Consider the following 137,705-nt stretch of genomic DNA (forward strand, 5'->3'; position numbering starts at 1 on the left):
TTCACAAGAGGACTACTGATAACCATGCTCAGTTAAAAAAAATCTTAGGTTATATTTTATAGATATTTTATTACTGATGACGCATTCTTATCGGTGGACATAGCTGACATGCAGGAGACACAAGCTCATTACCGAGCTGATAACCTACATGAACTGAAATGACTACTATTAACTACTATTCATACTAAAATAATACAGACACTTAAGTCAGGCTCAGCAGCTACAGTTAGTTCTAAAAATGCTCTATTGTTTCAAATGCCACAAGAATATAAAAAGCAAGATTGAATCTGAACTGCTGAGTATTTGGATGGCCTGACCGATATATAAGCTGGGTCAACACAAGGGTAGTGCTGTGCTTGTTTTGTGACCTAGCCGAGATTCTATCTTAATGGATAAACAATCTGTTTTGACTATTAATCACTGACACTTTCACTGACTGTCCCTTTCAGGTCTGTTAGGTCATTTTAACACTTTTAGCATTTCCAACAGTTGCAGGGTGGGTAAGCAGGTCTGTATGGCACCAGCGTGGCCTAGGGGAGTCTGGGGTGGAGTGAGGTGTGTGTGTATGAGGGAGCAGTCTCTCATTCTTATCTAAGCTACTGCTTCAGCGTGCATTTCCTGTCCCCCACAAACTGCTTCCTGTCCTTGGCGCAGGAGCACACACTGTCCGCCTTCAGACACACACACACACACACACATGCATACACTCGCACACACTCCCACATGCACACACAGACTGTCGCCAGGCGAGCCTTTCTGGGGAATTACACAATAGCATTGGCTCCTGAGTGTTGCTTTTTACATGAGTCAAGCGGAAGCTGTATATGTGTTAGCACCACACACACACACACATACAACATATTCAGTCTCTGGTAGTAAAATAGATGATGACAGTAATACCGAACCAGCACTCCCTCTGTGCCCTTACTCAGGGGGACAATAGAGATGTGTAGAGGTCCAAATATACTGTGTGGGTGTGGGTGTGGGTGAGTGTGTGTGATGGTGGGAGAGTTGATGAGGTGTTTCTGTGTGCCTGAGTGTGAAGTTTGAAGCTGGAATTTGCCTGTACTTTAAAATACTCAGACTTTTCTCTTGTACCTAATCATCATATTTATATCATTAAAATTAAGAGGAAAGTACGCAGACAGACTGTTTTCTCTCATCGCAGATACTCACACACACACACACACACACACACACACACACACACACACACACACATGCATGCACACAGAATAAGGTTGTTGGAAAAATAGGATGTGGTTTAGGTGAGGTTCCCAGTTCTTCTCGGAACAGCATACGCATAAGGTGTACTAACTTCTCATAATACACCGTCTGCTAAACAACTCCAGTAGATGAAACGGTTCTGTGAAATAGAAAATGTACTTGTTTTTTATTTAAACTGATATCAAATGATATTCATTTATGTTCATACCATTCCTAAATCTCTCTTCTTCCCACACTACATTAAGACACAGACATAGCTTATTTTATCATTCCTCTGTTCATATATTGCAAATAATTTCTATAATTTACATTTAAGTAGGCTATTGTACTGCTTAAAATTCAATCACGGCCTTTATCCTACTAATGAGTGTAACGGTGCAGAGCATGTAGTATGACATAAATTTTTCAGTGAGTAATCAGTATAAGTATAGCTAAATGAAATTCATTTGTAAATGAAATGCTTAAGTGAGTCCTCTGCATTTAACATAAAGAAATGTCTTTCTTTTTTGATTGGGAGATTCAATATTTCTGTGCAAGTAACTACATATCAACCAAACAAGCCTGTATTTATTGAAACATTTTTCATATTGGTTAGATAGTGTCCAGATGAAATGATGTAGATCTACTGCTATATGTCTGGATGGTGAAGAATATGAACAGTTTATTTTATTATTAACAGTCAGACACTCGGAAATACCTAGGTCATAATAAGAAGTTTTTCGTAAATTTGTGGGAATCGTTCAAATCACAGATCCCCTTTTACGACAAACTGTGAAAAATCCGAGCAGAAGCTCCCGTTAAACACACCTGCACTGTAATCCCACTAACGCCACTTCCTCCCGGAACAGACCTGAACCCGGTTAACCTGGCCAGGTTCACACACACACACATACACACACACACGCGCGCGCGCAAGCATTTCAACTTTTTGTTAAATTAAAACATAACTATCGCACAAATTAAACAGCGTTACTTTGACGTGTTTACATGTGCTGAGTTGCCACGTGGATTATAGTGACGTCAGCATGTTAAGGCAACCAGGTTAACGTGTACAATAAGAAGCAGCACTGGAAATATGTATATAATCGGTCTAATCTTTCAAGCTCTGTTTTCCGAGTCACTATCTTCTCTGCTTTCTCTCTGCTTTCTCTCTCTCTCTCTCTAACCACTGTTTGCAAATGTAGCCACACATAACACACACACACACACACACACAGGCACAGACACAAAGAGAGAGAGAGGGGGGGAGAGAGAGAGAGAGAGAGAGAGAGATATTTGAGTAATAAACAAATCACAGTGTATTTTTCTTCTTTTCTTCTTCTTCTTACCGTTATTTTATCAAACTGTTTTTTAACCAATTGTGTGTACATGTGTATGTCTCTAATTTAATGTTACCAATAGCCTCCTTTGTCAGTGTAAAGCCTTTTACCATGCAGATAAAGCTACTTGAATCTAAATCTGAATCTCAGTGAGAGAGAGAGAGAGAGAGAGAGAGAGAGAGAGAGAATCGTCCCATGTTTATCCTGTGTGCATATATATATATATATATATATATATATATATATATATATATATATATATATATATATATATATATATGGGAAGGTGTGGAAAACTCTCTTCAGCCATCACTCTCAGTGATGATGGGAAAAGTGTGCATGCATTTTAGACTTCATTACTCTTAAATCTAATGAATATGATAAGAGCCCCGGAATTAGATATCAAGCGGTTTTTTTTTTTCATTTTTTATTAAGGAAACGTGTTAGAACCCAATCATAGGCTTAATTTCGAGGTGGAGTTATTCCAACTGTGATCTCTCCAACGTCCCGGGGGGCAAAGCGGTTATGAGTAAGTCTCACTTGGCTGATGAACCCTAATCTCCCATCTTCCTCGGCGGCGTTGCGCGAGCCCTCCCACCGCACACGCCATTGGTTGCCGCTGCGCTTTTAAAGCCCGCGGCATCCCTCCGAGTTATTCCGACTTTTTTCAGTGTCCCGGAGCGGGTCACTCGCATCTTCTTTTTGCTCCAGCGGAGAAGCGCAAACGCACCTGCACCAGATCCAACTTTTCTGTCCACCCTCGCGCGCGTCAAGTTTACTAGGCTCCAGTAAAGTTTAGCAAAATAAATAAATAAATAAATATAAAAAGAAGAGCAGCGATCCTTGACCCCGCGGTTATCGGGGGTGCTGGTTAACGCGAGATGAGCAGTCCTGATGCGGGCTACGCCAGCGACGATCCGAGCCAGGCCCGCGGGACCAGCTCAGCCATGATGGCCGGCGCGGCTCAGTGCGCGTGGCCGGAGTCGCTCAGCCCACGCGCGCACGCCAAAGCCAAGAGCGAAGCGTGCGCGGCGGCGCGCGGGAAAGGCGAAGCGCGCATCCGCCGGCCGATGAATGCTTTCATGGTTTGGGCCAAAGACGAGCGCAAGAGATTGGCACAGCAAAACCCCGACCTGCACAACGCCGAGCTCAGCAAAATGCTCGGTGAGTGGCGGCACTTCATGCGCAACATCATTATTTCATCTGTGAATAATTTGACTTTGTCTTAAAACGCTTTCGAAAAATCTAACACTTTCATTTACCTTAATTTCTGTTCACCTTATTTTGCTTTTCTTGGCCTTAATCAAGACAAGTCGACTTACTTTATAAACTGATCACCTTACTTGTTGAATGAAATCCTCAACAGACATTGGGTTTTAGAACCCAATCATAGGCTTAATTTCTAGGTGGGGTTATTCCAACTGTGGTCTCTCCAACGTCCCCGGGGTCTACTGAACTGTTATATAACCTTAATTAATTTAGAAACAAAAAAATCCTTTCAGCAGAGATTAATTCCATAAGGCTTTCATTTATTGATAGGCGGAAGATCCCTTACCCTGTTTTAAATGGAACAAACCGTATTCACGATTAAGTGTTTTTAGTTTATTTGTCACACTTTATTTAGCAAAAACTTCATGCTTTTTTTTTTTTTACGAAACATTTATAATTGCAACTTTCTCATTATAATGTTTTATAATTATATATAATTACAACGAATTATAGGTATACAGCACTGTTTGTTCTACGTACTACCATACTGTCACTGTGGTGCTTCAGTATACTGATATAGCAATCAGGAGTATTTCATAATAATAATAATAATAATAATAATAATAATTATTATTATTATTATTATTATTATTATTATTATTATTAATTACTATTCCAAGTGTAACTCTTTGTTTCGATCAGCACTATATAATTTTTAATGCTTTGCATTTTGCAGACCTTAATTTTTACAATACAAACCTTATTTGTTTAGATTGTTTAGATCACCCTTAAACATTTAGTCTCTTCCCCAAGGGGTTATTGTTTTAAAATTCATTCTAGTTTGCAAAAATATTTAATGCAGATTTGTTTATTCATAACATAAGAGAGAATGAAATTGTACCCAGCATGGTTATGTGTTAACTAACTTCATAAATGGATTTCCTAAGGGATTTGGGCATTGTTAGAATGAATATTTCCTCAATAACACAGCTAGCAGATGGGAATCTGCTGGGAATCAAAAGGTCATCGGTCTGATTGTAACTGATAACAGCCTGCTACAGCCATTATGCCCTTGAGGCACTTAACCTGCTCATGAGAGGTCTCTGCAATAGACGTCTCAAGACCTGACAAAAAATCACTTAAATATTAGAGTAAAAAGATTGTTGTACATAATAATTAGTGTAGCCTATATGAAATGTATTCCTAGCTGTATTCATTATATTACATTTATGAATAATACTTGAAAAATATTTACTGTAGTGTCCACTGTGTGCTCTATTTTATGCTGTTTTATAAAAAAATATTAATTAATCTATTTTTTTAGGAATGCATAATTTGTTATTATTTACCATTGACAACACCTGGTGCAATGTTAGAACAGTGTTCCAAATCAAAATCTCTTAAAAGACAAATACAATATTTCTCATTAATACATACATGCATGGCTATAATCTTGACAATAATTTAATTAGTATTGTCACACCAGCAGTAAGTTGCTTTAGTGATATGGAGTTCATTTCACATATTCATTTGCTTTTATATCTTGGAGTTGTGGGGTCAATATAACGTTGCAGAAACTTTGCTAGGAATGATTTTCTCTCTTTTACTGGCCAAAATATACCAAGGAAGTCTTCTCCAGTTACAACTTGATACATATTGGACATGGTGTTCAACTTTTTAAGATAAACATTTTACACATTTGATGTTTTGAATTTTTAATTTGAGCTAAATTAACCATATCTCTGTATTATGTTAGGTAAGTCATGGAAAGCCCTGTCCATGTTGGATAAGCGACCGTTTGTGGAGGAGGCAGAACGACTGCGTGTGCAGCACATGCAGGATCATCCAAATTACAAGTATCGGCCTCGTCGTCGCAAACAGGTGAAGAGAATCAAGCGTCTGGACTCTGGCTTCCTGATGCCTGGGGTAAGTGATCCCCAGGGTTCTCTGAATATGGAGAACATTGAGGTGGGCTACTCCCTTGCCCCTGGGGGTTTGTCTCAGGCCGGTCTGTCTCAGTACTGCGATGCCCAGGGCTTGTTTGAGCACTACAGCCTTCCCACTCCTGACTCTTCCCCGATGGATGCGATGGGGACGGAGAGTGTATTCTTGACTGACCATTCTCAGGAGGACAGCTCTCACATGGCCTACAGCTACCATCATCAACAAGAGTACACACCTCTAGGGCACCAGCACCCCCTCAGTAGTACACAGGGTCAAGGCAGAGTACGAAATGACACACACTCGCATGCCACGACGCATGCGCAGGTCCACACACATGCCACCTCCAACCTACATTTAGTACACGCTCACAGCAACACACAAGTCAATCTGATGAGCAGCTCACACTCTCAGGAACTCGGTAATGCAAATGGCAGCACACATCACAATATCAGCCACAATATCAATCCTCACCATGCGCATTCATTATCTCATGCCCTTTTTAACAGGAGCCTGTCACCTGGCTCCCATCAGGCCCCACCCGCTGCATACCTGGGCTGCCCATCTACTCTAGGTGTTTTTTACAACCCTGCCTCTCAGTTGAAACGCCCGCTCGAGCAGCAGTCACCTCCACAAGAAGGGCACACGCATTCACACCCTCCTTCTGAACAACACTCCCATACACATACAGAGACATGTCGGCATGCTCCTGAGATGCTAAGTGATATGGCTTGTGGTGACTTTGAGCAGTACCTGTCATATGGGCTTCCTCATGCACCCATGCAGGGGTCTGACCTCATCTCTACTGTACTGTCTGATGCTAGCACTGCTGTGTACTACCCTAACTATAACAACACCTGAAGCTCCTGTATCACAGCAAACACTCCTGAGCCACCAATAATGATTTCTGAATGACATAACATGTCTGAACACACTGGTGCCACATCTTGCAGAGACATCCAAATATATATTTGTATATATTTGTAAAACATGATGAAGGGAGTTATAAACTTATAAATGTTTAGAATTGTATGAACTGTAATTCACTGAAACGTCCTTAATTAATCATTTTAAATTGTTTTTAAAGAAGACACAGTAATGCTGAAAAACCCTGTACATAAGTCCTTTTATAAAATGAAATGTCATTAATGTATTAAAATGTAATTTCATACTTTTTTGCACTTTTTGGAAATAAACATCTCAGTGATAAACATTTTTGTCATTGCTTTTATTAAGGTTGGGTTTTCTTTTTTTTTTTTTTTAATTACTACTAGCTTTTCTACCTCTCCTAATATTTGCATTATGTACTTCTGTCCCGTTTTTCCTCCCCTTTATGTGTTTTTGTGTGCGTGTGGTTATTCAGTGTGTGTTTGTGCTGCAGGAACTGTGATTAACACACTTCTTCCTGTTTATTGCAGCTCTGTTGGCTTTGATGACTTAAATATGATCGCAATCTCTTCACCTTCACCAAACAAAGTCCATCATTAACATCAATAAGGACCTGAGCAACAAACCCCCCAACCCACCTCTCCACACACACTCACACCTTCCTACGCACAAACAAAGGCTTGTGAGAGCCTGAGAATGAAAAACCAGGCCAATGGAGGAACCACGTATTGCGCTTTGTCCCATAATAGAAACAATTAGACTGTGTCGATCAATGTGTTGTTCAGAGTGTGGAGTATGAGTGCGTTCATTTTCTGTTCGAAAAAGGAAGAGGCTTTTTCAGAGGAGGTCACTGACACTGACCCCATGTCCCTTTTTAGCCTACTGACGGAAACATGCAGCAGCGACAGGTTTTTTTTTTGCACGAACACCTCCAGATTCCCACACACAGACAGTGTGGACCACTTCGTAAGGGCACGTGTGCATTTTGTTTTGTGAGCCTAGGGCCAAACAATAGGCCGGGTCTCCATCTTGAAACACCTGTATTGGCCTGTTTGTGCATGTAAGAGATAGTGAGTTGTATGTGATGGGGGCTAGGGTTACCTGGAAAGCATGTAACTAATTAACAGGCAACTAATGCAAATTGACTGCAGGCACAGAAAGACAAAAGAGCCTTGCACATACCTTCATACTCAGAACAACATTGGAAAGAAAAATAAACATATTGTTTTTGTGTATGTGTGTACAGGCATATTGTCCACCACAGACAGTTGGTATTGACAAGTGCTCCTCACATATAGCCTAAAACAATATGGAAATAAGAGGGTCATGAGTGTGTACAGTCTGAGTGTGTACGCACAAGCTCTGTAAGCACAGAAGGGCACATCAGAGGAGGCAGCTGCAATAGCCTGGGCGTCTCCTGTCTGAAACGGAATGTGTGTGTGTGTGTGTGTGTGTGTGTGTGTGTGTGTGTGTGTGTGTGTGTGTGTGTGTGGGTGTGTGTGTGTAAGAGAGAGAGTGCATGTGTACTTCAACGTATGTGTGTTTGTCACATGCGTGAGTGGGGCTGAGTGACTCGGTTTTTAATCCTTGGAATATGAGTCTCCTCCCTGGCCTTATCACATTCATAGGCATGGCTTTCCCAAACCAAAACCGGTTCAGTTGTACATTTCTAAATATAAACTCACACTTGATCAGTGCTCCTAGCTCTGACACAATAAGCTATTTTTAATGTTTTGACCCTTAGGAATATATATGAGTCTCAATCACACTTTTATACACACAGTTTTAAACATGTTCCAGTGAGGCAAGAGTTTTAGTTTTGAAGGTTTGCTATAATAGAAACTTGTGTATGAATTGCCTGAAAATTAAAAATAAACTTGTTTTTAAACGTTCCCATTGTTGTATAGTACAGTGAGCAGTGAGTGATGTAATTCAACATGTGTTTCTAAATGAGCTGTTCTGAAGTCTTTGCCATCCTGGCTTTCACACAAAGTCTGTTGTAACGCACAAATGTAGTGCTGTTGTTTTGTTACATGAGCTTCAAAGCAAGAGGCCAAAGGGAGAAAGGGCAACCATACTGGCTCAAATGACCATTTTCAATACATTTAACTTGTATTATTAACAGAAATATTGTTTTTTTTATTTTTAATGATTAAAATTCAACAGGCATTTTTACACTCCTCTTAAAAAATGTAAATCATGCAGGTTCTTTGCTCTGCCTGAAGCAGATCTTTCAGGGATAGTAATATAGGACAATTGTAGGGGTTTCCTGTGCAGCTGAGCCTTATGTCTTTACTAACAGTATAAACTATGTCACACATGAGGCATTAGGTGCTTATTTGCTTTCTTAATTATGGTATATTTTACTGCTCTACCCAGTAAACAGCATCAGGAATTATCCAGCAATTTCGCATTACATTGTTCCATATGTTTTTTTGTTGTTTTGAGCTACTTTAATACAGCATGACTATTAAATGTGCAAATCAGCACTGTAATTATTTTAATTTGTAATTCATAGGCTATAAAATATTTTTAATATAGTCATTTTAACATCTTAAAAATAGGTCATGTTTCAGAAGCTGTCTTTGATGAATTTCTGAACAAAAAGATGAATGTGCTTCATTGTGTTTAATATTGGAGCACTTGTGGAGGTTTTTCAAGAGCGACCGTCTGCACTTCCTTGACTCAGATATTGTCTCGGCTACTTAACAGGTGAAAGATGAGCTGGGAACATCCTCAGCTGTGCAGGAAACAAAGTTCCCCAAAATTGACAGTACTTCCCTACTCTGGGAAAGAGAGAAGGATTTCCTCCTAAATAAAAATACATCAAAATAAAACTAAATAAAGAAGAAAGGTCAAAACATAACACAGGCCAGACACATTTGTCAGGGTCAGACGTCTGTGTGTGTGTGTGTGTGTGTGTGTGTGTGTGTGTGTGTGTGTGTTTCCCACGCATATTCCAGAGTGGGGGTCACAGCAATGTTCCTGTTTATCACTGAAGTTCTACATTCACACCTGAGCAGAACAGGAACAGACCAAACCAGATGCAGATAATGAATGTCGTTTGTACAGGCTTTCTGTAAGGGAACCATCGTTTGATATAGTTTTACACGGGAAAATCATCAGAAAATCATTTAATAATGCCTCTATTAGTTTCTTTAGTCTGAAAACTGTATACTGTTAGTTAAACTAAAATAGATGTGTACTTTGTAACTCTTTGTAGCCAAGGATCCTTTTAACTGAAAAAACCCCTTCCTTGTATTTTATGCACATAATATAAACATAATATAACACTAACTATTGTAAATATTAACCTAATTATTTAAATGTGTGCAATAATATTTTGTCTGTTTATTGAAACCATCAAAATTTTTATTCTTGAACATTCACTGACACTCACAGTAACAAAAAGAATATATATATATATATATATATATATATATATATATATATATATATATATATATATATATATATATATATTCTTTTTGAATATGTAAAATATAAAAATTATCATTACATTAAAATATCTATAGAACAAATTTATTTTAGGTCTTGAGGTTTGGATTAAACCCATTCAATGTTATTATACATTATAAATAGACTGGTATAAAAGTTACCAGTCAACCTGTTAACACCAATACAAATTCATAAGAAGTAGATGAATAACATTTATAAGGTGGGTTACAGTATCCATTACTTTAAGAAAACAAACAAACAAACAAACAAAACTGTGGACCCCACAGTGAAAACCATGGTCTTAGACGGCACATAATCCATAATGCACTCAGAAAAGGCAGTTACCCACCATATAATATAATGTAATATAATATAATATAATATAATATAATATAGTACAATAAAGCATAATGAAGAAAATGAAGAAGGTTTTCACACTATTACCCTGTTAGCATTTCATTAGTAATAAGTTTGAGGTAATTATTCCTGAAGTCTGGGACATGAGTTGCTGTGAAATTGATGTTTTGTGGAGTTAGTGTGTGCAATGTACAGAGACTGTGGCTTGATGTAGGCTATATATGGAGCTCTCAGAGTAAAAATAAGAATGAATAATAATTAATAAAAATGGATTGACTGTCAGTTCAATGATAGGATATAGCCGGATTATAAATCCACAGTTTGGTAAATTTAACGACGTGCGAAAATAAACAACAAAGTTAGTAGGCTTAAATTAAGCCAAGGTCAGGCTCTTGGCTATTAGCCTAAGCTATTAGCTCGCTGAAGAGCCGCGCTGTGTGTTATCCGCTAACAAACTTTTCGTTATGGTTTTTCACTTTTAAAAATCTTGTTAAAGCCTTATGAAGAGCTAAAAATGTCATTTTGAAATAGTCAGTCGCCATGAATCGCGGGGATTTTCCCACCAGAGGGCGCGCGCGCTGCATAAGTCAAGAGAGAAGTACTGAGAGAAGATGGAGGAAAACACAGGCTGAGCTAGATGTTAGAAATAATAATTAAATTCAGCTCCAGTTTTATTTGTATAGCGCTTTTAACAACGGACATTGTCACAAAGCAGCTTTACAGAAATATATCAATTCAGAATATACATTTTGACTGTGGTGAGTAAATCTCCCTGACACGATATCAGGAAGAAACCTTGAGATGAACCAGACTCAAAGGGGAACCCATTTTCATCTGGGTGACTGGATAGTGCAATTATAAATAATTCCCATCTGTAACTGTGCACTACACGGTCGAAAAGTGCAGTTGTGTAACCAGGAAATTCCTAACCAGAAAACATGAGTATAGAACTGTTCATGGCAATTGCAGTTCAACGCCATCTTCATGGCTTTTAAGTCCTCAATAATCTTACTGATCTTTAGACCGTCCATGTGGGGCCATCCGCAGCAACTGCGAGTGCTTTCCAAGTGAATTTAATAGAGTTTAGTTTAATTTGTATGTTTAATTGAATTATTATGAACTTGAAACACTTAAAGTGTTTATGTACAGATTACAAATTAGCAAAGCAAATCCTACTTGGTCTGATCAGCTACCAGGCCAAGCTGGTGAAGTATTGGTAGGAAGGAATTTTATGAATTTTTATGAATTAACACTAATAATACTTCATGAAGTTGTTTTTAAGTAAATAACACACGTCTAAGGCAATTTGAATATTTCAAATGTTTATTGATGAATTTAGTCAAGTAAGGAATGTGGGAAATAATTTTGACCAGTTATGTCTGTGTTTTTGCAGCTGGATACAGATCAGACTAAGCTGGAGTTTTCAGCACGTAGGGCAAATGATTCTAATTAGAAATGAAGCATGTTTGGATTTAAGTTGAAATAGTATAATTTGTAATATTTTTGGAAAAAACAGATTAATGAACTGTGTGTGTGTGTGTGTGTGTGTGTGTGTGTGTAGGTTAAATTTATGGACAGCAGGTTAAAGGTGAGGCTATTGTTCTGTTGTAATCTCCTCTGATAGCTATTTCCTTATGACATAAAAATGGGTGTATCAGAAGTTTTATATAGCATTTCATAAAATAATATCATATAGTGTAGTAATGGTCACTTCAGGCATAACTCAGGGCTACGTATTATCAAATGTGTTAATAGGATGACATACAGTATGTTTCATCTCAAGTGTCTATTGTGTACGGGTTTTTTTTACTTCAGTGTATCTCATATTTATGTGTGCGTGTGCGTGTTAACAGCAGTTAACTGCGGAAAGACCTGTGTGTAACCTGATTAGATCGTCAGGCTGGCATAGCGGGAGGTTGTAGGGCAGCACAGGGAATTCCAGTGGAAGATCGGTCAGGACCTGGAGAAGCAGGGAGCCGGAGCAACACAATCCTCTGCTTCCTCCCAAAAGCACTCTGCCAGAAGAAAAAAAAACTGGAATTATCTCAATGTGTCAAACTGAGTTTCAATTTCCAACCGTGCTTTTTATAGGGGGTCATCAACTTGAAGGGTCATCAGGAGTGCAGGTGAAAGGGACAGACAAAATGAGGTTGGCACTGGCAGGTAGGGCTAGATAAGGCCATTTGCTGTTGTGTGTCTGTGTACACGCATACACACACACACACACATACACGTCATACAAGTTTCACATATCAAACATATCCCTAATTTCATCCTAAATGTGTCGCAAATAGTTTCCCACTGAAAGAGGGCTCAGGGATCTGGAGCCGGCGCCGAGACTGAAGCGAAGTGTTAAATATAGATACACACACATTCCATCCACACATCTAAATACTGCAGCGCTTAGATCTAAAAGGGACGAGACCTCAGTTTGCCTTTGTGTGTGTGTGTGTGTGTGTGTGTGTGTGTGTGTATGTAAGTGTGTGTGAGAGAGAGAAAGTGAGAATAGTATAGTACAGCAGGATTTCATGCTGATTAAGCAATGAATAAGCACAATTCTGATATTTCTGTCATGAGACACTATTCTGCCACAAACTCTCTTATCAGTAGCAGGAAAAGGCTTTCTTTTGGTGGATGTTTGACATTCCTCCTCTCACTTTTGTCTGGGAAATAGGACACACTCAACAGGAGACCACACCGGCATTCCACACTTCTTCAGTTCCTTCACATCTAACATTCCTCCCTGTCTATACACACATTGTGGAAAAAGGGTATATTGCCAGTGATAAATTATCTTTTCTTCAACTTATTCCAACTTCTTATGCGTCTCCATGGGTTGTATGTAATGTTTAGTAAGTATGTGTACTGACTACATTTTTTCAAAATAGAGTTAAAATAGAGCTTTGATTGTTTTTTGATGTCAGAAAGAGACCTTTACTACGTGAATTAATTTCGAGTGCTTCATTGCCATGACAAACAATGGTACATTTGTATCACCAGTGTTGGGAGAATGTATTCTAAAATCAGTGGAATGTTATATATAAATTATTTGGTGTTGATTTGTTGATGTAATTATTTGACCTTGTTTTTTTCTCATTCTGTTGGTAGTTTCTTTAATAATTCTATAAAAATTGACAAATTAAGATAATGTAAATATTGTCCTATATCATATATTCTGATCAGTATGGTTATCAACCTGATTTGCCATCTCTCTCACTCTTGTAGACACACACACACACACACACACACACACACACACACACACACACACACACACAAAGAGTGCTGGTGTTATCCTTTTAAAGAGCATACAAATGAGATTAAGCACAGAACCTGTGGCCATCTGGAGTTAAAACAGAAACACAGAGTTGGGTCAGTGTGACAGGAGCAATTATATTTGTTATATTTACTTTATTGGTTTATATTGTACTTATATAATTGTGCCTAGTGCACATAACTTTTTAAATATATTTTAAATGAAATCTGAGTTATTTATTCAGAGCGTAGGCCACACACGCTGCTGCAAATTGTACTTAAACTCCCCGTGTATTGTTCAGTTATTTATCTTAGATCATATTATTTGGCACCTTCTTTAGTTATTCAGAAACTACAGTGAAGTAATGGGAAATGTATGTAGTTACAAAAGTGAGGCATGTAGTTCATGACCTGATGATGGCCACTAGCAGTATATATTACATAAGGGCTTAAAATTGTGAGTTTAAGCTCATATTTCTTGGGAACTCTTTCCGTACTTGGGCACAAAGATACACACTCACATGTAAACACCCACAAACACACATGCACACACCCTTCTGTGATGTGTTTTCTCCTCCATGTAACTGGGATTAGCAGTGAGCAAAGATTAAGCAAATTAATGGTGAAGGCACGGCCCAAAATAACTCTGTCTCCACCGACCAACATGAGAGAGCAGTTTAACACCTTTCAGCTCAATATGGGAAGATTGGTAAGTGTGGAAATCCTTTTTCAGTGTGTTTTATTAATTGATAATTATGCTGTATTAGTCTGCTGGCTTTTCTAAACACTTGTTTGCAGAGTTTATAGAATAGTAGCCTTCCTGTCGCTGTGTGCACTAATATTTTTTGTTTTGTTTTGTTTTGTTTTTAGTGGGCAAATTTGAAAGTAGGTAAAAAAAATATTGGTGAAGAATGGTTAATGTTAAATGACATATATTATAACCTTTACCAAAGATTTGTAGTCTCTAAATAGAAATATTTAAAATGTTTTGACTGTTGGGGGAGATGAAAATATTAATAAAACATTCCAATTACTATAACTACTGAAAGAAATATATACTATAGAAATATATATTTTAATACAACATTTATCTATAACTGTTAATGTTCTTTTTCTATAACTATTTTTTTTTCTTTGCTACCTAAATGCTGGTTGTCAGTTATTATAGAGTTGGATCATTTTGCTTTCCTTTGCTTAACTTAACTTTACTGTTGCTTTAGATGCAGTGTGGTTCTGATTAATATTGTTTTGTGGTTCTGAAGACTATTTTTAAAGTAGTTGGTAGACACTATTTCTCATTATTCATACAAATGCTTTAGTCAGATGAATTTGTACAATATGAATAACTTAAGCGTGTGTCCTTATCAGAAAGAATGACATGACCACCGATAAAATGTTGTGATATTTATATGGAAGGTTTTACTATAACTCTTGTATAGACTATTTGATAGGCATTTTTACATAGATGTCATGAAAAAACAGCAATAAACTGTTCATATATAAATCAGATTTAATTGAGCTACTGTGCACATTCTTGTGTTTGCCTCCTGGATGTTGATTACCGTTAATGAGATAAAGAGATATTCATTACTCTGACGCATTCTGAATTCAGTCATAGAAATTAGAGATGGCATGGTATCACTTTTTCTTTTCCAGTACTGATACTGAAACCTTCAGTATCCATCAAGTCTCTTTATATGTTAACATTACAAGTTCCAAAAAAATCCTTTTTTCAAACCCAATACCAATCTTTTTCATTCGTCACAGGATGGAATCAAATTCATTCTTTTTTTTCTCTGATCCACCATTTTTTGCTGGTATCGGCCCAATACAGATCCTGGATATCAGACTGGTACAACCTATAATAAAAATGATAACAGTTCTAAACAATTTATATTAGCCTACTTGATTGAATTACTTGAATTATTCTCAGACAGACCTGACTATTTTAAACAAATTAAGAATTATAAAACTAATTTAAATTTGAACAGCGCTTGATAATAAATATTATACCAAGAAAACTAACTGGGATCATACAACAAAAAGAGAGAATTTTGATTCTGGCTCATTTAGGTTTTCTTCAAGAATCAAGACTCTGCCATAGACTTGACGATTGTTGTTGATAATTCACTGTGGAACTCTTTTCTAATATCGTTTAGTGCCACTTCATCATCATATACTGCTTAGACCTCTAAACAGTTCTCTACTATTTATCCATGCTTCTGGCAGTCATTGCGTAGGCTCCAATATTTTTCCTATTTTTGGAAAGGGGCAGGGGTACTTTTCTTATGTGACAGGTCTATGTCATGTCGATTGTTAAACAAAGCTGAACCTTCGTTGTGATTCTGGATTTGAATAAGCTTGACAGACCTAATCCTAGGACTTTCCTGCTGGCACATGTGAGATCAGGTTTTATTATCTAAGTATTAGCAAGAACAAAGCCACTTCTATGCTGTCATATTTATTATGTGCACTCAGTTCTGATTTTTGAGTTTGTATCTCTCTCTCTTTCTCTTTATCCCTCATAGGCTGCCTTTACAGTGAGATTATGAATGACGCTTCAGCATTGCAGAAGGTTGCACTACAGGAACAGTCCCCTGGCAGTGGCCATACCTTGGTACCATTACGCCAGCCATATATGAGTGAGCCTTTTGCCTCAAGGCGTGTGTGCTTCTATAAAAGTGGAGATGCCCAGTTTAGTGGTTTGCCTGTGGTCATCAACAACCGCACCTTCAAGACCTTTGAGGCACTGTTAGACAGCCTGTCCAAGCGTGTTCCACTGCCATTTGGAGTCCGCACTATTACAACACCACGTGGCCATACAGCAGTCCGTTCTCTTGCTCAGCTTCACCATGGCCATTCATACATCTGCTCGGATAAACGCACCGTCAAGCCCATCAACTTGGAGCAAGCACGGCGCAAACCACCACGATGGTACCATGCCAGGCCTGTCAGCAGCAGGCAGCTCAGAAAGAGGCAGAGTCCTGGACAACGCAATACGAGAAGAAACGAGCATGCTGCCCTACTGCACACCCCAAAGAGGCTGGTGGTTTTCCGCAACGGAGATCCAGAAGTCAAGCATACACTTCTGCTGCAGAAGAGGACCACACATTCTTTAGAAGCACTGCTTGATCATATATCTGAGGTCATGTGCTTCCCTGTGCGCAGGTTGCACACACCAGATGGAAGGAGGGTGAGAACTCACTCAATGTTTCATCTTTTTTTTTTTTTTTTTTTTTTTTTTTTACCCCTTTGAGGGTTTTTTTTCATTCTTTTTCATTCTTTTCACCTTATTTCGTCACCTACAGTTCAGTTTAGCAAGTGATCTGCTGTTGAAAGGAATTGCTGATGAAACAGGGTGTTTTCTAATCTGTGAATATATGCCAACTGCGATGTGAAGGTTTACATGAATGTTTCTGTGATTCGCTATAAAATGAAAAGACAAAACCTAAATAGACTATGAAGGTAATTTTAGTTAAACAATTAACAAATTCAATTCAGTTCAATTAACAAATAGACTTTCAATTAACAGCAATTAACAATAACTGATAATGAAATTCTTTATCTAGACATTTTAATGAATTTATTGATCATTTAAATAAACAACAATAAAAAAACAGACTCAGACGTAAATATTTATTACTGTTATTTAACAGAACTGTCTAATTTTTAAACTCTTGGGACTCAGAATATGGGCCTTACAATAATTAGTAATTATGTTTATTTAAATAATAATAATAATAATAATAAATAGTATAGCATGTAATTAGTATGGCAATAAATGTCACGTGAAGACGACCTTAATACTTCAGGTGCTTCGATCTCTGTACACATTTATGAATACACTAAGGCACATGTGGATTGTTTTGGACTGATGAATACAAGCTCTGCCAGCCAGAACATTCCTTTTCAGAACAGGTTGGTGTTTCTTTATGATTTTACTTTGGTTGGAATCAGTTTTTTCTTCTCTCTGCCTAAGTTACTTAGTTCACTAACACTGTCTAAAGTAACTACTAAAACATTATTTTTGGGGACTGAGCGCTAGCTGGTTAGGTTAGCTTGTTAGCTTGTTAGCTTGCTAATTTTGTCTAACTAGTGCTACAGACACACCTGATCAAACACACAGGCAAATAATATTACTTGTCTTGCCTTTGTTAGAGAAGAAAAAAATAATACTGATGATTCTTATGAAAACAACTCTTGTGGACTCTTTCACCAGCATCATAATCTGGATTTTTACATTTTCTGACCTTCTGAGCTAATTGCCACACTTTCTCATATTTATGCAGGTCATAATGACTTAGATGGATTAATTAACTATTCTGTATATAACACTGTCAAAGTGTAAACTTATAAATATCTATGTAAAAATGTGATTTTGCCTTCATTGTCCTAATATAGAATTATTTATTTTTTAAAATAATTCAGCAGATGCATTTTCTACATTAACCCTGACAAGGGAACCATAGCTTAAGAAAAAAAATGAAAAAGAAGCAGTCTTCTATGAAGCCAACAGTTGTAAATTCTCTTTGCAAATCTGGCAAATTTTGACTTTGATGGAGGAGAGTGTAATGCAAGCATAAAAATGAGCACATCCACCATGACGTGTCCTCAGTGCTTGACTTCCCCAGAGTTCTGATTCCATGTCCTTCAGTTTAGCTTTAGTTTAATTTTCTCTACCGTCTTTCTGTTCATTAGTTTTCTTCCTTACATTTATCATTAACACCTGTGTCCAGTTAGTGAGTGTGTATATATTTCTGCTTTGTGTTTAGGTTCTGCTTTGTGTTTGTTTCTGTTGGTTTCATGGTCGTACACATTTATTTGTTTTCCCAAATGTATTTGTCATGTTTCTTTTAGGTTATTAAAGCCTTTGTGCACTTGTTGTCTCACCATTTTTTATTTGTTAAATGCTGTTACAATAGTATTGTGTTTGTATCCTTTTGTTTAAAATGGTTAAAGTTTACTGATCAGATCACAAGCTTTATCTAACAATTTTTAGGTTATATTTTTATTTTTTTTAGGAATTTTTTACAATGGCTCTTTAGTCGAAACATTTAGTGCTGGATAATCTTTTTTTTTTTTTTTTTAAGATTATCTAAATCAAATTTACAACATATTAAATTACTTTAATTTAATTTAATACGTTATGTTAGGTATAAGATTCAGAACCAAATGTGCAATGTAAACTAAACTGTACAACTTTTTAATTGTTGCTTCCATAAAAAAAAAACCCTCAAGACCGTGGTAAAAAAAAAAAGCCAACAGTTTGTGGAAATCTATTTTCATGGGATTTTTGGTTGCTAAATATGCTTATAGATTTTTCTGGAAGCTTTGACCATGTAACCATAGTGGTGTATGGTGATGTTTTTCACACACTATGGGCTTGTCTACGGTTGCTATGAGCATAAATAACATGGTTAAAGACGACCCATCACCTTGCAGCATTAAGCTTCTTTACCATTTCATCCTATTATGCTGGCCTGGATCCTGGGACAAAGCCTGGGACAAAGTGGGAATGTGTTGAATACTCTGTAGTCTAGACATCTAACAACTGAATACTACTGCAAATGTATTCAGATAGACATTTTATTAAATCAAATTCAATCACATTAACAATTGCAATTGTGGCCAAAATGTGTCAGTGGACACTAGCAATGTGAAAGAAACAATGCTGGTTACAGAACAATTGCAGTCACATAACATATATACATGTAAACACAACATGTTTAATTAATGAGTTTTAATTCACTTTAAATATCTTGGTAATTATTGGTGGCACTGTGTAAATATTAAGTGGACATTGACATTAGAGATAATATTGCTTGCTGTCAATTTTATAATTTGTTTTACCTAGTGTGTAGAGTGCAATTGGCATGTCACTTAGGGACATAGTTCCATAACTAACCATCATGAAAATATGTTTTGCTGTATTACAGGTGGATTCACTTCCTGCTCTGATATTATGTTCGGGTGTATTGGTAGCTGCTGGCCGTGAGCCTTTCAGAAAAGGAAACTATGATGTTCAAAAGCCCTTTGCGCCAACTTGGCTGCCAGCAAAAACTGTAGGAAGGCAGCATCCTGTAACTAGTAAGTCTACCACTCTTTGTCCACTTTAAATAGTGAATACAGCCAGACTATTTCAGAAATTTTAATCACCATCACACACTCTTGTTAAAATTGCAGGTTTTTGTGATGAAACCAAGACTAATCATACCAGATCTTTTCCACCTTTAATGTGATATAGCAACCAACAAAATTCAAGTGAAAAACAGAAAAAAAGAAAACTCTACAATGCCTTGGTTATGTAAATGTGCACACCCTTTTATAATGGGCATGTGACTGTGCTCAAAATGAACCAATCACATTCAAACTCACATTGAAAATTAATTATCATACACCTGTTATCAATGAAGTGATTCTGATTAACCCCAAATAAAGATTGGCTAGGATTTTCTCGACATCTTCTTGGTTTCCTTCCACTGCTGAAACCAAGGTCCACAAAGAGCTTACAAAAAAAAGAAAAATCTCATTTTCAAAAGGTATTGATCAGGGGAAGGGTACAAAAGAATTTTCCAAAACATTAAATGTACTCTGGACCACTTAATCTTGATGATTACTGACAAAATCCAGTATCTCAAAATATTAGAATAAAGAATTTACAATACTGAAATGTCATCCTGAGAAGAACTCTAATCAGATAGTTAACTCCAAACACCTGCAAAGGTTTCCTGAGTCTTTAATCTCTCGGTCTGGTTCAGAACACACAACCACAATCATGGGGAAGATGAAAGTAAATTTTGCATTTCATTTGGAAATCAAGGTCCCAGAGTCTGGAGGAAGAGTGGAGAAGTACAGAATCCAAGTTGCTTGAAGTCCAGCGTAAACTTTCCACAGTCAGTTATGATTTGTGGTGCTATGTCATCTGCTGGTTTTGGTCCACTGTGTTTTCTCAAGTCGAGAGGCAATGCAGCATCTACCAGGAGATTTTATATAGTGGAAAAAATGAACTTTTCCATGATATTCACATTTTTTGAGATGCACCTGTATTCTGGTATAAAGTGGAGTTCATCATTGTCTCAGTGACTGCAAGTTCCCTAGGTCCTGTGGCTGCAAAACAAGCCCCTCCACCACCAGGCTTGACAGTTGGTATGAGGTGTTTGTGATGATATGTTGTGTGTGCTTTTTGACAAACATGGCACTGTGCATAATCACCAAATATCTCCACTCTGGGCTTAGTCCAAAGGATTTTTTTTTTTGGTTTGTTCAGATGCACTTTTGCAAATCTACGTGCTCTGTATTATTTTTGGACAGAAGGGGCTTTTTCCTATCCACTCTTCCATGAAGCCACTCAGCCATTCTGTCTTTTTCCGACTGTGCTGTCATGAACATAGACATTCAATGGGCTTACAGAGGCCTGAATGTCACATGATGTAGCTCCTGGGTTTTTCTTTACATCTCTGAGCATAAATTGGCCTGACCTTGAACTGAATTTGCTGGAATGGCCTCAACTGGAAGGCAACTGTCTTGAAAGTTCTTTATTTGTAAACAATCCTTTTCAGTGTAGAATGGTGAATTTAAAATTGTTGTAGATGGCCTTATGACCCTTCCCAGATTGATGAGCAGCAACAATTGCTTCTCTGAGGTCATGGCTGATGTCTTTTCTTCTTGGTATTATGTAGACACACACCTGAGTGCTCCAGAATATCAAATCACCCAAAGTTTTGCTTTTATAGAGGTAGTCACATTTCTTGTTGATTAAAGAATGTTGTGCGTTTCATTAGTAACTCCTGACTGCTAATTACGCTAATGATTGTGGATATTGGAAGGGTGTATTTATTTTTCCCAACTGGTTTCTGAATGTTGCTTTATTTTTTTGGGGAAAATGAATATATATTGCTACCTGTTTTTGTTGTCACCTGAGGTTATTTGTTTGTTTTGAAAAGTTTTAAAGACCACGCAATTGTTCTTTAGGCCCTGATAAAAATGTAAAGAGGTCATTATCAGCATGATAATTATCAGCATGATAATGACCCAAAGTACAAATCCAAGTCAACAGATTAATGGCTTTAGAAGAAGATCAATGTTGTGGATTGGCAAAGTCAGAGCCCAGGTCTAAATTCTATTGAAAACCTGTGGAATGACTTAAAGAGGACCATGCACAGGAGATTCTCTTGTAGTTTGATAGAACTGGATCATTTTTGCAAGAAAGAGAAAATCAAATCAAAAATCAAAATGTGCTAAGTTGATAGACATTTACCCAAAAAGATTGAGTGCTGTATTACAAGCAAAATGTGCTGTAACAAAGTATAAGATAAGGGTGTACACACTTATGGATTCAGGTTATTGTATTTTTTTTTTTCCTAAAACATTTCAATTTGTTTTTCACTTTAATTTTGTTGGTTGCATTCCATTAAAGGTGGGTAAAGATATGATTATCTTGGTTTCATTTACATCACAAAAACCTACCATCAACTGTACAAAGCACATTTTGTGGGAGCAATGTGAGATATAAATCCAACATTATTTGTTTCCGAGCATTAAAGCAAAGAAAATATACTGCAAATTGCCTGCAACTGTTTTAATTTATTGTAATTAAAATGGTCTATGGTCTGCGGATGAGATTATCTGAGAAGTGCTGAGGCATTGGTATTTGCTGTGTTAACCAGCTTGACCTATATCATGCAACATGCATCATAACTCGCTCACATCATTGCTGGTTCTAATCCCAGTCTCTTCCCTTTTTCTCCCTGTTAATGCTTTCATTGTGGTCTGGCCTGGATAATCACACTGATACCTGATATCTTCCTGACGCATCTACTTCTTCCATGTCTGTGATTTCTGGTAAAATACTGACCTGTTTTTTTTCTTCTGCTGCTTTGTTTATGATAATCCAATTAATCATAATTTACTTCTAAAGGAAAAAAGAAATCTATGACTAGCAGCACCAAATCTCGACCTTTCTCACCATCTTCAGAGCGCTATATTGTAAATCAGTTACACAACAGTTTTGCAGAAAGTGCATATGACCCCGCTGGTTCTGTGGAAATGGAGACTGGTCAGCTACTAGAATCTGTTGCGGAGACGGATACAGTCACCTGCATAGATGGGGAGCCTAATGAATGCATCTCCATGCCCACTGATGATGACGTTGAGAAATCTTTTCGAGTCAATCAAGATGGCAGCATGACTGTAGAGATGAGGGTGCGCTTGACTATTAAAGAGGAGGAAACTGTTCATTGGACGACGACACTCAGTCGGCAAAGTGTTACAAGTGTAATGAAATCTGACTTGGATTCACATTCTGATCTGGGTTCAGCTTTAGCAAACAAGATTGCCCCTGATGTTGGCAGTGATGGCTCAGCAATCCAAAGGTGTCCTGAAGAATATAGCAATGTCTCTACTAATAAATGTCTTAAAGAACTTTATGAAGAGATGACTGAAGGTAGGACAGAGGAAAGCATCACAGTAAAAGAGCCTCTGCAGCCACTTCCAGAACAGAAACAAATATCTGTTGAAACCAAGAGCCAAGATACTGTGCAAAGACTGGACACCTCTAGGGAAGAGGCAAGCAATGAGCAGGAGCACTGCCTGGTAAGGCAGTGCAATAAACACCCAGTACCTAAGCCTCGTAGCACAGGCATATCACAATTGCAGGCTAGTTTGTATAAATCTGCAGAGAATCTGCAACTACAGGATAGTGGGCAGGAGACAGTGCTTCACATCTATGAGCAGCAAACTTGTCAGAAGGGTTTCCTTGCCAATACACAATTCTATGACCAGGGGATATGCACTTGTGGTACTGTATTTTCTGCACCCCCTGACATGGTTCCCACTTCTAGTAAAGACTTGGGGACTGAGCCCAGACCTACTACTGTTTATGGGTCTCTCCAAAGACAAGAAACATTCTTCCCCTCATTGGAGCTGCAAAAATCATGTGAACAAAACACCTCTCCAGAGATCAAAAACAAAATGTCAAAAATGCATACTCCTCTAACTGAATATTCTAAAACATCAGCTCCTAGAATGATCCCAACAGCAGATACTAGCAAGAAAAGAAAGAAAGTAAGAGTTATTATGAAAAAGAGTCATATTTTCCATATTGCCACTCATGAACATAGGAGAAAAGATAACAAAATTGACATTCTGAAAGAGATCAAGAAGATAAGAGCTGCTATCTTTAACCAAGCTGGAGTTATGAGAGGTGTGACTGAACAGTACAGAGCCAAATCTGTGAAGAAATTATTAAAAATTAAAAGAACCAATCTACCTATTACTCATAAACGTGCTTCTTCCACATTACACCAGAATTTTCAGATGCAAATTCAAAGTCCAAATGAATTATCTGCAAAAGAACACCATACCAATGACAAGAATCCTGACAAAGCTGACATATACCAGGGGAAACTAAGTGAAAGTTTTAGCTCACGGAATAAACATTTGCTTAATGTATCAACCAATAAATGTACCCTAACACAGCAAACATCAATGCAAGAAGAGCAACTGACACAGGAGCAAGAGACACAAGAGCTTAAAGAAAGCATCTACCTTCCTGCTCTGCATTACTCTTCACCAGTCTTAAATGAATATGTAGAACTCTGGCTCCAAAAGAGTGAATCAGAACCATCTAATGACCAAGAACAGGTGACACCAGCCAACTCTTCACAGGATTTAGAGATAACTTGTGAGTCTCCAGGTGTTAGACTAGCATCAGAAAAGAATTTAACATCTCCTATTCCACTAGATAGTACTCCCAGCAATATGCAAAAGTTGTCAATGAAAGAGCTATTCAGTTCCTCCCCAAAAAGAATCATATTGGCCAGAGGTTCTGCCCAAGAGCGCTCATCCCTATCCCAAATGAACATGTTGAAAGGAGACACAAAGTCACCTCAAAGTAGTACAGTGAACATACCTCTACCAATGGCTCTCTCTCAGAGAGATAATCACTGGAAAAGAATGTCTTCAGAAGAGAATTCATCACTAAATGACAATTCGTTGAGCAAAACTATTGTCCATAATGTTTCACAAGAAAATATGCATTTGCCAAGAAATAGGTCTTTAAATAATGCAAAGATGACTAGTTATGCTGTTTTAGATAATAATTTAGCCACATGTGTAAAATTTTCTTCAAAAGAAGAAATAATGCAACTTCCCCAATATGTGAAAAAAGATGAAAACACAGATGAGATCTTGGGTAATACATACAGTTGTGCAAACAGCCATGTAAAACCAACATCTCTTACTAGAGATCCTTCTTCAGAAAAGACTCTATCCAGCCAACACTCCATTGAACAAATACCCAAAAACAACACTTTGTCCAAGGCATCACTATTCAGCAGTCAAGGTGTGGAGAAAACAGTCTTTTCTAAGAATGCAACATTTTACGAAAAGCCAAAACCTGGACATTCAGGTATTATCATGGAATCTAAATCTACAATCACACAGGGATTGGTAGGCTTATGTGAAAATGATATACGTACATCTTTAACTCCACTGTCAGAGAAAAAAATGCCAGTTTTCTCAGCAGAAAAATCATCTACAGTCAAAATGGCAGTAAGGCCTGATATGAGGCATGTTCTAGATGAGCTCTGCCATTTTATTAATTCACTCCGTGAAGCAACACAGCACAGGCAGCGGTCCTGTTTGGAGAAATCTAATAGCATGCCCAACTTTTCCTCACACTTGGCCTCTACTTTTGGTTCCTCTTCACGAGTGCTCCTAGCATTCCTTTCAGTCATGACGTTGAGGGATGGTCTGGAGAACCTGAATGCACTCCGCCAAGATGAGAACAGCCTGAGTTGCTCGGAGGCTTTGCTCATGCTTCAGTCTCTTAAGGAGATAGCAGCTATTGAGGATGAGAGCCAGCTGAGAGCCAACTTAGATGCTCTGCAGAAATCAGCATCTAATCAGTTGTTGCAGAGCTGGAAAGGTTTCCAACAACTGAGCAATATGTCCATGAGTTCCAGTGTCACACCAGAGTGCAATAGGATTGGGTCTTACAGTGTGTCATGCTCTGAGGAGGAGGCAATTCAAGGGCTTATGGAAGAACTAGGTGTTCCAGACAGAGTTCGAGAAGAGTTGGCTGCTCTCCACACCCAAGAAAGGGAGAGCATCAGGGGTAATCAGGTTGAGAGATCAGAAGAGCTGTGTGAGTCACCTGAGAAAAAGGTAAATAGATATACAGAATCAGGCTTAAAGGAAGAAACGGTCAGGTTCCCTGACTGTGTGCTTGAAGATATAAACACATATGTTAAATTTGTCATTGATAAAGCTGTTTATGCACATAGCAGTTCAGAGGTCACTATGGCACATTCATTGCTTGGCACTGAAAAAGAAATCAAAGTGGTAACTTGTGAACAGGAAAGAAATTCCTGTCTCATGGAGAGAATACAACAGGCTGACTACGTACTAGACTCTAACGTCTGTGAAAACATCTTGGAAGAAAAGCAACAAAGAACTGAAGAGAAAAATATAAGGCATAAAGGGAAACAGGAAATTTATGCAAAGCAGGAAATAAATATAAAAGAGATCAAAGACAGTACAGTGTTTGAACAGAGTGGAGTGACACAAGGAAGAACTATAGCTAAGGATGACAGTGTAGAAGAAGATTACATTATGGAGACTGATCCTAAATATTCTCAGCCACTACATCGCAATGAAGAAACGGAGGAAGTGAAAAACCTGAGGGATACAAATGAAATGGATAATGGCAAAATGACTGAAATGTATCCCAAATTATCAGCGTCAAGTAAGAGTAAAGAAGGCCTGACCACCTCTGAAGAGGAGAAATCCAGCTTAGAAGAAGAAAGCTGTGATGAAGAACATATGAGCTTTTCTGAAGATCAGGTCAGTGATAATGAAGAGAATCTTCAAATAAATCCAGCAAGTGGTTTACAACAGAAATATTCCATTATTGAGCCCCAAGCAAAATGCCAAAGTGAAGGACTGGTGAGTCAAGCACACATGCAGTTATACAGTAAAACAGAGAGTGTGAAGAAGAACACTGGACAACCTGAAATGCAAACTACTTTGCTTGCTGTTTGTCTGGATCATGAAAGAATACATCAAACAGAGAAGATTCATTCTGAGGAGAAGCAAGTGGTTGTAGAGGTACCAGGATGCTACACAGTTCATCAAGGAAATATTGATAATCAAAAGGAATGTAGCCCCCAAAAAGCTGTCATATGTGAGAGAAAGACAGTACAGGCTAAAAAGAAGAATAGTTCAGTAGCAGAGCTCATTAGTAACCTGGAAACATGTGCACAAAGGCCTAGCAGTAACCCTGAGAAGTTGGTGCACAGATTTGTGGGTCACACTGAAGTATCAGGCCCAGATAACTTAAATAATGTTGCTTTAACAGATAAATTCATAGACACAACCTCAGAAGCAAACTCATCTTCATTAGCATTTAGCTATGATTCTCGAAGCAGCTCTTTGGCACAAGAGCCAGAAAGAAGCATTCAGTCTAACAGAGTGAAGTTCATCAGGGATATGTTTCTTGCTAAGAGCCAAACTAGAACCCAGAATGGGCAGAGACAACATAGTCCGAATTCTGATCTGTCTGATTCCCAGCCAGAATCCCCAGACAGTGGGGGAAACTGGTCACAGGAGGCATCCAGTGGGGAGGATGACACAAACCAATTAGTCATTGCCAAGGGTTTTGTCAGGAGAACCATTGAGAGGCTCTATGGAAGAGGTAATTCAAATAGTGTGGGTGCAGATACTATGAGATCCCCATCTGCCATGAAGGCCAAGAAAAGAGAAGGTCCTGGAAAAACCAATGTATCTAGTCTGGCCTGCTACCATGAAGCTCGCACTCAAGAAATGACTGACTTATCATACTTCAGTGCCACAAACGCATCTGATATCTTTAATGCACCAACTGATTGCGTTACACTGAATGAACAGTTGGGAGCTGGAGATGCTCATCTAATTGACAAAGGGCACTGGTTACTTGCAGAGAAGCAAACTCGTGAATCCTCTCCAGAGCTCCAGGAAGGTCACAGAAAAGGGAAAAACAACAAAAACATATCAGTTGAGCCTGAGCAACATTCTGGGCAGAAAGATTCTCTTCATGAGACTCTGCCTTCCACTAAGCTCAAGAAGTCATCAGGATCAAAATTTACTTATTTCAACCTTCCAAATGCAAGTGACTCTGAGCTGGAGCCAGAAGAAAAAGGGGAGGTTAAAGTGTCCCCTGCAACCCAGGTATATAAAGCCATTGCTGCGAGAAACAGCTTTCTACCTGCCTTTAGCCCACCAGTCTTAAAGAAAGCAGATAATAAGGTGCACCCAGTGATAGAGGATACAATGCTTAATGTGGTTACCCAGCCCGTCAAAGGACAGAGTGCACAAACAGGGGTCATAAAGCAATCTGCAGAACCTGATGCCCTGGAGATGCTGTTTGTATTTTGTGGGCAACACTGCCCAATACTGTAAACTGCATATTTAGCAATTCACATTGCTGCAGTAGTAATACTTGAATATATACAGTAACATACTCCAATACTCATGATGACCTAAGCTGCCTTACGTTCCTTGTTAGCATAATGGCTTTTTGAAAGGCAACAGTTCCTGGAGGTGCTGAAAATAATCTTGTGCACCACCTCGATTTGATTTATGAAGCACATCTGTTGGTTACTGATTAGCACTTAAGGTGAAAGAACATGAATAATTTAGTGCCTAATCTCTCTTCACATCACTGAACTGTCAATTGTTCAGTGCTTGTGTTCATACCTTTTATAATAAAAAAAAGAAAAGAATTGTAATTAATTCAATACATGGGGAAAAAAAAATATGTTTTATATGTCTCCCTTATGGACATTTGCCCTGTGACTTGTTGGTGATGCTAAAGAGATGTAACCTGAGCATGTTTGTTTACATCACCTCCATCTGAGGCAGGGTAAAGGAAAGCTTGTTTGGCAACTTGAATGCTACCCTGTGCATTATGGTAATCTCATTTTGACCAAATACTTTAAAGTATCAGAGACATTAGTTCTAGCTCCCAAGATGAGACACAGATGTGAATGATAGAAAACAATAACAAATAGAAAACATTCCTTTGTGTACAGTCAGTGTATATGCTGCATTTATGGTTAGACACCTTTGGACAATTGGTTAATGTGTTTTCAAAATACTGTATTTTCTAATCAATAAACTTTATATGTACATATATCCTGAGATATATCCTGCAATAAAATACTGAACAGTAAGTTGGAAAAAGACACCAAAAACAGTTCTTCCAAAGTCTAAATTCAACCTTGCATGGTCAATGGCAGCTGCCTTTTTTTTTTCTTTTTTCCTTTTTTTTTGTCTTAGCTGTGGTAGAAATATATTTAATTAAAGGCTTAATGTTTATTCTTATCAGTCCTAGATATTTGTGCCACTAGATGGCAGCATTAAACTTCTAATTACTTACACATTGACAGATAGCACATTTTGCTACACTGTAAATAAACTCAAACTCACTTCCTCAGAGCCTGAGGCCTCCCCTTCCTTAGACTCTGTGAATCATTCCTTCGCTTCTATCACTCAGTCTTTTTTTGTTCCAACATACCTCTGATTTTTCTGTACACTTTCCCAATATGATCCCCATTTGCCCATCACTCATCAGGGAGTTCATAAAAAAATGCAGCACAACATCATGCCAGCTTGATTCTGCCTGTCTAATTCCTGCCTAATATCTCTGCTCCTATTTCTCTCTTCATCCATGCTTTGGGCATTGTACCATTAGATCTAAAAAGGTGAAGTTACTTAAGAAATTTGGTTTCTGAATAATTGCCCATCAATCTCTAATTTGCAATTTGCTGCTAATAAACTGCTTCCCAACTGAAGTCCACCTAGTAATAAATTCCAAACAATTCCAATCTAATATATATCCCCTCCACAGCACTGAGACTGCACTTGACACAGTCTCTCATGCTATTAAGGTTTGTATGGATTTATTTATTTATTTGTCCTTGTTTTATCACCTCTTTTAATTCTGATTCATGTATGCTTCATCTCTGATTCATGTTTGTTATATTTATTTGATTTTATGCATTATGGAAAACGGCTTAGTGGTTAGTACATTAGCCTCACACCTCCAGAGCTGGAGGTTTGACTCCTGCCATCGCCCTGTGTGGGTGGAGTTTGGATGTTCTTCCCATACTGCTGCGGGGGTTCCTCTGAGTACTCACGTTTCCTCCCCCAGTCCAAAGACATGCATGGTAGGCTGATTGGCATGTCCAAAGTGTCCGTAGTGTATGAATGGGTGTGTGAATGTGAATGTGTATGTGAGTGTGCCCTGTGATGGATTGGCCCCCTGTCCAGGGTGTACCTCACTTTGTACCCCATGCTCCCTGGTATAGGCTCCAGGTTGGATGGATGGATGGATAATGGAAAGCAAAAGTTTGTGAAAAAAGAAGGTGCTATATAAATAAAATTGTGTTCTTATTTTTATTCTTCATTCATTTTTCAAGTCCTACATCTTTAGTAACTGCATTATCCTGGTCAGTAAGTGTGGTGGATCTGGAGCCTATCCCAGGAACACTGGGCACAAGGCAGGAGAATTCACCCTGGAGAAGACACACACATTAGCAATTTACCATAGCCAATCCACCTATCTGCATGTTTTTGGGCGGAGGGAGGAAACCAGAGAACCTGAAGAAAACCCACAAGGACACAGAGAGAACATGCCAAACTCCACACAGACAGGAGCCCAAGCGCAGGCTTGAACTTTGGACCCTGGAGCTTTGGGGCAGCAATGATAACCACTACACCACTTTATTTGTTTGTTTGTTTGTTTGTTTGTGTGTTTGTTTCTTTTACATTTATTTATTTGACTTTAACTTTTTTTTTTATTAATGTGGTATGGGGACACACATGAGCATGCATAGTTCCTCTAATAAAATTTCATAGCACAGCTTCAAATGTGTACTGTGTTGAAATTGCCATTAAAAAATAAAAATGGCAAAATATTAAGGACAATTAGTATATCGCTTAAAGAGGTGTGAATGTTATGGTATATATCATGTTTACAATGACTCTGGAGTGACACTGAAGTTACTACTTAATACCTGTGGCCAACTATGTCACAGAAGATGACATAACAGCAGAGCCTTTTGAAATAAACAAACAAACAAATGTATATATATATATATATATAGCATATCTGTTGGTTTGGTGTGTAAAGTACAGTGTCTATATAGAAATGAACTTACACACACTGTTTACATGGTGGACGATTTTTAGAATATACCTGTACACATAAGTGCACTGTGTAATGCACATACTTATAACTGTTCAGTTAAAAAGGAAGCACAACTGTATGGAGTCTGCTATACAGATATGAACTCATACTTAACCAACAACAAACACAAACATTTTACTTATCACATATCAGTGCCTACTTGACTTGACATTCTATATATTTTTATGAAGAGGTCAAACTGGAAGAAGCATGGATTCATGAAAGTAGACAGAGAAATTTTAACTGAGTAACTGAGTCTGGATCAGCCTACACACTCTGGCACATTGCCAGTGCTTTTTATGGCTCTTTATGCAAATGACGTTAGCAGTCGATGTGGTTTTTGAATGCCAAAAGTTTCAACAACTAGATATAACCAAAGTTAAGAGAACCTACCTAGTGAAGCAAAAACCTGTGATATATCATCATCATCTTGGAGCAAGAGTGAATTCTGAACATTGACTGAACTTTAAAGAATTAGGTGAGTAATCTGAAGCAGTGTTTAACATCATTTTGAGTTGATGCCATTTGATGGAACTTTCCATTCACTGAACACATTAGGTTCATTTTTACATTATTTATAGGCAACTTGTTTTGGGGTTGTATAGAGGTTTAGATTTAACATTCAACTCAGTCAAAAAATATAATAACCTAATAATGGTATGTTGGTGATTTCCTACAAAGTTTTTAAATTACTACCCCTCTGGCTATGGTTCATGTCCTTCTTATACTTCACTTCAAGTACCACAGCCTCAGAAGCACAAACTGTAAATGCGCTTTATGGAACCTTTTTTTTCTGAGTGTAGAACTAGTGTTATCTGGTTACACCTGAATTTTGTTCAGCTCAAAATGACTTGGGTGAATTATCAACAGTAATGTCCAGAAACAGAAATGCTCAACAGTACTACATATTTACATATTTCCATATCATTTAGAAGACGCTTTTATCCAAAGCGACTTACAAATGAGGAAATACAAGCAAAGTGATATATCAAGTGGAGAACAATACAAGTAGTGCTACTATACAAGATTTTTAATTGAGTTCTAGAGCAGCAAAGTGCGCAGAGTAAAGGTGTAAGAGCCAATGTAAGTGCACAATGTTTTATCTTTTTTGTTAAAAATATGGGGGGGGGGGGGGGGTGACAAGTTGGGGGAGGGGCAACTAACAATTACATTTTGAATGTGAAGCTTTATACTTCACTAATGAACATGAATAATCATTTAGTCATTATTTATACATGTGGAGGTTCCTTGCTTTTCCCTTTAGGGGAACTCTTACAGAGAGTTAGGTTCTACATAGAATCTTCCGAAAGAGGATTTGCTTTCAGCAAGGATTCCAACTCTTTTAGGTAACTAAGAGATCAGGCTCATTCTAACCCAAATGTAAGGTGCAATAAAAAGTTTAAAATAGCTCTTGTTTGTAAATCTGATATAAAAGTGTTATTTTAGTCCCTGTCACATTCTTTCCAGCTCTAATTTACACTCATACCTGAGCACATTACACCTGCCTTCAGAGGGATCAATAAGCATGTGAAGAGGCTTTGGAGCTCCATTTCCATCAGTATTGCTTACATATTATTGATTGTTGGGAGGAAGAGAATATAGATTGGGGACTATGGTTTTCAAATTGGCAGTTGGTATAATCTCTCTCTCTCTCTCTCTCTCTCTCTCTCTCTCTCAATCAATCAATCAATCTCCGCTGGTAGTATGGGATGTGTGAGCTCTAGGGAAAAGGGTGGTGGTGTGAAACAAAGGCAGAATCCCCGACCCCCAGAAGTCAAAAGATACATCACTGACCCAACTCAGGTAAAATCAAATGCAATTTTTTTTAAAAATTTTTTTACATTAGGTTTTATCACTGCACATGAATCTGTTAAAAAATTTCTATGCATATGGAGCAAATGGAATGTTTTCAAGTTGAATTTATCATTAATATTTATTTCTTTTCAACTGCCTCTGAATCATTCAGACAGATACTTCACAGATTCATTAACTTTATGTTCACATCACAAAATAAATTAAAATAGTTACTGTCATTGTTGAGAAGGTAGAAAATGGCAAAATATATTTTTCAGAGAATGTATCAAATAATTATTTAAAAATCTTAAAAGTACAGGTTCCATTCTGATTTCCATATATTTTGTAAATAAAAAATTTTTTTTACAGCTAAAAAACCTATAAACGTAAATGGTTGTATGTGTCATGAACATGACACAAACAGTAGTAAAATAAAATTCAAATTTTATGCAAATTTAAATAATCTGTTGAAAACAATATTTGCATGTCAGAGTTTCCACTGTACACCCTAACTCACTCTAGTGTTTCTGTCTCTAGAATTCATCATCACTGTTGCCTGGGCAGGTTCTGCAGAATGTGGATGGTATGCCATAACATGCAAACACACACACACACACACACACACACACACACACACACACACGGGCAAATGTAAGGATCTGAGCAACTTGTGGATCTGAGGATCTGAGTGACTGTGATGGCTAGATGACTGGGTCAGTGCATCTCCAAAACAGCAGGTCTTGTGGGGTGTTCCTAGTATGCTGTGGTTAGTACGTACACAACGTGGTCCAGTGAAGGACAACTGGTGGTAAACAGTAAATGGTTTGCATTATAAAGCGCTTTTATCCAAAGCACTTTACACTGTGTCTCATTCACCCATTCACACATACTCACACACTAATGGTAGCAGAGGTGCCATGCAAGGCGTTAACTTGCCATCGGGAGCAACTTGGGGTTCAGTGTCTTGCCCAAGGACACTTCAGTATGTGGAGTCATGTGGGCCGGGAATAAACCGCTAACCCTACAATTAGCGGACAACCCACTCTACCTGAGCCACAGCCGCCCCATGGTGAACTGGCAACAAGGTCATGCACACCCAAGGCTCATTGATGGACATGGGGACCAAAGGCTAGAACGTCTGTTCCGATCCCACAGTGATATCTTCACCGCAGGGATGAAGGTATCACAACCCACCATTCGAAGAAGACTTTGTGAGCTGCAATATATAGTCATTTCAAGCAATGGATATGCAACCAAATATTAAGTGTTCTTTACTGATTTTTTTTAACTTAAAGGTTTCATGTTCTAAGTTGTTTAACACCTCTCTATGTAAATATCATATAGATATTTAGATGGTAATGTTATTTATTGAAGCAAAAATGTTATCCAATACCAACTGGGCGTGTGTGAAAATGTATTTGCCCTCATAATTACTAATTCCCCAAATCTGTGAAACTGCATTCATAATGGGGTTCAGCTGGACTAGACAAAACCAGGCCTGATTACTGCAAACCCTGTCAATCAAATCAACACTTAAATAGAACTTTTTCAACAGCATTAAGTTGGTTAGAAGGGCTTACCCAGTAATACACTATGCCAAAATTGAAAGAAATTCCAGAAGAAGGTGATTGAAATACATCAGTCTGTGAAGGGTTACAAAGCTATTTCAAAGGCTCTGGGACTATAAAGGACCACAGTGAGAGACATTATCTCCCAATGGAATAACTCCAACCTTCCAAATTCCTCCAAGAGCACAGCAACTACTCATCCAGCAAGTCACAAAAGAGCCAAGGACAACAACAAGGGAACTACAAAAGGTCACTGTTCATGACTCCACAATAAGAAACACACTGGGCAAAAATGTCATCCATGGAAGAGTGGCAATCCAAAAACCACTGCTAACCCAGAAGAAACTTAAGGCTCATCTGAAGTTTGCCAAAACACACCTAGATGATCCTCAAACCTTTTGGGAAAATGTTCTGTGGATTGATGAGTCAAAAATGGAACTGTTTGGAAGACAGGGGTCCCGTTACATCTGGTGTAAACCAAACAAAGAATTCCACAGAAGGAAGATCATACCTACAGTCAAGTATGGTGGTGGAAGTGTGATGGTGTGGGGATGCTTTGCTGCTTCAGGGCCTGGGCAATTTACAAAAATTGAGGGAAATGTGAATTCTGCTCTCTACCAAAAAATCCTAAAGGAGAAGGTCTGGTTTTCAGTCTGTAAGTTGAAACTCAAGCGCATTTGGATTATGCAGCATGACAATGATCCAAAGCATAGGAGTAAGTCTTAGTGAAAGACTGATCTCTAGTTATAGGAAGTGTTTTGTTGCAGCATTTGTGGCATGGATTCTACAAGATATTGGAAACATTCCTGTGGGATTCTGGTCCATGATGACATGATTGCATCACACAATTCCTGAAGATTTTTCAGGTGCACTTTTCATGCTGTGAATCTCCCATTCTATTGGATTCAGATGCGGTGACTGCGAAGGCCACTGAAAACACAACTCATTGTTTTGTTCATGAAACCAGTTTGAGATGACATTTGCTTTGTGAAATTGTACATTATCATGCTGGAAGTAGCCATTTGAACATGGATAAATTGTGCCCATGAAGGGATGCACATGCTCAACAACAATAGACAAATAGGCTGAGGCATGTGGCAAATAGGCACGTGATGACTGATTGGTATTAACGGGTCTAAAGTGTGCCAAGAAAACATTCCCCACACCATTACACCACCTCCACTAGCCTGGACTGTTGACACAAAGCAGGTTGGATCCATGAATTCATGCTGTTGGTGCCAAATTATCTGTGCGCCTCAGCAGAAATCAAGATTCATCAGACCAGGCTACATTTTCCAGTCTCCATCTGTCCAGTTTTGGTGAGCCTGTGCCCGCTGCAGCTCAGAATTCTGTTCTAGGCTGACAGAAGTGGAACACGACGTGGTCTTCTACTATTGTAGCCCATCCGCCTTAAGGTTAGATGGGTTGTGCATTCTGGGATGCTTTTCTGATCACCAGAATTGAGTGTTTATCTGAGTTACTGTCAGCTCAAACCAGTCTGGCCATTCTCCATTAATCTCTCTTATCAACAAGCCATTTTCTTCCACAGAACTGCTGCTCACTGGATGTTTTTTTTCTTTATTGCACCATTTTGAGTAAACTCTAGAGACTGTTGTGTGTGAAAATCCCAACAGATTTGGGACATTTCTGACATCAAAGACATTTGGTTTTGAGATCATAACGTGGATATGAGACGAGAGTTTAGGATTTCATCTTTTATTTCCTGGTATTTACATTTAGATGTATTAAACAACATAAAACATAGAACCTTTTGTATCAGACTACCCATTTTTAGGTGAGCAAAAGTAAAGGAAAAGATAAGCCTTGAAGTAAATTAAAGCAAGTAACACTTATTATTTGGTTGCATATCCCTTGCTTGTAATAATAGCATCAAGCCTGTAGCCTCTTTCAGATGTGGTTTGTTTTGGGGGGTTTCCTCCATTCACTTTCCTCTTCAGGAAGGCCGACCCATTCTGTGTCTGTTGCTCAGTACACCAGTGGTTTCTTTCTTATTCACATATTTTTTTCTCAGCTTCAAAGTCTAACAGGACAATCTAACAGGACACACCGGGGTAACAAGAAACACCTGCCATTCCAATAGTATCAGATAAAAATATCATTCCATAGGGCTCTAAAGTGCTAATGAGTGTAGGCAAATTCATTCTGATTCATTTCATTGCTGTTAGCAAACAATTAGAAATGCAAACAGAGCTGTTACACACATTGCATTTGAAATGTCTCACCACTGCAAAGGAGAAATCGTCTGATGGTGCAAAACTGCTCAAAAATACAATGAGCTAATCTCCTCTTGGGTTCTCATTTGCACACTTGATTGCATCTCTTTCAGGAGCTTAAATAAACAACTCTGCTTGTGGTGCATGAAAAATTTGACCCCTTAAGGCTTGTGATTTTGATTCAGTACTAACAAATTTACATCTAGGACATCTTATAAGGTTGTATTCCTTAGTACCATAGCGATAGAATATGGCAGATTGTTTATTTCACTCATGAAAAGGATGGGTTTGTTGTTTTCCATCCTCTCTGAAGAGGATTTAGAATTTTTATTCTATAATTTGAGCCATTGTTTTATTAGTGGGATGATATATGAACACCGAAGGAATTCTCTCTGTCTTAGCAGTGCATTTGTCACTGTATCAGTTTGGTGATACAAGTCATGGCAAACCACACATTTCTTTACTTTTATGGAGGAATTTGTTGTTCTTGCAATTCTCAGTAGCTGTGAAATAGTAATGAATTATTTGCAGTGCTTGGGATGTTGTAGTGTACAGTTTTGCAGTACTTGTGATGCTGCACTGTAGAGGTATATTATAAGTAAGAATAAAGGTCTGCAGGTTTATAACAAATGGCAGTTATCAATGAGTACAACACAAAGAGATTTGCATAAGAAGGTCCTACTTCAGAGCCCATACTGATGTTAAATGTCTTAGAGTAAAACATTAATAGTTAGAGCTAAAAAAAAAAAAAAAAAAGTCATGAATAGAGAAAATGTTTCAAGCTCTCAATCTAAAGTTTAAAAAATAATGTTAAAATGTAATCTAGAAACAAGGGTATTATGGAAAGTTATGTACAAGGAAATATCAAATGAAAGCTATAATTTTAGTACCTGCTCATGCAACCAGAAGAATTTTGTCTAAAGCTAGCCAGATGCTCATCAGGTGTGGAACACTTGCATTGATCAAAACAAAACGGAGAGTATGCAGAAAGGTGATACACTTTTGTGACACTTATTTGCAATAAACAATTCAAACAATGCAGAGCGGTAATACTGGCATGGTAGTGTGTGAGGCACTGGCATGAGAGGTGTATCAGGCGTATCAGGCACAGCAGCAATATTGGTTTTGTTTTAACACTGTGTACACTGTATAATTGGTCCACCTTATACAGTATGTGTTTAGTTAGAGTCTGTAGTTAATCCTTTCCATGCACAATTTGTGTTCACCCTTTACTCGTACATCAGCATCAAATTCCAGAAACTACACCCTGTCAGTGTCAGTGCTATGCTGAGAGTATAACCATAAAGCAATGATTCTACTGTCCCTTTTATTTGATAGACACAGTGAAGCTTAGATGACAATTTGTTCATAGCAACTAAGCTTTCTAGCAGCTTTATGTTTATACTGGATAAAAACTGTGTTCATATTTCCACAGCTGTATCCACAGACAGCAAGATGGTCATTGCTATATTCTCATATGACGCCGAGAATAAGAATGAGCTAGCTTTCAAAAAAGGAGACAAACTTGTAATATTGGATGAGTGAGTATAAATTACACACAGTATATCAATATATGCAACTTGCTCATCCACTCTAAGAACACACACACTGAATGTGTATCTAATCTCTTTTCATCTAAGATAATCAATGTGGTCACTGCTATGTGTGTTTTGTCTGTGCATTAGGAATGGCGAGTGGTGGAAAGCAAAGTCACTTTCCTCAGGCAAAGTAGGATTAATACCTTCCAATTACATAAAGCTAGAAGAGAGCATGGACAACAAAGAGTAAGTCATTTTTCAGGCCTTTTTTTATTATTATTATTTTTACCATCTAAAGGGTTTATATGAAATACTGGTCACACTTTATGAAAATTAGACATGGAAATATGAGGAGATGAAACATAATGCTATATTGTGGGATATAAGTGAAAGGTTTTAATTTGTCAAGAGAGGCTGTGTCAAAAGCCATGAACACACACTTCTCTACATGTATGTGACTTGCTTTAAGGAATCTTATATCATATATTCTTCATGATGTCAGTCAAGTTCTTTGAGAAATGAAGCGGTTCTAATGAGTAGCCCTGTTATAAATAGCTTTGTGAAGTTCGCCAGTTTTAGTTGTTTCTGGGTCACATGCATTTTGTTCAGGTTTGGCCTGATTTTAAAACAGGTCCCTTTAACTAATCAAACAATTTGATCGTTTTTGTGATCAATACACATGTAGTTATGACACTGTCTATGTAGCCTCTATGTAAGCCCTTGCCTTATTGCATTGGAAAGCTATAGGCATGAAATCCTGATATTTATATTTTATAACTGACAGTGTAATTTGCATTCATTTTAATGACTGATCATTTCATTAGGATTTGGTTATTTTCATGTGAGGTTTCACTTTCTTTTCTCTGTTCCAGATATTAATTAATATTTTAATAAGTAGTGCAAGTTATCATTGCATCCATATCTTTACTATTCCTTATATCTTTTAGAGTATGAAGACAAATATACACTCTTTCCACTCTCTCTCTCTCTCTCTCTCTCTCTCTCTCTCTCTTTCTCTCTTCCACACACACATACTCTGTGTTCTCAACTTTTTGTTTTTCATAGCTGGTACTTTAAGAACATCAGCAGAATAACAGCTGAGAGAAACCTGCTGGCTCCTGCCAATAAACCAGGTGCCTTCCTCATACGCCAGAGTGAGACAACCGCAGGTCTGCAGTGTACATACACCCCACTCGCCCCAACCACACACACACACACACACACACACGCACACACACACACTAAAAGGAATCAATGTCATTTTAACTACCCAGAGAACATACCCTCAATCAAACTTAAATAACTTTATTAATTGTGATTCAAGTTTATTCATATTCGGTCTTCCTCATAAATTTAAATTTATGCAGATTTGTTACAGATGTGTGTGTTTGCATGTAAACATATCTTTTGTTGTGTGCAGGAAGTTACTCCATGTCAGTGAGAGACGTGGGTCCTAATCGCTCAGCTGTGGTAAAGCATTATAAGATTCGTCTACTGGAAAATGGAGGATTTTACATCTCTCCAAGAATCACCTTCCAAACAATAGATGACCTCATTGCGTACTATCAGAGTATGTAAACGCATAGAAAACACAGAGTATCTCCCTTGAGCCAGAAGTGATATTCAGAAAACTTATATATCTTCTTTATATTAGTAGTTTGCCAAAAACAGCATTTTATGAATACTGAAATATAGGCCATATTTCTTTAGAAATCTTTAAAAAGGTCAAAATGCTTGTCCTTGGTTTGTTTGTTTGGTTTTTTTTTTTGGTTTTTTTTTGCATTTGTTTTTCAAGTTCAATTTAAACTAGAAAGGTAAAGTTCATCATGACAAACTTTGATGTTGGCTTGACAAAACAAGTCTGAACGATAGATAGAGTGCCAATAGTTGTAGAGTTGATTAGATAAACAGACAGACAGACAGACAGACAGACAGATAGATAGATAGATAGATAGATAGATAGATAGATAGATAGTGTCAATGTAAGTGAATCTGAGTTCTGGGGATTTTTGATTGTCGTTACGGGAATACCGGGAGTCCCGTCAGTTAGGAAAAATAGAGCATGACCATTCTGATCAGCTCAAGAAGTTGAAGCAGAACAGGCTGAAGGTCTGTGGCAAGTTTGGTGCATGTAGCTTGAAAGCTCTGGGAGGAGTAGCGTTTAGAAATTTTGGGTTTCAGAATAATAATAATAATAATAAAATAATAATAATAATAATATGCTTATAAAGCAGAACAGTATGTTGGCTTTGTCAAGCCAACATAATGAAAGAAGCATCACAGGCAACACAGGGGAAAACTCCTCCAAACAAATCATTCACATCCAATAATAGTCATTGCATTTTGGGATTTTTATTTCAATATATGATCAAACTTGTAAAATATGAACATTTCCTTGCACAATCCATATGGAATCACTTTTTTTACTGCTCACTAAAAATAATAAGCCAATCCTCCATATGATTTTCAATTCAGGGTGTCTAATACTCCAAACGTTCAGCCTCTATTAACCTCAAATATCTCAGACATCTGATAAACATATAAATGAATTGGGCTTTCATGACTGTTCTGGTGCTTACACACTTGTGTATCTGTTTGTAGAACAGGCCAATGGTTTATGTCAGCGATTAGGCAAAGCCTGTGTGAAGCCTAAAAATGCCGTCCAGTGGGATGAAGATGCTTGGGAAATTCCCAAAGAATCTCTTCATATGACGAAGAGGCTTGGAGCTGGTCAGTTTGGTGAGGTCTGGCTAGGTGAGTGTGTATGATTCTGAGGCCATTATTACTTCCTTTTTCTTTTTAAAATAACTCATCAGAACTTCCTGTTTCCTACCAAACCTGCTGTTTTCTTCCATGCTGTATGCTTCCATTTTACTCTTACGGTAATGTAGTGCTAAGAAAAAAGGTCTCCTTCTAGTACACATTTCCACTTGGTGAACAATTTTACCATTGACATCAACTGATGGGCTAAACAGTACGCTTTCCACTCTTAGTTTTCAAAGTTTATTTGAATATTAATAAACTATTTGAATATTCAGAGCACATCAACTGCTCTCTCTCTCTCTCTCTCTCTCTCTCTCTCTCTCTCCCCCTCCCTCTCCCTCTCTCTCTATCTCTCTCTCTCTCTCTAGCAACGTATAACAACACAACTAAAGTGGCAGTGAAGACCCTGAAGCCAGGCAGTATGTCAGTTGAGGCATTTCTGCAGGAGGCCAACTTGATGAAAACTCTACGGCATGAACGCCTTGTCCGCCTTTACGCCGTGGTCACCAAATCACAGCCCCTCTACATCATCACTGAATTCATGTCTAATGGTACACACTAGGGGTGTAACACAGTGCAATTATCTGTATCTGTATCTGTTTAGTGCTCAAAATATTATTATTCATTTTCATGTTCTAATTTAAAATGGGATTAGGTGTAGACTATACCGGAAGCTTTTTTTTTTTTTAAATAATAATAATTTTATTTATTTATTTATTTAGTTTACCCTATACCACTATGCCCTGGAAACATCAGAAAACATTGAAAATACAGGGATGATGGAGAAAAGAAGGCATTTTCATTCATAAATTCTAACAACAAACGCAACTGCAGAACATGACTTTATTCAACTCCTCAACCAGACATCCTGTGGAACTTTCTGGCAAGCTTTCCACTCTCTAATGTGGCTGTGTAAACACACAAGCTGTTTCAAAGCAATGATGTCCTTCCCAAATCAGAAAACTGTTATTATTGCTACAATTAACAACAATAGCCACCTAATAAAGGTCAGCAAATTATAATAATGCCCAAATGATATTCCAAGAAGATTTTCTTTTAATAGTGATTGAGAATGATCATCTAAGAACAACAGTTCCAAGTATTGCAGATATTTATGGCAAATCAGAAATAGACACCACTGTTCATTTGTTCCCAGAAAAAAAACTGAAAAAAACAGAAAAATGTGCCCACTATTTCCTATACTTTATTGGGCAAGTTTTATGTCTTTTTGTGTGGTTTTTGTATTGTAGTTGGGGTGGGGCTTTTTCTGAAACCTGGCAATCTTGTTTAAAGCTTTCTTTAAAAAAAAAAAAAAGAAAAAAAAAAAAGAATCACCTAGTGTATTTGTATTTGTTTAGGATTCATTTTCTATTCAATGTGAATAATTTATTTATATTTGGTTAGACCCCTAGTACACATATTTACACAGTCATACACAAAAATCTGTAGTACACATGTGCATCTGCATCTTGTTGGCCATTAATATGAGCTTTAGAATGTTTCTGATGTGCAGCTTTCTTTAGGTTTGCATAAACACACTAACACTATTTGCATTCTCTGTTCCTGGCTGTTAGGGAGCTTGTTGGACTTTCTGAAAAGTCCACCAGGCAGAAAAATACAGTTTCCTAAACTGGTCGACTTTGGAGCTCAAGTACGTATTCACACACGTCTGTACACAGTCAAATGACATCAAATAGCCATATACTATGTAGTGCTGTTTATAACAGGTGTTTGATATTCTCAGAATCACATAAATATTTTAAGAGAACTGAGACTTTCTGTGGAGCGTGGTGTGTGTAATCAGGCAAAAGCAGAACTTCGGTGTTCAGCATCACTAAGAGTGATATATAATGGAAACTGGTTTGTTGTTTTTGTGCATCAGATTGCAGAAGGCATGGCATACATTGAAAAGAAGAACTACATTCATAGAGACTTGAGAGCTGCAAACGTCCTTGTCAGTGAGAGCCTGCTCTGTAAGATTGCTGACTTTGGCCTGGCTAGGGTCATTGAGGAGAATGAATATTCAGCCAGAGAAGGTATAGGGAGATAGAACCAATTTATATCCCATTTCATCCCACTACAATGGCTATGGGTCAATGGGTCACATTGCTGCCTCATAACTCCACTGTGTGTGTTGAATTTCTCATGTTCTCCCTGTGTCTATGTGGGTTTCCTCTGGTTCTCCAAGAGGAGGATTGGCTGCACTAATTTGCACCCTAGGGGGGGAAATGAATGAATGAATGAATGAATGAGCACACACAATGGCATTGTTTGATAGCAGCCAGTTTAATTAAAGTTTAGTCATTTGTATAAAAAATTGAAAAGCCCTTTACTTTCTAATACTAACACAATTTAAAACATGTTTTCACCCTTCATTTCTGACTATTGTTTTCTCTTATTTAGGTGCTAAATTCCCCATTAAGTGGACTGCACCAGAAGCTATAAACTATGGTTCATTCACTATCAAATCAGATATGTGGTCATTTGGCATCCTTCTCTATGAGATCGTCACCTATGGGAAACTCCCCTATACAGGTTAGTGTGACCTTACAGTATCATTCCCTAATAATTTCCCTAATCCACTCATAACAAAAATATAATAATTTCACAATGTATATGCTGAAATCAACTTGTGATACCAGACACAATTTAATTTTCACCTACAAGAGGATGTAAAGGACTTTGTATGCAGTATTGTTTGGTCCATAGGTTTCCTATACTGGTCTTGGACTGCCTCCTGCAATACTAATTTTCCTACTAGTTTTCCCTGCTCTAACACACCCATTCCAACTCAACAAGGACTGTTAATTAGCTGATTATTTGAACCAGATGTGTTAGGAGCAGAAAACACTTAAATGTGCAGGACAGGGCCAGGCCCTGGGTTAGGAAACTGTGCTCAAATGAAAAGAATGGTGTTTGCTGCCCTCTATTGGCAGAAACAATTATGCTTAATTGTTAAGTATACATATTCAGACTACCATGTTGAAATTATGGGTCACTAAGCAAAATTTGAACGTGAGAAAATGTCAGGATAGAAAAAAAAACACACATTACGGAACTATGCAAAGAATCACAAAACCCATTTTACAATAGTGTAAAGACTTCATCCTATTTTACCACCCAACAACAGGTCTAAGCAACAGTGAAGTGATGGCACGAGTGCAGCGTGGCTATCGCATGCAGTGTCCTGATAACTGCCCATCTGAACTGTATGAAATCATGACTTCATGCTGGAAAGCCAAACCAGAGGAGCGGCCCACGTTTGACTTCATGCAGAGTGTGCTGGAGGACTATTACACAGCCACAGAGGGCCAGTACCAGAGCCAGCCATGATAACATGCCAGATTCAAAACAGTCAAGAACATCATATAGAATTTCATTTTTTACAGCCACCCAGTAAGCTGGTTGAGTTCAACATTGTCAAGGATATACTCCCTAGAATTGCACAAATAATTAAGAAACCATGAAACCTTGAAAAGCACAAGGAAATAAGGAACTAAGGCTCAGCAGGTGGAGTCTGTCCTCCTCTGTGCTGAAGGAAAGCTGGTTGATCTCATTAAATGCACCCAATGCTCATCAATCAGCAAACAAAGAAGAAAAATAGCTAATTATTTGGCTTTTTTCAGGTTTGTTAATAATTAACATTAAAATTTTTATGAGAATGCTAACAGTAGATCAGTCCACCAACAGACATTACTACCTGGAAAAACATGAAAATCTTCAAACCAAAGTGCTCATAGCTCAGTCCAGGGTACAGATGTGATCCTTTTCCCCCTGCCACCACCATCCCTTTTGGGGGGACCACTGAGACTTTATTTATTTTACTTCATCCATATTTGTGGATGTACTATGCTTCATATTTAAGGGTTAGTATGGGTGAGTGGTGGGTGTAGGACGTAACAGACAGGACAGTTGAGGAGACAAAACAATAGACAAGACAGCGCAATATGCGATATTAATGTTATTTGTTTTCCAGTTTGCTAGTATGGTTTTCTTGGCGATGAAGAACTATTGTGGTTTCCTTTGTGATGCTGATCCCAGCTGTATCTCAGAGTAAGCATAGTGAAGGGCAGAGTGGGGTGGTGCGATTTAGAAAACAAGATATTTTCTTCGTGATTTGTTTCCAGAAGTGCTTAACTGGTGTGCAGTCAGATATGGCATATATGTAATCATCTGGTGTATTTTGTGTGCACCGCATACAGATTTCGGATTCCTTGAAGCCCATTATATACTTCCTACAAGTAGTGAATTCTATGGATTATTTTGTATTGTGTCATGGGCATACTAGTGTTATTAGCTATGTAGGACATGTTCTGAAGGATTTGTGTCCAAAATTCTTCTCTGGGTGTGATTGCAAAGCCTTTTTTTTTCTTTTTTTTTACATGATATGGTAATTTAGAGTTGTAGTTGGATATTATTTTATATATTTTGGTTAAGGTCTTCTGATACTAATGGGGGAAGTTCTAATGTGTTGTCTTTTAGGTTATTTAGAGCATATAATGGATGAGTTGTAGAAATTCACAAAAAATGTTTATTTTCTAGTCCATGCTTCTTGACTGGATATGGAAATGATGTAAAGCTGTTGTTTTGACATGTGTTTAAGGTTCGTAATGCCATTTTTTCTAGCCATATTTCAAGTTTCTTATCTTCTCTGTGTTTGCAAAGTCGGGGCTGTGCTATATGTGCGTGCGTTCATTTAGTTGGAGTGGTGAATTTATAGTTTTAAGATGTTAAAATCGCTGCAATTGTCGGGCTTTTGAAGCAGGGGTGGCGTTTGACTCATCAGCTGTGCTGATGAAGGGTAGATCCAAGATTCTGATTTCTTTGCATAGTGCCTGTTCAGCATCTAGACACAGGTCATTTGTCTGACTTGGTTTTATACATTTGATTATATATTTATTTTTAGTGGTTAGTAAGGTAATGTTGAACATTTGGAGCAGCAAGTCCTCCATGATATTTGGCTCTTTGTTAGGTAGTTAATTTGATTCTGGGAGGTTTGTTTTTCCAATAAAATTTGGTGATACTGGAATCAAGTGATATGAACCAGGAAGGGGGAGGTTGAGCAGGGACAATTTAAAATAAGTAATTTATTTTGGGTAGTATCATCATTTTTATGGATGCTATTCTTCCAATGAGAGCGAGGGCGAGGTTTATCCAGCATTGGAGATCATTATTTATGATGTGCAATAATGGGTTAAAGTTGAGTTTATGCAGGTCTGACAGCTTGGTGGAGAGTTTGACACCAAGATAAGTGATGCAGTCAATGCTTATGGTTATAGATTGTACTGCAGTTTCGAGAAGATTCATGTTGAGAGGGAGCATAGTGGAATTGAGTAATTGGAAATTTTGGAATACTTCACAATTACGTATTCAACCTGCAGGTTTTTGTAAGAAGAGTAAAATGTTGTCAGCATATAAACTGATTGTGTTCCATGGTTGCTGTCTGGTTCGCATTAATGTTTACATTTTGTGTTATTGCTGCCGCTAATGGTACAACACTTTAAAATGTTGTAATGTGATCCAATTTAAAACTACACTCACCAGCCACTTTAATAGGAACACCAGTACCCCTCCCAATTATCCAATCAGCCTATCGTATGGCACCAGTGCAATGTACAAACTCATGCAGATACAGGTCAAAAGCTTCACTTAATGTTTACATTAAACTTGATAATGGGGGAAAACATGATCATATTGGCTTTGACCATGGCCCGGTTGTTGGTGCTAGACAGGCTGGTCACATCTTGGTTCCCGGTCAGACTTGACTAGGAATCTCAGAAAAACTGAATGGTTATGATTGGAAAAACATTGCCATGGTCTTTGACCAGTCTTCAACAATCTTCCTCATATGACACATTGTGCATTCTGAGGTGCTTTTCTGCTCACCATGGTTGTGTTACTGGAACCTTCCTGTCAGCTCAAACCAGCCTGCCCATTCTCCTCTGAAGGCATTTCTGCCTAATATACAGATCCACCAGATAAAATGGCCAGTGAGTATAGTCTGGAAAAGGATTGCCCTCCAAATGATTTACTATTAACTTCTGAAAATAAACCCCTTTGTAAATAGGTCTTAGCTCCGCTCTTAAATGTAAGCATAAGGTGCTTGTTGTACAGGGTGATGTAAAAAATTTTTTTTATAATAATAAAAAGTTAAAACCAAAATGTGTCAGTGGTGCACAAATGGAGATTGTTTGAAGGAATAATGTTACATTTTATATTATAGGTTTATAGCATTATTGCAGGATGTTATACGAACCTTTCAATGCTCAGAATTTTATGCCCAGAATGAGATTGTTTGGGGGTAAAAAGAATTTATTAAATCCATAAAAACAGACATTACAATAAAACCAGACATCTGCTAAACCATACATATAGGACACGGATATGTATATCAGTTGGGCGTTCTCCTCAAGGATGTCGTAGTGCGGACTGATTTTCTGATTGTGCGGCAGAGATTTCCTGAGGATGGGGAGGACATAGACTCTTTGATGTTTACCAGCAGTCCCCGCTTCGGGCGAGATTGTCCTACAGAGTTACGGGTTAGCTTGGCCAGATCCTCCTTCACGCCATGCAGTTCCAGCTCTCTTTCAGCAAGTTCCCTCTGCAAATGCTCACTTTCTTGCTCCTGTTGACAATAAGACAGCAAGGTGTGAACAGATGAGCACAGCTCTGGGTGCATTTGTGTTCAAGGACCACCGTGTTAATATACCTGATAGTTGAGCCTATTCTGTAAATTTTGAACCTCAGCAAGTTTCTCCATGTAGCTCTCTCCAGCTTCCTGAAGAGTCTCGTTCAACTCGCAGATGCGTTTCTCTAGAGATATGATCAACTAGACAGAGAGAAACATTGTTATTATTTTTAAAACTATAAATAATCAGATTGTGTATAATCATTTAATGTTGTGTGCCACATCAGAACTATAGACAGGTGACAAATGGAAAAATCATTGGCCCTTTTATGCTGCATAAGCATTTGGCTGACATGGCGTGTGTCAATTTGTCACCCTAGATATAATACAATTATTCTGACTAACCACCTTCAACTGATGAAGCATTTCCATCCTGATAAGAGTGGCCTCTTCCAGGATAACCCCAGTCCCCTATCCACAGGGCATGAGGGCTGACAATACTTTGAGGAGCATGAAAGTGAAAAAATATCATGTACTACAGTCTTCATGGTCACCAAATTAACATAATTGAACACTGTTGAGATTTGAGTGATGTGTTAAACAGGGCTTCCAATCACCATAACCACCGTCAAAACATCAACTGCAGGAATTTCTTGTGGAAGAATGGTGTTCATCATTCCAGTACAGTTCCACAGTGTTGTAGAATCTAAGACTAGGAGTACTGAAGGGCTTCTGGTGTCTCAACACCTTACATTAGTTTTTCCTTTAATTGGTCACATGTCTATGGTTGGATTATATGGAATACAGCATGGACCCACTGCTCAGGTAAAGGGTGATCAAGCCAATTCATTTACACAAAGCAGTCTGTTATTAAGAGTATGACTCAGGAATCAGAACATATGCACCAGTAATATACTCTACCTCTTGTTTTTCTGCACACACTTGTTCCACAGCACATTTCTCCTTATAGAGAAGTTTGAACCGCTCAGAATCTAAAAGGAAACAAGGGTGACGTCTGATGTTCAGGCATTGAAAATGGGTCAAAGATGTAGCCACACGTATACAATCAACTAACCGATCTCCTCTGTGCTCGGTTGCATCAGGTCAGTCTGTGTCGAGTTTTCCTGCTGAAGAACCGATGCAGAACCACGTTGCTTCCATTCCAATTCATTCACACGCCTCTCGAGCTCCTAATCAAACAGGAAACGTTCAATCAGTGAGCCATAAAGTATGGAATACAAGTCAGTAATTGTATTCCACTGAGTAAAAGTAGGCACCTTGGCTCGGTCCTGCTCAGCAGTGAACTCATCTAGCGGGACGTATTCTTCTTCTAGCCGTTCCAGGGCACACTGGTAGGCATGCTCCTTCAGTGCCTCTTTATACATCTCAAATGTGCTGTCCATTTTCTCCTCATAGCTCTCCTTCAGGTCTGCCATCTGACGACTAATAAGTAAACCAACACTTGTCAACTCACTTTCAGAATTAGGGTCTTACAGTTGGCAAAGAAAGAACAATATAGGTCAGAATATTTTTCTTCTGACCCATTTGAGCAGGACTATATTTGGTAGGTCATGTCACATTTACCAAAGTACCAAATCATAAATAGCCATCTGTTTAAATCCCCTTTTACTCCAACCACAGAAACTGAACTCACTTCTTTCCTGCTCACTCAGCCTCGTTGTGCCCAAGTTAAATTAAAAAAAAAGTTAGCGTTTAAGCTTTAAGTATATAATAGTAATGGTGAGTAATTTTTAAAGTAAAAGGAATCAGAGTGGTTTTCATAATTAAATTGTAGCAAGAGACCTACTGTAGGTTTCTATAAATATACTCAAAATATTTGCTGCCATTTATTTTTTGATTTCTGCAACACTTGAATGTTGGATCCCAGGTTCAAGTTTGTTTTTCATTCAAAAACCTATTTTCAGTGCTTCCAGGATTTTGAAATCGCAGAACGAGTGCCATATCATGATTTTCTAGATTTAGGCCAAGAGTCGTCAAGTGACATCACAATGCACATTCAGCTAAAGTGCTCCATTCTATTTCGCAAGCGTTTAACACGAGTACAGTTGAAAAGGTCTCATTGACCAACAAACATCACTGTGAAAGACAACTCTGTGCAAAAAAAAAAAAAAAAAAAAAAAAAAAAAAAAAAAAAAAAACACAATTTTGTGAAATTGCAATTTTGCCAATTCAAGTATTCCACTAAAAAACTCTGCAAGTAGCATCACAAATGGTGAAAAAGGTTGCAGCAAAATCAAGCTTTTTCTGGCCGCAACAATCGCAAAAAACTCTGTACAGATTGTATTTTGGAAGAGTTATTTCAGGGCTTATGGACCAAATCATTGATAAATCAATTACAAGTGAAAGTCTTTGGAATTGATCATTTAATCTCATTAGAAACATTAATGAATTGTGCAAACCTTCAGGAGACATTCAAGTCTTTCTTGCACAATTTCATCCTTGGTGCAATTAATTCATTTATAACCCAAATACGAGTACAGACAAACCTGTGAAGTTCTTCAATCTCCATGCTTTGCTGCATCATGGCATCACCCATCTCTTTGCGGATCTGAATCTCCTGCAGCAGATTTTTCTTGCGCTCAGCCAACAGCTTCGCGCGAAGACTCTCCACCAGATTCAACAGTTCCTACACACACACACACCTTAGTGAACAGGTTTTATTTGCCCTTTAAGGCAAATGCAAGAGCATACACAAACACCAGAAAATTAGAATATTGTGGAAAAGTTCATTTTTTTTTCTGTAATTTCATTTTCATATATTCTAGATTCATTACACAAAGTGAAATATTTCAAGCCTGTGTTTTAATCTTGATTACAGCTCATGGAAATAAAAATTCCAGTATCTCAAAATATTAGAATAAAGAATTTATAAGACAGAAATGTTGACCTTCTGCAAAATATGTTAATTTATGTGCTCAATACTTGGTCGAGGCTGCTTTTGCACAAATTACTGCATCAATGCAGCGTGGCATGGAAGCAATCAGCCTGTGACACTGCTGAGGTGTTCTAGAAGCCCAGGTTGCTTTGATGGCGGCCTTCAGCTCGTCTGTATTGTTGGGTCTGGAGTCTCTCAGATTCTCTATGGGATTCAGGTCACGCGAGTTGGCTGGCCGATCAAGCACAGTAAAACCATGGTCAGCAAATCAGTTACTAGTAGTTTTGGCACTGTGGGCAGGTTCCAAGTCCTGCTGGAAAAGGAAATCAGCATCTCCATAAAGCTTGTCAGTAGATGGAAGCATGAAGTGCTGTAAAACCTTGGCTATAAGCCATAATCAAGATTAAAGCCAAAAAAGGCTTGAAATATTTCACTTTGTGTAATGAAGCTAGAATATGTTAAAGTTCCACTTTTTGAATTAAATTAGAGGAAACAAGTTAACTTTTCCACGATATTTGAGTTTTTTGAGATGCACCTGTATGTGTGATTTATTTATTTTATTTATACACAGTGTTGCATTATAAAAGCTGTGGTTATAGTGTTACAAATATTACCTCCTGGGGTAATATTGACATATCTGCCTCTTCGTCACCATCAAACAGCTCATCCTCTGACAGGTAGTCATCCACTGCCTGGCTGTCAAGTAACCCATTTTTTAGTAAAGGCTTTCCATCTCGACCAAGCAGGCGTGGCGCTAGAGACTCAAGAGAGCGAGGTTGGATCACCTGAACCACCTGGAAGGCAAAAGTTAACTTTATTTTTAACTGCAAATCATTAACAGTTCCTGTTAACCTCCCAACTTTCCTTGAAATGCCGGAATTTTCAGTTAATCATGCAGACAATGCTTTCTAGTATTTATTGCACTGCAGAAGTACCTCTTTGGCCACAGCAGAGAATTTCATGACGTGGAGAGTCTCATCGTAAGTTGAAGCACACTGATTGATGTTCACAATCATGGAAGCCCTACCACGACCGCAAAACACTCCCTGGAAGAGGCGGGTCAGTTTGCTTTCACGAAACGGAATGTAGCCGTTCTTCGCCCTAGAACAGCAGATAATGCTTATCCAGGAGAAACAGTCATGGCGCAAGACAATGAAACCCAATATCACAGTACTGAATACATCGTGGTACATACACTTGCAGTGTAGTTTTGTTTTTTTTTAAAAAAAGGATTACACCCTGCATTAGTACATGCAAACAGTAGAATGTAAATCAGACAACACATACGACTAGTGCTTGGACTTATTTCCACAACACCCAACTACCTCAGCATGTCAGCATATATTGGACAAACTACTGCACCTTTTGCACCTTGCAGAGTCACACTGTTTCTGCCACCGATCTTTGTATCCATTACATGAAGTTTTTATAGTTTTCCTTTCCTACCTTTATAGAAGTAAGTTCTGGTTTATGTACATTCTATTTTTTTTATCTGACCAATAAAATTCATTTGATGGTCATGACAGTTAGGTGAAATTATTCTGTAAAAGATGTTGTATGATTTTAACAGAATAGGTTAACATGCTTTAATTCTAAGGGGGGGGAAAAAAAAAAAAAAGTTTTTCCACATACTGTACATTATTGCAGTCTGTCTGAAATGCTCAGAGTCGCGGTTTCTCCAAAGCCCCTCCTTCCGAAAAGCCCAGTGCGCTCCGATTGGCCATCTGACCCATTGCACTGTGATTGGCCTAAAACCTCAAGTGAGTGTCGGATCTGTAACACCCCTTACAATAGTCGCAAGCTTCAGCTTCCAAGGCTTCTAAAGCAATTATAAAACAATTATTAAGTGTCGGTTTACTGCACCAGTTTGAGCCAGATTCTCAAAATGTGGATGATCGAGCAGATCAATCAGAACCAACTGTGCAAGCATGACGTTAGCAGAACGTGGCAAGTTTTTATTTTGTAACCCTTACTTTTCAGACATGTTAATGCTTTAATTTGTCTTCACTGTAACAACTTTATGTCCTGAAGTGACAACAAAATGCAGTTTTAAAAAATTTAATTAGTTAAAAATGTTAGGGCAGCATTATGCAGACATTTCAAATTGTGACAGATGTTTGCAAAAGTAATATCTGGGCTTCGATCGAGGCATTTTAGGCAGGTCTGGAGTAGTGTTCTGTTATATAGAATAAATGCCTTTGTGGGAAACTATGAGCTTTGTGACTCATCTTATAGATCTTATACATGAACAAAACACATACATCGCACACTAAAGGAAAACATTAAAAAGAATCATATGAACTCCCTATTGATTCTGCATTACCCCTGCACTGCATATTTGAGTGCATGTCCCCAGTCATCCCACTTTAAAACACTGAATAATGTGTTTAGGCTAACAGTTCCTTCACAAGACAACAGGTAAAACAAGGAAAGTCCAAATATGCAAGGTAGGGGTAATCCAAGAACAGGGAATGGGAACCACTACTGCAGCATATTTGAAGGGAATGTCATCCACCACCTGAAACACTGGATCAGCAAACCATCACACTGGTATATTGTCACAGTGTTCAACGTGAAGCCATTTCCTCCCACAGAACATCCGTACCTTTCACCTTGGTTGTTGCGGAGCCCTGCAATGCACTTTCCCAAAATCAGCAGGGAATTGTTGATGTTTCCAGCCTCCTTCAGACGCTCCCCAAATGTCTGAGTCTTGTTGCATCGCTCCGAACCAGCCAAGTCACACAAAGAAAGCCTAGGGGGAAACACACACACACACACACACACACACATATACCATTCACAAACAGTCAGCATAAACAGTTTTAAAAAGGACAAACAAAAACTTACTCTGATATTCCCTGGACATCAGCTCCATCAATGCGCATCAGCTTGATGGAAAAGATGCTGTGGCTAGGTACAAAACAAAATGGTACTCCTTAAACCAGGTACAACTCCTTTTTAGTCCAGTACAAGACTAACTTTATGGCACACACGAGAACACTTCATGCTGAAACAGTACAAGAGCTTATAGAGATGTGAACGTTACCTTCTGCTGGATGACTGGTTCATTTTGGTGGCGGCTGCACTGCGATTCTTGTTCCCAACGCGTAGAACTTTAGACGCCTCTTCTGTGCTCTGTATATTAACCCACCTCAGATCTACAACATACAGAGGAATAACACTGTCACATGGGGCATGACTACACCAATTTTGTTTAATATGTGCTGCACAAGCATTCATTTCACTGGCCTCAGGGCTATGCAAAAGTCCAACAACAAAAACAGCTGGAAAAAAAATATATATTCCAGGATCAATTTACTATTATATGCCTTAAAAACCCTCCCTTCTCATGATGCCATTTAGGTGTAATGGACAGGCAACGTATGAAAATTTAATTACTGCCCCTAGTGGTCAAAATTGCTATAGCACATTAATTGCTGGCCAGTTCTCACAAGGGGCGATAAACAATTACAAAAGCATACAGTCACCTCTAACATAGGAATTCCCAGCACTGTCCTCACACAAACGCAAAGCAGCACGCCTCTTCGTCCTGTTAGAGAGCGCAGGCTGTAGCAGGTCGTACACTTGCTCATTGTAGATCTCATAGTAAGCAACCCACAGCGAGTAGAGACATTGTAAGTCGTCGACGACTCTCTCTGCACTGTCCACTGTGAGACAGGAAAAGAAACATTAAAATGCTTTTTTTTATTTTTATAAGCAGACCACATTTGTGATATTGTAATATTACATGTCTGATCATAAGAGACTCCAGAGAAAGAGAGACTGTTGATGGAAGAAGAGGAAGAGCTCCGTCTCCTGCTGGTTCTGGTGGACTCCGAGTCCTGCAGACACAAATAAAATAACATTTTGTAATCTATCCTCATTAAATGTAAGGTCAGTGTGCACAATTTTAAACTTGAATATTACAGGAAATTGTTTTTATACATTTTATTTAGCCATAGAACATTTGTGTTGGTACCTCTTTCAACATACTGAAGAGCGCAGTCTTGGCAGATTTCTCCATTCTGAGCTGATCAATGTCCAGTTTCTGCACATCCGAGTTCAAGTACGGCTTCAGGTCCATTTGTTCATACAGCCGCCCATTGACATGCCTGAACACTGTGTCAAGGGCACGCGGCAAAATACCAGGATCTTTTGGAGAGCCTGTGCTCACACAGACACATCAACAGAAGTAAGAAGTGTTAACTTGTACATCACAGCAAGCACATAGTTCCACACAGGCAAACACACAATTATCACAATACAGAATTGAGAACAGAAAAGGAATCAATCCTCATTACATGGTGTGTGAAAGGTATTCTATTATTAAACTATACACTTTAATACTTTTATCCCAACTGAAAGGCAAGTAATTACTACAATACTCCATGCCTTGTATGGTATGTGTCTTCCCAGCATTGGTTACTCCATAGCTGAACACCAATGCATTTTTGCACTGCAGAAAGTCCTGAACCTGTGATCTGATCGTTCCATCGAAGAACTCCGCCTGAGTTGACTCTGGTCCAAAAATCTACATAATAAACATACCATTTCATAAAACTACATGGAGAAGGTCATAAGAAAGGAGCATCAGTCTTCAGTAACTAGTCAATACCTTGGTGAAGCCAAACTTGTGCACCTGCTGGCCAATGCCTTTTTCACTGCACTTCATAGTGGCAGAGCCTTTTGGAGCATGAAGCGTAGCAGTTTCTGCACTCTCAAACACCACACAACCCTGAATACAAATGAAATATGCTTTTTACACCTTTGATTCTCACAGCAGTCCTCAAGGCCTTCTGAACAGTCAACATTTTCACTCTATCCCAAGTCATACAACACTGGGAAACAAAAATGGGGCCCTGAGGACTGGTTTGAGAACAACTCGTTTAAACAACATTGGACACAGCAAGGCCAGCAGACACAAACCTGGTCCTCATTGTTGTCTAGTTCCTCCTTACTGAATGGACGAACTCTGAGGAAAACTCGAAGCTGCTGCTCACATCCATCAACAGACTCATTCTGGAAAGACCCACACAAGGTAAATTTACCAGGACTACTACATACAAAGGAAGGTTTAATGGCACCCTCATTACCTGTGAAGTAATGGATGAAAGGCCAGAAAGTTCTGGTAATGCAGTGTGGTGAGGATCACACGCTGTTGACTCCATGGCCACCAAAACCGTGCCTTCGTGTGTCAGGTCAATAGTTGCTGGCATGACTGTGACAAGAAACGACTAAAACACTTATCTCAGAAATGAATGCACATGTATGTTTTGTGCTTACCAAATACCTTCAGAAACCAACAAACCTCTTCAGCTCCAATTCATCTAGTAGTGACAAACTGCTTTTGTTTAAAATAGCTAAATGGAATCAACACGTTTAGACTTAGATTCAGTAGTAAACCTAGAGCAAAACAGCTTTATCCACTTTCAGTGATGAGACAAAATCCCACCCCAAAATACCACCTAGCCAATTATGTGTGAGTTTCAAATCCAGTCCTCCAATCAGAGCTGAGCATTAATCAGCTACATGAGTGCGAAGGTTACAACTATCTGACTCTGCTGAAGCATTACTGACACTTCACAACTCTTTGTATACTAATTATTTTATAATACTGAATTCTTTCAGGATGAAGCTAATAATAATTGTGATAATTTATGTATCAACCTGCATAACAGGTGAGAGGACTATACCATAGGACAGGCCTAACTATTTAGCAAGTGAGTCAAATTACTATGAATTAGAGATGACACAATCTGAGACCCAGAATCAGTGTAGGGCCAATACAAGCAAAAAATGGTGGATCAGACATTGGAGAAAAAAAAATAACATTCAATCCTGTAACAAATAGAAAAAGGTTGGAATTGGATTTGGGGAAAAGGGTGTTTTTTTTTTTTTAATAACTGAATATTTACAGAGATGTCTCTTTTTTTGTTAGGATTGATTTTTATTGTTTATTCTTTATTAGGGCCTGAACACAGATGGTGTGAGGCCCTACTGGATCTGCTCTGATTAATATTATTATTAGGGCCTGAGCACCAGAGGTGCAGGCGGAGAGCGGCCTGAACCGAAGATGCAAAGCCCTATTGTTTTGGGTGTGTTTATTATTATTATTATTATTATTCTATTTAGCTATTTCACTCATTTTTGACACATTTGCGATGCCTCAAAATGAATTAAATTCTGCATATGCATCATACCTGGCACAAATTCAAACAATGTAGTAAATAGGTTTGGCCATGGTTTAGCAGCTCCATAGCGCCCCCAAACGACAGAATGGAATTTGATGAATTTTCTCAGAGGAGCACAAGATTTGGTATGGTCCTTGCACTCATGATGAACGACGACGTTCACTTGTTTGTATCTGACTCCAGCCAACAGGATGTCAGCCATGCTGGCTGGAATGTGGGGATTTCATACGTTCCCACAGCATTTTCAGAGGCTTACAATGGCTGGAAACACAACTTTTCACCTGATACTGCAGTTTAGCATAAGTGTGACTGTTGAACTCCATAGCACCACCTAGGTTTTTTAACATAAATTTGACACCCTTGTAGTACATGACAAGTCAGTGAAAGTTGGTGTACTCATCACACTTTGCTCAAATTTTATAATTCTTCGGTCATTTCTTTAATCAGTTGACTCCATAGCACCCCCTAACATTTCAGAATGAGTTTATTGTTGTGGTTGCCACAAAGTTTGTCTGATATTTACAAATTTTGGTGGAGACACTGACCACATGATATAGGACATATTTCCTATTGGTGTGCATTAGCTCCACCCAACAGTAAGTCAGCCATTTTGAAAGTTGTGTGTTTCCTCATATAACTTGAACTCTTTCATACACCTTCTACAATGATAATCAGATTCAGTTTAAATGTAATTATAATAAACTCAGACATGTTTTATAAATTGTGAAGGAATAGTGGATATTTTAAACATGGATGTAATGGTGGGCAATAGTTATAATGGTAAGGAGACAGTTGGTTTGACACTCATGAAATTTGGCATGAGCATGAATGTCATCATTGTACAAATTTTTACCATTGGTTTGTGACTACACCCAACAGAAAGTTGGCCAATTTGGGAATTTGTGCATTATTCAGAAACTTTTTTGTACTCCTCCTGGAAATCTGAGCAGATTTCCTTTAAATTTGGTTGGAATAAACTTCAGATACATGTCAGATATAAAAAGAACCAGGGATTCATTTATAAAGGATCTACCAAAGATCAGACACGTTATGCTTGAACTTAGTGTTGCATCAGACCACCAAGACAAAACCACAGCATGTTCTATCCAAATTATCTTTTATTGCACACACATGAATAGTTCAGTGCTATTCACATTGGCAACCCAAAAGGCAGCTTATGCGTCTGCAATGGTAACCTCAACTTCGACACCAGGCTCGATGCTGATGCTGGTGATCTGCTTGACAATCTCAGACGGGCTGTGAAGGTCAATGAGGCGTTTGTGGATCCTCATCTGAAACCTATCCCAGGTCTTTGAACCCTCTCCACAAGGAGTCTTACGGGTGGTGATGCGCAGAGTCTGAAAGGAGAAAGAAAAAAATAAATTACAGCATAGAACTGATATTCTTGCATTTAGTTAAATACCTGCAAATTCCAACATACTGTAATATGTTGGAGAGTTTAATTTAAAAAAAAAAAAAAGTCTATTTGGACTGAAATCCCTCTATAAGATACATAACAAATTTACATATCCTGTCAAGAATGGCAAGACAACTTTACAAGATAACCTTTCACGCTATTTCACAGAGCAGCTTACATGTCTCATTTACACAACTGAGCAGTTATGGGTTAAGGGCCCAGCAGTGGGATTTTGAACCCACCACCTCCCAGTCAAGTAATCCAACATCTTAACTACTGAGCTTAAACATTCATGCAAGTTGAATAACCACAGGATCAGTGTGCCACACATGATCACTTTAAAATTGTACTCGTGGACCTGCGTTATTTACCTTGGTAGGCATGCGCACAGGTCCTTTCACCTTAAGGCTCTTCTCCTTAGCACCACGGATCAGATCAGCACACACTAAGAGGTACAGTTACATATTAGGGGGGGAACATACAAGGCCAAACCTAAGTATAGGCATGGACGTTGGCTCAGAATAGCGTATAGTTTGTAATTCATACACAGAATCATTTTAATGGAGGTTGTCCTCATTGCCATGGGATGCTTAAAAAAAGGAAACGTATTTCAACTACCAACCTTTTTCAAGAGACTTGACGTTGCGGCTGGTGAGGGTGATCCGGATGCGGTGAATGGCCACCTCAGGCTCAACGGGAGCTTTGCCAGTGTCTTTGAATGCCTGCAAGTTAGAAACCGCCATTAGGGTACTTTCTAGATGTAAAGTCTAATCTACCACTTCAACAAAGCAGTAAACACAACCACCCCAACAGAAAGATGTGCCGTTCTTTACATTTAAGGCACTTCCACAGATGTAGCTTTTAGTGTTGGCGAGATGCATTGAGGCAGGACAGAATACAAGAAACTCAGCAGACCAAAACAAGTCTGAGCATACGAGCCAGACGGCCAAACTCCCATCAAATGCCCAATGTGACCCTGAATCAACCAAAATGTAGAAAGTGAACCAATATACAATGTATTTTGGGTTAAGGCCAGATTTTTTGTTCAAGCTGTTATCCTTAATTGCAGTGTCATGGATATGTGGATTTAAAAAATAACTTATACATATACCAATACACAACACACTAAATGCTTTACATTAGTTACAATAGTTTAGTTAGTTTATGTGTAGCTGGAAATTAATCAGACCAAATATCAGCTCTGATCCGGACTCAAACTGTGCGAAAGCGACAGTGATTAAGCTTTATCTAGAAACACCTACACGTATGTCAAAATACTCAGTGTTTTATTTTCTACCTGTAAATGAGTAGTTCCACAAACTCATAATACACAAGCCACAAGGTTCATAACGCTTTAATAAGTACAACACTCAATCTACACAGATTTTTTTTTATTCGTGGAAGCATTGAGCCAATTCATCAGGATCAGTAACGTAGAATGTTATTCAGTACTCTGAAGCGAAACAGAACAGCCGTTTTCTAATAAGACAAGCTAACCGGCTAACACGAGCCGCACGTGCACGGAGAAAAACTCATTTATAAATAAAAAAAATCCCCATATAATTTCGATATTGTTGCGTAAAAACATATTAGACAACAAATATTAAAAACATTTACCATAATTGAGTAGTCCTGACCGACTTATTCGTAGGAGTGAAACGCGAACAGCGGTGAGCCAGGAAGCACAAACAGAGTGTGTGCGCGCTGTTCTCAGGAAAAGGGAGGCTCAGCGGCCTGCTCAGAGCCTTATATATCACATCCGGGTACTGCGCGACCTCTGTGACCCTTCATATCCGACCAATAGAAAGAGCAGGTACACGGCGGGAGAGAAGCGCGTGAGTAGATTGGCTGATATGGCAAACGATTGACAGCGTCTCCGCCCATTGACGTCAGCGTCCAGAAGCAGGACAGAGGGTCAGCGGGTTCACTGGGCGCTTCAGGATATGCGCTCACTGACGCACTGTTAGTCCAGTTCTGACTGCCATGTTGTGTATCACTGCAGCTATTAGAAGAGAAAATATACCGAGTTCGTCCATTTCATGTGTTCATTTCATTCGTTTATACAGTCAATCATCGGAACGATCTTTTCTCTCAAGTTAACAACATTAGCAACTTTGTAAATATATAAAACCCTGGGACCACACACCAAGTAAACGATATGAGCAGTCTAGCAAATGCAGCTCTAGACTCTAGTGTAGTCTAATCAAAGAGCCAAATTAGATCATCATACGCCTACATAGTCATTATACTATAATGTTTAATTAAAAATATCACAAAGCCAGGGGGTTAATAAAAGCCATAAAACGTCGTTTCGAATAAATACAGATGGCATAAAACCAAGGACTCGTCTAGGGTGAATAAAGAATAAATATGATATACAGACTACTGAATCATTTAGTTGTTTTGGATTTTCTGCACACGTTTTTGAGCTTTATTTAATTTATTTAATACAGATTAATGGGATGTTTCTGTTCTTTTATTTATAGTCAGTCTTTGGAATGAGTAAGGAAAGAAAGTGAGAAATATCATGAAGGGCTTCATATGCAACACAGACATTGGGTCAGGCAAAGTTAACAACTTTTAATACCTTAAAAAAAAGACAATAAAATCAGCTGTGTGCTGCATGTTCAGCGATGACCAGGGGAAAATAACTGATGTAAAGTATATATTCTGGACAGGTAACTATGCTGTGTAAGGCTTAGTCATTCAGAGCAGCCTCAGACTCACTCACTTTTAGAGAGAATGTCACTATATCGCAACATCTCAGTGATTTCACGAGAGGACAGCAACATTTTGCACCATATACCATTTTGTCTCTGGACACATTAACTCTATGCACTGCATCACTAAGTGCCTACAGCAAGACAATTTCCAAAAACACCAAAAATACTCGTAGTCCTTGTGAGTGAGGAAAAGAGGAATATTTTGGAACGTCCAGATGAATTCCCTGAATTCAATAAAGAGCATACTGCACTTAAAAACAGAGAGACTGCAGTCAGAAATCCTTCAGCACACACTAATGTCACTACATTGCCAAGCCATTAGAAAGCATCTAATGAATACAATATAATGTAGCAAGTCCTGTACAATTACTATATAATAACAAATATTTACATTATAATGTTTGAGTGCCGTTTCATTATGTTGTCCACAAATGTTAGAACTGTATAGGAATGGACTACTGGTATAATAATAATAATAATAATAATAATAATAATAATAATAATAATAATAAATCTTTCCATCCATTTGCTGTACTGCTTACCCTACACAGGGTCACAGGGAGCCTATCCCAGGGGACTTGGGGCACAAGGTGGGGGACACCCTGGTCAGGGTGCCAACCCATCACAGGGCACAATCACACATCTATTCACACACTGGAAATGCCATTCAGCTTACAACGCATGTCTTTGGACTGGGGGAGGAAACCGGAGTACCTGCTGAAAACCCCTGAAGCACGAGGAAAACTTGCAAACTCCATGCACACAGGAAGAAATTGAACCCCCAACCCCAGAGGTGCAAGGGAAACGTGCTAGCCACTAAGCCACTGTGCCTCCCTCAATAATTATGAATTAATTCATCAATAATAATAATAATAAACAACAATAATAATAATAAAATGCATTTGCCCATCATAATAATACCATAAATCATAATCCATAGTTTTAAAAGATTTATCTATACTGTAAACTGTACGTATGCACATTATATAACCTTAATATTCTTTACTTCTTTAAGTGCTTACAGACTAAGCAAGAATAGAAACTTCATGTCATACACCTTTATAAAAAGAATACTTACCAATAACTCTTTCAATTACATAAAGCCTATAACGTAATAAAATTTAATAATGCTACCACTCAGTTAATAAACAAATAGCAAAATCATTTCATGTAAATTCATGCAACATATGCAATGTTTAAGTCTTTAAGTATTTTACAGCTGCCCAATATTTTCTAATACAATTCGTTTTTCTTTCCCACTCCATTTTTACAGTTTGTTCAATACCAATTATTCCAGATCTCCTGCTATACAATTTGCAGTTTTGTTTCTATCCTTTAATACATTTTGCAGACTGTATATTGACACACAAACAGGAACAGAAAAAAAACAGTCTGTAACATGAGTCCTTCTGGTATGTTTATTGAGCTCTCAGTACTGTGAACAGTATTAACACTGGACCAAATCTCTCCTCTCCTCACATAGCAGCAAAGGTCGTCTGAATGCACACAGATACACACTTTCTTTCTCAGACACAAAACAAGCACACATTCACACATTGCCATTCACCTTCTACAGCACACAACTGGCTCATCCAGCCAGCCACTAAATAACTTTCTCTTTGGATGATGTCATCTGGAGACAAAAGAAAACACAGGCTGCAGCAGCAAGTTCTCAACACACACACACACACACACACACACACACACACACACAGATAATTATGAATCATTCTGTCTTGGGATATACACATACAACAGTAGTTTGTAAAAGTACATTACGGTAACATATACATTGATTAGCAAAAGCCACTATCACAGGATGGCATTACAGAAATGTGATTAAAACAATAAGGACACCATGTAAAATACCATTATGGCTGGAATGCTGTCTCTTGAACAAAACGCACTCTCTTTCTCCCTTTCTTCTTCGCCTTCAAAAGGTCACTCAGAGTTCAGTTCTACAAAAGACCCTTCCCTTGAAAAAGCACGGCTGTGGCAACATCCAGCTCCTAATCGGCTTTGAGACGAACTACATCACCTTATTGACATGTCAAAATATGACACGCGTGGACACGTGTCCACTCCCTCTTAAAACATTTCATGGAGTTGAAAGAAGGAGAAAAACAAAAAGTTCTGTTGCGCCATCATGGGCTATACCATGTCCATTAGCAGCATTATCCAATCGAGAGACTGTTCCACTCTCACACATACACACACTGCATGATGGTACCACTGAAACTGAATAGGAGAATTGCTAAAGGTCTGTGTCTCCCAATGAAAACATCAATTTCAGTCAGCTTCTCTATGTAAGCCGTAAACCACTCAGCAGCATCAAATGACATCACCATTTCACACCTTAAAATATTGAGGCATTCTGGTCTTCCCAGTTTTATACACTTTTCTCAATACTGAATTATTTACAACTGCAGATTTATGAAGATATATATATATATATATATATATATATATATATATATATATATATATATAAAACCCTTTGAAAACTTAAACAATGGAAGTGCTTTGAAGAAGGGGTGGAATAAACCATTCGCATTAAGTCTCAGTGAGAGACACAGACGTTTTGTGCAATAAAGCAAAAACAGGAGACATTTACACATTAAACACTGTATGAAGTGTACCTGTAAAAATATCACACAAATAGCATTTTATATATATGCTGCGTGTGTGTGTATAATATATATATATATATATATATATATATATATATATATATATATATATATATGTGTGTATATATATATATATATATATACACACACACACACACACACACGCACACATATGCTAACAATCTGCTAAAAGCTATATATGACATCTAAACATTTTATGCAAAAGGTTGTTTAACATAAAATACATATTCATAACATGACAAATCCAAGGTATCAGATTCTTTAGAAAGTGCTATTATGAAAAATATGCCCAACAAGGAGGCTTTCCAGCATCCAACAACCTTCAGCTCCCAATGTATATTCAACAAAACCCCAACATTCATTCAGCACACAGCTCTATCATCCCTGCCCACACACACACACATACACACACACACAAAAACACGTGTACAGGGGCTTGGCTGGTTGTTTTGGGAAAAAGGATTGTGCCAACCATAGGTGTGTTTTACAGCTTCTGGAGCTGTCTATAGTCTCTGTAAAACTATCTGAAGAAATGTATCTTATTCACAACGGAGCTTCTTCACAGACTGCGTATGTCATTCAGACGTCTGCGTGTGCCTCGGATGCGACAGCACAGATCCATACAACTGAATGTTTTTTGTTTGATTATTGATGAGAATCAGAATCAGTGCAATGGACAGCATTCTGGCAGATGAGGTTGAAGGTTGTGTTGGTGTCTAAAGTCCAGGAGCAAAAAAAAAAGAAATGAAAGAAAAAAGAAAAAAAAAAATGAAGACAAACGGCAGGGGAAAGAAATGAAGGGGGTGTTTAAGAGCTGTTTGTGTCTACACATGATAGTCTTACGTAAAGTCAGTCCATGTTTCCCTTTATTGCTTTATATAGAGAAGCAGATCTGCACTGGTAAAGTTTAAGGCCCTTAAAACGAGCAGCAGCATGAAGGCAAACGGCCATAAAAAATGTTTAAAAATAAAAAATAAAAATAAAGGCAAAACAACATGAGCCATCCACACTCTGGCTCTGAGGGGTTTGGTTGCCTTTGGCTGTGTATAGTCACTCAGATGCTGGCATTTCAGTACCCATCAGCTTGTGAGCCAACAAACAAAGTGATTTAAAAAAAAAACTTCAATGTTTAGCTTTGATGGAACTTCAACATCACTAGAAATTCAAAGTGCTAAATGGGAAAGCTATATGCACTCGGTGTCTGAGAGCAAAACTTCACTGCAAACCAAGGCACATACACATTCGTAAACCAGACAGATTGTTTTGAATGACAGCTGTCAGATGCTCAACATCTTCTACTGCTAACTCCTAAAAAGCAGATTTAAATGAGCAAGTGATATGTTTTCAAAGGCGCATAATTTAACAAGTGTCACTGACTTAAGTAATAAGTGTTGTATTGGTGTGTTTTGTGTGTGTTTAAATTAAGTGCCACGTAAGTGTAGGTGTGTGTAAGTGCTATGGTAGCTAAGTGTGTGCGCCTGTGTACGTTTGGATCACTGGAAGGCCTGGTGAAAGCGAGGCAGGGTGGTGGTTGTATTCAGGCTTGGCGAGTGTGTGTAACTTGCGGTGAGGGTGTGTGTCTGTGAAAGAGTGTGTGGATGCGTGAGCGTGTGAATGGAGGCAAGAGGATCGGGAGTGTCGTGAGAAGGCGTCATCACAGGAAGCCCCTCCTCCTGGCTGTAGGAAACCCCCAAGGCTGGCCCTGCCCCTTGACCATAGGGCAGGAAGTTAAACAAAGGAGACAGGAAGTCCAAAGATGGAGGTGTCTCTCCAGAGGACGTTGCAGCAGCACTCAGCTTCGGCACCTCCTCCGCCTGCAGCTCCAGAAGGTAGCTCTCCAGCTCAGGACGGAGTGGCGGCGGCGGAGGAGAGTAAGAGGCGTGGCCAAACAGGTAGGGGTGTGGATCTGAGGGCTCCAGTGGCTCCGCCTTCACACGCAGTGGCTCATGGCCATGGCTCTTCTTTACATGCCGAGTCAGGTGGTCCTTGCGGCCAAAGCGCTGTGCGCAGTATTGGCACAGGAAGTCCTTGCGGCCCGTGTGCACCACTAGGTGGCGCCGCACGTCCTTGCGCGTGTAGAAACGTCGCTCGCAGTGCTCACACTGGTGCCGCTTCTCCTTGGCTGCAGCCGTGGCGCTTTTGCCGGCATGGGCACGCAGGTGCTCAAGCAGTAGGGTGGTGCTGGGATATGGCCGCAGACACACTTGGCAGGTGAGGTCACCACGATGTGCCGCGTGCAGAGCCTGGTGCCTTCGGAAGCCCAGCTTGGTGTTGTAGCTCTTGCCGCACTCGGCACAGCTGAAAGCCTCCTTGTTGGGGTCGTGTGTATGCAGGTGGTTCTTGAGGTGGTCTTTGCGGTGGAACATTTTCTCGCAGTAGCTACATTTGTGGGTCTTCTCAGGTGAGTGCGTGGCCATGTGGCTGTGGAAACAAACTAACACGCATTATTATACTGAAAGAAAAGAAGAGCAAAAAAAAAAGACCAGGTGTTAAGTATTATATATTATGAGGGCAGTGGTTGGAAGGTTGTTAGTTCGAGCCCCAGCACTGCCAAGCTGCCACTGTTGGGCCCTTGAGCAAAGTCCTTAACCCTCTCTGCTCCAAGGGCGCCTTATCATGGCTGACCCCAACCTCTTAACATGCTGGGATATGCGAAAAAAATTATTTCACTGTGCTGAAATGTATATGTGACTAATAAAGACTCATTATCATTATAACAGAACATTTCCCACATTTAAAAAAAAATTAGAACTGCCGTTAGATGCAGTCTGTACAGGATTTCGCAGAGTTATTTTGTGGTTGTTGCGGCCAAAAATGCCTGATTTTGCTGTGGCATTTTTCAAAATTTGCAATGCAAGTTGCAGAGTATTTTTTGTTGTTTTTGCGGAAAACTACTTGAATTGGTGAAATTGCAATTACACAAAATAGTTTTGCGCTGTGATGTTTGTTGGTAAATGAGACCTTTTAGCTGCACTCATGTTCAACGCACGTGAATCGAAGAGGGCTTTGGCTGAATTCGTGTTGTGATGACGTCACATGACATGTCTTGAAACTCTGCGGTAATTTTGAAAAATTGCAAGCTCTTCTGAATACTGCAGGGCTTGCTTGATTTGGTGTTAATTTCTGCAAACACAAAATCCTGGAGGGACTGTAGATAGAAGTCAATAATATTTATTATGTTAGTTTTAAAATTGAGCTAACTCGATTCAACTGACCTGTCTGTTAAAATGAAGCAAAAGTGATTATAACCCAGTCGCAAACATTCCATTGGGAGGATCACTAAGCATTCCCTAAGCATTGTTTATGTTGATTTTAAGTGCAAGATATGAGGCAAGATATATTTGCATGGCCATAAATCAATCATTGCTAAGTAGAGAACAGAATATGAGGGTTAGTGCTCTGTTCTTAAGCATCTGTTAGTCAGAATGAGTGTGTGGATCCCAGTGGTACCTACCGTAGCAGTTTGTACTTTGAAACGAAGGCCTTGGTGCAGTCGGTGTGCGTGCAGCGGTACGGCCTCTCGCCTGTGTGCGAGTAGGAGTGCACCTTCAGCTTCTCCACGCTGTTGAAGGCCTTCTCACAAAGCTGACAGGGGAAGTTTTTCCTCCCTTTCCCCTCTGGCCTCCTCTTCCTCACTCGATCGTGCTCTGCCGGGTTGGGGCAGTCATCGTCGGGGGTGACCGTGGCCATGGCGACTTAGCGCGGGCCAGCCACGCAGAGGACACAAGAGATGTGTCCGATCACTGACAGAGTGACAGAGGCTGAATCTTCAACACCACAGAGAGGCCAGGCACTGAGGAAGTGAGAGAGGATGATGGTAGGGTTCCACAAGAAGAAAGGAAAAAGCAGATCGGAGACTGGACAAACATCCTGCATTTCTGTTTGATAAAGCAATGATTCTTAATTCTGCTGCGGTGCAAAACACCTAATTCAACTGAAAGGTTTGTTTTTGAACAGATTTAGGTGTGTTCAATCAGGTAAACACTAACATATGCAGTAAACATTGGCGAACATGGTCATTCAACTCACAAATAAATGTAAGATGAACAGTGATAGGCATATCTGAAATTCCCTACAGAGTGCGAAATGTCAGCCTGAATTTGTCTACCTTTATATCTATTTCAAGTGAGACAAACAGCAATCACAGTTGTTGGTTTAAAAAAAAAAATACACAGTCCTCCTTTCTATCTAAGAGAAATATAAGAAAGTGGATGAACATATGAACGCAATTTTTAATAAAACTGTAACTTAGTACTTGGTTGCAAATCCCTTGCGATTGATGACTTCCTGAAGTCTGTGACTCTCAGACATCACCAGACGCTGGGTATCTTTCCTGGTTATTCTCTGCAAGGCTTTCAGTTCCTGCTTGTTTTGGGGACTTTTGCCTTCCGTTAAAGTAATGCATTCTACGCCATACATGGTCATAACACCATCTTTCATGTCAGATGAGGTAGTATGCTTTATATTGTGAGCAGTTCCCTTTTCTCCAAACTTTCCTCTTTCTATGACTCTTGGTACAATTTTACCTCTGTCTCATTTAGCCCCATGTTAGAATTCTACCGGCTTTTAATGTACATTTATAAAAGGTATCAATGGTTACCTGGGGTAAATCCTCTGAGGACGTGGTGAACAACTATGAGTTTATGGGTTTTGTCGTGCGCAAACACTGTACCAACAAGGTGATTTGTCTTGGCAATTTGTCTAATTCATCTATTCTGCTTCTCAGTGTCATGATGGCCTCTTATACTGGCACTGACAACAGTAACACACTCCAGATGCAAATGCGAAATCTTGTATCAACTCTAGACCTTTTGTCAGCTCTGCTGCGCTTAAAGAAGTGATGTAACACACAACTGGCCAAGAAATAACTGATCAGTCAATTACCAAAATACGTCTGGGATTATAAAATGGGAGAACTATGTATAAAAACCAGTGTAATTCCTACACGGTTCACCTGATATAAATGTAGGCTACATGTGCTTGATATTAAAGCCTTTTCATAACCATTGTTTCATCTCAGATTCAACAGTGCTCACATACAGTGCCAAAGCAGCAAAAAGTCTGTCCAATTATGGATCAACTGCATTAATTGTCTCTGTTATTGGACCTGAGCAAATAAAATGCATATGTTCACAGCTTGGAGTAAGAATGACTGCAATTTTCAAACGCATTTCCATGCACAAGCTTGCACATTTTTGATGTACATCAATCCGTGTCTTGCATCACATCCAGATTAAGAAGCAATCTTTAGACAACTCAGTTAATTACAGGATTCAATACGAAGTCTTATTCACAAGTAGTTATTACTGTACATACACTATCATCCCATAGAACATCCAGTAGGATAATGGGAAATATCAGAAATAAAAAAAATAAAATAGTGACCCCTTAAACCCTCAGGACCTGGTAGTGCATCCAGAATGACTTGTCTCACTCTTGTAACTACCTATATATTTTGTATTAGTTTCACTGTAGTTAATAAATAGTAATTACTGAATAATATGCCTTAAGACAAAGAATGAAACAATTAGCTGGCATTTTAAGGAGTTAAATATTTTGACTTAAATTCTATGAAAGAACATGATTCAGAAACATGGAAATACTGTGGTGCTGTTGGTCAAACTGAGGCTATCAATATATATTTTTTCTTACACACTGTTGGGTCTATCCCTGTTTCATCCAACTATCTCTACTCAGCAATACATAGCAGAACTGTTTATCCCTTCATCACTCACTTCTACTTCTTCTTTACATCTTTATCCATTAAGTTGTATATAAACAGCACTGCATGTATGTGATATTGTACCCAGACTACTGAGAGGTTCACGATCTACCCAACCGTACTAGACTCTTACATTTAGGACCCTAAGTTTACATATAGGACCCTAAAAGGTTCATCAGTATGTCCCTCAGGGAGAATTGAACATTGTACAGCAGTGTGTTTCTTTATCAAAGTCTAAGAAACCTTAACTATCCATATACTGGCACTATGTAGTTTAATATTTCTCTATCCCACTTCAGTGTAATTCATAAACTATGGACTGAATGATCAGCATTTTTCATGAAAGGTGAGGCTGACATTTTGGTTGTATGATTGCATGAGTTAATACTTTTTTCAGAAGACATTACACCTTATAAACATTTTATTTTGCATTTCAATGCAAGCTGAACTGTAGATTTGTCAATGTACCTTTCTAATAATTTTTATTTAACTAACCAAAAAAAAACCATGAATAATAAAGAATTATATTTTTTTATTCATGCTAAATTGTTAGTATTATCGGAGTGCTAATTATTAACTAAAAACAAAGAAATATACTAGTGATGAACATTAGGTGAAATTATCTCTAATAAATAGAATTTTTTTAATGTAAATACTACATAATTATATTTCATATATACTACATATAAAAATACATATTATTCTGACATTAATTCAGTAAATTTATTACCCAAATTGTTGAGGAAACCTTTATTCATGAGATACTTAACTAATAGCTTAGGAAAATGTTTTGGTACAGAGAAAGAACTAGATACATATCAAATTAGAAACCATAATCATAAATTTGACATAGTTATCGATTCAGATAAGTATTTGTTCAGCATTCATAAACAATTCATAACCACCCAGCATCATTTAAATAACTCTAAATACAGAAATAAGTATTTTAGTTCAAAGAAAAGATATAAAACAGCAAAACATGCAAACATTTCTGACAGTTTGTGAACACTATGAGTTTTTTCTCATGAAATAATTGATCAGTTTGAAGAGATGGTTTTACATCTTACAAAATACTTTTTTGTAAAAAAAATTATAACTTTAATATTTAGATTTGAGCAACAGTACTGAAAACAAAAAAAATATACATTTTTCAAACCTCAAAACTCCTAAATTACTTCTTTTAAAGTCAGATCAAACAGCACATGTACACACAACACCTACTATCAACAAAACAAAATAAAATTGCATTTTGAATCTGGCAAGATGTTATAACCAGCAAAAATCATTTCTCTTATTTAGTTTAGTCATTTTTTGAATTCTATAGTGAAGTAAAGCAAAAAAAAAGTTGAATTGCACCCCACACCAAAAACAATATTAATATCTAAATTACTGTATTAAACTACATGTTTTTCTTTTGTGACACAAACCAGAACAGTGCAATAAAATACCTATAAAAAATTATTTTACTGTTTAAATATTTGATTGCTCATACAATTAGGCAGGAATGCCACAAGAATGTTGCATTTTCAAAACATCCGAAATCATTTCATAAAATACTTTTCGATCAAGAGCATGAGTTAATCTGCGGCTCTAGAGTGCACACTAACTGCCTCTGAAACCGCACACTATCTCACTACATAGTACACCATCCTAGGTTACCATAGTTACCAGAAATCGCGTGCTATTTTCACACACTACTAAGTGCGGTAGTAGCCTGTGCGGTTTAGGACGTTGCCACGCACTTGGTTTCATCTCTCGAGCGGAAACGTGACACACACAAACACGCCGAGACGCCACAAGTTGAAGTGTCGGGTTTTCATTTGCATATCCCGCACGTGGAGCTGCGTCTCCTTCACGCACACTCCAACAAACCGCGACTATCCACACGCGCCACATGAACCCCAATAAACAAATGGAGCACACACACACACACAAGCCGAGCACCTACACACAAAGCCGATCAAAAGATCCATGCGGACTACATGCGTGCCCCAGTCTGAACAGGCAACCCCCAGCCCCCTCCTTCATCCACATTCACGCATCAGAAGAACTCCAAAAAACGTTTGCAATCAAAACTCGGACTTATCCAGCGTGCATGGTGTGGTGGTGATCGAGCGCGTCCATAAATGCAACATTATATATGCAGAAAGTTTCATGTGATGCACTTGATGATAAGAACCGCATGGTCTGCAAACGAACCACACACACACACACACACACACACACGGACACCTCTGGTGTGATGACTGACCACCCCATAGGATGTGCTAGTAATCAGCTCAAATCGATACAATCTCAGTTCACGCTCGCGCCACTGAATGCAAAGGTGAGTTTGTAAGAGGAATCAGCACGCTGTTTGTTATGGACTGAAACACGGGGTTTGTACTTGGAGGGACACGGGGGGAGAAAATGTTTAGCATCGGCCAATTAGTCCCCCTTAACTTCTCCCTCCATTTTGGTTGTTTGCGATATTGACAAGCAACGTTCCTCGCGCGGATAGCCCCCTGAACCACACGGAAACGCCGTGTATTATCTCCTGGCTCCTCCGATATGATCAGTAGTAAACACGAGCACAACTCTTAAACCGACAACTTTTGTTAAATCACGTGGTGAAATGAAACTTATAGCGCATTTTCATCCAATTTCGGCATTACGCGTTGATATGGCACATGCAAACGCAATTCAGCACGGTGTTTACCGTCGTCTCGCGTGCATGTATGTGTCAAATCTTGAGCAGCATGAGTGCGGCGTGCATTTTATAATCTTTTTTTTTTTTTTTTACACCATATTTAAACGCGCGTGCGTTCGCTACGGCCACCCCGTACCACCGACGTTATTATATTCAGAGAAAAACTTAAACTGCACTAAAATTCAGAACTTTTCCCCAACTTTTTTACAACTCCGGGATTTCATCCGTTTGTTGACATTCATTTGCAGTGAACGCGACGTGACAAGACAGAGCAACTTAATTTATATGAATTTTCTATGAATTTCTACCTTCCGCTGCTTTTCTCTCAGGTCCCAAACTGGGCGCTGATTAACGCAAACTTTTTTCCCTAGCTCACCCTCACTCTCATAATTTGAATAACCCCGATATTTTAATTCAAGAACACCATAACAATTTACTTAATTTGCGCAAAACTTACCGTGGGAGCCTTAACATCCTTTCTAGGGCGTTTCCCTTGACTTTCACCTATTTTCCGAATTTTAATAATTTTTTTCTCATATTTTTTGCTGGACGCGGCGGGCCTGAAAATTGTTTGCTTTCTCCTCTTTCCAGCAGCCATTGTGTAGGCTATGCGCTGCGGTGCAACCAAACACCGTTTGGGCACGCCTACTCTGTTGCCCCGCCCCCCCGCTCTCTGTGATTTGTGTATAACCCTGTCATTTTCATATTTCACTGTCACCGGCCGTACCTTTCAGAAAATCAAAATTTTCGGACTCGTCGGCCATTCTGTCAATCGAAATGACTTCAGTTGATTTCTATTTAAAACAATAGGTGGGTTAAAACCGCCAGAGGCTCCAAATTAGTGGCTGGAAGACCTGTCAGTCGACTGGGTAGCTGCCGGTTTATTTTAGTTTGCACTGCATATTGGTCAGACTGTGCTGTCAATCACCTGAGGGGGCGGGACTGGAGCTGGTTGAGTTTCTTATGTCGTTCAGACTGACGTGAGGGAAAGCTGCTAGGTGTCTCTGTACCTCAGAGATGTCAGTACACACTGTTATTACAGCCTGATGTGCAATTACCGGTGAGTACAAATTTTAAAAACGCTTCGTTTTTTTTGTTTAAACCAACGAGTTTCACCTGTGAGCCACTTACAGAGAATAAACCGTGTTAAACTGGTCACTGTGTAACAGTTAACACTGAACTGAGAGTCTGAGGCTAAGAGCCGCTAAAGCTAATGACAACATTAGGACTCTGGCACTGTTGCTTGGCTACCTGAAAATGAATGAACGAATGAATGAATGAATCAGTGTTTTGCATATAAAACCCAACTAACTTCCCACTTCAATTAACATTTTAAAACCGCAAACACAAGGCTTTGTGCGATTTTTGTTGATTCTAAATGCTGTTTCAGTGTCACAGCCTTAGCTTAGCCTAGCGTTCTTCACCTGTTTAATTGAAGGTCAGATTGAGTGAACCACCGCCTCGAGTAGCAGCACTACAGAGCCACTGCTTTCACTTTCTGCCCGTGTGTTATTGTTCTGTGACATAACCGTTAGGTTTGAACATGACTGACTGAATGTTTAAACTTCATGAGTGCTTTATTTTCACGTTTGAAAAGTTCTCAGCATGTGTGGGAGGTTTTTTTAAAGACAGCGAGGGAAATGTACATTTTTCCCTGCTCATTAAAGCAAATTTCCACCCTGAAATACATTAAAGATGCAATAGGCATTTTAGGTTCACTTTCTTACATGTCCAAAAAAACAAACAAAAAAAAAACAAACAAAAACAAACCCTGGAAGATATGTAAGCTGTTGAAGCTGTGAAAACCTGTTTGGAAAACTGAAGACCGGTCTGGAGTGCCTGTTGTGTGTCTCCGTCTGTCAGTCATTTTCTGACATATAACATATGATTTTATTATCTACAGACACTACACTACTTTTACAGACTCTGCAGGCCACCTAGATTGTGGGGGCGGAGCTTCGTGAACATGGGAGGGAAGGGGGTGGAGTTTAAGGCATAAAAAAAGTCATTCAAATGTGGAATTCACCCACTTAACTTTTAGTGACTTAATCTTACCTAATGCACCATTAAATATATTGATATAGCAATGTGTGTGATGTGATGTGATTCTGGTGATTTGTTGGTTGAGGCTGTATTTTCATTATTCCAGGAGAACTTACCTATTGTGTGCCGTGCTGATGTCACAGGAAGACATCACTAGTGAAGATACAATGGTGGAAAAAAAAATTCAGACACGAGGGCTAATGGTCAGCTCTCACTGTTAGCTCTTGAAACTAAATAAAAACGCACAAGTGCTTCTTTTCTCTCTCACTCACCATTTTTGGTGATGTTCAGTGTTGTCATTAATGGCAAATCCACTGTAAAAGTAGTGGAGAAAGTGAACATTCTGCTTAAAGTCCCAGAATGCAATGCAGCTATTACAGCACAGTTGTGGGAAAGACTTGGTTCAGATAGTTAGCAATTTATGAGATGAAGAGCGTGGTAGTGTTGATGGCGCCATGTAATAGCATGAAAGGTGATGTTTTGGAAGCTTATCTGTTTAAGCAGAGTGTAAAGATGAGAGACGGGAGGGCTGGACAGACCAAAGGACTGAAACTCTGTTGCATCAGCCTAGAAATGAAGAAAGGCTCAATGCGGTGTTCGACTCGAGGCCACAACTTGTAATTCCCAATCTCCAACCAGTAAAAGCCAAAGGAAACGCGCCCTCCTCTTGAAATTCTTCCTCGTCAACTTGGAGTAGTCTTCTCACCTATAAGTTCTTTCTCAGTTTAAAGAGTGAAGTCCAATTAACATGGCTCTGCACAGCATCAGAAGTAAACATACTTGGCTTTAAATGAGTTATGCTGCAGATACAAATATTTGCTTTTGATAGATCAACATACAGACATATTCACTTGCTAAATACATATTGTTGACTATACAGTTCATTGTTTGAGGAGGGAAATATACATCACTCATCACAAAACTGAAAACTGACCAACATGTTGTTTAAAAAAACCTTTATACCAAAAAAATGTCAACTCAAAAAATTTAATTACAAAATAAATCATGGGAGCTATTGAAGATTGGGTATTCATGATAAAGATTAATATGCATGGGGTTCAGGGTGGATTTTTAATATTTTTTTAAGCTGAGGAAAATGCCAAAAGCGAGCAAAGCTTCTCAAGGCCATATTGAAGCAGACAAATTATGGTTGAGTTTTGCTGACTGCATAAATACAAATGTGTCCGTTCATGCTTGTCTTCACAACTGCTCTAAAATGTAGGAAATAGTCAAACTAAAAGTTGTACTTACTGTAGATTTTCCACAGACATTTAGCACATTTCTCACGTAACGTAAAGTTATTATTTAGTAATAACATAACGTGTAACGTCTGGTAGAGCTGCTTGTATGTACCGGAAGGTGTGTCTGATTTGCTGCTCATCACTGATACTGTAGAAGATTGTTTACAGTTTATCACAAAATACTATGCCTGTGTAACTCACGCTACCTTCAAGCCTGTATGAGTTACCTTTTTAACAGGTTACGGAGAGAGTGAGGGGAAAAAAATTTAAGAGTTGAAACCTTTTTTAAAGAAACTGGTTGTACAGCAGAATTTTCCAGCACTGCAAATGTATATATGGCAATAACTGATCTAAATGAATGCATCTACATCAGTCATGTCTTCTGCATCCCAAAAGAAATGTGCAGTGCAATCGTCTCAGCTGGTTTCGGCTCCTACAGCTCCGGTAGCATGTTGCTTTGCACAGCTTAGATCTAAAGTGACACTTTGTGTACGACACTGGAATTGTACGTAAATATGCTGTTCTGGCTTTGACCACAACTCTTGTCTTTCAGCACACTTGGATCACGGGTGCGTCTGAAGGATGAGCACCAAGTCGAGTGCTGGAAAAGTTCGGAATGCAGACAGCAACCCCTGCATAGAGGTCAGTTTATGAGTAGCCGACAGTAATATGTTTCTTTTTCTCATATCAAACTTTCAGCCAATAATTTTAAATGCACTCTATGTCAGAATAAACGTAATGCCAAACGAGATTAAAAATTATTGCGAAGAAATTCAGCATATATTCTTCTTTGGCTGTTATGCATGTTTTTTGTGTTGTAATTTTCTTTCGTTTACTTTGTTTATTTGTTTCTTGTTTGTCTGCCCCCCCCCGTCTCTCCTCTTCCCAACGTGTGTAGCTTCTTCTCATATGGCTTTGCTGCTTTCCAGGCTGCTGTTATAAATAAGAAGTTGCGCTAATACATTTTAATTATAGATAAAAATTGCTACGATGGGAAATTTTGTGCCGGGTGGTCATGCTGGTCTGATACACAGATTAATACCTCTGGGATGGAGGTGCATGTCATTTAGTCATTTATTGTGACATGTAACGTATCAATCAGTGCAAGAAAAAACTAATAGATTAGTGAAATATGTAATAAAATAAAATAAAAAATAACTATACACTCACTGTCCACTTTAATAGGAACCCGTACACCTGCACATTTATGCAGTTATACAGTCAGCCAATCATGTGGCAGCAGCACAGTGCACAAAATCATGCAGATACAGGTCAAGAGCTTCAGTTCATGTTCATATTAAACATCAGAATAGGAAAAAAGTGATCTCTCTTTTTGTTGATTGTTGGTGCCAGATGGGCTGGTTTGAGTATTTCAGAAACTGCTGAGCTGGGATTTTCAAACCCAACAGTCTCTAGCGTTTACACAGAGTGGTGTGATTAAAAAAAAAAAAAACATCCTGTGATCGGAGGGTCTTCAGGCTGAAACATCTTGCTGATGAGAGAGATCAGAGGAGAATGACCAGACTGGTCTGTGCTGAGAAGAAGTCTATAGTAACTCAAATAATCACTTTTTACAACCATGGTGAGCAGAAGAGCATTTCAGAATGTAGAACACATCAAACCTTGAGGTGGATGTGCTACAACAGCAGAAAACCACATCAGGTTCCAGTCCACGAACAGAACTGTCGCTCACTCAGTGTTTTTTTTTGTTTGTTTTTTGTACCATTCTGAGTAAACTCTAGCGACTGTTGTGTGTGAAAATCCCAGGAGATCAACAGTTTATGAAATACTCGAATGTGCCCATCTGGTACCCAACCATGCCACGATGAAAGTCACAGATATCACACATTTTCCTCGTTCTGCTGTTTAATGTGAACATGAACTGAAGTTCTTGTCCTGTATCTGCATGGTTTTGAGCTTGTGCTGCAGCCACATGATCGGCTGATTTGATAACTGCATAAATGAACAGGTGTACAGGTGTTCCTATTAAAGTGGATGGTGAGTGTATATCCACAAGAAGATGAGCATGCGTTTAGTGATTGACTGCCAAATGGCTGAGAACAATGCTGTGTCCATTCTAGTTTACACACTTGCCCTCATGTAGACTGTAGCCTTGCCTCTAATTATAATGAATTATAATTAATTCATTGCTGAAGATGTATGATGAATGCCTTTCCTGCCTGACAAGCCCCTTGCATATTCATCCTATATCAGTAACTTCCATAACTGGCATATTTTTGGCCTCCTGTGCTTTAGTTTCTTTTTGATTTCTTCTTTTTTTCCTTTGCACTGCTTAGGTATATCTCTTTATTCATTCGGTGGTCACTTTTACAAAGCTGCCTAAATGTACAGCAGAATACAATCCAATCATTTATTTGTTAAGGGAGTTCGCATTAATACAAGTACTACAAGGCTACCTTCTCTCTAACTGACCACAAACAGGTAGAGAATGGTTGTAGAAAGGACTGGAGAGAGCCTCTGCCTAACACACGCTCACTCATACGTTCACACAACGACGGAGAGACACACAGCAAGTGCTTGTACTCAGGAGAGTTAAACACACACGACATGTAATATTTCTTTTACAGATTGTATTAATTAACGTGTATTACTTTGTCTCTGTGTAGGAGAGTGATGGTTCCCAAAAGTGCCTGGAAGCATATAACTATGATAAAAACATGTGCTCTGCATACTTCTTGAAGTATAAGAATTGCCGGAAATACTGGGTGAGTATTTTAACTCCACACAGCACAAGTTTTCCCAACAAATTAAAGCTCTCCAGATCGCAAACAATATATTGTTTACATCGACGTACACATTGGGGAAATCGGAGCCATCTACACAGGTATTTACTGTTGAGCATAACAGAAAATTGTAAAGCAGTATCAGGCTTATTTTAACTAACAGGCCACATTACATTTAGTCTAAGAGACAAGTGGTTCACATAAAAAAAAAGGTTAGTGACCAATAACGCATTAGCAATAACTTTTAAATGGGTCCATTTATCTGAAAGGTACATTCTGAATGCATAAACTGGTATTTATACGTAGATGTGTTAAACGATATAGAACATAGCACATCTTGTATCAGACCACCCAATTTGAAGGTGAGCAATAATATAGGAACATGTGACTGACAGGTGTTACCCAGGTGTGTCCTGTTAGATTGATTGCTTAAACTATAAATAGCTCTGAACATCTATTCTTGGTTTTAGCCTTCAGTTTCACCTGTGAAGACTTTATTTGTTTTTAAAAAGAATAAGCCAATAAGAAGATCAGAGAGCTGCCTATGGGAGAAAAGCAAGCCATTTTGATGCTGCGAAAAGAGGGAAAATCAATCAGAGGCACTGCACAAACACTGGCCAATACAACAATTTGTAATGTTGTGAAAAATAAAGAAACCTCTGGTGTACTGAGCAACAGACACTGAATGGGTTGGCCAAGGAAAACGCCAACAGCTGATGACGGAAACATTGTGGGATCTGTGAAGAAAAACCCAAAACCAACAGTTAGTGACATCACAATCCAGCTTTTGAAGAAGACTTTGAGAGCAGAGATATAGAGACCATACCACAAGATGCAAACCACTCATCAGCAGTAAGAATCGGAAAGATAGGAATTTGCAAAGAAATATAGAGATGAGCCACAAAATTTCTGGAACCAAATTTAACTTCTACCAAAGTGACGGAAAGGCCAAAGTGTGGAGAAATAAAGGATCTGCTCGTGATCCAAAACATACAAGCTCATCTGTGAAACATGGTGGAGGTAGTATCATGGCTTGGATGGCTGATCTAAAACACACTGCCAACTCAACTGAGGACTTTATTAGGGGTGAAAAGTGGAAGGTTTTAGACTGGCCAAGTCAATTACCTGACCCAATTGGGCAGCTTTTCACCTCCTGAAGAGGAGACTGAATGGAGAAACACCCAGAAACAAACAACAACTGAGAGGCTGTGGTAAAAGCCTGGAAAAGCATCACAAAAGAAGAAACCAACAATTTGGTGATGTCAGTGAGTCTCAGGCTTGATACAGTTATTGCAAACTAGGTATATGCAACCAAATATTAAGTGTTCCTTACTTTAATTTATTTCAAACTTATCTGTTCCTATACATCTGCTCAGCTAAAAATTGGCTGGTCTGATACAAAAGGTTTTATATTTTATGTTGTTTAACACATAACCAGGAAATAAAATCTGAAATCCTAAACTCTCGTCTCATATCCATCTTTAGATCTCAAACCCAAATGTCTTTGGCGTATATCACAATCAAATGAACTGGCCTTGCCTTTCCAGTAGTTTCAGAGGGGACTGTGTACACTGTGGCTTGCATAAGTATTCACCCCCCATAGAATTGGGAAGTGGAGGAGGGAGACGTTTTTACATATTTTTGTCTTAGACCCATGTCCAGCATGTATGTATGCATGTATACTCACTAAGCACTTTATTAGGAACACCTGTACACCTACTCATTCATGCAATTACCTAATCAGCCAATCGTGTGCCAGCAGTGTGGGCCAGCAGATTTGGGTAATGTTCATATCAACCATCAGAATGAGGGGAAAAATGTGATCTTAGTGATTTTGACCGTGGCGTGATTGTTGGTGCCCGATGGGCTGGTTTGAGTATTTCTATATCTGCTGGTCTTCTGGGATTTTCACACACAACATTCTCTAGAGCAGGGGTGCCCACACATTTTTGACTTGCAAGCTACTTTTAACAGGACCAGTCAAAGAGATCTACCTACACTAAAAATGCGAAACATATATTTATTTATATATATACTGAGTATACTTCAAATATATATACACACACAATAATGTTCATGTACCTTGGATAACTGCATGAGCCCTTATGGCACACTACAATTCAGTACATTTTTGGTCATTACCTTACACTGAATAGAATTAGCCAGGGTTGCATAGTCCGGACAGTAGCTGCTGGTAGCCAGCCTCAAGCAGGCCTCCAAATGATGATCAGTCATTGTGGAACGGTATTTGAACTTAATAATCTTCATGTGGGAAAAGGCTGACTCACATAAATAAGTAGAGCCAAATAATGCAGTCAAGGAAGTTGCACATTTCCTCATGTTTGGGTACTTTTCCCCTGTGAGTAAGTTCCAAAACTGTCCATGAGCTCTGGACTTCAGCTGAATGATACTCTGTAGTTTCAAAATCTCATCCTCCACTTCAGACGAGTTCAGGTGAAACAGCGTTGCAATTTTCGATGCGAGTGAATCAACCTCAACATTGTCCTTAAATCGGTAGCACATGAATGTAGCGACTGGCTCCAGTAAAGCAAAGTCTTGAAAGCGTCTGTCAAACTCTGACCGACAGCTGTCAATCTGCTCCGTGTAGCGTGCAATGTTAAATTGCGCACAAGCCTTCCACTGCGTCTCCAGATCTGACGCGAGATTTTGGAAGTTCCCAAAATCATGCCACTGCAGCTTTGAGGACAGAAGTTGCATTTTCCGTTTAAAGGCATTAACTGAGTTGATCATATTGACCAAGGTTTTGTATTTTCCTTGCAGCTCCAAATTAAGCTCATTTAACATGTTGGTCGGATCGGTTAAAAATTCCAAGTCCAGCAGCCTCTGATCATCATTGAATTGAGTGTATTCTGCATGTTTAACAGCAAAAAGATACTCCCTTATCTCCGGATAGAGCTCTCGAAATCTCTACAGGAATTTACCCCTACTAAGCCATCTCACATCAGTGTGTAGCAGGAGCTCAGAGTGGTCGCAGTCTGCCTTCTCCAGATGTGCACGGAACAGCCGTCTTTGACGTGATCTAGCACGTATAGAACAGGCGATCTTTGTTGCCACATCCATGATCTCTTTCATGTTTAGCATTTTTGCGCATAAGACTTGTTGGTGTATTATGCAATGGTAGTTAAGGAAGTCAGGGAAAGCATCGTCTTCCCTGCACTTGGCAATGAATCCATTTGCGCTGCCAACCATTGCGGGCGCACCGTCCGTGGTGAATGATATCAATTTGCACACTGGAAGCTGGGTTTTGTCAATGAAGTCTTTAAAAGACTGAAAAATGTCCTCTCCCCATGATTTCGCTAGCTAGCCTTTAGTGCTGGCGCGTTTGATCGCACGCTTGGTGAGAGAAAAGACGAGATCTCAGACTGGCTGCCCTGTACGTCAACTCTAACACCTATTTTTTTTTTAATGGCGATCTACCCGCACTTCCTTTGCTATCGACCGGTCGATCGCGATCGATGTATTGGGCACCCCTGCTCAAGAGAATATTCAGAATGGTGCAATAAAGAAAAACACCCAGTGAGCTGGAGTTCTTCAGAAGGAAACGCCTTGTTGATGAGAGAGGACGACGGAGAATGGCCAGACTGGTTCGAGCTGACAAAGGCTACGGTAACTCAGATAACCACTCTGTACGACTGTGGTGAACAAGCATCTCAGAATGCACAACACGCTGAACTTTGAGGCAGATGGGCTACAACTGCAGACGATCATGTCAGGATCCACTTCTGTCAGCCAAGAACAGAATTCTGAGCTGCAGCAGGCACAGACTCACCAAAACTGGACAGTTGAAGACTGGAAAAACGTAACCTGGTCTGTTGAATCTTGATTTCTGCTGAGGTGCACAGATGGTAGGGTCAGAATTTGGCACCAACAGCATGAATATATGCACCCAACCTGCCTTGTGTCAACAGTCCAGGCTGGTGTAGATGGTGTAATGGTGTGGGGAATGTTTTTCTTGGCAAACTTTGCTCCTGTTAATACCAATCAATCATTGTTTGAATTCCACAGCCTATTTGAGTATTGTTGCTGACCATGTGCATACCTTCATGCCCACAATTTACCCATCTTCTAATCGATACTTCCAGTATTATAACGCACCATGTCAGGAAGCAAATGTCGTTCCTAACAAAGTGTTCGGTGAGTGTATGTATATTTTGTATGTGCAGTATGTGTGTTAAACTGTATGAAATTTTCCCCTCAGCATACTGTGATGCTCCAACGCAGGCGTGAAGGTATAAAGCCTGATATGCCTACAGCAACAGAGAGAGAAGAAATGCTAGCTTCTCTGGGAGGGAAGCCCTACTGAAACTAACTGACTTTTAATAGCAGAACACTGACTGTGCCTCTCTGAGGTGAAGTATGTGTGGATTAGTGCATCCTTCTAATAGGAAGCCTTAAAAACTTTATTTACACTTCGGCCCAGTGGGCAGAGGTGTGTGTGTGTGTGTGTGTGTGTGTGTGTGTGTGGGGTGGGGTGGGGTGGGGGGTTTGGGTTATTTGTGTGCACATACTTGTATGGAGTTGTTTGTGTGTACTTAAGAGAGTGCAAGTGCTTGAACATGTGCTTGTTTTTGAACAGGTCCTGTGTTAATCATTCTCTGAATCTGGCTGATCTACATGTCAATCATGTTCAGTTATAATATCTCATGAGTATTCAGTCTGAATATTAACAAGAGTCAAATAAACAATGAAAGTAAAACCGTTGTTGTTTCTTCTTCACTTCACTATAAATTGTAAGGGTTTATTTTTCTGTTGTCCACAAAATGAGTGAGCTGTACATTTTAATTACCAGTACTGTAGTCTCTGAAGGCTTGCACTTCCTGCAGTGGCCTCATGAGGGTGATAGGATACTACACTGCATATATTAGTGGCTGACTGTAAATCACCACTTTTTGCTTCAAGCAGGCTCCCCGTATGGACTTGCTGTGATTTTGTGGTTTTCAGAAAAACAGTCCCCAAGTGACTACAGATGCCTCAGTAACCTTTGTGTGTTTTGTAGTAAGCACTGAGAACAGCCAACCTGTTAGTAATCAGACAAGCTGTTGCGTTGTGTGCAATGTGTTTGTCATCTCTTACTCGAGTCACGACTCCTTATGAATAATGTGCTAGTGGGATTCTGGCATGATGCTGCTGCATATGTTGCATATAAAATGGTAATAAATAAATAAATAAATAAATAAATAATTCCTTGAAGTCATTATCAGTTTCACAATCTTATACTTTTCGCTCAAAGGCGTTGCTGGTACCATGCATGCTGGTTCAGACTCAAGGCAATCACAGAACCCCCTGCCTCCAAATTTGCTACTGAAACATAAATGAGCCATCATTGACATTTCTCTTAAATAGTAATAGGTTATCATGAACGAATACGGAGTAATGGTATGTTATTAACATAATGGTGGATAAAGTGTGATTTGATTGCGCCACTCTGTGTTCACTATTATTGTTGGTGCAGTAATCATCTGTACAGAGTAAATGTTCCCCGAAGGCGTGTGATCCATCTCGAGGATGAATGGTTGTGAAATGCAGTGCTTCATGCAGTTGTTCATCAGGCTCAGTGAAAATGACAAACAGCATTTCATACCAAGGAGCTGAACATCTCAAAATCAGATGCTTTCATGGGTCTGTGTGTAATTTAAAAAAAATAATCACATCAAGGATGTAGTACAAGCAAATTTCCATGCCTATTAAAGAAGCTTGCTATGAATCTGAAGAGCAAACAAATGCACAACAAAATCACAAACTATAAGGTGAATAAATCAACATGTTCACATAATCAGTGGTTTATAAGCTTTACTGGGGTTCACACTGAATGGTGTTTAGTTGCTAAACCTGTTTAGTGTTAGTTAAGAAATAAAAATTCAATATTCAAATGATTTTTAAAAGAGCCACAGAAACTATTCATTCAATATGTGCACACTGTGAACTTCATTAGATTTATTTCATGATACATTTACAACCAACATGTTGTAGCTGCTTCAGATTACAAATTAGTATCTTCATAAAATACAAACAGTATTGTTCTACACATCTAGACAGACAATACAATTATTACATTGTTATTATACTGGAACATTTGATTTATTCTCCAGATTAAGTGCATTGAGTGGTTATAGCTTAGAGCCAATAGTAGTTTGCATTGACATGCTTGTATATAGTTAAATAATAATTCTTCATTGCTTTATTCATCTCCGTGCAGCTTTGGTCCATCCTATTAATAACTAATGTCACTGAAAACACAGCTGATGTTCCTGAAGCTCTACGGAGGGGGTTCATGTTTCCTCAGACTTCAGTTGCTCTTCTTGCCATGCCCTTTGAACTTAGCCATAAAGTCAAATGCTCCTAAATATTCACCAAGCAGTACTCCTAATTTAACAGGCAAGATACTGTAAGAAAAAAAAGAAAGAAAAATAATTATTATATGTTCATTCAAAAACAAGGATATAATTTTTTTTTATATAAATCAATGAATCTGTACATTTTAATGAAATGTTTAATGTATATGGCATGAGCAATAAAAATCCCAAACTGCTCTCTACTATGGCTGTACATCATGTTTATACAGTATTTCCATATATTTTCCAGTGTGTGTGTGTGTGTATATATATATATATATATATATATATATATATATATATATATATATATATATATATATATATATATATGTATTCGCATAAATGTGTCAGAAGTGTGCAATACAAAAGAGTATTTGATTGATGTATATAAATAACCCACGTAATTTGTATGAAAATGCTTTTGCATTCTGTATTTCTAACATCATGTATGCTAACACTTCAGCGCTTACGTAAGTATTACTGTTCATATTTTATAAGAACTGAAACCATGCTACCAAACACCTGACTGACTTGTCCGAGAGGTAAAGGAGATGTAGGAATCGGCACGACTGTCTCGAGATGATCCATGTTGCAAAACCCACAATTGCTGTTTAAATGATTCCGCATGATCTGTAATGCGCTGCTATGATCATGTGGTGCTTTCACGGCAGAAAAATACAGCAGGTCAACATTTGTGGTGCAGTAATGCTTCGTAAACCATACAGTGAGGGAAAAAAGTATTTGATCCCCTGCTGATTTTGTACGTTTGCCCACTGACAAAGAAATGATCATTCTATAATTTTAATGGTAGATTTATTTGAACAGTGAGAGACAGAATAACAACAAAAAAAATCCAGAAAAACGCATGTCAAAAATGTTATAAATTGATTTGCATTTTAATGAGGGAAATATGTATTTGACCCCTCTGCAAAACATGACTTAGTACTTGGTGGCAAAACCCTTGTTGGCAATCACAGAGGTCAGACGTTTCTTGTAGTTGGCCACCAGGTTTGCACACATCTCAGGAGGGATTTTGTCCCACTCCTCTTTGCAGATCTTCTCCAAGTCATTAAGGTTTCGAGGCTGACGTTTGGCAACTCGAACCTTCGGCTCCCTCCACAGATTTTCTATGGGATTAAGGTCTGGAGACTGGCTAGGCCACTCCAGGACCTTAATGTGCTTCTTCTTGAGCCACTCCTTTGTTGCCTTGGCCGTGTGTTTTGGGTCATTGTGATGCTGGAATACCCATCCACGACTCATTTTCAATGCCCTGGCTGAGGGAAGGAGGTTCTCACCCAAGATTTGACGGTACATGGCCCCGTCCATCGTCCCTTTGATGCGGTGAAGTTGTCCTGTCCCCTTAGCAGAAAAACACCCCCAAAGCATAATGTTTCCACCTCCATGTTTGACGGTGGGGATCTCTTGGGGTCATAGGCAGCATTCCTCCTCCTCCAAACACGGCGAGTTGAGTTGATGCCAAAGAGCTCCATTTTGGTCTCATCTGACCACAACACTTTCACCCAGTTGTCCTCTGAATCATTCAGATGTTCATTGGCAAACTTCAGACGGGCATGTATATGTGCTTTCTTGAGCAGGGGGACCTTGCGGGCGCTGCAGGATTTCAGTCCTTCACGGCGTAGTGTGTTACCAATTGTTTTCTTGGTGACTATGGTCCCAGCTGCCTTGAGATCATTGACAAGATCCTCCCGTGTAGTTCTGGGCTGATTCCTCACTGTTCTCATGATCATTGCAACTCCACGAGGTGAGATCTTGCATGGAGCCCCAGGCCGAGGGAGATTGACAGTTCTTTTGTGTTTCTTCCATTTGTGAATAATCGCACCAACTGTTGTCACCTTCTCACCAAGCTGCTTGGCAATGGTCTTGTAGCCCATTCCAGACTTGTGTAGGTCTACAATCTTGTCCCTGACATCCTTGGAGAGCTCTTTGGTCTTGACCATGGTGGAGAGTTTGGAATCTGATTGATTGATTGCTTCTGTGGACAGGTGTCTTTTATACAGGTAACAAGCTGAGATTAGGAGCACTCCCTTTAAGAGTGTGCTCCTAATCTCAGCTCGTTACCTGTATAAAAGACACCTGGGAGCCAGAAATCTTTCTGATTGAGAGGGGGTCAAATACTTGTTTCCCTCATTAAAATGCAAATCAATTTATAACATTTTTGACATGCGTTTTTCTGAATTTTTTTTGTTGTTATTCTGTCTCTCACTGTTCAAATAAATCTACCATTAAAATTATAGACTGACCATTTCTTTGTCAGTGGGCAAACGTACAAAATCAGCAGGGGATCAAATACTTTTTTCCCTCACTGTAGAGACAGAATAACTGATTGACCTTTTTCCAATTTAGTTCTGACCACCAGTGTGCTTTCTAAAGGGTACTTAGTGTTAAACATTCTATACCAGAATAAAACCCTATACCCTATTCTGGTGCATTTTTGTTGTAGTATTTTGGGCGTTGTTGCATCGTATGCCAATTCCTGATCTTAAAGCTAAACTGTATACCAAAAAGACGTAGTATAATCAACACTCCTACATGCGTGCACACACTCATACAAACGCAAATAACAATTCAGCAGAAACTTGGCACAAGATCAGTCAGACGTAAGTGGTTTATCCATTATGGCATCATAGTCTGGTCTCGCTAATTAAATTCTTAAATTATGGCACAATTATGCTTGAGTTCAAAGAGATTTAAGCATAAGCAGCAGAGAGAGGTATGTGTGTGTACATGGGCACACACACACAAACATACAGAGTATAGACGAACAGAATCCTGCATACACTGTACAAATACTGGGTACACGCAGTGCACAAAGCAGTGTAGGTTGATTCCTGGAATGACTTAAAGCGTAAATCTGACTTACTTCTTTAGAGCGATGGATAGATAGATGCTACGAGGCAGATATAGATAGACTTGGTCTCTCCGAACAGCATCAACAATTTTTCGACACACGTAATCCGGCTCTAAAATGGGCATGAGTCTCGGCCACCTACAAAAATACACAAACTCCCATTAGGAGTCATTGTAATCCGTTAACACACAGTATGTGTAGAATAATTATTAAAGTACATCTCCATTTCTTGGTCCTTAAAATTTCACAACTGTATTTTTATCTCACAGACCTGACCTCTTTGATTCAGGGAATTCATGAAATGTTAATTTCATTAGTTTGTTCATAAGGTATATTAAGACTGGATATCTGAGAGCATCTGTACTACGATGTAAAGTCATATCCCTGTCAGGTTAAGTAGTTTTTTTTTTGATAATGTAAAGAGTTCTCTCATATAGTACAAATTGGTAGTTAGTTAGTAGTCTATTAGCTATATTCTAACTAGGCTATGATTAGGGTGAAATGAAGTTTTCATAACTAGTGAGTCTTCTTTGTGGCCCAATATCTATGTTCAACTTTCACATTATCTTAGGTTTCCTCGATTACTCTTTTTTGCTCTAATAACTTCTAATAAAGAAGCTAGCTCACAACGGTGTTTGGGATAGACCATGGTTTCATAAATATTTCTACTGGATGCATGATAATTAATATGAGCAGCCACAATGTAGCTTGATCTTCTAACATGCAGAGTCATACACATACTGCAAAATATATATATCTTAACGAATGAAAATAAACTCAGCAAAAAAATGAAACGTCCCTTTTTAAGGAGACTGTATTTTAAAGATAATTTTGTAAAATCCAAATAAGCTTTACAGATCTTTATTGGAAAGGGTTTAAACAGTGTTTTTCATGCTTGTTCAATGAACCATAAATTATTGCACATGCACCTGTGGAACAGTCCTTAAGACACGAACAGTTTACAGGCGGTAGGCAATTAAGGTCACAGTTACAATAACTTGGGACACTAAAGAGACCTTTCTACTGACCCTGAAAAACACCAGAAGAAAGATGTCTAGGGTTCCTGCTCACCTGCGTGAACATGCCATAGGCCTGCTGCAGGGAGGCATGAGGACTGCAGATGTGGCCAGAGCAATAAACTGCAATGTCTGTAATGTAAGACGCCTAAGACAGTGCTGCTGGGAGACAGGAAGGACAGCTGATCGTCCTCACAGTGGAAAGTTACATGTAACCAGACATGATGGAGAACTTGTAAATGTCTTAGTGGAAGAGTGGAGTAACATCTCACAGCAAGATCTGACAAATCTGGTGCAGTCCATGATGACGAGATGCACTGTAGTACTTAAAGCAGCTGAAGGCCACCACATACTGACTTACTTTTGATATCGACCCCCTCCTTTGTTCAGGGACTCATTATTCCCTTTCTGTTTGTCAAATGTCGGTGAAACTTGTTCAGTTTATGTCTCAGTTGTTGAATGTTTTTATGTTCATACAAATATTTACACATGTTAAGCAATTTGCTGGAAATAAAAGCAGTTGAATGTGAGAGGACGTTTCTTTTTTTGCTGAGAACATATGGTATATTGTAATTTTATAACAGCTAATACCAGATAGATTTGAATATATTCAAGAAATTTTCACTTGCTGTCATTTTTGCAACACACACCTCTGCGACATCTAACAAACACACACTGATCATTCAAATAAAAACTGGCATCTCAGACATTACTCTGGGCTAGTAACACAATATGCCTCCGGCTCTCTTTTGTCATTTTGTCTATTTTAAAAAGCTGAATGAAGGTATTTGAAAATAAGCCCAAATGAAATACTAACATATGTAAAACTTCTCATTCTTGTGTATTAGCAAGCATTCTAATTTTTTCCCACATAAAACATGGTGACTGCACTTAGGGCTGGGCGATATATTGATATTGTGATAAACGATTGCGTGATACACTTTTCTGAGATATCGGTGGTATAGTGATGTATTATTCAAAACTTTTTTAATAATTACAAATTAAATGGTACTAAATTGATGTCGTTGATTTGATATAATTTTTTTTTATCTTCTTTGTCTTTGTAGGCATTAAAAAAAGTATTGTCAAAAGTTTTTTTTAAATTTTGTTTATTTTACTATTGTTTTGCAGACAGTTTCTTAGCTAAATTATATACCGTAATATGAATCATGTGTCGTATAAATGTCCTCAAGTATCGCAATGATATTTTTGTCATATCGCTCAGCCCTAACTGCACTCCATCTGTCTCCAAACAAATGTTTTACAAACTGAAATACTTTTTGTGGGTCTTACTTTGTGTTAGCTCCATCAAACATTCCAGTGTTGATGAAGAAGGGACACACTATCGTGGTCTTCACTCCATCACAGCCAATAGCCAACATCTCAAGAGCCATGGACTCTGCAAAGCCTACTGCCGCAAACTTGCTAGCACAGTAATCTGTCACACACACACACACACACCTGTTAGACTGGATAATTGTTAAATAAGGGTGAAGTCAGTGTTTACAGTCACACAAATTGTGTTGTGGGCGTATACCTGCCAGTCCGCTGACACCGATAAGGCCAGCTGAGCTAGCTATGCTGACCACATGGCCATGGTTTGCAGCAATCATCGCTGGGAGAAAAGCCTTGCACGTCTAAAGAAAGAAGCAAGATCATTGTGATGCACAAGATTTTCCTGTGCTTGTAGTTGCAGTAAATAGTGTAATTATACAGGTGTGTATGTGGAGAAGAAAGTGAGACTGAAAGGTTATGTCATAGTAACTCACCCAGAAATGGGCCATGCTGTTGACCTCCATAGTCTTCTCTATATGCGAGTCTGGAGATTGCAGGAACTTTTTCCCTGTGACAATGCCGGCATTGTTCACCAGAATAGTGATGTCACCCACCTCACGTTTGACCTAAAAAGCCAAGCAAATTCTATCAGCTTTATCTATCTGTTACTGGACAACAGTGGCTTAATGCTTTCATTAATAAGAGCTCTATTCTCCAGTACAATTTAGCTGTGTTTAGAATCAAGAGGTTTTTGTATTTTATGTGCCAGTTGCGATGTCAACATTATTTTATATGTTTGTGAATGAGAAATCAGTTATGTTAAAATATGTCTGGGTTCAGTCATCCATGTCATGTCTAGTAGCATACATTTCAAAATATAAATTAAATTTCATGGACCCAATCAGTATATATTTATTTTATAAACCTAATGCAACTATTCTAATATCTGGCTCAGGATTGCAGGCCAAGTAGTTATAGTTCATTTCCTCTCTAGCCTTGCCTCTGTCTAGTAGTACTGAACTGAAAGGGGTAAAAAAAAAATCCTCAGATGAGTGCTCAAATACCTTAATGAGTTACTTAAAACTTACTTTCTAGTGCACTTTATTTTGAATTGTAAGTAGTAAGCCAAGGGTAACTGGACTTCTCTGGTTTATCTGCATTGTATCTCTGCTTCTAGACCTATAGCCTGTTGTGTTTATGTTCTGGAGTGAGATTAAGGCCTCTTGTTACATAAGGTTTAACGTTTAAGGTTTCACGCTTTCAAAAATTCTGTTTGTGTCTCTGTGTGTGGGTAAGTATTTGTTTCTCTGTGAGGGTTGAATATCCAATTACAGATAAGTGCAGATAAATTTGACCTTGTATGGATTTATTTTTATTTTTATTTTTTTTGTAAAAGATGGGCCTTTTACATGAAATGCAAATGATTTTAGATTAAAACAGCAACCAAACAGGTTTAGGTTAGTCGTAAAGCCGTATTTAGCGACAGTATTACAAATGTACAGACAGTAGTGTGTGTCCCTACCCGGTCCGCCACTTTGTACACCTCCTCTCGGCTGCTGCAGTCGCAGGTGTAGGTGTGCGCTCGCGCGCCGTGTGTTTCCTTGACAAGGCGCGCGGTCTCCAGGTTCCCCGCCTCGTCGATGTCCCAGAGCACAAGGCGCGCGCCGAGTCGCGCGAACTCCAGCGCCATGATCCGGCCGAGTCCAGATCCAGCTCCGGTCATCAACACCACCTCTCCCTCAACACTCTTCCTCCGCGCCGGCACAAACAGCCGGAAAAACGCCTCCAGGTAGTAGACCACCGACAACCCGACAACCTTCAGAGTCTCTAAGAAGAAGTTCATGGCGGAAAAAGAGCGAGGTCTGGACACAAGGAGTGAGTCTGAGTGAAGAAGCAGCTTTGTGTTTACAGTAAGCTTACAGTTTCACTCAGTACATGCAGTTCAGTCAGTTGAATCACCTCAGGCCATGAGTCCACCGCCGCGTTCATTCGCTTTTGTAGGTAAACAAGCAGTAAACAGTCGACCTTCGGTCGCTAAAACATCAATTACATGTTTACCTCCAATACAAAGGTCGGTATTAGTGCAGCGTGCTCGGTAACGGTACAGGATGTGGAAGGCGCGGTCACCTGTTAACTATTTGTGTGCCGAGACGCACTGAGCTGTGAATCTGTAGCGTACACACCTTTCACCTAATAATCAGTGACTACATTTACATGGACAGCAGTAATCTAATTACTGACCTTATTCTGAATAAGACAATATTGTGATTAAGGTGTTTACACGAGTCGCTTTTAGAATATTCCTTTCATGTTCAGGTTTTACGTGTTATAGAACATAGATCGATTAATGACACACGTCATTACGTCACCGCGCCACGCCGTCCGACGTTCCCTCCAGAATTTCACGGATCAACATACAGTTCGTCTTCGCTATGGTACCGTATACAGTTTTGTGTGTTTTTATTTTTAATTTTACGAACGCTTCAAGTGCGGTTAATTATTTGTCATGCTGTACATGCAAATAGACGACTGCTTGAAGCCGTGGGCTGCGTCCCAAACCACATACTTACATATTATATAGTAGCCGAAATACATGTATTTCGCCTACTATATACATGTATTTCGCCTACTATATAGCAGGTAAGTATGTGGTTTGGGACGCAGCCGTGCTCTCTTGTTTGCTGTAAAACGGTTGAGCACTGCCGTGTGTGTCCTGTCGCAAAATGTGGTGAAAACTCCCACACGACGTTAATAGTGTGATTAAGGTGTTTAAATGTCTGTAATACACTACGGTAATGCGATTAAAACAGGAATACTTCACATGTCTTAATTCAATTTGTGTTTACTTCGAGTATGACTTTAATCGGATTAAGGTAATAAAAAATTGCTGTTTACATGGTAGTTTCTTAATCAGAGTATGGTCTTAATCGGATTAATATTGGATTATTGGTGCCCATGTGAACCTAATGAGTGGCGGAACTAGAGTTTTATACATGGGGTGACCACTGAACGTTCGGGGGTCCACACACACACACACACACACACAATGTTGGGCTTCCATGTTTTATGGGGAATTTCCATAATGATTTTTATACTGTACAAACTGTATTTTCTATCCCCTAAAACTATCCATCACCTAAACATCAGAAAAATGCATTTTTACATACAAACAAAAAAATAGTGTGTATGATTTAGTATGATTTATAAGCTGTTTTCCACTTGGGGACCAAACATTTCTGGTATCGATAGTAATAACACACACACACACACACACACACACACACACACACACACATACACACTGCAATTAGATATAGCAGACATCAATCAGACAAGGGCTGTTTGCACCTGATCTGCCTGTTTGTGCTTCTTTAAAAAGAACTGATATCTCTCCCTTTCTTTTCATGTTTAACTGATCCTGTGCAAAAATATGACAGGCTATGGTTACATATAGTTAAATCATCCAATTACCAACATTTTTATCTTAATTACAAATCCTCATTTTCATAACTGTAGGCTACATTAAAATCACCTACCAGTCTAAGTTAGCAGTTTGATCATTGCTAGCCCTCCTCTGAACTGAAGTAGCTGAGCTAGCTAATTGATTTCAAACTGCTAAATGTTAACTTGATGTTGTTTAATAAAAGGAAAGTAACCGGAACCACGCTTGTATTGCCTCATTTATATGTGCCGTCCTAACATTACAGGTAGGCTATTGGAGCCTTATTAACTCACACAGCATCTCATAAAAGTTATTCAGCAAACAAAGCTGATGCTAAACCGTAAAAACTTACTTCAAATGTGATGTTTTCTTATTCTATGGTATCCTGCAACAATATTCTTTCATCCTAGGCTGGTCCTTGATTTGAAAACTGCACATGCTGCCGGTGAACGTCAAAAAAAAAAAAAACCCTCTTCTTTCGACAAGAGGTGAAATGATGCGTCAGTCAGCATCAGCAACTACAAGTAGCGAATAAAATGTTGAAGTGGCACTTGGGGTGGCCAATCGGATGCCAGGGGTGTCTAGTGCCACTCTGTACACTTCTCTGGCTCCGCCTGCTGATAATGATTTAGTAAGCTACGCAACAAAGCTGTTTACTAATCTAGCATGTTTTCTGGGTGAAAACAGAAGAGGTATGAATAGTTTACAGTTTATCATCAGAGAAAAATATTATAAATTACAAGAACCAAAAGTTGACAAGGTTTTGCTGTGTGCCTCTCAGTTTCAACCTGACTGTAAAATGCAGTGTGTTACATCTATAATGTGTTCAAACGGCATCTTAGAATACATCACATTCATAAAATGAGATTTTAACTGATTATTAATGTCATTTTGATGATATTTTGACTATCGATATCTTAACATACTCTATTTGACCATTTTTTGTTAACTGGGATAATGATAGAATGATAGAACATTTGTAACACACTATTAAACTTTCTTGGTTTTTCCTTAAGGGTATGAAAACCTTTGTTCGCAAGCGTATTCATTATTTAAAGTAAGTTATTTAAGTTAAATGAATAAAATAAACTAAATTGTTGTAAGTTGTTGAAGTTTTCCTCAAAATGAAAAAAAATACTAATCATAAATGTAAAAAAAAAGAACAAATTACTCCAATTGAGAAAAATTATACAGAGACTCATTTATTAAATGAAAATGTTTTCATAGGCGATATTTTTGTGGGTTTTTGGATTTTGTTACATCAGTACAATATCTTTAAAAAAAAAAAAACATTCTAAAAGCTGAGGTTCTGCTGAAAGGAGGGATACCAAACACTTGAGTTAAAAACATTTTTAAGCTGGTATATGGTATATTACAAAATATTCAAAAAATATCCTACTTAACTCCAGAGGGTTAAGTAAGTTAAAAATACATGGTCTAGGGTTAATACAGAGAGATTTCCTTTTGGGCGAAGAAGGTGCAGCTAATTCCAAGTGACCCATGTTGACAGGTGGCTCAAGAGCAGTTGCATGTAACCGTTCAGGATGTGGCAAATGCAATTTTTTTAACAGACAGTAAACACACTGGACCGAAATCTGTGGTCAGAAACCTGTCCGTTTCAGGCCATGTTTTATTTGAATTATTCTTTTAACTACAAACCAAGTTGAAAACTAAAAAAAGTGAGTCTCATATTTAAAATAATCCAACAGGTTAAAAGATGGTTAAGAGATTGGTTTAAAATAGGTAGGGCAAATGAAATGTATGGCAGCTTGAGAAAACCCTTCACATGGTCATATTTGTACATTTTCTACTATATGCAATGCTAACACTTCAGGTTTTGGTAGGTTGGCTCAACGATTAAGGCTCTGGGTTATTGAAAAGAAGGTTGAAGTTCAAGCCCCAGCACCACCAATCTTCCATTGTTGGGCCCTTGAGCAAGGTCCTTAACCATATCTGCTCCAGGAGTACCTTATCATGGCTGACACTGTGCTCTGACCCCTACTTCCTAACAAGCTGGGGTATACAAAAAAAAGAGAGTTTTGCTGTAATGTATATGTGGCAAATAAAGTCTTCTTTTTCTTTTCCTGAACTGAAATATGCTTTCCATTTGCATGCATCTCAACCCGAAGCAATGTTAAAAATCTGATTAACTCCAAAAGTGAAAATGGAGAAAAATCACATTTAAAAATTAAACTCAGAATACGCTGACAGACACCCCAGCTACCTTTACATTTATAACCCAATCTACTTATAGGGAAAAAACAACACTGTCAGATTTCTAGAATTATTGCTTTACAATGGGAAATGAATTGTCACATTGATTATCAGCATCTACATCAGTCTCTGTCTCATTACCTGAGGTAAATTTCACTCACAATTTGATCACTGTTTGTTCTAACATTTGGTGGGGAAATAACCGCTGATTAATTCAGTCCTGTTTCTTTATATTAATGTATTTTATTAGGTCATTTAGACATTTTAAAACTTTGTCTGCTGTCAGTTTTGGAATGCCAACACCTTCACAACTTAAAATTTGTGGGGGGGTTTTGTCTTAATGTTTAAAAGTACAGCCACATATTATTGCTCACCAAAAATTTTGTTTTACTTATAAATAAATAATGAAGAATGTGTATATACTGGTGTATGCAGTAGCTTTGGCTGCCTTCCCCAAATTGCATACAATACCTTCCACTAATATTGGCACACTTGGTAAATAAGAGCAAAGAAGGCTGTGAAAAATTGTCTTTATTGTTTAACCTTTTGATCTTTAGTTAAAAAAAAATCAACTCGACTCAAAAAGTCTCGACTCCAGGGGGTTAAAAAACAAAGATCAAGTCTGAAATTTTGGTGTACTTATACAGTGGCAAATATTAATAAACGAAATAAACTATACACAGCACACTAAGACACAACAAACAGAGTCATCTGTTGATGTACTAGTGTACTGTTAGCCACACACTGATAAAACCTAAGACTTTTTAAAATGGATAAGTTTTAGATAGAGGACATAGTCTCTTAGCTAAGAAAGCTCAATAGACCATAGTTCTCATTCGAAACTTCTTGAACTGCTGCAAGGTCCCCAAGATGCTTAGAAGAACTTATTAGTCCATTTCTTTATAAAACTGTCATCCCATTCATGGTGTCTTCCCACCTCCTTCCAAGTGTTATGCAGAGCCACTATGTCACAGACCAGGATAAAGTGGTTTATATTAATTCATTCATATTTATTTATGTATTTATTTATTTATTCCTCTTCAGTAACTGCTTTATTGTGGTATATAAAATGAAAAACAAAAGTCTTTCTTTGTGTTTAATACATAAGTTCACTTAGGTACAGTGCTGTGCAAAGTTCTTATGCACTCAAATGTTTTTTAATACTAATTTTTATCTTAAATGTTTATTTTGTGTTATTGAGTCAGTAAAAAAAAAATGTAGATTTCGAAACATTATTTTTCCAACAAAAATGTTAAGAAAATGTCAGTAAAGAAAGCAACATCACAGACCACTTTTCATAAAAAAAAACATAATGAAGGCCATCAGCTTGTGATGACAGTCCCCATAAAAACTGTGACAGATTCTCAAAGATACTCACCAGCCAATTTCCTTAGAATACTGCATAAAGTGTATTTATACCAAAAAAGCGTTGTTATACCAAATATTACTATTTTAATAATTCTTATTACAGTTTACTGCTCTTCAAAATTTATTTTTTTTAGTGTATCAAACTTTTATTTCTTTACATGTGTCTAAGGCTTTTACACAGTACTATTTGCTGCCTTTAAATTGCAAAAGGAAAAGGGCTGTAAAGTTGCTGGATGAGCCATGCAAATTAGACCATGTCAGTGTTGTGACATACTGTTATGTGTAAGGGCATACAAAGTCCTTGGGTGACATTACTAAAAGTACTATTATTTATGATAACAGCAACCAAAGGTGACCAATTTATAACTCAGTTATTATTCCCTGTGTATAGGCTATAACATGAGCATTTCAATTCACTTGGATAATGTCTTTAAATGTCCTTATTCAGAAAGGTCAGTATGCATCATAAAGTCTAAGATAGCAACAGAGATAAGGATATCGGTTATTGGTTACAGGATACATAGGTTATATATACAGAGAGAGAGAGAGAGAGAGAGAGAGAGAGAGAAATAAGGCAAATTGGCATATTAATTTGATATATTAATTAAAGATGCAGTCTGGGTAGTGTATAGAAACCACCACCTCTTGTTACCTATTTGTAAGCCACAACATACTCAAGACATACTCAAGACACACTCAAGATAAACTAAAATTTTTTGGGAGGTGTTGCAGGTTAAATATATGAGGTATATACATGTGATGCCAAGCCTTATCCTAGAGTACTGTCATAACTGAACTTCCAGGGATCAGTACTAAGGACAAGATAAGCTCTGACAAGATAAGTGAGCCACACATTAACAAGTACCACTAGTGTGGTACGTGGCATCCCATACACCTTTCCTAAGGACAATGTTGAAGAGAAGGGCAAGCAAAATCGTTAGAGATTGACAGATGCTAACCCTCTCTGTTATCTCTTTCAGAAGGTGTGAGCATAAGAACAATGAGCAGGTGAAAACTACTGGTGTCCTGTTCTAAGAGAGTCCTGGACAGACATTATATAAGCTATTATTCTGGGGTGGCCTCCTGTATATACCTATGTACAGTAATTGGTGAATTAATTGTATTAGCAACCCCAGGAAAGTCACATACAAACCTTGGGGTACCTGCAGATGGATCATCTGATTAAATATTGTAATCAGACTGTGAAGCAATATCTAAGCAATTACTATGAAGCAATATTTCACAGGTCGGATGCCAAAGGTACATACACTGGGATTTTTTTTTTTTACCATTCTCTATATTATCACAGAATGGATCAGCCCAGTGAACTATGACATCAGCCTACTATAGAGGTGAGCAGGCTATCATATAAGCATGCTCTAGAAGTGGATTGAACTGTTACCTTCTCACTCTGCCTTTTCACTTCAGTTAACTATATTGCCTTACAAATAAGTAGGCCTTGGCCCAGAGCTCTTGGCCCTTAGCTCTCAGTTGAAGATTTGATTTTTTTTGTCCATAGCATTTGATGAAAATAACACCTTGCCAACTGTTAAGCATGGGGTGATTCTATTATACTAGGGTTGTGTGGCAGCCAGTGTCACAGGATACATTGCACAGGCAGATGAAAGAATGGATTTTAGTATATAACAATCAAGAAACTGAAGCTCAAAAGAAATGGCTTCTACAAGAAGACAATGGTCCAAAACATGTCTCAAAATCTATCATGACCTAATTCAAGGAAATGCAAGGTGAAGCTTTTGAAACGGCCCTCAGTCCGTTGACTTGAGTATAATTGAAATTCTTAAAATCTTAAACATGCTGTGCATGCAAGATGGTCCTAGAATATTTCACAGCTAGAAATGTTCTGCAAAGATTTGTCTTTGAAAATTCATAAAAACAAGAATAGAAAGATTCCTAGCTGGCTACAAAAAGAGCTTGCAAGCTGTGATATCAGGAAAAGGGGGGTGTTAAGGACTGACTTAGTAGGCTATCCATTCCTTTGCAAATGGCACAATTACTATTTTCCCTACTTTTTAAGTTCATCAAATATAAGGTAACTGCATTAACATTTACAGAACTTTGTATTAAAAAAAATAGCTTGCTGTAAAAATGTTTACTTCTTTTATTGAATAAACATCATGTAGCTATATGTAAGAAACCCAGCTGCCCTTTAGACCATTACAATGATGTGATGTATTGTTCATTGTTATATTGTTATAAAATGAACAGATAATCAAACACAGAAAACATCATTATTATTAATATCATAATCATAAAGATTTCTATTATTTCTGTCCATCCTAAGGTGCAGATGCTGATCTACTGTGTAGGTTATACATTAATGGGAAAAACATCATCTTGAAGCACTCTGATAAAAGTACTAATTATAGCTACGTAATGGTAGGTTGAAGCACCTCTCAGAGATGCGGCAGGATGTATCTCTGAATCAGTAAATTTAGACTGTTACAAACCAGAGGCATTTTGAAACACAGAGGCATTGTTTTGCAGTTTCGAGCAGTTTATTCAAGCTGCACAGCATATAACAAATTTAAACAGTCAACAGAACAACCCACTATGAGAAACACGGCTGTGTGGGGAAATCCCTCTTTAAAAAAAGACTTTTACACCACTAAGTCTGTTGCGCTGGTAAATTAGAGACATATTCCTGGATCAATCTCTAAGTAAATTTGGTGTAGAGAACTTTATCTGTAATGCTGCCAAGGAAATGGGGAAAAGGAACAAATGAAGGTAGGCCAGACCAGCGTAAGTGATCAAACTTTGATCTGTTGTCTGAATCTGCCACACAGGCTTGCATCTATGAAACATGAATTCCAGTATCCACTATATACTTTTGAAAGTGTTTTTATTTCAAATTCTGAAAATGTTTAGCACTGCAAAGATATTACAAGCAAATTATTCAAATGGTGTCAGCACAAGTGTATTATAAGCATGTAATTTTGTCTGCCGTGATTACAAAGAACCTTTAACAGTTAACAGATGAAGTGTGATAGAACATAAATATCAACAGCTAACCACAATCTGCAAGGACATCAGTATTCCAGGAAACCCCCATATTTCTTGACCATATTTGATGACTTCTCTTGCTCTTCCTCCTCCTGTGCCGAACGTTTAAAGACACCTCTATAAAATCTAGGCTCCTCCCCCCAATTTGGCCTGCCCACCCGCCGCATAAACCCACCATAGCGTTTCTGTAGCGGCTTTGCCCCACCCCCGGAGTCATAACCCCTTCTCATGAAGCCACCATAGCGCTTTACCATGCCCTCTAACTCATCAACCTCTCCCTTTGCATTAAGGATGTCCTTCGTTGCAGGCCCTTCCCTCTCTGCATCATCATCAACCAGATTGGCCAGCATTTCCATGTCGCTCTTAGACAGGATTTCTCTGCCTTGGTCTATGTCATCTGGCTGCGGCCCATAAACCTCTGCCGCTTTTTTCATGAAGCCCCCGTACCGTTTCATGAAGCCTCCATAACGCTTCATGAAACCACCGTATCGCTTCATGAAGCCGCCATATTTTTTCTCCTCATGGTGTTGTTGGGGTAGGCTATAGGTTTCTATGGATGCTTGGCCTGCTTCAGGAGTGCTTTCAGTTGTCTGCAGGAAATCTTGACATGTAGCCCAAGAGCCACCAGTGGAAAGATGACCTTCACATTGCAACACGCATTCCTGACAAAACACATAAATATGGTCTATGAGATACATACCACCTGCAGTCTTTGGTCTTACAAATGCATGTATATACCAACACTATCTGACTCTGGCATAATTAGACACATCAGTGTTGATGGTTGTTTCTTACCAACATCAGAGTCAATATTAGACATGACTAACTGCATTCTATTTTATGTAGCAGTGTGCCATGTGTAATGAGTAAGCGTGTGCGGGTGGGAGGCAGAGTAAAGCTCTTGACAAACCATATGAATTTTAATGCAGTGAGAATAATTTTAGAAAATCTAACATACAGCCTTTTTTTGCATTGTACTGTCTATTGCGATACATATTAATATAATACGTACACTTGAACTAAAACTCAAATTATAGTGTTTTAACTCCTCTGTTTTTTCATCTGTATTTTGTTTTTGGAAACATGGAGAAAGGCTTTTTCCGCCCTTTCCATTATAATGGGATTACAATGTCAGTTGTTTCCGAAGAGGAAATAGAAGAAATAGAAAGAATGCAACTAAATATTTTTAATATTTTTTGCAACTAAATATTTTAAAATCCAAATACACACACACACACACACACACACACACACACACACACAAACACATACAAAATCTTCTGTCATGAAGCACTCCAAAACAGTTTTAAGGTATCTTTGATCATTACATCATCAAGCACCATGAACTGATTCAGGAAACATGCCATAGCATGAAAATGTTACACAATCTATAAATCACAGACAATATTTCTTTTGTGGCATTAATGGATGTAATATCAATACACATCAGCCTTTTTTTTTTTTTGGATTAACTTTCTAATCTAATTTCTGATAAGAACGCCATGAATCAGAGAATTGCGTTCTCAAACAGAATGATGTATTTCATTGTGGTAAGGGGGAGTACAATACTATAAACAATAGACCTTTTATAGAATTTTAAATACTTGTGCTAAAAATGATATAATATATAACGATATAATCATTATGCTGTGCATATTATTATTATTATTATTATTATTATTATTATTATTATTATTATTATTATTGCTTCCCACCCAGCTGTCTGTGTGTTTGCGTTTTGAGGAGTAAGTATTGCTGTTTTAACGCTATAGAGTAGTGCACACGCACAGACGCAGAGTGTCGACAGACTTACTACAGAGTTGGCGTGTGTTTGTTGCAGGCGCAGGTGCACAGAGCAGTAGGCGCAATCAGAGCCACAGTCCGCGCTCACCATCCGCAGACACGCGCTGGCGAAGAGCGCCCAGCGGAACCGCATCAGCCCCGAGCACGGCTACACCGACACACAGAGACACACAGAGACACACAGACACACAGAGACACAGAGAAAGAGCGAGGGAGGAATCGAAATGTTTGATTACATGTTTAATAGCCTGCATCAGCGATGGGATGTGTTACAGCGTACAGAGAGAGAGTTCGGGGCTTCTTATTGTAATCCACTTAAACACTGATGTTTATTTGATAAAGCTCTCCTATGTGTGTGTGCCATTTAGAGCTGATCTCCGCTACTATAATGTGATGGGAATGTAAACATAGCATGCATGATATAATTTTGATAATAATAATAATAATAATAATAATAATAATAATAATAATAATAATGATGATGATGATGATGACGATGATGATGATGAAATCAAAATTCTAGGAACATATTTACATAAATAAAAGTTTTCTTTAATTCGATAATAGGTTTAAAGAGCGTACTGTGTATTGTATCGTCGCTATAATATCATCAGAAAATATTTCGATATTATTTTGATGCTTAAACCGACAAACAAAAGTTCAACTGAGTCTGCAGGACACATACAGATGTTCAATTATTATTATTATTATTATTATTATTATTATTATTATTATTATTATTTGCTTTAAATATATCACATTTGATAGAAATAGCCTATAATGTGATGAATCGGAATCGGATAAGTAGGTCGCCTCCACGTCTTAATTCCTCATTATAACCCTGGCATGTTTATGAGGTTTACTGACCTTCATCATTGCTTTGTGCGCAGCGTCCGCTTCTGTTGCGCGCCGCCGTCTGATGCCGCCGAAGTGCAGCCACAAGTCTGACTAACTAAGTGAACTGACGGAGAAACAGGGTGACAGACGTAGTAGAGAGAGAGAGAGAGAGAGAGAGAGAGGAGGGTTGGCTTATTGGGCTTTTCCCTCCCAGAACTTGCTTTCCGTGAGAATAAAGTTGCTCTCCACGACTCCAGTGTGCGCGCGCGTCTTTTAACTCCCCCAATCCTCCAGAAAAAGCGCTTTCTGGCGTGAAATGACGCAGACGGAACGAAATGCTATCACATAATGACCCACTTCATCCAACGCGGCTAATTATGCGTAAGTGAAATTGAGAGAAGAGGTCGGTGGAAGGGGTCAGTCAGTGTGGAGGCAGGGGTGCGGGTCATTGTCTCCTAAATCACATCCCAGCGCGAGCTCAATGGACCAAAGCCGTACTTTCCATTTCCATGAGGTCAAGCCACTGCTAGGGGTCTAGCAAAGAAACATGTGCACACACACTTCAACAGGCATACAGGCATGAGGTCGTGTAATTCCTTTGAGGGCAATAAGATGTTTTCAGAAATACAAAGCCACCCACGAACCCAGACATACTGTACCTTATTCAGTTCGGGGCTATCGTGTTTGATGCCAGTCCTTTCACTGGAACTGTGAGCATGATTATGATGCTGCATTCATGCCTTTGTGTAGCATTTCAGCTATAGTGTATCTTTACTCTGGCAGCTATTGACCACTGGCTGCACTCAATAAGATTTATTGATGTCTATGAAACACTCCAACTGGCACTCAACAGGGGTATCCATTCATGTTGGTTCATGAACGGGAGTACTGGAGGATATATATACACACACAAAAACACTACAGCTAAGAGATTTTTTAAGCTTTATCCCTTTCATATTATCTTTCTGTACACCATATTCAAAGTCAATCAGAATATTGCGGAATTTTGTGATTGTTGCAGCAAAAAATGCTTGATTTTGTGGCGGCTTTTTTCAAAAATTTACAATGCAATTTGTGAATTTTTTGTGCTTTTTTGTGGAAAACTACTTGATTTGGCGAAATTGCAATTGCACAAAGTTGTTTTGCATGGTCTTTCGCAGTGATGTTTATCTGTAAATGAAACCTTTTAGCTGTACTTATGTTCAACTCACATGAATCTAAGAGGGCTTTGGCTGAATACGCGTTGTGATAACGTTACACGCCGCATCTTGGCCCAAATCTGCAGAAAATCTGTGGCTCCGGTGTGGTACAGGGGATTTTGTTTTATTTGTCCTTGTCCTGTATAGTACTCGTGTAAAAGTGCTCTCTAGTGCTATGAAAAGTGCTGTGCAAATTAGTCATTGTCATGCAAGTTATTATTTTCTTTGTTATGAATGGAAGGGACCATTGCATTACTCCTACCTCATACCTTGGCATTTAGAGGTTGTTTTTTTTTTTTTTTTTTACATGCATAATAGAATTAAGGACTAATGAATTAGAAGAAAATGTCAAATATGTGTATAAAGTTCTTTAATATTTCTTCAAACATAGTTCTAGAAGCCAAGGTCTAGGTACAGTGGTGTGTAGCTTGGCCCAAATCTGTAGAAAATCTGTGGTAATTTAGAAAAATTGTAAGCTCCTCTGAATATTGTGGAGCACCCAATTACTGGTAGGCTTTTGGCAAGTTTTGTGATTATGAATTTCAAATTTACTACTGCAGCACTGCGACAGAAGAAAATCAGGGCTCAAAAACATCAAAACCAAGGTTACACAGTATTTTCCAAACTGCAACTTTACAGATTTAACTTGCAATTGTAGTAATCTTAGTAATTTGAAGCAATTACAGTGGCAAGAAAAAGTATGTGAACCATTTGGAATTTCATGGTTTTCTGCATAAATTTGTCATAAAATGTGATCTGATCTTCATCTAAGTCAAGGGTATTGACAAATATAATGTGCCTAAAATAATAACACAAAAAAATTCTGATCCCTCATGTCTTTATTGAGAACAACCAAAAAAAACTCCTAGTGCTTGTGGAAAAAGTATGTGAACCCTTGAGTTAATGACCTCAAAAAAGCTTTTTTTTTTTTTTTGCACACCTGGAGTCTCGTTAAGAAAATGAGTTTGGAGGTGTGGACTACAGCTACTTTGACTGATAAAAACCCCTCAAATTTTTGGAGTTTGCTCTGAATTCCAGTTCCCTAAACTCTAGACAAAAGGTCATGTGAAAATTGTAACATCAAAAATGACTCCCCACAATAGCAGACCAGAACTTAACTATATGTAGTGTTACAAGGATGGCAGTCCTATATCCACTCACTGTTCCAGACCACCTTCAAATGTGGTTTGAGTGATCAAATTACAATGCATCTCCGAGACACATTTGACCCTGTTGACACCTGTACTTAACAGTGTCCACTTTCAACTGGATCACACAGGACGCATGTTAATGCCAGGTGTAAACAAGGCCTCAGTGATTTTGAGCATGGCACTGTTGTTAGTGCCAGACAGGCTGGTTGGAGTATTTCAGAAGATGAAAACTGATCCCTTGGGAATTTCTCACACAACAGTCTCTAGAGTTTACACAGCATGGTGTGAAAAAGAAACATCCAGTGAGCTGCAGTTCTGCAGGTAGAAATGCCTTGTTGATGCAAATGGTAAGAGAAGATTGGCCAGGTTGGTTTGAGCTGACATGAACAGGAATCTGAGGCTACATTGGTCACATGCTCACCAAAACTGACAGTTGAAGACGGGAAAAAAGACCAGGCAATGGTTTTCCCATATTCACTTGTCCTGATTAGGTGAGCCTGTGCCCAATATAGCCACTGATTCCTGTTCTTGGCTGACAGGAGTGGAATCTGCTGTGGTCTTCTGCTGTTTAGGGCCCATCTGCCTCAAGGCTTGATGTGTTGAGCATTCTGAGATGCTTTTCTGCTCCCCAATGTTGTAAAGAGTGCTTATTTGAATTACTGTAGACTTCCTGTCAGCCTGAATCAGTCTGGCCATTCTCCTCTGACCTCTCATTTCAACAAGGTGTTACTCTCACCATTCTGTGTAAACTTTAGAGAATGTTGTATGTCAAATCTGAGGAGATCAGCAGTTTCTAAAATACTCAAAACATCCTACATTACACAAACCAGCATGCCACCTTCGAGGTTAGTGAGATTACATTTTTTCCCATTCTGATGTGAACATTAACGGAAGCTCTTGACCCGTATCTGCATGATGTTATGCATTACACTGGTGCCACATGATTGGCTGATTGGATTATTGCATGAGTGAGCAGATGTTCCTATTAAAGTGGCTAGTGCGTGTATGTTTGTCTCTTGTCTTTGCATTGTCCTCCATATGTTAAAGTTGCAGTTGTAAGCTATGTTTCTCCATGTTTCCGATACCTTTAGCTTTTTTAGTTGACACTTTCCTTCTTTGCTGGCTTTGTTATTCTCATTTTTCTAGTGTTTTTCTTGTTTTGACTTCAGTCTGTTTCTAAAAAAAAACAAAAACATAATTTTATGAATTGTATGATTTTTAAAAAATGAATTTTTCTATAATGACTTTGTCTGCTCCTGATCCCTTCTATAGTCTATGAAAAGGATTTTTGGAAAAGCTTCAAATAAAACCCTCTGTTTATATCCTGTCGCCTCTGGCTCCTGTGTGATACAGAGGATTTTTTTTATTTTATTTGTCCTTGTCCTGTATAGTAGTTGTATAAATGTGCTCTCTAGTGCTATGAAAAGTGCTGTGCAAATTAGTAATTGTTATGCAAGTTATTATTTTCTTTGTTATGAATGGAAGGGACCATTGCATTACTCCTACCTCATACCTTGGCCTTTAGAGTTATTTTGACATGCATACTAGAATTAAGGACGAATGAATTAGAAGAAAATGTAAAATATGTGTATAAGGTTCTTTAATATTTCTTCCAACATAATTCTAGAACCCAAGGTCCAGGTACAGTGGTGCGTGAAAGTTTGTGAACCTTTTAGAATTTTACAAATGACACAAAAATATTATACTTGGTCATTTATTTATTAGGGAAAAATATTCAATATTACATATTTGTGAGTGGCAAAAGTATGTGAACCTCTAGGATTAGCAGTTAATTTGAAGGTGAAATTAGAGTCAGGTGTTTTCAATCAGTGGGATGTTTTTATTTAAAGAACAGAGAGCTGTGAAAGTGTGAGCTTCACAATACATGTTTGTGAAGGTGTATCATGGCATGAACAAAGGAAATTTCTGAGGACTTCAGAAAATGAGTTGTTGATGCTCATCAGGCTGGAAAAGGTTACAAATTAATCTCTAAAGGCAGGGTTGCAAGGGGAACGCTACTGTGCTCCAAAAAGAACATTGCTGCACTTCTGCAGTTTGCTAAAGATCACATGGACAATCCAGAAGAATATTTGAAAATTGTTTTGTGTATGGATGAGACCAAACTTTCATTTAATTGAGAAGTCTTATCTTTGTAGAAAGGAAGAAAAACACTGAAAGAAAGGAAAACACTGCATTCCAGCATAAGAACCTTATATCCCATCTGTGAAACATGGTGGTGGTAGTATAATGGGTTTTGCCTGTTTTGTTGCATCAGGTCCAGGACGACTTGTCGTCATTGATGGAACAATGAATTCTGAAGACCAACAAATTCTAAAGGAAAATGTCGTGACATCTGCCTGTGATCTGAATCTCAAGAGAAAGTGGGTCATGCAGCAAGTCAACGACCCTAAGCACACAAGCCATTCTATCAAAGAACGGTTAAAGAAGAATAAAGTTAATCTTTTGTTATGGCCAAGTCAAAGTCCTGACCTTAATCCAGTAGAAATGTTGTGGAAAGACCTGAAGCAAGCAGTTCATTTGAGGAAACCCACCAACATCCCAGAGTTGAAGTTGTTCTGTACTGATGAATGGGCTAAACTTCCTCCAAGCCGATGTGCAGGACTGATCAACAGTTACTGGAAATATTTAGTTGCAGTTTTTTCTGCACAAGGGGGGTCACACCAGATACTGAAAGCAACGGTTCACATACTTTTGTCACTCACAGATATGTAATTTTGGATCATTTTCCTCAATCAATAAATGACCAAGTATGATTTTTTTTTCTCATTTGTTTAATTGAGTTCTGTTTGTCTACTTTTAGAACCTGTGTGAAAATCTGGTGATGTTTTAGTTCATATTTATGCAGAAATATAGAAAATTCACAAGCTTTCAAGCACCACTGTAGGATTAGTGTAGTAGTACATTCTACTCACACAGTAAATAAAAATAATAATTTAATTATAAATAATAATTATGAACAGTATTCCTAGAAATATAGGGCACTTTTAGATAAGCACTTTAAAGGATAAGGACAAATAAAACAATGTACTGCCTTAAACGGTAGCCAGAGTCAACCTGCTATAAGTCTAAATGTTTTGTTGAAGCTGCTTTTCCAAAACACATTTCAGTGTCCTTATTAGGGATCAGAAAACAAGCAGACACAGTCATCAGACAGGCTGAGATCAAAACATCATACAGCAATAATCCCATCTATTTTAAAAAATGACTTTTGGGTTCTGACTGATCTATATGCTCATCTTCCTGTCAGCACCAAATGCCCAGATGGGGTTGGTGCCTAGCATTGATAAAGGATCCCTTTGGAAGAGGGTGACATGAAGGACATTCTGTGACATTATCTGAGGGTGTAAGTGTGACTCACAAGGGAGGAGAAAAATACAGGAAGGCACCAAGATAGCTGAACAGCTTTTGCCATCAATCCATGTCCAACCAGATGAACTGAATGACTTGATATACAATAGTTATGTTTTTCCCCCCCTAGATTTGCCCAGTAACTGAAGGCAGGTGCCTTTCAACCCTGTGAGCTTGGATATAAACACTGTCTATCACATATGCGTATTTACTGGCCAGTTACTGAATATTGTATTTGAGATCTAGTAATGGTGGATTCTCTTTCTGGCAACCCTTTCCATTCTCTCATGGACCTTACTATGTTACTCTGCAGTTCATGTTGATAGTGTAGATCTACTCAGTGGGGCTGAGGTCAGGTCTCTGTGCAGGCCACAGAATTCTTCGACCCCAGCTTTGGCAAACTATGTTTTTATAGACCTCGCTTTGTGCACAGGGATACTGTCAGGCTGGAACAGATTTAAGCCCCTTAGTTCAAGTGAAGGGAAATCTTAATGCTACAGTGCACAAAGACATCCGACACAATTGTGTGTTTCCAACTTTGTGGTAACAGTTTATGGAACATATACAGCGGTACTTGACAGTTTGTGAACCCTTTCAAATTTTAGTTATTTCTGCATAAACATGACCTAAAACATCATCAGATTTTCACACAAGTCCTAAAAGTAGACAAAGAGAGCCCAATTAAACAAATGAGACAAAAATATTACACTTGGTCATTTCTTTATTTATTGAGGAAAATGATCCGGTGTTACATATCTGTGACCGGCAAAAGTATGTGAACCTAACATGTAAGATTAGCAGTTCATTTGAAGGTGAAATTAGAGTCAGGGGTTTTCAGTCAATGGGATGACAATCAGGTGTGAGTGAGCACAATGTTTTATTTAAAAAACAGGGATTTATCAAAGTCTGAGGGTTCACAAACTTTCAAGCACCACTGTAGGTATAGTGTCTTGGAATACAATAATAATGTAGTCTGCCTACACAGTGTTGTTCGACACAGCATTCTTTTGTTTGGTATGCTCATAGTGTGTGTCACATAGTCAGAACTTTGTGAAATATTACATTAATGTAGAGCTTTCATTTCACAGCCTCTGCCTTAGTGGTTAAATACTAATCATTTTGTTTTGATTGAGTGAAAGTAATGTGTCTGTGTATGTGTTCTAGGGAGGGGAGCTGGTGATTTACTATGAATCTTGTGGCACTGATTGCCTGAGATGTTAAAGACTAAATTATTACTTGCAGTTCAGTTGCCAGTGATCAGATAAAAAAAAAATCCCCAGAGGAAATATTAGACTGTCAGCATTATTAGACATAAGTGAATTGCATCAATGGATTTGCGTGTTATGGCACATTAAAATATTAAACAAAATAGTTTTTCCTAAATCCATTCCTGAAAAGGCAAAACTCTATATAGTAATTGTGATATATTATTATTTGTATGCATGATAATTAGACTTGTACTAAATGGAGGCTACACTGAATATACTAACTTATGTTTTATTATGAAGCTGGTACAGTTGGTTGGTGATGTATATAAATTTCGCTACAGCAGATCCATTGAGACCAATTTAATGAGTTAGCACTGGCACAAGAGGCTGCTGAGTGTGACAGTCATTTCTCAAAACACAGAAGTCTGCATTAATGATGATACTGTATGATTCACAATATCCGTCAAAGGTTTAGGAACACTTATATCTTCAAAATTAACTAATATAGGAACATTAACTCTGTCAGTTTGCAATAACATTAAATAACATTCAAGGCTAAACAGGTTTATTTACATTTGTGACAATAAGTAAAAATTACATTTTCATTAAAAACACTCCCATGGAAGATGTAACTGCTGCACACACTTTCTCCATACAAACAGCCAGTTTTTCCAGACATTCCTCTGAGAATGTCTCTGTTGTGCCTTTTGCAGTACTTCCCAAAGGTCTGGCGCTGGCTGGAGACCACTTTCTCTGTCTCAGACCTTTTGTTCTAACCAGAGCAGCTCAATTGGATTAAGGTTGAGCTTTGAGGTTGTTAAAAGTCAAATATTATTATGAAAATTCAGTGACAAACGGTACATAAATATATAAAATATGAAGATAGGTGAGAAGTTAAAGGAAAAACTGGTTTTAGCACCATACTTCCCTATAGGAAGGATCAATACAAATCAATACAAAATTATTCAGACTGATCACTTTTATACTATGATGAAACATTTTTATTCCTGATGGGAGTGCTCTGTTCCAGGATAACAATATCAGCATTCTGTCAGAATTGGTGTTCAATTCCATTTCCCACAATGCACCTTGGACTACAAACATGGTCTCATTGGACTACAGCTCCCACACATCAAGTTCACTGTCACCTTCACAGCCACCCTGTTTCTGATTACACACACCTGGACTCGTTTACAACCACACCCTATATAAGCACACTCATCATAATCACTCACTGTGAAATATTTGTTCAGCTTTGTGTACACAACTGCCATACCAAGCCTTTGTTTTGTTATTGCTCATGGATTTTGGACTGTTCTTCTGGTTCTTGATTCTGCCTTGCACTTTGACATTACTGTTTGATCGCTGCTTGAATTTGTGCCTGTCCCTCGACATCAAAACTCCATCAACGTCATCAAAACTCCAGTTCAGGAAATATCTTTTAGAAGAATGGTGTTCATGTCTCCAGAACAGTTCCACAGGTATCTTGTGGTTGCCAGTACCTTACTAAGACATTGTCGTTTCTTCCTTTAATTTGTCCCCATGTATATGTAAAATTGTAGATGTATATAAAGTATGCAGATATACTGTATTATTGTGAACAGAACAATCAAGAGAAAATTAAAGTGTTTGATTATAATACATTTTCAACAAGTGCCAAGGTATTGTGTTCCACATGGCCATACCTAAGGTGTGTATTTGATTTATTTGGTTACTGGGAAAAAAAGTCGGCAAGTACGGCAAGTAGTTTTCATTAATTTTCACTTCACTTAATGTTTTAAAAATAGCCTCTGACTTTGCAACAAAGAGATAGCTGCAGGCAATTCAGATATCCGACAAAGACAATGATGAGACCTTTTAGCTGTACTTCACATGATGCGCCTTGGCCCAAATTTGTGGAAAATCTGCGATTATTTTGAAAAATTGCAAGCTCCTGCGAATAGTGCAGCGTTTCCTTGATTTTGCATTAATGTCTGTAATTGCAAAGTCACAAAATCCGGGAGAGACTGAATTACACTTCTTTGACAGCCGCATACATTGCAGGATCTGTTTTAAGGATATAAGGATATTATGCTGGATAAATACTAGTATATCAATATAAATATTATAAATATTATACTGGATAAATACTAGTTTAGTTGGCAAACATAACTATACTTATGTGAAAAAAAAAGTTCTGGGAATTTTTCAAATCCATCCATCCATCCATCCATCTTCCATACCTCTTATCCTACACTGTTTCACAGCAAACCTGAAACCTATCCCAGGGAACTCGGGGCACAAGGTGGGGGACAACCCATCGCACGGCACAATTGCACACCCATCCACATACCTATCCACACACTACAGACAATTTGGAAATGCCAATCAGCCTACAACACATGTATTTGGACTGGGGCAGGAAACTGGTATACCCAGAGGAAACCCTGAAAGCACAGGGAGAACATGCAAACTCTGCACACACAGGGCGGAGGCGGGATTTGAACCTCCAACCCCGGAGGTGTGAGGCAAACATGCTAACTTTTGCACGTTTTGCACATTTTGGAATTTTTCAAATAATACAGTCAATATGAAGTGATAATTCTTATGGTCAATTTAAACAAAAAAGTTTTAAAAATGTAACGTTAATGCAGAGTGTCATTACAGTAGATCAGGGCCATAATCACCATAGACACTGAGGGGGACCCCCCCCCCCCCCAATAATAAGAGATGGCCAAATTGTTCCACCCAATATTTGATATTTTTAATGGTGCTCTGCTGCACTCAATTATGCACTGTATGTTTTAGTATGACAAAAGTTTAAAAAAAAATTTAGGCTGGGCTGACTCGGTGGTCTTGCAGCACTCGTCAACATCAAAATGGTTGAAATGGCCAATCAAATCAATTTCAGCGGTGAAAGAGTGTGAGGTATGATGTAAGTTAAGTAGCTAAAGTTTAATATTTGACAACTGTTTTACTACAGAAATGTTAAACGACCAACAGTAATGTCCAGGGATGCAAACATCTGCGTGATTCATGTAACGTAATGCTTTATTGTCACTGTGACAAGACAAGAAACATTAACTGAGCCGTTTTCACTATATTAGGCAGAAGATGGACAATGAATGTGTGCATATTGTGAATGAATGTAATGAACGATCACCTGGCTTTACTGCTAGCCTTTCAATACATTCACTTTTCTAAGAAAATGATTCATAAAACTGAAAGTGGGAGAGTTATCCTCCTCACACTTAAACTAGAACATGGTAAAATGTGGACTGGTGGATTTGACTCAAGTGTGTTTTTAGGTTGTGGTTGGGACAAGGTCATTTATTAAAATAAAAATATATTATTTGCAAATCTAGTTATTTAACTTTTTTAAATTCCTTTAATTCTCTTTTCTGGACAATAAACCCCAAAGGGTCTGCAACTATTGTATTTTGATGCTAATCTGTATGTCCTTGTCAGGTCTGTGCTCAAAAAGTTAAAGGGATAGTTCACCTAAAAATGGAAATTCTGTTATCATTTACTTCCCCTTATGTCATCCCTAACCCAAATACTGTTATTTTTCATAACATAAAAGAAGATTCAGCTCTATTCCATAAAATGGCAGAAGATAGTGATCATGAGCTTTAAAGGTGCACTATAAAGGCATCATAAAAACTATAGTCCAAATGGCCACATGAGAGTTTTGTGTCATATGAACTGCTTTTCTGTATAGCTGTGTAAATATTATTCAAAATTCTCCTTTTGTGTTACACTGAAAACAGCATACAGGTTTGGTGTAAGTGTGTAAGTCATTTTGTCTGGCTAGCTGACACAGTCATGTCATTTTACAGAGACATTATGACCATAATGTCTTTGGGACAGCAGAAAAAAAGGGTAAGCTGACAGGAACAGGAAAAAGGTTAGCAGTATGTACACAGTGGAAGTTTTGTACTTCATATTTTGGTCTTCTCTACTGTTTGGAACATATTATTCACTATATCTGTGCATAATAAGACGAAAGGCCTGCCTGGGGGTAGAGAGTGAGTAAATCTGAAATATAATAATAAACCATCTAATCAAATAAACACAAACGGGTTTCTATACTGACACATTGTTTTGAACATTATTATAATACATTATTTAAATGTATTTGATTATTTATTTATTTATTCAGTTATTTATTGCATATGAGTCATATGAAAATGGTGCTCCTGACAAAGAGGTCCATTATTCAAGCCCACATTCTATTATTCTGATGGTCATCACAGATGAAAGAACAATTTGTGATGGTTGCTCCTTTTAAGCCACTCCAAACTGTCCAGCTATGAGAGCTATATAAATAAACAAACAAAATGTTGAGGTTCCACATTGATAAATTGATCTGATTTTCACAGCCTTCCCCTTTACTTGCTTTGTTTTCTTTGTGCTTGAAATATTTGTGATGGCATTGTCTATTTGACTTGTATTGGCGTGAAAGATAAAGCTTCAGGTCTGGTGCTCGCATAAACATTAGCTCAATGAGATAAAGCTGAAGGGACTAGGCAGTATAAAAATGCTGTACACTTAGACTTTTGTTGATTGCAGAAGGCTAAAATGTGTAAGAGACTGCAAGAAGAAAAGCAACATTGATATGAGAGATTTTATTGCATAGAATAGAAAAGTGAAAAAGAATAAACCCCTTAAATCCATACAAGTTTAAAATCCATTGCATAGCCATAGATGTTTTTATACAGTTGGGTGCAAAAGATACAACAAAATGAAGTGGCAAGCCATTTAGTGTGTGGTTTTCACAGATGTTTCTTCATCATCACTAATAATGAAAATACAATTAAAAAAAAATAACTATGATATCAACATTGAGATATTAATAACAAGAAAAAAAAATATGGGGCGGCTGTGGCTCAGTTGGTAGAGCGGGTTGTCCACTAATCGTAGGGTTGGTGGTTTGATTCCTGGCCCACATGACTCCACATGACTCCACATGACTCCACATGACTCCACATGACTCCACATGACTCCACATGACTCCACATGCAGAAGTGTCCTTGGGCAAGACACTGAACAACAAGTTGCTCCCGATGGCAAGTTAGCGCCTTGCATGGCAGCTCTGCTACCATTGGTGTGTGAGTGTGTGTGTGAATGGGTGAATGAGACACAGCGTAAAGCGCTTTGGATAAAAGCGCTATATAAGTGCAGACCATTTACCATTTACCAAAATAGTATACAATAGTATCAAATGGTGATTCCATCTCAGTAATATAAATATATTCTAATAGTTTGGATGCCACTCTTTGCCCTGTACCTGCCTCCAACCTCTTTACACTTTCTGGGAAGTTTTAAAAAAAATCCCTTTAGTAGTTATATCGTTCCTCTTGAGATATCTCTTTTAAGCCTGCCTGATGTCATACATTGTCTTCTTCAGATCAGGTTTTGTTGTGCAGTTTTACCTTGCTTTAGTGTTTTTTAAGATGCATCCATATTTTATAAGAAATATTTTCCCTTTTTCTAACTTTAGGATGTTTAACTAAACTAAAGCACACTGAAAGGTCTGGTCATTGCACATCTTACCTCTTCTTTCTAGCAGAACAGAAGTAATTAACCACTCTTTAAGGGTGAGTTAATTAGCTGCACAGCACACTGTTAATTACTTTTGTTGATTATCTCCAGCTAGTTGCAGAGAGGGGGTGGCAGGAGGAATGAAATACACCAATCATCCATAACACTGACAAGTATAGTGAATAAAATTGATGGTAATGGCAATGGGGTGGGATATATTAGGCAGTAAGTGAACAATCATTTCTCAAAGTTGATGTGTTGGAAAGAGGAAAAATGGGCAAGTGTAATTATCCGAGCAACTTGGACAAGGGCCAAACTGTGATGTCTAAATGACTGGGTCAGGGCATATCCAAAACTGCAGGTCTTGTGGAGTGTTCCCAGTATGCAGTGTTTAATACATACCAAAAGTGGTCCAAGGAAGGGCAACCAGTAAAAGAGCAATGTGCGTGCCCGTCCGGTCCAATTCCACAGAAGAGCTACTGTACTCTATGATATAAAGGTATCAGAACACACAGTGCACCGCAGCTTCAGAGGTCTTGTGGAGTCTATGCCTCAGTGGGTCAGAGCTACTTTGGAAGCACAACGGGGACCTACACAATATTAGGCAGGTGGTTTTAATGTTGTGGCTGATCCGTGTATGTGCTCCATAACTTCTCAACATATTTCACTAAATATTACTTTAAAAATCCAGTATATTTGTGTTTGTTTTAATATTAATATTTCTAGAAAAATGTATTAATATTAATATTAATACAAACACCATCCACCCACCGACACACACACCAACACACACACAGACTGCTGCTAAGGGACAAAATGAGATCTCATCTGGGTCATGTGAGTGAGGGTGTCATGATGATGTAGTGAAAAAATCTATTTTTTTTTAAATCACGGCTGCCGGATGTGCCCTGGCTGTATTATTACGATGTATAAAGATATATCATTACAGCAAAATTACTTTTATCAATTTTTATATTTTAAAATTTGCACATTTAAAGATACTATTTTTTAGTTTGAATTACTCTGTTCTTGTTACTCAATAAGAGGCTAACAAGACTGTACAGTTGAAAAAAAAAAACATTCTAGGGATAGGTGACAAGGATATTATTGCGAACCCAAATTCCCTTAGAATTTTACAGTATGTGAAAAATGGCATTAAATAATACATTTCATAATGATAATGTATACATTGTAAATATCATGTCAAAGTATCTTAAGTATACTTCTCAGTTTCAGACAAAAAACAAAATGAAAATAGTGAGATATACTGATATATGTATACTGATATAGTGGGAGAACGAGTCAAATGGGTGTTATTTTACTCTTTTGTAGCTGCTGTCATTCCAGTTTTATGACCTACTCATCACATTTTGCAACAAAAGTCTCTTCTGAAAATGATGTCTTAATTGTTGCTTTTTCAATTTTCACAAAAAAGACACAGTGCTTCATACAGTCATCTATTATACGAGCGCTGAATGGGTTTGAGAATGAAAAATTGCAGTGAGGGAACAAGCTTTTTAAAGTATGTCAGTAACGAAAACACAATTTCCACAGGAAACTATGATGAAGTCAAAGATCAGCCACTACTATAAGCATGCATAACAATACAATGAATTTCAGAAACTCCTATAAGTTTCTGACTGTCAGAATTAACGCCATCATGTAAATGTGTGCAACTGTGTTAAAATTGCTCCGATTTACTTAACTGTCACCGTGGTCTAAGTGAAATAATTGAAGCTGGGGACAGCAAAATGAAAATGCCCACAGGAGCCAATTGTAGTGTCTTTTCAGACTGAAGTGATGAAAAACAATTGCTTTAAATGGCCCATCTAAGTGGTCACTGTTGGAGGGAACAAATGATTCCACTTTGCTGTCCACCGCTTCAATTATTTGACAGTAAATCCTGACATAAAATTTGTGTTTTGCATCATTTTAAAAATATTTAACAAATGAGCAATTTTCACAATCATACACATTTACAAAAGATTCATTGCAATGGTATTATTGAATATTTGTTCCCATTTTAAAATAGCTAAAGTTCAAGTACAACTCATATTACCTTTTTTGTTGTTGTTGTTTTTGTTAATATTACATTGTATTCAACAGCTGTAAAGTCTGTGAAACTCTAATTCCACTCAGGTGATTTAGCCCATACTCTTAGCCTCTTTTAATGTAGCCCCAGAAATTTATTTGGTTTAAAGTTCAGATTAAAAATGGCATCAGATTAAAAGTGCATTCCAAATGGCAACTACTTTGCTATTGCAAGCAATATAACTTGGTTTAATCCATTTCATGATTTTGGAAATCTTGTCTTTGTCTGATAGCACAGTGCATGTTTGAAAATCAGTCCAGTGTGTCCCTATGTGGGTGCTCAGAAAGAATATACAGTATCTCACAAAAGTGAACACACCCCTCACATTTTTGTAAATATTTGATTATATCTTTTCATGTGACAACACTGAAGAAAGGACACTTTGCTACAATGTAAAGTAGTGAGTGTCCAGCTTGTGTAACAGTGTAAATGTGCTGTCCCCTCAAAATAACTCAACACACAGCCATTAATGTCTAAACCGCTGGCAACAACAGTGAGTACACCCCTAAGTGAAAACGTCCAAGTTGGGCCCAAAGTGTCAATATTTTGTGTGGCCACTATATTTTCCAGCACTGCCTTAACCCACTTGGGCATGGAGTTCACCAGAGCTTCACAGGTTACCACTGGAGTCCTCTTCCACTCCTCCATGATGACATCACAGAGCTGGTGGTTGTTAGAGACCTTGTGCTCCTCCACCTTCCATTTGCGGATGCCCCACAGATGCTCAATAGGGTTTAGGTCTGGAGACATGCTTGGCCAGTCCATCACCTTCACCCTCAGCTTCTTTAGCAAGGCAGTGGTCGTTATCATGCTGGAATACTGCCCTGCGGCCCAGTCTCTGAAGGGAGGGGATCATGCTCTGCTTCAGTATGTCACAGTACATGTTGGCATTCATGGTTCCCTCAAGGAACTGTAGCTCCCCTGTGATGGCAGCACTCATGCAGCCCCAGCCCATGACACTCCCACCACCATGCTTGACTGTAGGCAAGACACACTTGTCTTTGTACTCCTCACCTGGTTGCCACCACACACGCTTGACACCATCTGAACCAAATAAGTTTATCTTGGTCTCCTCAGACCACGGGACATGGTTCCAGTAATCCATGTCCTTAGTCTGCTTTCTTGTGCATCATCTTTAGAAGAGGCTTCCTTTTGGGACGACAGCCATGCAGACCAATTTGATGCAGTGTGCGGCGTATGGTCTGAGCACTGACAGGCTGACCCCCCACCCCTTCAACCTCTGCAGCAATACTGGCAGCACTCATATGTCTATTTCCCAAAGACAACCTCTGGATATGACACTGAGCACGTGCACTCACCACTGTGCTGCAGCTCAATGTCAGGGTCTTGGCAATCTTCTTATAGCCTAGGCCATCTTTATGTAGAGCAACAATTCTTTTTTTCAGATCCTCAGAGAGTACTTTGCCATGAGGTGCCATGTTGAACTTCCAGTGACCAGTATGAGGGAGTGTGAGAGCGATGACACCAAATTTAAAACACCTGCTCCCCATTCACACCTGAGACCTTGTAACACTAACTAGTCACATGACACCGGGGAGAGAAAATGGCTAATTGGGCCCAATTTGGACATTTTCATTTAGGGGTGTACTCACTTTTGTTGCCAGCGGTTTAGACATTAATGGCTGTGTGTTGAGTTATTTTGAGGGGACAGCAAATTTACACTGTTACACAAGCTGGACACTCACTACTTTACATTGTAGCAAAGTGTCCTTTCTTCAGTGTTGTCACATGAAAAGATAACATAACAGAAATGTGAGGGGTGTACTCACTTTTGTGAGATACTGTAAAGAAAACTACCCACAACTGACATTTCTGTCTATGCAAATTTTCCAATAATTGCACTGAAATTAATATGATTGTGACCTGAGCACCCTGCAAAATGTTAGGTTTGCTAAGTTGTGCCATACTAGTTAAACAGAAACAAAAGAAGAAGAAATATAGTTTATGGACCAATACGTGGTCATCAGAATTCCAGTCATCCATCTGATTGACTGATCAATCAAACACCAGTTCTGTTACCGCCTCAAACTGTACAATAAAAATGTTAAGTGCAAAGTCATTAAGTGCACGTTCAAAATATTTGAGGAGGATCGGTTGAAGATAGGTTAGTTGCCTGTTTTCTGATTCATGTGTTTTGTCTTTGCCTAGTACACTCTGTTTGTTGATCGACTGACTCACACCTGTTTTTTGCTATTGTCTGGTGATTGGGAGCAGGTTAGCGGTAGTGGGTTCTGGGGTGTGTATTCCGGAGCAGCTATGTTTGTAGGCCGCACTGTGTTCTGGGAAGTCGAGTTTGTGGATTGCGTGGACCTGATAGAGCCACACTCCACAAAGGGATCACTCCGGGAACACATGGAATTCACGGCATAGATTGGGGTCAAGGATGTCGTGTGCAAGAACTTAGCACTGCTCCTCTGAGCCATACCCTTCCCACTTGACAAGGTACTCCAGATGGCTATTTCTTCAGCAGGAGTTGTGAATGGTTTTACCAGATAAGCAGGCTGGCCCTCAATGCTGAATTAGCAGGTCGGGAGGCCAATGGCCCTGGGATGACTGGTTTCAAATGGGAGACATGATCTAGTTTGCAGGTGATGAGGTTGATCTGCTTGATCGCTTTGTATGGACCAATGTACCTGTGGTTAAATTTTTTGCAGGTTTGGGGTTGCCTGAATTCTTTGGTGGCCAGCCAGGCCCGATCTCCTAGCTGGTAGCAAGGGTTTTCTCCTTGGTCTTGGTCTCTGCTGACTTTGTGGATTTGGACCACCTGTTCAAGTTGTTCGTGGGTGCTCTCCCAAACCTGTTCACCCCTATGGATACAGTCATTCATGGCCGGTGAGTCATTGGGGTTGGTGTTCCAGGGGAACAGGAGAGGCTGGCAACCGAGTAGGTGCTGCAGAGATCCAGCTTGGTGAAAATGTGGGCAGACCTGAGATGTTTGAGAGTTGCCATGACTTGTGACAGGGCGTATCGGTACTTCACTGTTACTTGGTTTAGCCCTCGGTAGTCAATGTAGAGTCTGAGTTCACCTCCCTTTTTTCCATGAAGAAGAAGCCAGTCAAAGTGGGTGATGTGGAAGCCTGGATATACCCCTGATGGAGTGCAACCTAGATGTACTCCTCCATAGCTTGTTGTGATATACAGTAAAAGGGGTAAATTCTGTTGCGGGGATGAGTGGTCCCAGGAAGCAACTCTATTGCACAGTTGTAGGGACATTGAGGATGTAAACCATTGGCTTTGGTCTTACTGAAGTCTTCATGAAGGTCTTGGTACTCGGATGGTACATCTATGGGTGCATGGTACTCTGGATTTTCCACAGAGATTGAGGCCATGTAGAGCTGAGGATGCAGTGGTGGTGACAATGGCTTGTCCAGTGGGTGATTTCCTTGTCCATCCAGGAAATTTGTGGGTTATGGAGCTGCATCCAGGGAAAGCCCAGGATGATGGGGTGCTGGGCTGTGACAGTTACGAGAAAGGAGATTTGCAACTCATGGAGCACACTGACTTGTAAAAGGAGTGGCCATGTGCAGGGGGAGATGGTTCCTCCTCGGATGGCCGTCCATTGATTGGTGTGGATCCTGCAGGGATGTGATAGCAGCTGAGTCAGGATATTCAGGCGGGTCACAGTGTCCTGGTCTATGAAGTTTCCCACTGCCCCAGTGGGATTAACTACTTGATTGATTAACACTGTCAAAACAGAAGACAAACCTGAGTGTTGTACTGAAGCATTACTGATTGGTGAGAGATAGACTGGATTAAACTCTCTATGTTGGAGCGGGTGCTGGAGCTCTCACTTGAAGATGGGCCTGGTCTGACAGTGCACCTGCTACATAGCGGGCATAGCCCAATGATGTGGTCGGGACTACTGCAATAGAAGCAGCATGCCCACGTGGTCATCTCTCCCTTTCCTCCACGGCAAGCTTGTTGTGCCCTAGTTACATGGGTTCCGGAGAAGTGTCTAGGCGATGGCTGTGCAGCAGATGGTCCAGGGAGTCTAGTGTAAGCGGCTTGTTGCGGCATGCCAAATCTGTGAGGACTTCCGGGTTCAGACCTTGGCAGAACACTACTTTCAAGGCTGTATTGTTCCATCCATCCACTACCAGCCGCAGTGGTATAGTGCTATGGAACTCAAGAGCATATTCTGCTACATGATGCGATATAGCCAAAAGCAGTTCTCCCACATCTTTCCCCTCAGGTGACTGATTGGTAAAACACACGGCAAAAGAGCTCAGGGAATCACTCATGTGAGGATACATGCTCACCCCCTTGCTCCAATATTGCTGTGGCCCACTTCAGAGCTTTGCCGGTGTGAAGATTCATGAAGTGTGATACCTTATGTCTCTTAGACATCCCCTCATAGCTAGCGAAATAAAGGGAACATTGCAGAAGGAATCTGGGAAGTGTAGTTTGTGTTCTGGGAAGTGAAGTTTGTGGATTGCATGAACCTGACATAGAGATGTGTTTGAACCCATACCTGGCAACTTTGTTTAATGTCTATAATTGTTGGTAATCATGTCCTACTCTAAAAAATATACTTGTTAAGAACATGGGCTCCACTGCTGTGAAAATAGACATGGTCTCAGATGTTTATTCAAAAGTCCTCCGTTTCTGGAGAATACTGACAGCTCATTTACAAATGCAGACACCTCATTTACATAGAACTAAGAACAAATGGACCTCTCATTTCTATGCACATGGTATGAACCTGGCATTGTCACACAAAAAAAATTATAATGTTGAAATCCTATATTCAAGCCACAGTGCATAAAAGATCAAATAAAAGCCCATTATTTTCATGGTGACAATACTGTGCAAAAAGTGTTGTTATGGCTCAATCATATGAACCATCACTTGAACTTTCACAGAAAATTTTCAACTAATTTAGTAACGAACTCAGACTGCACACCCACATATGCACACATTCAAATCTCTGTTTGACTGGATGTTATGGCAATTTACAACCAAGCAGACTCCTGACTGTGGGAGAATATGCCTGTGTGTGTGTGTGTGTGTGTGTGTGTGTGTGTGTGTGTGTGTGTGTGTGTGTGTGTGTGTGTGTGTTAGACAATTATACAAAATGTCAGTATTAATCAGTGTTCTCTCAGTGAGGTAGAAAACTCATTTGCCTTTATAGTTTGTCAGTTATCCAAACAGGATTAAAGATTCTGACACGCACACAGAAACAGCCACTCCTGTCCATCCCTCTTACTGCATTAATGTTCACTGACATTCACTCTCTTTTGCTAAATTAATCTTTAATTTGCTTTCTTATTCCATTTCAATCTTCATATTGCTACTCTCTGAAAGATTGATGGAATGAACAGTTGATGTCTTTCAGTGTGGTAAACTAGGGCTCTATTTCAGTTGGAAGACCTTAAAAAAATAATTATAATGACTAGCACTTAGTACAACCCTCATGTTCTCTCTCACACACACTTGCTTTGGGTCACCTGGGGAAGACTACAGCATTTTGCAATTCCTTCAATATAATTCACACAAATTCAGTAAAATTTCTCTTCTGTGATCAATAATAAATAAATAGCATAGAGCCATCTGCCAAACGTATATATGTAACATACATGAAAGTTTAAAAAAACATACATAAGTTCAAATCCTAGCACTGCCAGAGATCCAGTTGGGTCTTTTGCCAGAGAGAAATGTTGGTCCTTAATGGTCAAAAACACACCACGATGACTTTTTCTTTTTTGCATTGCAAGCCACTTAAGGATCTGCCAAATTAATAAATGCAAATGTAACGTACAGACTAAAATGTCATTCTAACCCATTACATGAAGCTTGCTTGCATTTCAGTTGTACAGTGGATGCTACTGTCACACTCCATTTAATAAAATTGTAACAGTATGAGTAGATATTGATTTTTTTGTGATATTAAAAAATGATTCTGAAAACAGGAACTGGGATGTAATGGCATGATAACTGTACATGTACCCAGATAATGTTCATGAACATACTTTATCTCTGGCCATATGGTTTAGAATGCTTTCTGTATTATTTATCCAGGGAAAATGCTATGCTTTGGCAAAACATTTTCACACACACACACACACACACACACACACACACACACACACAAAGCATATCAATCAGTAAGTATGAATTATTCAGTTGCTACAGTAAATAAAAATGATAGAAAATAGTTATGAGGGTAAGGTCTGGAGCCACCAAAAGGTTCGAGGTGTGTGAAGGGTTAACTGAAGCATTTCACTTTTACCGCAGGAAATGGCACTATTTTGCAAAAACTAAGTGACAGATTATACTGTTATCTTTTTTTATCTTGGTTGTGTATGAGTAGTGTGTGTGCAAGAGAGAGAGAGAGAGAGAGAGAGAGAGAGAGAGAGAGAGAGAGATGGGTTGAATAGTTTCAAACTAAGGACTATGCCAGAAATTAGGCCATAAAGTTGTTATTCCACAGAGGATAAGTGCACTTACTAGGCTGAAATAACAGTTTGGAAAATGGAGCACCGAATGTGGCTTTGAGGTGTCTTTCTGCAAACAGGCCGGCATATAAAACTGTGCGTATCTGTGTGCTGTAGAGTGCTTGATAGATGCTGCAGTGCCAAATTACTGTTTACTCTCAAAATACAGGTTTGATGACTTAACCTACAATTGGCTACATAATCTAAACTAAAACCCTTTTAAATTTTTGTCATGATGTAATCAATTTTAGTCATATTCAAACTTTTATCTTTTTTAGAAATAATTCTGAAAAGCTTGATGGTTCAGTAGGAATAAAGAAATAATGAGCCTATGAAGGACGTTCTTTATATGAACAGCAACCCCTCTTGGAAAATGAGGCTTTCAGGCCCCTATCCTCTTCTCCACTTATAGCCATGCAACTTAGGGATGTGACTCCATTTCAGCATGGCACCACTGCAACACAGTAATGAAAGTGAAAATCTAAGGCAACAGGGAATTACATTCACTTCTGACCAAAGTCACAGTTTAATTAATGCCCTCTGGACCTACCTAATTCATCCTGATGGAAACACTTCTGCTTGGAGCCTCGCTCACCTGAAAATCACTTGGTGCAGCTGAAGATGGCCCTGCATGGTCTACACATCACCATGGGTTTACTGTGGATGGTACCACATAGACGACTGTGGATGATGGCTGTGATGTTGTGGATGTTCTTTCATGGATAGCCTTAAGACAGCAATTGCTAAGAACAGTCTCCATTATTGAACAGTTGCATTATTAAAAGGAATATTCTTTGCAGTGGGAAATCACTATAGGAAAATTACTACACCTAGGTGGTGTGATAGGGCTCACCAAGAAAACAGCCTGGTTTATAGACTACTTGATGCATAATGTTTGTGCATGCAGAAGCAGCAGTAATGTGAGCGGGATCATTTTTCACACACTTGTACTTAACAACATCTTATGTAGGCTATATCCACAAGACTTAAAAGTGACAGTCACTAGGTAGCTTGTCAGAGCCAAAACATCCCTGGCTGTCAGGTTTCTGAGGCAAACTGTAAAATGTTTAGTGATGTTATGTACAGCAACGAGCTCTGTTTCTCTTAAATCTTTAGCTGCTGTCATGATTTTTGGCATGGGTTGCATCTTAAAATCAAAAACTATCATCTTACATTCAAAAGTATTTACTAATCTAGAAAATTCAGGAGGCGGGTATACTAAACAGACCTTTCAGTATGCTTAAAGGGAAAATTAGAGGTTTTTAAAGTTGACTAACACTAACCAAGTCAATGTAAGTCATTGGTTAGTTTTCCATAACGGCCTAGAATAGTACATAATAATGTGATTTGAGACACAGTGCTGTTTAGCAGAGGTAGATGGATGGGGTAATTTGACCATTTGTCCCCTGCGATAGATTAGACTGTATTTATCAACTTCATAAGATGATAGAAATGATGGTCTACTTGCATGAAAAGCTCATATGAAGACCCATTCCAATGCAATTAATACTTTGTCCAGTCTTCACTCATTTAAGAAGACCATAGGTCAGCTAGTTGAATGTTTTTATGTTCTCAAAAATGGTAGTCAATTTTGCATTTCAAAGAAGACCTTGCCATTCCTTTTCTTTGCAGATTTTTCCATTTGATTCTCTAAGCTCCACCTAGACTTTTTTTTCTGGTTAAGGAGTCACCATGACTTGTTTTGGTGTATACTTTTCTATTGAGAGTAATCAAATTCTACCAATATGTATGAGGGTTATTCTCTTAAATTTTTTCCATGTAAAAACATAGTCACAAACTACATAAAAGCTTTGTGTCATCTTATGAGCTGTCCAGCATTGCTTTCTAAAGATTTATGCTCTGTGCATATAACAGGTTTACACACCCCTGTTAAAATTGCAGTTTTTTTGTGACGTTAAAAATTCAAACAAGATACATATATATGAGTGCACAACATGCCCATTGTGTGTTTTTGCAGCCTTTTTTTTTTATCGTAGTGGGAGTCGCCATCTTGCAAAAAATTGGAGCCAGAGCATACGCAATTGATACAGCCATATGGACATTGGTTCCACCTCTCATCTGCCCATACACAAATGTGAATGTCTATGTGCAACTTAAAGCAGTGCACTGCCTAACTCAAAGTGGCAAGTACAGCATTAATTAATTTATTAAAATTAATATTAATTAATATGTAAAATGCTAAACTGCAGTCATATAATTTCCGCATATAAATTGATTATACTGTTGTCAGGAAAAGATTTTAAAGCTTTGAGTCATGACTGACTGAGCTACCATTTGCTGGCTAGCTGACATTATCCATCATTTTTAATCAAAGTAATATAAGTATAAATAGATAATGTATAAACTAAAAATATGCAGGTAAACAGCACTCAACATTTACACTCAACACAACCTATTTTTAAAGAAAAATAAAATAACTGCTCTCCATGACTTTCATCTAGCTCTACTCATCTGAAGAAGTATTCTCATATCCTGTGCCGTTCTGTCAGTGGAGTTCATTTATAAAAGAGAGACTGACTTACCTTAAAAATAAATTATTATTAAATTTAGCTAGTGTTAGTTGCCTTGGTTTATGCCATTACTTCATTAACTAATGTTTTTAGCTAGTTATGATATTAGTAGAAGGAGCTAGCTTAGACATCAGAATGATGAACATGCAGGAAAAAGGGCAAAGTACTCTCCGCTGAGGGTCTGTTAGAACAGTGTACAGCAAAACAAGACATGGCTTTACTACAGAACTGTCAAGCGCTTCAGGTCCGTGATGGCATGTGTACGCATTCATGAGCCTTGACGGTCATGGACGAAGTCATAAATCACCTCATCAACCACAGCCCCATTAATTATCACCAAATAATTGGGAGATATTAAGGTCAACTGAATTTGTTTAAAAAAAATGACAGAATACTATTCCAGAAAATAATTTATGGAAATAGAAATTTGTCTCAGTCTTCATCCATTAACATTGGAATGGGCGGGGTCACAAATTGTACTACAGCCAGCCACTAGAGGGCCTAAGAGACATTTTAGCTTCACTTTTGACTCTGTGATGTCCACCCATATAGTATACAGTCAGTGGTGATAGTTTACCAAATTAGCACATCTTGATTTGTCAATTTTATTTCACTCTTCTTTGCAAAAATTCTCAAAATCTATCAAATTATGAGGGGATCTCCTGTGCAAAGCCCTCATAAAGTCATTCCAAAGATTTTTGATAGGATTTAGACCTGGGCCATTCCAAAACATTAATCTTCTGTCTTACAGAGGCCTGCAGGTTTTGTACCAAACTAGATTGGTATTTGGAGCTATCCATGATTCCCTCTAGCTTAACTAGAATCCCAGGCCCAGCTGAAGAAAAGCAGCCCCATAGCATGATGCTGCCACCAACATGCTACACTGTGGGTATGATGTTCTTTGGGTGTTAAGCTGTCTTGTTTTTGTACCAAACAAATCTTTTAGAATTATGCCTAAAAAAAGTTCTACCTTGATCTTATCAGGCCATAACACATTTTGCCACATGGTTTGGTAAAATTTAGGTGGGTTTGGATGTTTTTACATGAGAAAGGTATTCAGTCTGGCCACCCTACCCCATAGCCTAGACATGTGAAAAATAAGAGAGATTGTTGTCACATGCAGAGAGTGGTGAGTACTTGACAGATATTGCTGCAGCTCTTTTAATGTAGCTGTAGGTCTCTTGGCATCCTCCCTGATAAGTTTTCTTCTTGTCATTTTGTCCATTTTGGAAGGATGTCCTGTTCTTCTATGTCACTATAGTGCCCAATTTTCTCCACTTGTTGATGATGAATTTCACAGTGTTCCACGGTACATCTTAAAATTCTTTTGTACCCCACTCCTTTTGGCAATCCTACATGCTTGTATATGCTTTGTAAGCTCTTTGCAGACCATAGCATGAACAGTCAGACGAAACCAAAAAGACATCAAGAAAATCCTACAGAAGCTGATTTTTGTTTAGGGTTAATCAGAATCACTTCATTGATTACACTGTATGATACTTTTGAACATGAATTTGAATGTGATTGGTTAATTATGCCCACTGAGCAGTCTCATGTGCCAACAACATCTAAAAGACTTCTATAGAATGTCGCTGGTGGAGCCAGAATTAAACTTTTTAGGACGTTATATCTACATCCAATATTGTGCATATATTATTTCTTAATATTTATTCTTAAATATAACAAGCCTTGCATACCTCATGTAATAATCATTCAATTAAACTTAGTCATGAATTGTTTTCTATGAATTAATGAGAATTATTATATCTATCCAGTGTTGTTTAAAGGGAACTGAAATTTACTTATGAGAAACATCAACTATGAAAACAATTTTAATACCAGTTCAGTCTACAGTTATGTAACAAAAAATATATCTATCATAAAGTTACGGTCTATGAAATATGACTGGACAGCATTCTCCATTTCAACTGTTTAATGAAGCATACAATACACAATCACATTCAGTGTCCATTCTGTCTTCCTTCTCTTTTTCCTGGTGCATGTTTCAAATGCCCTGGAGACAGATGCCAAATGGTGTTCTCGTCCACCTACTTGTCCCATCTCATTACTAAGTTAATAGCATGTAATTATGTAAAAAGCAATATATGTCGAAGTATGTTTTTCTATCTTGCCACATACAATGCTTCTGCAGCCCTATCACTATTCATTTTGCTAATCTGCTAGCTAGCTAACTCTCATACAGATGATTTTCAATAATTAAAAAGACAATACTTAAAACTATTATTGGTGAAAAACATAATATAAGAAATTTATAATTTTATCCATTGTGAATCTGTCCATTATCAATACATGCAATTTTAGACTGAACCACCAGATTGCACAGAATGCCAATTATTCTCTCCTTCACACTCAGGCTAGCTTTAGGTAGCCTACAAACAGGTGGCTTACTAATTAAAACGACTAGCATAATACTTCTCATAATATCCATCCATCCATCCATTAATTTTTTGCACCACTTATCCTATATGGAGTCACAGGGAGCCTTGAGCCTATCTCAGGGGGCAGGGGACAGCCTGGTGGGATGCCAACCAATCACAGGGCACAATCGCATACTCACACACATACAGTTTGGACAATTTGGAAATGCCAATCAGCCTACAATGCATGTCTTTGGACTGGGGGAGGAAACCGGAGTACCCAGAGGAAACCCCAGAAGCACGGGGAGAATGTGCAAACTCCACACACACAGTGCAGAGGTGGGAATTCGAGCCCCCAACCCTGGAGGTGCAAATGTGCTAACGACTAAGCCACCATACCCCCCTACTAAATATTTTTTGATATTTAAAAACTACTAACAATGCTAAATAATCATCAAAATGCAGCAATGCAGTCCCACGAATAAAGATGATGCAAGTGAAGGTTGTTCTTTGACAGGCTCCACTTTTGGCACCCAAATGCCAGGAGTTTGACGGCCTCGAAGTGTGATTGGACAGAACATATATATGCTCAATGCATGACACATCAGACTAACCAATAAAAAACTGAAAAAAAGTAAATTATAATCAGCATACGCTACTTTATAAAACTAGTCAAAATACAGAACATATTAAAAAATATGTTTTGCCAACAAAGTGTTTATTATTTTGCAAGCTGTTTAAGTAGTTTTTTTAAAAAAATTTTATTGTGTGATTAGGTGGTTGGTTGTAGTAAGCTCTAATTTAGATGTCCGATGTACATCCTGCTTTTACAGTTTTCATATCAGTCAGTAAGAATAAGTAAAATATTTTAAAAACAATAATTAGTACTTTACAATGCTGTTCTAAATGTCCCACAGGAAGACTTGACAGATGGACCTGGTTTGGACACAAATAGTGCGTCCTCTACACATTGCATACTCAGTGGGTGAGAACAGCTATGTGAACTATTATAAAAGGGTGTGTATACATATTTTCTTTTTCTTTTTTCGCTCTAAAGCATTTCTATTTGTTTTTCACTTGAAATTTCTAGGTTGCTATATCACATTAAAGGTGGAAAAAGGTCTGAAATTATTTATCTTGGTTTCATTTTGTAAATCACCAAAACCTGCAATTTTAACAGGGGTGTGTAGACTTTAATATCACTGTATGTATGTGCTGTGAAAGCACATTGTAGGCCTCCATTTAAACAAAAGATTACCAAAAAGGCTTCTTGTAGAAAATTAAAAAGGGCTCCTGCCTTCCAAAAGTTTGATTTTTAGTGGTACAGTATAAAGATGACACGACACAGATGTACCCTACAACTATACTGGATTAGTCATGTAGTTATGTTTGTTTTCTTACTGGTTAAACATCATAAACTGCATCATCACATCTGTTTTTTGCTAATTGCGATTGGTCACAGTGACATTTTAATCAGCAAGATTTCTGCCCAGTAACTCCAATGTTAAAAACATGGAAGATGAGCTGTTCGGATATAGTAGCTGCATTCTGTGATAAAGAAACCTGCCTCAGTCTGGTACCAGGAAATTAATGAGTCTTCTGCGCAATTAAAGCACCGGGAAACACAAGCATGCAACATTTATGGTTTATCAACTTACTCTAATTAGCTACTGGCTGAATTGGCTCTGAGTGTACTTTAATAGTGATGTAATGTTCATATTGCTGAAATGAGTTTAACTCTTTACGCTTCCAGAACTCATGAATGAGACCTATATCCATTACTCATACAACTACATATCTTATTGGTTTCACTGGACTGACTGAATAAATCATGGTTATTACTGAATAACATGCTTGAAGATTGAATTATAAGACGGGACATGTACTTGTGCCTTATGATATTTGCTGTATCTTAAGCTTCATTGTATCTTCATCAGTATCTTTTCAACTACCTGTGGTTTAAAGTGACCAGTCTGTTGCCTAGCAACTCATGTCTAGGTAAACAAGAGCAGATATGGCCATATTCACAAAGTGGAACTTATTTATGTCAAAATGAAGAATGTGTGTGTCACATAAACTAATTAATTATAGTGTGACATGTTTGAAAATCCTATTCACAGCTGTCAGTTTGACTTGTGAAAACATGCCAGCTTAGCCTCTATCACCGAAAACAATTGATTTGTCTTCAGTAATTGTATTTGTCATGCTGTGCTAGTACATGAGGGCTTTCTATTGCTGCTAGATTGAAAATCTGACCCAAAGGTATGTAGTGTGATAGTGTGATAAAAACTGAATATAACCTCAGAGCTTTATTGCTTTATGGATGAGGTTACTCTCACTGTGTTCTTTAACTCTGTCTTTCCTAAATGAAGGAAGGGGGGGGGGGGGTGATAATCACTATAGCTACCTTGAGGAATTTAATTATGGTAAAATGGCAACAACTCCATAAAGATAAAACATATTCTAGCCTAAGCTATTAAGACCAGTGAATTAAGACTCTTATTAACTCTCTCTCTCTCTCTCTTATTAACTCTCTCTCTCTCTCTCTCTCTCTCTCTCTCTGTCTCTCCTGCTGTCTCTTTCTCCAGAGGTTGCACCGTTCTAAAGAGTTTACTCCTTTTCTTTTTAATTATGGAAGATAATTATTCAGATAAGCAGTGAAGTGCTCTGCTAACAAAGCAACAATGGTAATCCACTACTAAAGCATCAGGCATCAGTTAGCAGGGGGTGCAGAAATGCAGGATCTCTCTCTCTCGCTCGCTCTCTCTCTCTCTCATGGGGAAAGTTACTTGTATTCAGAGACAGGTTGTACAGGTACTTAGCAAGGAACAGACAGTATAAAATAATAAAATAAAAAGGCTAATATGATAATGTACTGTATTAATCAGAATATGGCAAGCATTGATAATTCAAAGATTCAGCAGCTTATAATAAACCAGATCGTTAATGAATTGATGGTAAGCAGCACTACAGCAGTGATTTATATAGGACCATCGCAGATAACAGACTTTTTTTCCATCTTTATTTATGACTTTTCAACATAATATAATGACATTATATCATTATAGTACAGAATATACATCTTTATTTGTCCAACAACTTTAACAACATGATTGATAGAATGGATCAAATGGATGTGCTCTAGCCATGTAAACATTTCATGAAATGGAAAATGATCTAGGAAAAACATAGACTTCAATGGCCTTTTGAACAAGTAGAGCATAAAAGTGGCAAAACAATAATCTATTATCTATTCAGGCCATGGTTTGAATGATAAGCTGACCAAACTCTCATCTACAATGGTTATAGCTCACTTTAATTTAATCCATAAATTTATCCATGAATTTGTTCAGATTAAAGATGCAGTCTCCTCTGATGTCCCCCATGCAAAAAAAAAAAAAAAAAAAAAAAAAACTTTTTCAAGGACTTTAAAGGGATAATACTATTAACTAATTAATGGTACTATATTCATGTATTTTATATTGGTCTCGAGTGCCATTCCATGGGTTTTTGTTTGTGTATTTACAACACAGTTTACAATGAGTTTAACCATAACATGTTGTGGTCACATCAAACTGTCAGAAATATCCAAATAAGTCCAAGAATCCAGCCCACACACTCAACTCCCACACAACTGTCTGGGAAGCACTTAATTTGGTACTTATATCTGAGGTCAGTGGTAGCTCAGTGGTAGCTGCAGTGGTTAAGACGTTGGACGTTGGATAGGAAGGTTGTAAGTTCAAATTCCAGCACTACCAAACTTCCACTGCTGGGCCTGTAACCCTCAACTGCTCATTTATATAAATGAGATAAATGTAAGTTGCTCTGGATAAGGGTGTCTGCCAAATGCCATAAATGTAAAATGGAAATGTAAGGTCTGAATACTGATGTGGCAAATTTCCCTTAACTCTGAATACTGCTCCTTAGTGGCAATTTGTTGGCCAAATATGGTGACAACTGGTAGCAAAGTGTAAACAAAACCAGCAAAAATAACAGTATAATTGGTGGTAATTAATCTTAATGTAAAGGCATTGAAAAAATGTATTTCATAGGCAGAGTACAATATGATTATTGTATTTCTTCATTATATTCTGTCCTAAAACCAGGAACAAATAGGATCCCAACATGGTCTTATAAAAAGCCAGATCATTAAGAGGTACCAGTGGATAAGGCTTAGGCAAGGCCAGCTCAATGATTTTATCATTTAAATGCTTTAATTTGTACAAAATCTATGTCTCAGATCCGAGAACTCCCTTCAGTTTTTTTGGCACAGCATGTAGGCACAATAAGAGGATGTCAAAACCCCATGATTTCAATCCACAGGGAGTCTCTTGATGGCAGCATCACCTGAACACTGAGGCTCATGATCCCAAGAAAAGGAAAAACCTGGAACTGTATGGCTAGAACTGTGCAGCTGGCATAGCGATCCTCCCCCAGGGGACACTGGACCTTGATGACAGCCTGACACTGCCATGGCACAGAGGGAGGTGCAAGGGCTGGAGATAATTCAGATCATTAATGAACTGATAGTGGGAGGGTGAGCAACACTGCAGCAGTGGTTTAACTGGGACCACCACTGATAAAAGACTTTTTCTCCATATTTATTTATGATTTTTAAACATTATAATATGACATAATAACAAAATAGTACAGAATATACATCTTTACTTTATTTATCAAACAGCTTACATGATCAGTAACAAATCATGATAGAATAGATAGAATGGATGTGCTCTAGCATTGGAAACATTTCCTAAAATGGTTGATGATCTCATAAGAACATAGACTTAAATGGCCTTTTGAACAAGTAGAGCAATAAAGTGGCAAAAAAATAACACTTATCTATTCAGGTAATGTACACCCATACCTTTTTTGAGGATTGCACACTCTTAGAAAATGGGTTCTTGAATGTTTCTTTAAGGATTCAGTGGATACGGATACTATTTAGAACCCTTTCTGACAGGGGTCTTAATAATAAATCTATTAATAAATCTATTTATTCATTTTAATCATTAATTAACTGTGGTTTATTTGTAATATTTAAAAAAAAACTTGACCCCAAATATTTTTTTAAATATTTTCTTTTTTGAGAAAACTAGAGTGTCACACAACAGTGAATATGTACACCATGTCACTCTTTTACTTTTATTCTGGTCTATTTACTATTTCATTATCTCTCATGGTAGGAAGAGCTGAAAAAGAGAGTAGAGACAGGTTTCTTTACTACCTCTCTTTTTTTGGGGGGGGGGGGGGACTGTGTACTTATTCTTTTTTAAGCCACACTTTAGTTTGGACGGAGTGTTTTGGCTCTATTCTGAACTCTTACCTGTCGCTCCTGGATGAAATATCAGGATTATATAGATTGCTAAATTCAATCTCCAACCAATCTCCAGCCAAGAGCGACACTTGATGAAGAGAATCACTAAATGATCCATCCAAAGTTCTTGGTCCAGATATCGAATAAAGCAGATAGAGTGGTATTTGTGAGTTTGTCGAGAGTTGGAGGGCTAAACAGACATGGTCTGAATAGCGCCTGGTGCACACACAACCTTCTGAAACCCATATGGTTGCCTGGCAACCCTGAGTCGTGCTGGTGTTGAGTGTTTAGCTGTGTGATGTGGGGTTGTGTGAGTATGTGTGTACACATATACACATGTGCATGAAGTGGGAGGTTCATGAAAGCTTCTCATTGATGGCCACTTCAGCAAAATTTGCTACAAAAAACAGAAACAAAGCAGACACACATCACAAGCCTTTCCATGATTTCCTTCGTATTTTCACATGCACAGCAGCATGCTGTCTGAATTTCAAATGAATTCTCGATGTTATGTTTGTGTCTAACACATATTCATATTGTTCACATGTTCCACTTTAGCAGTTTAGGTCAGGCTCCAGTATCACAAGCTGAAAGTCTCAGTATGGGTGAGGGGGTGTGTGGTAGAGTTAATGTACCATGGAGGTCTTTATTACTTTGGGCTTTTAGCATCTTCATGATCTTCGCCATGAGACACAGTTTCAATCTTCTTGTCACGCCTCTTAGCCCTTATTATCAGTTAAACAAGCACACTAAACAGCACTACCTCTGTGTTACTCTCTTCTTTACTGGAACTGCGCAGTACTATTTCTTTAAACCACTCAAGCAATTTGTATACGCATCTTAATGAATACTAGTTTTTTATATAAATTATCTGTATTTTGTTTTGATTCTTTAAAATGTATATAAACTAATATAAAATTGGAATAATCATAAGGTCATTTTGTTTTTGTCATTTTGTCAATATAATTAAATCAGTTAAATAGCACTATAAATAGCAGAAAGCAGTAAAAATGAATTAAATCAACTGCTCTTTTTAAACTGTATTAATTCTCCTTGATAGACTGTTATGTATTTTTATAGGATAATCAGCTGGTATGTTATTTTAAGCATCTTGGAGATCTTACCACAGTTCTTCTAAAGACTTTTACCTCTTTTCTGCATCATCCATTATGGGTTTTTATCTGAAAACCAGTTTAAAACATAATATTCTTAATTCTTAATATTTTTAAACTGTAAAAAAAAAACATTTGTGGTCTTTTATAGTGACACAAATATGCAAAAGACAAATATTTATTACACAATGTATAAAGCTAATCATTTATGCATAAGACTCACTTTTAGAAAACATTTTCAATTAAAGAGTAATTTAAAAACCCGCAATAAAAAGTGCTAATTTATCAAAACATGGCATCAATTCACTTCCACCATCACATGTATATGCAGATTTATTCCATATTATTAACATTTTAAAATATTATGTTTATTCACTTACTGACATGAAGCATTTATCAAAACATCTAATAACCATTAGGACAAAATGACTGCTATTTGCTGATGGGCACTGCGTCATTCAACCTCAGCTGAAAAGGCATCAATATGGTTATGAATTTAGGTGAGGGGGAAACACAGGCAACTATTTATTACTAAGGAAAAACTTGTTAAAGAGTATTACAGATTTAGTTCCTATGTGGAAAGGTGTTAATCAGCTTAAAGACATTTGATCAAAGATCTCAGTGTAATCACATGAAAGACATCTGATTAGATTAGAAAAAAAACGTCAATTGACGATTGAACGCCTGAGAATCTTTTTCTGAGCAGGATGCATAAAAATAATTTCGTGAAATAGCCATGTTGCTTCATATTTGTATGTATTCTCACACAGAACTACACACATAATATTGACACTCAGAGTCTTTGATCGCACGAGCTCTGGGCAAAGTATGCGCTCATTTTAACTGGCACTGTAAGAACATGTCGATATTTCAAGAAGATCTGATGAAGTATTGGTAGGAAGTCTTACAACTGATGATGATTTCGCTGGTTATGCACGAATGATAAAAAGCTGCACCTATCCATAATCTTCCACACATGTATTCATACAAGATTATTTGCATAAATCACTATTAATTTATTCTTAGTGAACTGTGTATATTTATCCTTAGAGCGAAATAGTATCTATACACTCCAAAAAATGACATATTAGCAAGTAAATATATGGGTGAATTTATTTAATATTTCTATAAATCAAATAAAACTGTAAATAAAGCTATAAATCAAACATAAGATTATCCAACCTGTTTTTAGATGCTTTTATTCATTTCAATCTTTCAACCTTTTACTCTATTGACGGATCATTTTTCGGATTACAGAAATATAACTGCCAATAGAACAAGATGATTTGAAATGAGTAAAATTAGTATGGGTTTAATAATGGGTTTAATAATCTTATATTTGGTTAATTGTAATCATTGTAATAGGAAATGCTATATAAATGTGACTGTATTCAAGATATTTTCACTTAATAAGATGGCATTCTTTTCAGTGTAATAAGGAAATATTGGGTATTTAGGGGTTAGACTGTGAGGTGAGCCATTCTTTCATTATTTATATGATGCTTAAGTTTAGGTTTTCAACATTGATATAATTAAACAATGATTTAACAATGATTAAAACCATCGTTTGTATATCTGTTTCTGCCTAAAGGGCTTAATCTAACTATAGTTGGCTTGACAGTTTGTCAGTTTTCTCATTAAAATATCCTCTGATTAATTTCTGACATTAATATCTGATACAATGAATCCCTAGCAAAATGAACACTAGCATTGTCTCGCCTCTTCTGAAAATAGTTAACAGTCATTTCCTCTGGCAATCTATATCTTACCCAGCTCTTAACTATTGAACTTAGGATTTGATTAGCATGTTTAATATACATTGTTATCTAGCTAATAATAATGTACAAAACTATCAAATGTAATTAAAAAAAGATTCACATGAAATATGCCTAATATTATAGTATAACCCAATATATTTGGACATGTTTGATTTAGCCAGCAGTCTCACGGGTGACACACAATATGTAATGTAATTTTTTCGTAATGCAAAATAGTCTAGTTAGCAATCTGTCTTGCTAACTATAATCAAATGATTCAAATTTACTTTATAACAGTAGAAGTACACAATGACAGTAATCTACTTGAAAATTATACATAAAAATTACGACACCATTTAGATAGCAAGTTGAGTAACTACAAAACATGAGGTAGGATTAGAAATAATTAGGATTAGAAGAATCACAGCTACCAACAAGGCAAAAAAAAAAAAAAAAAGTCAAGCACTCAAATGGCCATTAAAAGGAATGGGCCAGTGGTGTTGGTGCAGCTAGCTTGTGTGTAGCTAGTAATTTCCATCTAATAATCAGTTCCAAGAGACATTTAAATAAATTGAATGTGTCCTATCTCTGCTCACCAGAGCCAAAATGTGATTGGCTACCCTATTCTTATTCTTTTTTAATTATATTGGACAAAAATAAAGACATATTCTGTAGTTTCGTCACCTAGATATGCCTTACTCTGATATGTGATTGATTGTTGATTGATTGTATTATTATTCTATTATGCCCATGACTTACTTTCACTAAGTAACAACAAAAATGACTTTACTTAAAATTGAAATAAAATATTCTAGTATTATACCACAGTTGATTGTGCATGACAAAATCATCATTTAATCAGTCTAATAAGTGCTCAGATATCACTCTCTCCACTCACTGACTCAGAAGCACTGAAACTAAATTTTTAATTAGTGCTACGCTGTACAATTTGCCATTCAGCTTTGTTTGCAGCATTTCTAGTTCAGTGCTTATCACAATCATGAATCAGGTGTTAAGTATCTTAATAAAAAGCAAACAAGACCCTGAGAAACTATCAGGATAAACAAGAGAAGGAAGGAAAATGGTGAAAACAGGGAGTTAGTTAGAAGTATTCAGTCAACTAGAAAATGAGTGTATAGCAGGGGCTGTTCAAATGGCATGTTCAAATCATAACAAATTATGGGAATTACAAGTGTCCAACTGAGAAAAACAGATCAAGTGCACACCATGCACAGTTTACACAGCTAGAAGTATATATTTCTAATAATCTTGAAATGACTTCAGCAGAAAATAAGTAAGAGTTTGATTAAATTAGATTTCGCCTTTCACAACCTAATTAGTTGTATATAAAGAACCTTCACGATCCAAAGATGTTCAACTAAGTTTTGATTTATATATTTAGTGTGTTTTCTTATTTTACCAGTTCAGGAGCAGAATATTGGTCCAATTCTTATATTCTCAGGTTTGCACATGCAGACTGTCCTCTTCATTTCAGGTCACAGGTTTTCATTAGGTTTTTAATTCAGAGAGTGACATGGTCATTGTTATACATGGATCATGTGATGATTTGGATGTATGCTTGGGCTCATCATTGGCACACATCTCAATGTGATAGCAGACGCAACCAGGTTTTAAGTTTCAATGTCCCGCTACATAGCAGAGTTCATGATGCTGTCGATCTTCAT

General features: G+C 38.3%; 9 protein-coding genes, 1 long non-coding RNA gene and 1 other non-coding gene across 15 annotated transcripts; 5 read left to right on the plus strand and 6 right to left on the minus strand.

Annotated features, from left to right (window-relative positions):
- The first annotated feature begins 2,843 nt into the window (after positions 1-2,843).
- On the plus strand, positions 2,844-82,212 carry sox17 (SRY-box transcription factor 17). The gene is made up of 3 exons (XM_053628747.1): positions 2,844-3,710; positions 5,512-8,079; positions 82,175-82,212. The coding sequence occupies exons 1-2, from the start codon at positions 3,428-3,430 to the stop codon at positions 6,555-6,557; spliced, it is 1,329 nt and encodes a 442-aa protein (XP_053484722.1). The 5' UTR covers positions 2,844-3,427; the 3' UTR covers positions 6,558-8,079; positions 82,175-82,212.
- LOC128609887 (oxygen-regulated protein 1) lies at positions 15,761-20,050 on the plus strand. Its single transcript, XM_053628752.1, has 2 exons — positions 15,761-16,848; positions 19,592-20,050. Exons 1-2 carry the CDS (start codon positions 16,204-16,206, stop codon positions 19,769-19,771), a joined length of 825 nt encoding a protein of 274 aa, XP_053484727.1. The 5' UTR covers positions 15,761-16,203; the 3' UTR covers positions 19,772-20,050.
- LOC128609883 (tyrosine-protein kinase Lyn-like) lies at positions 30,896-47,063 on the plus strand. 2 transcript variants are annotated; one of them, XM_053628745.1, is made up of 13 exons: positions 30,896-31,360; positions 32,586-32,685; positions 33,214-33,259; positions 37,914-38,019; positions 38,164-38,262; positions 39,082-39,185; positions 39,437-39,586; positions 40,618-40,770; positions 41,148-41,330; positions 42,354-42,430; positions 42,662-42,815; positions 43,183-43,314; positions 43,910-47,063. In XM_053628745.1, exons 2-13 carry the CDS (start codon positions 32,587-32,589, stop codon positions 44,110-44,112), a joined length of 1,506 nt encoding a protein of 501 aa, XP_053484720.1. In that variant the 5' UTR covers positions 30,896-31,360; position 32,586; the 3' UTR covers positions 44,113-47,063. The 2 variants fall into 2 exon arrangements, with proteins under 2 accessions (XP_053484720.1, XP_053484721.1); XM_053628746.1 differs by lacking the exon at positions 30,896-31,360 and having other exon boundaries at positions 32,232-32,685.
- On the minus strand, positions 47,012-55,909 carry zgc:56231 (uncharacterized protein LOC406257 homolog). Its single transcript, XM_053628756.1, has 18 exons — positions 55,397-55,909; positions 55,230-55,322; positions 54,919-55,038; positions 54,696-54,834; positions 54,283-54,467; positions 54,052-54,145; positions 53,792-53,971; positions 53,350-53,461; positions 53,151-53,213; positions 52,909-53,055; positions 51,239-51,404; positions 50,918-51,097; positions 49,915-50,054; positions 48,685-48,850; positions 48,483-48,597; positions 48,329-48,399; positions 47,489-47,608; positions 47,012-47,404 (listed from the first exon to the last, which is right to left on the minus strand). Exons 1-18 carry the CDS (start codon positions 55,517-55,519, stop codon positions 47,171-47,173), a joined length of 2,448 nt encoding a protein of 815 aa, XP_053484731.1. The 5' UTR covers positions 55,520-55,909; the 3' UTR covers positions 47,012-47,170.
- Positions 57,595-59,675, minus strand: rps20 (ribosomal protein S20). Its single transcript, XM_053628754.1, has 4 exons — positions 59,529-59,675; positions 58,534-58,633; positions 58,283-58,356; positions 57,595-57,852 (listed from the first exon to the last, which is right to left on the minus strand). Exons 1-4 carry the CDS (start codon positions 59,529-59,531, stop codon positions 57,670-57,672), a joined length of 360 nt encoding a protein of 119 aa, XP_053484729.1. The 5' UTR covers positions 59,532-59,675; the 3' UTR covers positions 57,595-57,669.
- LOC128610840 (small nucleolar RNA U54) lies at positions 58,421-58,493 on the minus strand. The gene has a single exon (XR_008386444.1). It is a non-coding gene; the product is annotated as a small nucleolar RNA U54 (small nucleolar RNA).
- plag1 (pleiomorphic adenoma gene 1) lies at positions 63,427-72,278 on the minus strand. The gene is made up of 3 exons (XM_053628748.1): positions 72,154-72,278; positions 66,740-67,078; positions 63,427-65,706 (listed from the first exon to the last, which is right to left on the minus strand). Exons 2-3 carry the CDS (start codon positions 66,973-66,975, stop codon positions 64,779-64,781), a joined length of 1,164 nt encoding a protein of 387 aa, XP_053484723.1. The 5' UTR covers positions 66,976-67,078; positions 72,154-72,278; the 3' UTR covers positions 63,427-64,778.
- Positions 72,639-82,445, plus strand: chchd7 (coiled-coil-helix-coiled-coil-helix domain containing 7). The gene is made up of 4 exons (XM_053628755.1): positions 72,639-72,756; positions 75,534-75,622; positions 77,608-77,706; positions 81,944-82,445. The coding sequence occupies exons 2-4, from the start codon at positions 75,563-75,565 to the stop codon at positions 82,046-82,048; spliced, it is 264 nt and encodes an 87-aa protein (XP_053484730.1). The 5' UTR covers positions 72,639-72,756; positions 75,534-75,562; the 3' UTR covers positions 82,049-82,445.
- A 1,073-nt stretch (positions 82,446-83,518) lies between these two features.
- On the minus strand, positions 83,519-91,559 carry sdr16c5b (short chain dehydrogenase/reductase family 16C, member 5b). Of its 4 annotated transcripts, none has more exons than XM_053628749.1 (7): positions 91,200-91,559; positions 90,763-91,102; positions 89,735-89,866; positions 89,503-89,602; positions 89,259-89,403; positions 86,962-87,087; positions 83,519-84,128 (listed from the first exon to the last, which is right to left on the minus strand). In XM_053628749.1, exons 2-7 carry the CDS (start codon positions 91,081-91,083, stop codon positions 84,032-84,034), a joined length of 921 nt encoding a protein of 306 aa, XP_053484724.1. In that variant the 5' UTR covers positions 91,084-91,102; positions 91,200-91,559; the 3' UTR covers positions 83,519-84,031. The 4 variants fall into 4 exon arrangements, 3 of the variants coding, with proteins under 3 accessions (XP_053484724.1, XP_053484725.1, XP_053484726.1); XM_053628750.1 differs by having other exon boundaries at positions 90,763-91,121; positions 91,200-91,215; XR_008386295.1 differs by having other exon boundaries at positions 86,962-87,104; positions 90,763-91,291.
- A 1,350-nt stretch (positions 91,560-92,909) lies between these two features.
- LOC128609892 (uncharacterized) lies at positions 92,910-94,771 on the plus strand. Its single transcript, XR_008386296.1, has 2 exons — positions 92,910-93,374; positions 94,527-94,771. It is a non-coding gene; the product is annotated as an uncharacterized LOC128609892 (long non-coding RNA).
- Positions 94,772-98,737: 3,966 nt separating this feature from the next.
- On the minus strand, positions 98,738-102,028 carry penkb (proenkephalin b). Its single transcript, XM_053630097.1, has 3 exons — positions 101,959-102,028; positions 101,102-101,239; positions 98,738-99,950 (listed from the first exon to the last, which is right to left on the minus strand). The coding sequence occupies exons 1-3, from the start codon at positions 101,965-101,967 to the stop codon at positions 99,315-99,317; spliced, it is 783 nt and encodes a 260-aa protein (XP_053486072.1). The 5' UTR covers positions 101,968-102,028; the 3' UTR covers positions 98,738-99,314.
- Positions 102,029-137,705: the final 35,677 nt, after the last annotated feature.

Source organism: Ictalurus furcatus, chromosome 7 (assembly GCF_023375685.1).
Source record: "Ictalurus furcatus strain D&B chromosome 7, Billie_1.0, whole genome shotgun sequence".
NCBI lineage: Eukaryota > Metazoa > Chordata > Actinopteri > Siluriformes > Ictaluridae > Ictalurus > Ictalurus furcatus.

What these genes read in the sequence shown, in the direction of transcription:
- LOC128609883 (XM_053628745.1), top strand. Translation starts at nt 32,587, where the DNA reads ATGGGATGTGTGAGCTCTAGGGAAAAGGGTGGTGGTGTGAAACAAAGG. An exon ending in GGTTCTGCAGAATGTGGATG is followed by an intron (nt 33,260 to 37,913) that starts GTATGCCATAAC and finishes ATATTTCCACAG; the next exon opens with CTGTATCCACAGACAGCAAG. An exon ending in CCAGAGTGAGACAACCGCAG is followed by an intron (nt 39,186 to 39,436) that starts GTCTGCAGTGTA and finishes TGTTGTGTGCAG; the next exon opens with GAAGTTACTCCATGTCAGTG.
- sox17 (XM_053628747.1), top strand. Translation starts at nt 3,428, where the DNA reads ATGAGCAGTCCTGATGCGGGCTACGCCAGCGACGATCCGAGCCAGGCC. An exon ending in CGAGCTCAGCAAAATGCTCG is followed by an intron (nt 3,711 to 5,511) that starts GTGAGTGGCGGC and finishes GTATTATGTTAG; the next exon opens with GTAAGTCATGGAAAGCCCTG.
- chchd7 (XM_053628755.1), top strand. Translation starts at nt 75,563, where the DNA reads ATGAGCACCAAGTCGAGTGCTGGAAAAGTTCGGAATGCAGACAGCAAC. An exon ending in ACAGCAACCCCTGCATAGAG is followed by an intron (nt 75,623 to 77,607) that starts GTCAGTTTATGA and finishes GTCTCTGTGTAG; the next exon opens with GAGAGTGATGGTTCCCAAAA. An exon ending in AGAATTGCCGGAAATACTGG is followed by an intron (nt 77,707 to 81,943) that starts GTGAGTATTTTA and finishes TTTTCCCCTCAG; the next exon opens with CATACTGTGATGCTCCAACG.
- LOC128609887 (XM_053628752.1), top strand. Translation starts at nt 16,204, where the DNA reads ATGAATGACGCTTCAGCATTGCAGAAGGTTGCACTACAGGAACAGTCC. An exon ending in ACACACCAGATGGAAGGAGG is followed by an intron (nt 16,849 to 19,591) that starts GTGAGAACTCAC and finishes GCTGTATTACAG; the next exon opens with GTGGATTCACTTCCTGCTCT.
- plag1 (XM_053628748.1), bottom strand. Translation starts at nt 66,975, where the DNA reads ATGGCCACGGTCACCCCCGACGATGACTGCCCCAACCCGGCAGAGCAC. An exon ending in TCAAAGTACAAACTGCTACG is followed by an intron (nt 65,707 to 66,739) that starts GTAGGTACCACT and finishes TTGTTTCCACAG; the next exon opens with CCACATGGCCACGCACTCAC.
- sdr16c5b (XM_053628749.1), bottom strand. Translation starts at nt 91,083, where the DNA reads ATGAACTTCTTCTTAGAGACTCTGAAGGTTGTCGGGTTGTCGGTGGTC. An exon ending in ACAGCATGGCCCATTTCTGG is followed by an intron (nt 89,603 to 89,734) that starts GTGAGTTACTAT and finishes TTCTTTCTTTAG; the next exon opens with ACGTGCAAGGCTTTTCTCCC. An exon ending in TTTGATGGAGCTAACACAAA is followed by an intron (nt 87,088 to 89,258) that starts GTAAGACCCACA and finishes GTATTTTTGTAG; the next exon opens with GTGGCCGAGACTCATGCCCA.
- rps20 (XM_053628754.1), bottom strand. An exon ending in CGTCAAGTCTCTTGAAAAAG is followed by an intron (nt 58,357 to 58,533) that starts GTTGGTAGTTGA and finishes TGTACCTCTTAG; the next exon opens with TGTGTGCTGATCTGATCCGT. An exon ending in CTGTGCGCATGCCTACCAAG is followed by an intron (nt 57,853 to 58,282) that starts GTAAATAACGCA and finishes TTCTCCTTTCAG; the next exon opens with ACTCTGCGCATCACCACCCG.
- penkb (XM_053630097.1), bottom strand. An exon ending in AAACACACGCCAACTCTGTA is followed by an intron (nt 99,951 to 101,101) that starts GTAAGTCTGTCG and finishes GTGTTTTGTCAG; the next exon opens with GAATGCGTGTTGCAATGTGA.
- zgc:56231 (XM_053628756.1), bottom strand. Translation starts at nt 55,519, where the DNA reads ATGCCAGCAACTATTGACCTGACACACGAAGGCACGGTTTTGGTGGCC. An exon ending in TTTCATCCATTACTTCACAG is followed by an intron (nt 55,323 to 55,396) that starts GTAATGAGGGTG and finishes GGGTCTTTCCAG; the next exon opens with AATGAGTCTGTTGATGGATG. An exon ending in GATGTCCAGGGAATATCAGA is followed by an intron (nt 53,056 to 53,150) that starts GTAAGTTTTTGT and finishes GTTTCCCCCTAG; the next exon opens with GCTTTCTTTGTGTGACTTGG.